The sequence below is a fragment of the Raphanus sativus genome, chromosome 4 (assembly GCF_000801105.2).
Source record: "Raphanus sativus cultivar WK10039 chromosome 4, ASM80110v3, whole genome shotgun sequence".
Classification (NCBI taxonomy): Eukaryota; Viridiplantae; Streptophyta; class Magnoliopsida; order Brassicales; family Brassicaceae; genus Raphanus; species Raphanus sativus.
The window spans coordinates 16,003,036-16,117,969 of NC_079514.1; the positions used below are offsets into that span (position 1 = coordinate 16,003,036).

The 114,934-nt window shown below is 34.5% G+C and overlaps 22 protein-coding genes, 1 long non-coding RNA gene and 1 pseudogene across 29 annotated transcripts; 15 read left to right on the plus strand and 9 right to left on the minus strand.

Annotated features, from left to right (window-relative positions):
• Window positions 1-11,107: 11,107 nt before the first annotated feature.
• LOC108811005 (uncharacterized) lies at window positions 11,108-13,983 on the minus strand. 2 transcript variants are annotated; one of them, XR_008944193.1, is made up of 7 exons: window positions 13,435-13,983; window positions 12,934-13,313; window positions 12,708-12,774; window positions 12,575-12,627; window positions 12,344-12,473; window positions 11,950-12,264; window positions 11,108-11,772 (listed from the first exon to the last, which is right to left on the minus strand). It is a non-coding gene; the product is annotated as an uncharacterized LOC108811005 (long non-coding RNA). The 2 variants fall into 2 exon arrangements; XR_001943216.2 differs by having other exon boundaries at window positions 11,117-11,733; window positions 13,435-13,981.
• Window positions 13,984-14,198: 215 nt separating this feature from the next.
• On the plus strand, window positions 14,199-16,610 carry LOC108813246 (serine/threonine-protein kinase D6PKL2). Its single transcript, XM_018585743.2, has 3 exons — window positions 14,199-14,381; window positions 14,558-15,460; window positions 15,546-16,610. Exons 2-3 carry the CDS (start codon window positions 14,613-14,615, stop codon window positions 16,417-16,419), a joined length of 1,722 nt encoding a protein of 573 aa, XP_018441245.2. The 5' UTR covers window positions 14,199-14,381; window positions 14,558-14,612; the 3' UTR covers window positions 16,420-16,610.
• On the minus strand, window positions 16,571-17,798 carry LOC108813247 (U-box domain-containing protein 37). The gene is made up of 4 exons (XM_018585745.2): window positions 17,440-17,798; window positions 17,221-17,339; window positions 17,040-17,155; window positions 16,571-16,932 (listed from the first exon to the last, which is right to left on the minus strand). The coding sequence occupies exons 1-4, from the start codon at window positions 17,711-17,713 to the stop codon at window positions 16,704-16,706; spliced, it is 738 nt and encodes a 245-aa protein (XP_018441247.2). The 5' UTR covers window positions 17,714-17,798; the 3' UTR covers window positions 16,571-16,703.
• Window positions 17,799-21,835: 4,037 nt separating this feature from the next.
• LOC108848379 (SEC14 cytosolic factor) lies at window positions 21,836-25,639 on the plus strand. The gene is made up of 11 exons (XM_018621733.2): window positions 21,836-22,066; window positions 22,148-22,179; window positions 22,394-22,477; window positions 22,583-22,636; window positions 22,718-22,795; window positions 22,881-22,934; window positions 23,007-23,066; window positions 23,133-23,228; window positions 24,770-24,871; window positions 24,954-25,034; window positions 25,110-25,639. The coding sequence occupies exons 1-11, from the start codon at window positions 22,012-22,014 to the stop codon at window positions 25,416-25,418; spliced, it is 1,005 nt and encodes a 334-aa protein (XP_018477235.2). The 5' UTR covers window positions 21,836-22,011; the 3' UTR covers window positions 25,419-25,639.
• A 273-nt stretch (window positions 25,640-25,912) lies between these two features.
• Window positions 25,913-27,396, minus strand: LOC108848380 (protein C2-DOMAIN ABA-RELATED 11). Of its 2 annotated transcripts, XM_057009837.1 has the most exons (5): window positions 27,242-27,345; window positions 27,062-27,105; window positions 26,610-26,727; window positions 26,385-26,480; window positions 25,913-26,309 (listed from the first exon to the last, which is right to left on the minus strand). In XM_057009837.1, the coding sequence occupies exons 3-5, from the start codon at window positions 26,718-26,720 to the stop codon at window positions 26,016-26,018; spliced, it is 501 nt and encodes a 166-aa protein (XP_056865817.1). In that variant the 5' UTR covers window positions 26,721-26,727; window positions 27,062-27,105; window positions 27,242-27,345; the 3' UTR covers window positions 25,913-26,015. The 2 variants fall into 2 exon arrangements, with proteins under 2 accessions (XP_056865817.1, XP_056865818.1); XM_057009838.1 differs by lacking the exon at window positions 27,062-27,105 and having other exon boundaries at window positions 27,242-27,396.
• Window positions 27,397-28,037: 641 nt separating this feature from the next.
• On the minus strand, window positions 28,038-31,309 carry LOC108835122 (putative recombination initiation defects 3). 3 transcript variants are annotated; one of them, XM_057007873.1, is made up of 13 exons: window positions 31,098-31,309; window positions 30,594-30,792; window positions 30,326-30,485; window positions 30,030-30,164; window positions 29,661-29,713; window positions 29,387-29,581; window positions 29,179-29,241; window positions 29,063-29,104; window positions 28,923-28,985; window positions 28,801-28,842; window positions 28,516-28,707; window positions 28,324-28,405; window positions 28,038-28,158 (listed from the first exon to the last, which is right to left on the minus strand). In XM_057007873.1, exons 1-13 carry the CDS (start codon window positions 31,160-31,162, stop codon window positions 28,058-28,060), a joined length of 1,392 nt encoding a protein of 463 aa, XP_056863853.1. In that variant the 5' UTR covers window positions 31,163-31,309; the 3' UTR covers window positions 28,038-28,057. The 3 variants fall into 3 exon arrangements, with proteins under 3 accessions (XP_056863853.1, XP_056863854.1, XP_056863852.1); XM_057007874.1 differs by having other exon boundaries at window positions 29,185-29,241; window positions 30,594-30,795; XM_057007872.1 differs by having other exon boundaries at window positions 30,594-30,795.
• Window positions 31,310-34,358: 3,049 nt separating this feature from the next.
• LOC108849206 (sister chromatid cohesion protein PDS5 homolog A) lies at window positions 34,359-43,871 on the minus strand. The gene is made up of 33 exons (XM_057006777.1): window positions 43,552-43,871; window positions 42,622-42,825; window positions 42,355-42,536; window positions 42,114-42,240; window positions 41,798-42,016; window positions 41,392-41,608; window positions 41,174-41,319; window positions 40,940-41,085; window positions 40,690-40,839; window positions 40,544-40,586; window positions 40,261-40,452; window positions 39,993-40,175; window positions 39,755-39,909; window positions 39,512-39,638; window positions 39,275-39,424; window positions 39,116-39,175; window positions 38,853-38,989; window positions 38,656-38,773; window positions 38,417-38,551; window positions 38,115-38,311; window positions 37,871-38,024; window positions 37,610-37,756; window positions 37,349-37,435; window positions 36,685-37,266; window positions 36,499-36,588; window positions 36,327-36,406; window positions 36,023-36,074; window positions 35,852-35,938; window positions 35,708-35,748; window positions 35,541-35,606; window positions 35,295-35,419; window positions 34,827-35,125; window positions 34,359-34,717 (listed from the first exon to the last, which is right to left on the minus strand). The coding sequence occupies exons 1-33, from the start codon at window positions 43,642-43,644 to the stop codon at window positions 34,667-34,669; spliced, it is 4,842 nt and encodes a 1,613-aa protein (XP_056862757.1). The 5' UTR covers window positions 43,645-43,871; the 3' UTR covers window positions 34,359-34,666.
• Window positions 43,872-45,430: 1,559 nt separating this feature from the next.
• Window positions 45,431-48,065, plus strand: LOC108832805 (nudix hydrolase 2). 2 transcript variants are annotated; one of them, XM_057007202.1, is made up of 9 exons: window positions 45,431-45,584; window positions 45,767-45,983; window positions 46,703-46,768; window positions 46,867-47,004; window positions 47,097-47,174; window positions 47,245-47,295; window positions 47,375-47,409; window positions 47,487-47,595; window positions 47,689-48,065. In XM_057007202.1, exons 2-9 carry the CDS (start codon window positions 45,798-45,800, stop codon window positions 47,875-47,877), a joined length of 852 nt encoding a protein of 283 aa, XP_056863182.1. In that variant the 5' UTR covers window positions 45,431-45,584; window positions 45,767-45,797; the 3' UTR covers window positions 47,878-48,065. The 2 variants fall into 2 exon arrangements, with proteins under 2 accessions (XP_056863182.1, XP_056863183.1); XM_057007203.1 differs by lacking the exon at window positions 45,431-45,584 and having other exon boundaries at window positions 45,645-45,983.
• A 6,388-nt stretch (window positions 48,066-54,453) lies between these two features.
• LOC108832802 (uncharacterized) lies at window positions 54,454-55,927 on the minus strand. Its single transcript, XM_018606250.2, has 3 exons — window positions 55,731-55,927; window positions 55,049-55,414; window positions 54,454-54,958 (listed from the first exon to the last, which is right to left on the minus strand). Exons 1-3 carry the CDS (start codon window positions 55,810-55,812, stop codon window positions 54,606-54,608), a joined length of 801 nt encoding a protein of 266 aa, XP_018461752.2. The 5' UTR covers window positions 55,813-55,927; the 3' UTR covers window positions 54,454-54,605.
• Window positions 55,928-57,101: 1,174 nt separating this feature from the next.
• Window positions 57,102-59,742, minus strand: LOC108832808 (14.7 kDa heat shock protein-like). Of its 2 annotated transcripts, XM_057008529.1 has the most exons (3): window positions 59,472-59,742; window positions 59,185-59,338; window positions 57,102-57,453 (listed from the first exon to the last, which is right to left on the minus strand). In XM_057008529.1, the coding sequence occupies exons 1-3, from the start codon at window positions 59,554-59,556 to the stop codon at window positions 57,243-57,245; spliced, it is 450 nt and encodes a 149-aa protein (XP_056864509.1). In that variant the 5' UTR covers window positions 59,557-59,742; the 3' UTR covers window positions 57,102-57,242. The 2 variants fall into 2 exon arrangements, with proteins under 2 accessions (XP_056864509.1, XP_056864508.1); XM_057008528.1 differs by lacking the exon at window positions 57,102-57,453 and having other exon boundaries at window positions 58,094-59,338.
• Window positions 59,743-63,720: 3,978 nt separating this feature from the next.
• LOC108832807 (uncharacterized) lies at window positions 63,721-64,569 on the plus strand. Its single transcript, XM_018606256.2, has 2 exons — window positions 63,721-63,960; window positions 64,040-64,569. The coding sequence occupies exons 1-2, from the start codon at window positions 63,756-63,758 to the stop codon at window positions 64,330-64,332; spliced, it is 498 nt and encodes a 165-aa protein (XP_018461758.1). The 5' UTR covers window positions 63,721-63,755; the 3' UTR covers window positions 64,333-64,569.
• A 619-nt stretch (window positions 64,570-65,188) lies between these two features.
• LOC108832804 (uncharacterized) lies at window positions 65,189-65,750 on the plus strand. Its single transcript, XM_018606253.1, has 2 exons — window positions 65,189-65,636; window positions 65,737-65,750. The coding sequence occupies exons 1-2, from the start codon at window positions 65,189-65,191 to the stop codon at window positions 65,748-65,750; spliced, it is 462 nt and encodes a 153-aa protein (XP_018461755.1).
• Window positions 65,751-66,357: 607 nt separating this feature from the next.
• Window positions 66,358-67,198, plus strand: LOC108852155 (RING-H2 finger protein ATL79-like). The gene has a single exon (XM_018625660.2). It carries the CDS (start codon window positions 66,483-66,485, stop codon window positions 67,017-67,019), a length of 537 nt encoding a protein of 178 aa, XP_018481162.2. The 5' UTR covers window positions 66,358-66,482; the 3' UTR covers window positions 67,020-67,198.
• Window positions 67,199-72,127: 4,929 nt separating this feature from the next.
• Window positions 72,128-73,455, plus strand: LOC108852777 (uncharacterized). The gene is made up of 3 exons (XM_018626259.2): window positions 72,128-72,282; window positions 72,458-72,826; window positions 72,902-73,455. The coding sequence occupies exons 1-3, from the start codon at window positions 72,231-72,233 to the stop codon at window positions 73,258-73,260; spliced, it is 780 nt and encodes a 259-aa protein (XP_018481761.2). The 5' UTR covers window positions 72,128-72,230; the 3' UTR covers window positions 73,261-73,455.
• A 550-nt stretch (window positions 73,456-74,005) lies between these two features.
• On the plus strand, window positions 74,006-74,803 carry LOC108853357 (14.7 kDa heat shock protein). Its single transcript, XM_018626776.2, has 2 exons — window positions 74,006-74,134; window positions 74,265-74,803. The coding sequence occupies exons 1-2, from the start codon at window positions 74,050-74,052 to the stop codon at window positions 74,630-74,632; spliced, it is 453 nt and encodes a 150-aa protein (XP_018482278.2). The 5' UTR covers window positions 74,006-74,049; the 3' UTR covers window positions 74,633-74,803.
• A 587-nt stretch (window positions 74,804-75,390) lies between these two features.
• On the plus strand, window positions 75,391-76,877 carry LOC108853273 (14.7 kDa heat shock protein-like; annotated as a pseudogene).
• Window positions 76,878-77,629: 752 nt separating this feature from the next.
• On the plus strand, window positions 77,630-78,941 carry LOC108852405 (uncharacterized). The gene is made up of 3 exons (XM_018625906.2): window positions 77,630-77,713; window positions 77,969-78,334; window positions 78,439-78,941. Exons 1-3 carry the CDS (start codon window positions 77,665-77,667, stop codon window positions 78,789-78,791), a joined length of 768 nt encoding a protein of 255 aa, XP_018481408.1. The 5' UTR covers window positions 77,630-77,664; the 3' UTR covers window positions 78,792-78,941.
• Window positions 78,942-79,937: 996 nt separating this feature from the next.
• On the plus strand, window positions 79,938-81,762 carry LOC108849444 (NADH dehydrogenase [ubiquinone] 1 beta subcomplex subunit 8, mitochondrial-like). The gene is made up of 4 exons (XM_018622999.2): window positions 79,938-80,182; window positions 80,270-80,356; window positions 80,443-80,538; window positions 81,508-81,762. The coding sequence occupies exons 1-4, from the start codon at window positions 80,045-80,047 to the stop codon at window positions 81,562-81,564; spliced, it is 378 nt and encodes a 125-aa protein (XP_018478501.1). The 5' UTR covers window positions 79,938-80,044; the 3' UTR covers window positions 81,565-81,762.
• Window positions 81,763-82,041: 279 nt separating this feature from the next.
• LOC108850396 (glutathione S-transferase T3-like) lies at window positions 82,042-82,626 on the minus strand. Its single transcript, XM_018623937.1, has one exon. The coding sequence runs from the start codon at window positions 82,624-82,626 to the stop codon at window positions 82,042-82,044; it is 585 nt and encodes a 194-aa protein (XP_018479439.1).
• Window positions 82,627-87,537: 4,911 nt separating this feature from the next.
• LOC108855696 (tonoplast dicarboxylate transporter) lies at window positions 87,538-90,330 on the plus strand. The gene is made up of 3 exons (XM_018629573.2): window positions 87,538-88,044; window positions 88,796-89,939; window positions 90,028-90,330. Exons 1-3 carry the CDS (start codon window positions 87,598-87,600, stop codon window positions 90,060-90,062), a joined length of 1,626 nt encoding a protein of 541 aa, XP_018485075.1. The 5' UTR covers window positions 87,538-87,597; the 3' UTR covers window positions 90,063-90,330.
• Window positions 90,331-91,891: 1,561 nt separating this feature from the next.
• On the plus strand, window positions 91,892-92,399 carry LOC108849464 (cysteine proteinase inhibitor 5). Its single transcript, XM_018623018.2, has one exon. The coding sequence runs from the start codon at window positions 91,947-91,949 to the stop codon at window positions 92,310-92,312; it is 366 nt and encodes a 121-aa protein (XP_018478520.1). The 5' UTR covers window positions 91,892-91,946; the 3' UTR covers window positions 92,313-92,399.
• Window positions 92,400-96,947: 4,548 nt separating this feature from the next.
• On the plus strand, window positions 96,948-99,470 carry LOC108848532 (putative MO25-like protein At5g47540). Its single transcript, XM_018621920.2, has 11 exons — window positions 96,948-97,450; window positions 97,550-97,711; window positions 97,792-97,910; window positions 97,994-98,068; window positions 98,165-98,258; window positions 98,348-98,407; window positions 98,511-98,579; window positions 98,665-98,763; window positions 98,854-98,898; window positions 99,002-99,104; window positions 99,185-99,470. The coding sequence occupies exons 1-11, from the start codon at window positions 97,331-97,333 to the stop codon at window positions 99,259-99,261; spliced, it is 1,023 nt and encodes a 340-aa protein (XP_018477422.1). The 5' UTR covers window positions 96,948-97,330; the 3' UTR covers window positions 99,262-99,470.
• A 706-nt stretch (window positions 99,471-100,176) lies between these two features.
• On the plus strand, window positions 100,177-102,497 carry LOC108849094 (ras-related protein RABA5a). The gene is made up of 5 exons (XM_018622599.2): window positions 100,177-100,312; window positions 101,089-101,126; window positions 101,218-101,307; window positions 101,436-101,854; window positions 101,934-102,497. The coding sequence occupies exons 4-5, from the start codon at window positions 101,512-101,514 to the stop codon at window positions 102,257-102,259; spliced, it is 669 nt and encodes a 222-aa protein (XP_018478101.1). The 5' UTR covers window positions 100,177-100,312; window positions 101,089-101,126; window positions 101,218-101,307; window positions 101,436-101,511; the 3' UTR covers window positions 102,260-102,497.
• Window positions 102,498-103,597: 1,100 nt separating this feature from the next.
• On the minus strand, window positions 103,598-105,987 carry LOC108853799 (phosphatidylinositol/phosphatidylcholine transfer protein SFH11). The gene is made up of 10 exons (XM_018627242.2): window positions 105,488-105,987; window positions 105,140-105,406; window positions 104,983-105,060; window positions 104,806-104,907; window positions 104,658-104,707; window positions 104,458-104,566; window positions 104,303-104,383; window positions 104,146-104,220; window positions 104,026-104,067; window positions 103,598-103,914 (listed from the first exon to the last, which is right to left on the minus strand). The coding sequence occupies exons 1-10, from the start codon at window positions 105,782-105,784 to the stop codon at window positions 103,789-103,791; spliced, it is 1,227 nt and encodes a 408-aa protein (XP_018482744.1). The 5' UTR covers window positions 105,785-105,987; the 3' UTR covers window positions 103,598-103,788.
• Window positions 105,988-114,934: the final 8,947 nt, after the last annotated feature.

The window sequence follows — 114,934 nt, forward strand, 5'->3', positions numbered from 1 at the left end:
TTTTTTCATGATATAATCTACAAATTCATGGTAAGATGAAACTATTTTCTAGTAACTACAGATGGACTCCATCAATTTAATCCTTTGTTTGCATTTAACTCATGAAAGAAATAATATGCAAAAAAAATTTTGCCTAAAATATGAAAAACTTCTTGAACTGATTTTTTTAATTAAATATTTTCATAAACTGATCTACAAACAATTCATGGTGAGGTGAAATTATTTTTATACTAACCACTCGTGGACGTCATCAATTCAAATGTTTGTTTGCATTTAAGTCAGGTAATAATATGCAGAACTTGTTGAACTGATTTTGTTTGCTTAAAAAAAGATTGTTAAAAAGTGGTCAGTTATGAATTTAATTCCATGCCTGCAGATTCTATATTTGATAACAAACTTATTCTACAGTTATGGAGATTCATAACTGACCACTTTTAAAAAACTTTTTTTATATTTTAAAATATATGGTTGTTAATGTATTTTAATTGTTTGTAAATTGTATCAGATAATGATATAGGCTGTGGAGGTATATAAAAAAGTGGTATCTTAGTTTTAAAATCTACGACCAATATAGTCGCTGGCATATAGTATATCCGTAATTTTAGTTTAGTAACTTTTTAAATTATATTACTTAATATTGAAACATATTTTTCCTCGATATTAGGATGATTGTTTTCCAATAATGTTACAATCACAGAATTATAGGATTTTACCATTTATATATGATTTTTTAACAAACAATCAATATTGTTGCTGTTAAATAAATATACCCGTATTTGATGTTTCATTATTTTGAATACAGCCAACTTCATCTTCTCCAAATGATGTATGTGTTTCAGTATATAAAAAAATAAAGATCATATAATACAAAGAGAACAACAACTCAAATAAGGCTAACACAAGATCAACAATAAATTTAAAGAGCATCGCAACTCAAATATCACTCGAGCATGTTTACTAAAAATTAAATGCTGTTAGTAACAGAGTTAGTTTGGTTAAGAATGGTCATAGAAGTTATGGCCATGAGTATACACGATTAGTATTTAATGAAAATGACAAATACACATGAAATAAGACTATCATAAGTTAATGGAACTGAATAAAACTATCATAAGTTTATGAAACTGATGTATAGCATTAGTAACAGAAAATGTATGGACATTTATAATAAATCTGGTATATGAGACAGATGTCATCGATCTTTTATATAGTAAAGCGAAATCATCACGATTAATAAAAGCTGAGATGGTAATGTAGGACTTTAAGTGACACTAGATCATGACCCGCGCGACCGCGCGGATTTATTTTTTATTTTTAACACATAACATATATTCTATAATAGTTAATATAATTTGAAGTTTGTCCTCTTCACATAATATGGTTTTATATAATTTTGAGTTTTCTCATTGTTTAAGAAAAATGTTAAAACTGTTTTTTCTATTAATAATTTTTCATTGGTGTATTAGAGATATAACTGTATGGTGAAAACACTAACATAATATCAAACAATACGATTTGATTTTGACATTGTGCTTTTTGGGAGTTTTTTCTGAATGTTTTGTGAATGTCCAATGATAAATACGAAGGCAAGTACTTGTACACACATTTTAAGTGGGAGGAATTGAATATTTTCTAACCTATTAAGTTAGATATAATAAATACAAAATCTATTGACACCGAGATTTTAGGTATAGTAGAATAAACTTGGAGAAGAGGGTTTTCCATATTCATGATTTTTCAAATCTGGCAATTTGATTGTGAATATTTGATTGTAACCGAGATTTTAGGTATAGTAGACTCAACTTGGTGAAGAGGTTTTTCAATAATCGATTTTTTTTTAAAGTATAAATTGATGTTTTTGAAATAAGAATATACGTTAGTATATTCTATTCAGTGTATATTCAAAGTAAACCTCGATTATTTGAGAATCAAAAAAATATATTCTGATATCTTTAGTATTGAGTTTTAAAAGTTATGTATCAAGCTATTTAAAAATTTAAAGATTCATCAGTATTTGATGCCAAATAATTGTTTTTTAAATCCGATATTGTAGGTTGAGAGTTATTTGATTAATTGAATCAATTGGTTTAGTTGTATAATGACTGGCTAAAGATTCGTGTAATTTTTGTAATTTTTTGTCAACCTACTCGTGTAATAATATTTATATTTTTAATAACATGTGTAATATTTATTTTTATTTCTATCTATTTATATTTTATTTTTAATAACTCAGACTCGTGTAAATATTGGAGACATTTATCGTATTCATTTGACTATAATAAAAGAGAGGTTTATTGTATTCATTTGACTATAATAAAAGAGAGATATTGTTATATTTGTACTATGATATAATATAAATATGATAATGTGAGTATATTCTAACAAAAAGAATAGATATTTTGTTTAATAGATGTATATAGTGTAAGACATATATTTTATTGTGGAGTTAATTAATGGATGGTTGATATCTAACTCTTTAAGGAAATATTTAAATGAAAGGTTAAACTAAAAATAATAATGTGATGTCCAACTTAAAAATCCACCTAGAAGAAGTTATAATGTTTCTGTTTTAATAAGATAGATTAGTTTGAAAATAAATGATAAGACAATTAAATATGATGATTTTCTAGTAAATGGTTCAAAATGAAATATCACACATAAAAAGAAATTGTGACTTCTGTTTTAATATAATAGATTAGATCTTGCTCCGCCCGATTAAGCGGATATTTATTTTCTATTTTTAATTTTTTTTTGTTTATATTAAATAATATATTTTAATATTTAAACCTAAATTTATATTGAAAATTAATATTTGAAATTATAATAAAAATTAAAATTAAATTTTAATAAAATATTTTGATATAAATTTTAAATTTCATAATTGAAATAATATAGAGGTGGTTCATAATTTTTTTCAATTCCAAAATCTTAGCATCTCTTTAAAAACAGATAAAATAAATTTACAAATACATAAAATATATAAATATATTTGGAATTAAAAGAAATTTGTTAAGAAAAATAATTTTGCGCTGTTGTTGTTTATTTCTTATTAATAAATATTAAAAAATATTAACAGTTAATACAAAATTTATTAGAAAATCTATTTCGGTCAAGATTCGATTAAGGAAATCTATTATTTTAATTAAAAAAATATATTAAATACTTAAATCTACTATTTAAATAAGGAAAATATCAATTTTTAAAAAAATATATCTTCATTTAATATTTCACTGGCATATTATTGTAAATAAGATGAAAAATTGAAAGTTAATTCAATTTTGTATTTCTATTTTAATAATATAGATAGATACTATAGATAATGTGATAAAAACATTGTCATATGGAATTTGTTTAACATATATAGTAAGCCCATTAGGTTCAACGAGGCTCATTAATGGTTCTAGATCATAACGTGGTAAGCTTCTCTTTTGTTGTTTTGAAGATCGAGACAATTTACTGACATCATAAAAAAACCTTCAAAATGTCATTTACTAACACTTAAAACATTTGTTTTCTTTTTAGCCAACACTTTTAACCTTCAATTTTATATTTGTATCATGAAAAAATTTCAACCACCTTACATTTTCTTCAAATAAAAAAGTTGACCTATTGTACAGATAAAAACAACGAGATTTCGGTTTTCTCCCACAAAATAATTGTTTAACTGATAAAATAAACAGAAATTAAACTTAAATTTTCTTAGAAAAAACTAAATAAAAATCAGAAAACTAAAAAATAATTTAGAAAATTAAATAAAAACTAAAAATTAAATAAAAATTTTAAATAATTAAACAAATATTCAAGAAATTAAGTAAAATAATAAAATAAATTAAATTGAATTTAGATACATATATTTAACCAAAATTAATTAAAATTTAAGAAAATTCACAAAAGTTAGAAAATAAAAAAAAACCAAAATCTTTTTTGTTAAAAAACTTTAAAAAAAATCTAAAACAATTACAAGATTTTTTTTTTAAAAACTGACATATCATCATTGACAATGAAATTTTCAAACATATTAGTGTTGAAGATGATGGTTTCTCAAGTAATCATTAGCAATAACGATTTTTCCATATTTTAAAGGATAATTTTTGACATCATCATTGAAAATGACAGTAGATATGTCAGAAATCGTCATTGTTAGTGGTTATATAAGAAACCATCATCTTCAATAGTGATATATTTGAATATTTTCTTGTCAATGATGATGTCAGATTTTTGGAAAAAATATTCTTGTAATTTTTAGAAATATTTTTTCAAATATATTTTGAATTTGTGAATTTTGTGTTTTTTATTTAAGTTAATGTATTTTAATTTAATTTTACTTATTTCTGATTTTTATTTAATTTTCTGAATGTTTTTAATTATTAGATTTTTGTTTTTATTTAATTTTCTAGGTTTTTAGTTTTCTATTTTTAATTTAATTTTCTGAATTTTTATTTAATTTTATTTATTTTATTAACTAAACAATTACTTTTTAGAAAAAACCGACACCTCGTCGTTTTTACATGTACAACAGGTCAATTGTTACTTGATAAACAAGTAAAATATGTTGAAAGTATTTTTATGATACAAACATCACTTGAATGTTAAAAAATTTGACAAAAAATTAAAGATTTAAAGTGTTAGTAGATGTCATTTTCAAAGTTTTTAAATGTGATTTTCCCATTTATTTTTTCTATCCTATGAAACAAAATTTATTTTGTAGTTTTCTATTAGATGTGTAATGGAAAAAATCAATTTTTATTTATGATTCTCATAAAATTCATCTATGAATCTTATAAATTCTTGTCTAAAAACTTAAAATTTCGATGTTTTAGAAATAAATATTATAAATATATTAAATTGTATTAAAATAGTTAGGTCCGAAATACTTTCCGATTTTTCATTAACTCGCCTGAATCAATCGCCCAACTCACGCCTAGCATAATTTATGTTTCTCTTCTGAGTTCTCCAAGCCAATACTAGTCAATGGCTATATACGGACTATGTTGTAGTGCATGTATACTAGCCAGGGGTGACAAGTGAATCTAATCTACTTAACAAGAGCAACAAGATTGAACTATTACACAAGCATGGTCTCTGATATCATTGAACTGATGGAGTCCCCCTAGTAATAAGTAAAGGACGTCATCATCTTGTTTTACCCTGGAAACAGTAGTAACCTATGTCCTGTTATTACGTACGGCAAAGATGAAAATTCATGATCTTTTTGCTCTTTTGTTGATAATTAATCAGGTGATCCATTCATTATCAGAAAACATGGCCTGACTGCTCTGATGAAAGCATGAGTTGAACACATTTGTTATGTTTTCTGTATGAAGATTTTGGAAGTAGGTGAAGAGTTAAATGATTGAATAGCAAAACAAGGATCCCATTTTTTTTTCTTTGAACAAACACAAGATTCCCATTTAAACTCTTAAAAAGTACTCCATGCGTCCAAAAGCACAGCCTGTTCTTCCATGACATAGGCGTTACTCTATAGTATTATTATACTCTTTTTAGACTGCGCGCTTGGTCCAAAAGCATGTGATGCGTATTGATAATAGAAAACTGTGGTCATTATCGAGGAACATAGATCTCTTGAGTTTGAGATTTAAAAAAGGTTTCAGTCCAAGCTGCATGTGATATGTGAATTGTCAGCGAATATTCCGTTAAATGCAAAAGTTAAACAACTAATGAGATGTAATGAACTTCATCCTCATTTTGTCAGTTTCTGCTGATGTGTTTCATCGTTTGTAACTAAGACTAAGAGTACAATAGGTGGAGGGGGGCAATGGTAATATCATCAGATGATCTATTCTCATGTTGTAACCAATAAGTAGTTTAACGAAGAAGTTGCAAAGTGCAAAGGAACATAATGAGGGGAAGTGAGTACAAATCGTAATCTGCTTTTTGCATGCCTTGTTTTCGCTTCTCAAAAGTCATTAATGCTTGTAAGACCTACTAACCATAGCTCTAATCGTCTGCATAAACAGTACAATCCATCATCATTTCCAAAAACATTTGTCTTTTCTCACGTTTTTAATAAAAAATATTAAAATGTTAGAATTTGTCTTCTAAAAAGCTAAATAGTGATTGTAAATTATAATTAAAATATTAAAAAAGAATCCAACTGTTTTTAAGAAAAAAAATCAAGGGGATTTATCTAGACGTTTTTAGTCGTCCTATCTTGGGAATTAGTTGGGCTTGATATCCTCGGATTAATTCAACTTTCTTTTTCTTGTTCTCTATTGCCTTCGGCATTAAATTCCTTATTTTGTTTCTTTTTTTATTTATTTACTTTCTTTTTGTATATAATACGGATATTGATTCAGCTAAAGAAGCTCATTTAATTTTATTTCAAAAAGACAACTCAGATATCCTCAGATTAAGGGGAAAAAAACACATTTGTAATAATTCAACTTTCTTTTTCTCGGACTTTATTCTAGATTGCCACACTCACTCCCATCTTCATTCTAATTTAACCCACCAATAAAAAATATTATAAATTTTATTATATTTTAATAAAAACATGGTGAAAATCGATATTGCCCTTACTGAAACCAAGTATTTACAAGATCCAACCTAACTATTTGATTCGATCCACTATAACTCGGACGACCCGCGCATTGCTATCTTTTCCCTCTTTGTCTGTCGTTCTCAACGCCGTTACAAAAAAAAAAAAAAAAAAAAGTCTGTCGTTCTCAACTTCTTCTTTTCCCAGAAATCTAATCTCCACTTTTCTCTTCCTCTGAAAACCCTAGAACCGACGAAGATGATGAAGTCCACCGCATCCATCGCTTCTTCTCCGGTCTTCCCTTAATCCCTCTTGTCCTTTCTTTCTCTGATTTCTTAATTTTTCTAACCCAAATCCATCTTCTCTTTTCGCTCTTCTGTGTAAAAAGGTATATTTTTCTTCAATTTTTGATTGATTTTATTGTGGGTTTGAAAGGATTGTGGTTGAGAAGATCCGATTAAAAACCGGTTGAGCAGATACGGCTCAGCGGTTGGATCCCAAACATGAGCTTGGATTCACCAACCGGTTCTCTCAGGTCATCTGATCAAAGAAGCGAAAGATCAGCATCAGTTAAAAAAACATTAGCATGAAGCAGAAGAATTGTTGTACCTCCCAAGCAACCTGATATCCTCGCTTCTGTCGAAGAGATGAATGATAAGTTGATAACTCTCCAGTCTATTTATAGTGAGTGACTTTTTTTTCTTCTGTTTGCACGAAGTCACGACTTGTTAAATATATGTTGCAACCCCTGTATTATTTTAGCTTTAATGACCTTCCTTCACTCATAAGTCATGGCCTTTTGTCTGCTAACATGTGGTAAATACTCTGTTTTAAGTTCTTGACTTCTTGTGAATTACTTGTGAATGTGTCACTGACTCATGAATGGTTGTGTTTGGCTTGTGTAACACAGATTGTGTTCTCTCAGTTTTTTTTTTGTTACTAGCTTGTTGCTGTCTCATTTGAATGTGTGACTGCAGTTTGAAGTTTCTGACTAAGTTTGCTATGTGGTCTCTTAGTTCTTTTTAAACAGCATTCAGAAACATCAGTTTTATCTATTTTGTTAAGCTAAAAGAATTAGTCAGACCTATTGATGGTAAGCTAAGTTGCTATGTAGTCTCTTAGTTTTCTGTTATGCTATTGTTGTTTGTTAGTGACTCAGTAACATAAGAGTTTGTATAGCGAATATATAAGTGTGTTCTTTGACTTTGTTGAGTGATTATTTTGTTGCTGCAGACTTTGGAGTTCGTGAGAACAGATGTTGAAGCCTCAGAAGAGAGCTAACATGTTGGAGATTTGGAATCTTGGAAGAGTACAACTTTGGGTTTTTAGTTTTATGATAAACATTATAAAATTATGAATAAAAATATGTAAACTTTGAATTTTTAATTTCATGATGAACATTTACAAGTATAAATAAAAAATATGTAAGCATTGAGTTTTTAATTTCATGCTTAATTAAAGACAAGGCAACCCATATCCTAAGAAAAAAATTTGTACTAATAGGTTTATTAGGTATTACTATGACAAAAACATTGTCAACACTTCATGAAAATAAAAAAAAATAAACTTAAGACACATGTCTAAAACGTGTAACACATTGTAAAAAAAAATACATGTCTAAAACGTGTAAAAGATAATATTAAATAAACATGTTTGAATATTAAAGTGATATTTATTTTACTCTTAGTAATACTCAAGGTAGTAGTAATATTTCATTCTTCATAGTAATATTTTTGCAAATTATAATATTTTTTAGTAATACAACGTCATTAAACTAAATTAATTAGTAATACCAATATATTTAGACAGTTTTAGATTGTATTTAACACATTGACAGAAAAAAATTTCAGAAAATATGTGTTTTCTGAAATTCATCTCATGATGGCCTTCCTATCAAGACATTAACTAGGAAGTATAAGGGTGTTTTCTATTAAAATGAGAAATTTTCTAACAACTTGAGATTTTAAGAGTATTTTATGTTTATTTTGACAAATAAACACATGCATGGACATATAATCACGTAATTTACGAGATACATCTTTTAAAAATAAATAATAAGAAGAAAATTAAGGTTCTTAGAAACATGCATAACAAATAGTAATACGGAGTAGTTTTCTGGTAGTTCAGGGTAATACATAGGCTCTAACTGGTGACATAAGGAACCAAGGGGAATGATCCATTCCCACTCATTCTTTAAAAATTACACCATTTATAGGGAATTTTTGTTCCGTCTGATTCCTTGTCATTCCTTAAATTTTAAGGAACCATAGAACAAAAATATTTCTTATCAAAATTGATATGGAACAAAAGTAATAAATATTCCTTTTAATTCCATTGATTTTATTCCTATTCATTCCTTTCCTACTCATTCATATTCCTAATTTAATGGTCACCAGTTAGAGCCATAGTAGTTCCTAGTAGTCTATATTACATATAGTAGTTCTAGCAGTACTAGTAGTTCACGCTTGTTTGAATACAATACCAATTGAAAGTAACTAATCTTCACCATCCCATCTCCATTTCCTTAATCTTTCTGCATATATACTCGACCAATTCAGAATATGTAACCTCTTCCACAGATGTTTTCATCACTAGAGTGTGGATTTGATCTTCTCCCAAGATCCACTTAATCTCAGCCCCATCCTTGATGTAACTTTCTCCATTGTCAAAACATATGATTGTAATAGGAGAAGCCATAGAATTCTCTGAAAAAAATAAAATTATGATTAGTTAACCATTTAAAGAATCTAAGTTGTCCAAGATCTTTGATACATAGTCGATACAATAATACAAGTAATACAAGTAATACACTTTCACTTTAGTAATACCAGTCGTTCTAGTAGTTCTTATAAATTTTTGTTTTTTTCGATTTAACACTTATAATTGATCAAGAGGATGTTATACAACCCACAATATCGTCTACCACTATTGTAATGCATTATTATGGTTTAAAACAGTGCAAAATAAGAAGAAATATACAAAATTACCCTTAAACATCCCTTTTCATAACAATATACCTAAAACTTTCATTTTTACCTAAAACTTTAGTTTTTCATCAGTTTAAGTTTTTTTAATCAACTAATAATGTGTTACACAACCCAGATTATCGTCTAACACAATTTTCATATTTTTTTCTTTCAAAACCGTGTTAAAAATAGAGAACAATACAAAATCTTCTTCAAACATTATTTTAATTTTTCTTTCAAAACTCTCACGATTTTTACAGCAAGATGTTGATATTTTTCGTTTCACATAATACATAAAACATAAGTAGTATATTATTATGAGAATTTCGTGAAAAAAAACGTACCAATTTCCTTCAAAAAAATCTTCAAAATCGTCAATGGAGCTAAGAATATGAGAAAAAATCGTTTCTGGTTGGGGAAGAGAAAACAAGATGGGAGAAAGAAGACATGAGGCGACAGCTGTGAGAAGGAGAGAGGTGGATTGGTGTGGGGACCGCTTGTTAGGTTTGAGATTTTATGGGAGAATTTATGGAAAAAATTGGAGGGAGATGATCGACATAGTGGGAAGGGGGAAGAGAGAGAGGAGAGAGGAGAGAGGAAAGTGGGGTCTGATTTTGATTTTAATTTTAAAAAATATAGTGGGTATGAGATATTAATATAATATTAAGGGTAAGAAGGAGAAGAGAAATATGAAAAAAAAAAGTGGGGCAAGTAGAATTTTGGTGTGGCAAATAGAATAGTTTTTTTCCATGTGTGGCTATGGAGAATACTTTCCCTTTTTCTCGTCCTTATTTTCACTAGGTAAATACCCGCGCTACGCCGCGGAAGTTTTTGATATTTACTTAGATAAATGATATTTACAACTTCTTGATAATATTAAAATATTTGGTTTAAATATACGATTAGTATACATTAATAGACTTTGGCTGTATTTTAGTAAGATGCATTTATTTTGATAATTGTTATATGTTCAAATTTAATGTTATTTATATTGTTATGAAAATTTTGATTAGTTGATATCAAACTACTTTGGTTTGTATTTCAACTTTTAGTATTTTTTTTTTTAGGTTTTAGGATCTCTGTATATTCGTTAATTTGTTGTGAAGATTTTTTCTTGCAATATTTATTTTTGTTTTATGCATGATACCATTTATTGTGTCAGATTATGAGTGTTGTATGTGATTTTATAAATTTCATAAATGATTATATAAGTCTTAATAAAATGAACTTATAAAATCTCATAAATATTTTAATTTTTAAATGATTATATAAATTATTTATAAACCATGTATGAGTTTACGAAAGATTTACTTTCTATATTTATATACGTACATAACTGATAAAAAGTTATTTGTACATATACATTTCTATAGTCTCTACAATAATAATTACAATATATATCATTCCGTGTTAGGTGTTTGGTTATTGATATTAGTTGGTTATATAATTACTCCTTTAGTCAAATTAAAATACTTTTATGAAATTTTATTTAATATGTAATTAAAAATCACTTAAATGTACCTTTTAATGCATAGTATGATTTCTTTAGAATCTGAACAAATTTAGGGGTATACCCTGTTGTTATTATTATTTTCTTTTTTGGTTTTAGATTATTCAATTTTTTCTATTTTTAATTTTGGTCAAAGATTGTATCATTTTCCATTAGCTGATTAACACATGTTTAGTAACATCTTAATTTAATTTATACACAGTTTATTTTGATTAGACATGGTTAAATAAGTTTGGGGTACAATACAGAGTGTTGTACATAAGCTTTATAATCATCATTATCTAATGTTATAGTGAAAACATTAAACCTCGAGTGAAAAAATTAAACTTTAACACAAAAAACTGTTTCTACTATTTCAGTTTAGATTCTGCGTCATTAATTTCTGCATTTTGGATTTTGTTTCATCGTGAAAACACATAAGAGATCTCTGCCTGCTAGAAGAAAGCGAAGCTGATTTGCTTAATCTCTTTCTCCATATATTCCCTTCTCTTCAATTCCACATGAAGATCTTTCAGAGCATTCTCTTTATCAGATGTAATCACTCTCATCCCGTGAGTAGATTGAGAGACTGTTACATCTAATGAATCTCTTTCTTCCTTTAAGAATTGTACCTCCTTTTCGAGTCTCTCATGGCTCTCTTTTGAAGCTTCTAGAAGCTGTTTATCCAAAGATGACTCTTTCAACAGGTCGCTATATCTTTCCTCAATGCGGAGCTCAGACTTCAGCTTCTCCGCCTCCAGAGCAGTTGTTTCTTGTCCCTTCAAATCACATTCAAAACCTGTCTTAGATATGACAGGCTGACCACAAGATCTAATTAACTAAACAGAACCATTTATCAGATTATTTACACTTCAATAGATGCAAAGGTTTAACTGAACTAAAGTCCCAATAAGAGGGACACAATATCCTAGCAAAACCACAGAAACAATAACCAAAACTGATCTGTATAATGATCATTGTGACAAGTAAGCTACCTTTTCTTGGGAGTTAAGAATTTCACATGGTGTTTGTATGTATGACACCAACGATGAGGTTGTATTCTTCAGACTCACACGAAGTGTTTCCCATTGATCAGATAAAGGATGCTCTACGTTGTTACCAGCTTTCTGACAATCCATTATCTTTGAGAACTATGAATCTAGAGTTGAAAGAAGGCTCGTTGTGATTTCAGTTGCACCAAGAGAAGCTTTGATGTTGCTATAGTGCATATAATGCAAGTCTTCGCATTACCACCAAGCGCAGGCTGAAGAATTCCAATGAGCTTACTATCTCGATTCAGAATATGTGCGCTATAATCAAGAATGTCAGAAATGAGCTGAACTATATTCTTGTTACTTGTAATCAAAATGTAAGGGTAAGAAAGTGTACCTTAGCTTTGAACTTATTATGACATTGCCAAGAATCATTAAGCTCTTATTTATGTATTTCCTTACATCAAGCGAACTCCACCAGCGCCAGTTTTAGCAATTCGCAAAGATCCAGCAAAGTCAACCAAATTCTAAATTCCATTAAAAAACACCAGTAAGAGAATAAACAGATTTCTACATACTTCCCAAGAAACTTCATAAGATGTTAGCCTAAGAGAAAAATATCACTCACCAAGACTAAAAAGCATCTCTAGAAGTGTTTTCGTTTCCCCTGCTCTCAATCACCTATCACACCAGAGAGATTAGATAAGAAAATTACTTAAAAAGCAGTAGAAGTTTCTGCCTATAGTTTTCAAAAACCTTACCATTCTGAAGAATGTATGGGACCTGTACCATGAACGTTCATGTTTGTCTTGCCAAAGTCTCTATTAACTGTTAATTTAAGAAGACAATGTCAATAAACACCATACGTAATCATATACCTTGAAACAAAAACTGTCACTAACAAAAAAAAATGTTGTCACTAAGAATTTATATCTTAAGACCAGCAACAAATACTCAACACTGTAGTCGCTGATCAGATCCGATTACCTTGAAACCCTCGACGACGGCATGAATGATATCATTTGTAATAAGTTCCCATGAGGAAAGTATATTCTTTTAAGGATAATCAATTGAATCTTGCTTTGGTGGTGATTAGGCCTTTGGAGAAGAAACGATTGACGGAGGAAGAGATAGCTGAGGAAGAGATAGCTGTGGTGGCTTGAGAGGGATGCGCCTAACGTCAAGGCCGTTCGTGGCGGCGAGCTGTGCGATTCTTGAACCTATCTGACCAGCACCCACTGGTTAGACACACTCTATCTCTTCCGTTTTCGTCTCTGATTCGCCGGCCATCACAGGTAGTCTCTCTGCAAACTCCAAATCAAAGAGATAACCTTTGCCGACTTTGCTTTCCGTAAGGTGGGATTGGTCTGTAATGACAAACTTTCAGGCAATAGAATTTACAACAGAGAGATTAAAGAAAGACTGAAAACCATAAAAATACATCAGTAGAACAAAGAGAGAGAGGAGAAAGTTTGTTTTCTGACCCACCTTGCCGGTGAAGAGATCGGTGAAAATCCAAGCTTGGAAGTGAAGCTCTGCAAAGTTTCTTCCACATCCTCCCCTACTTGCAGGAGAAAAGGATTTAGGGATTGAAATTATCCGGGGGAGAGGAGAAAATGCCGGAGTCGAGGCCGTTGTCGAGAGGACGCTCCTCCATCACGCGATCATCACCGGAGAATCGATGGTTCGGATCCGAACCGTTGGGTTCGTGGGGCGATTCGGTGTCTGAGATGGAGGAGGATGATGACGACTCGTCGATGTTGTTGTTGTTGGTGCAGGAAGATCTGGGAAATTGGGAGAATCTGGGGTTGGATAGGAGAGATCGGTAGAGTCTTCTGGAAAGCGTGGCCATTGAATTCGCCATTGTTGAGCTAGGATGGAAGAGATAAGAATCCGAGGTGGAAGGGAGTAAATGTACGTGGATATAATGAAATGAACTGATTGGTTCTCTAAATTTTTTTCATTTATTGACATGTCACTCTCATATGCATTTTAAAATCTGATGTGTCAACTGCTGGAGAGAACCTAGCGTTATTACTGTGTGGATTCGGCATTAAATTCCTTATCTCTCTATTTTGTTTCTTTCTTAATTTATTTACTTCTTCTTTTTTTTTTCGTATCCAATACGGACATTGATGCAGTTAAAGAAGCTCATTTAATTTTATTTTCAAAAAGACAAAAAAATTCAAAAAGGAACAAAAGCGAAAGGTATTATCTTGTAATTTAGCTTCTTTTTATCTTTAATTATAATTTTAACAAGGCTTGGGGGCTGTGAGACTTTTAGATCCTCTCTCTCGGGTTCTTGTCGTGCGTATCCGGCGAGATGAACAACAACAACACAACACTAGTGAAGTTGAAGTGAACAAGTGCATCTACTTGTAGCCAAGCAAGCAAGCAACTACTTTTCCTTGTCCCTTGTTCAATCCACACCCAAGGTATCTCCTTCCTTCTCTCTCTTTCTAGGGTTTCTCCTAAAAAAAAAAGTTGCTTCCTTTCCCTTTGTTTCCAGATCTCCCCTTCTTCTTCTCTAATCTTGATTCCATCTTCTTCCCATTTGAGATCTACTTTCCTTAATTGTGGTTTATCTAATTGATTCTTATGATCCGAGTAGGGTTTAAAGAGATGTGCCTTTCCTGTTCGGTCTAGATTATCTATTTTTGCTTCAGATGTCGTCGTCCACTCGAAAGCCTAGTAGTGGTCATGGACCTGAACTCGAAGCTCAGAAGCGCTCCTCTTCAAATACTAACACTAAGTTAGCTGAGCCGCTGCAGTCAGCAAATCAAGGAGTTCCTGAGAAGTCGTTTAAGAAGCGATCTGGTGATCCCAAACCTGATTTCACCTCTTTATCCACCGTTCTTGAGCATGTAGATTCGCTGACTATCGATAGCAGCAACGACCAGGAGAAGAAAACATCTGGCTACGGCAGCGTCAAGACCAGCTCTGTCTCCGCGGCGAAAGTGAGTGACGGCACGAGCAGTCTCGGCAAGACGAGCGGAAGCGCCAAGCTCAGCGGCGGCCGCCTCGATTTCATGGAGAGCGGTAAGAGCAGTATCTACAGAGGAAGCACGAGCAGTGACGTGAGCGACGAGAGCAGTTGCAGCAGCTTCAGCAGCACTATCAACAAACCTCACAAGGCCAACGACTTGAGCTGGGAAGCGATCCAGGCGGTTAGGGCCAGGGACGGGGTGTTGGGACTGAGCCACTTCAGGCTGCTCAAGAGGCTGGGATGCGGTGACATAGGGAGTGTTTATCTCTCTGAGCTGAAAGGGACAAAGTGTTACTTCGCGATGAAGGTGATGGACAAGACGTCTCTCGCTAGTCGCAAGAAGCTTCTAAGGGCTCAGACTGAAAGAGAGATTCTCCAGTCTTTGGATCACCCTTTCCTCCCTACGCTCTACACTCATTTCGAGACTGAGAAGTTCTCTTGCCTTGTGATGGAGTTTTGTCCTGGAGGAGACTTGCATACTCTCAGGCAACGCCAGCCTGGGAAGCACTTCTCCGAGCAAGCGGTTAAGTGAGTCATCATCCTTCTTTTTAAAGCCATTTTTGCTATTTATTATCTCTCTTTTAAGTGTTTTTGTTTTCAATGTGTGGTTTAGATTCTACATAGCAGAGTCGTTGCTAGCTATTGAGTACCTGCACATGTTGGGGATTGTGTACCGTGACCTCAAGCCTGAGAACGTTTTAGTTCGAGAAGACGGACATATAATGCTCTCTGACTTTGACCTCTCACTCCGGTGTCTTGTCAGCCCCACTCTGGTGAAATCTGCAGCCGTTGAGACGGATCCGTTACGCAAAAACGTGTACTGTCTTGAGCCAACTTGCATCCAACCGTCTTGCACCGTCGTCCCCACCACTTGCTTCTCTCCGCGTCTCTTCTCAAGCAAGTCTAAAAAGGAGCGCAAATCCAAGAACGACGCGGCAAATCAAGTTAGGCCGTTGCCAGAGCTGGTGGCTGAGCCAACCGACGCGCGTTCCATGTCGTTTGTGGGCACGCACGAGTACTTGGCCCCGGAGATTATCAAAGGGGAAGGGCATGGGAGTGCGGTGGACTGGTGGACTTTTGGGATATTTCTTTACGAGCTTCTCTTTGGGAGAACGCCTTTCAAGGGGTCTGGAAACCGACAGACGCTGTTCAACGTGGTTGGTCAGCCTCTGCGGTTTCCTGAGTCACCTGTGGTGAGTTTTGCAGCGAGGGACCTTATCAGGGGCCTGCTCATGAAGGAGCCGCAGCAGAGACTGGGGTTCAAAAGGGGAGCTACTGAGGTTAAGCAGCACCCGTTCTTCGAAGGTGTGAACTGGGCTTTGATCCGGTGTGCTACTCCACCTGAGATCCCAAAGCCGGTTGAGCTGGAGAGAGGACCTGTGAGTAGTTTTGCGGAAGAGTCACCAACGAGCCAGAAGACAGCAGCAGGTTTGGTTCTGAATGCTCAGAAAGGGTCTGATAACTATTTGGAATTTGATTTCTTCTAGAAGAATATGGTACTACTTACTCTCTATTCTTTCCCTATAAAAGACCATTTGGTGAAAGATGATCAAAGTGTTGTCATGCTCTTCTTCATAGATTAGCATGAAACTCTGTATGTTTGTTTCTCTATGCATAAGTTGCTCTAGTTTATTAAAATCTTTGTAACTCTTTTCATAAATTTTATTAGTTTTTATCATAGTAACTTTTTTTACTTCATCTATCCAAACACACAACATAACATAACAAAAAAACAAATGTATTACATCTGCATCTTTTATCTTTCATTCCACTAACTGGTAGTTTTGGGCTTACTAAAGCAAACCCAACCAAAAGGGTCATTGGATTGATCTTTCTCCGGCTGCAGCTGTATGGAGGGCTTGGAGGGGGTTCTCTCCGTCACCGGCTTTTCTATCTCTATCTTTTTTCCTTGGCATATGACTTTGACCTCACATGTTTCTGCTGCGGAGCTCCTCACTATCTGTTCAGCAACACTGTTTCCTTTTAATAACTTTGCTTTCCTACAAGACAGACAGGAGAGAGAGAGAGAGAGAGAGAGTTAGAAGGCTGTCATGTCATCTGGCAACTAAAAGAGCTGTCGAAATCATTTTGTGTTTATGTAAATTACTTTGCATTAGACTTGTCGATCCCAAGAACAAGCTTCTTGATGTTAAGAATGGTAATGAGGTCTTGTATAGCCTTTGCCACCGAGTCACTCTCAACCAGTACTGTCTCTACCTTCACCTGTTTTTGGATCTGTTAGTTCACTATCTTGATCAATTCCAAGAGAGGGAGATAAGAGGTGGGACCTTAGAAGCAGAGCAGGCTTGAAGAAACTTGCTTAACAGAGTTCTTCTCTTCTCCCTTTCCTGAGACATAAAGGCTTCAAGTTGTTCCTCACTAGCTTGCTCCCTCGCTATCCTCCCCACTACACGGAGACATAACATACACACTTGAGTTCCAAAAACACAATATATTTTAATAAATGTGAGAGTCAAAGAAGTGGTAAGACAAGGACATATACAGACAAGGGTAAGGGATGAAGTGAGTCTCAGGGAAGACATGGATGAGGAAAACAAGTGTAGAAGAAGAAGAAGGGATTAGATTGTCGAGAGCCCAACGCAATGCCACCATGCTTGAGTCTCCTTTACCAACTCCAACATATACGTCGTCTTCTCCGCTCAAAGACACTGTTCCACTGGTTCCTTCAAACGGGCTCTCTGGCACAGTCTCCAGGCTTGTCCTTCCATAATCTTCATCCTCTTCCTCTTCTTCTTCTATCTCATTGATCCTCCGTTGCATTTTCTTCTCGTTGACTTTTTTTTTTGGCTCTTTTGTTTTTGTCCCTCTCTACCCCATCAAACCTTTCTTACTTTTCTTTAATTTATATATATGCGTTCTTACATGTGTGTTTTGTGGAAGGCTATGTATGACTTTGATATTTTGGAATCTTTTGCGTGTCAGTTTTGTGAAAGTCTGAATTTTCCAAGACATTTACATATCATGACCGTATACACACACGTTTGTGTCAATTTTTAGAATTTCGATAACATCTGTAAAGAAAACAAATCATAAAAGAACCCAAAGTTATTTACTACTCCTTCCGTTTCTCAATAAGTGTCGTTGTAGAGAAAATAAGTGTCGTTTTAGCATTTCAATGCAGAATCTATTAATTTTATTTTCTATTTTATTTTTCTATTGGTTGAGTTATATGGGTAATGATGATTTTTTATTGAAAATATGCAAAATTAAATGATTTATTAATCTGTGTGCAAAAATCTAAAGTGACACTTATAATGAAACAGAGGGAGTATACTATTAGAACAAAAAAAAAGTGTTGAAAATTATTCCAACTTAAAAAAAAAGAGAGTATTTCTTGGTCAAAGCTCAAGAATATGAAACTCTAAAATAGGTCAACGTGCTTTGCTCGTTGATTATTGGCAACTGTTGATCGAATATCCGAATCCCAAAGCAGGAATCTTTATGATAATATAAATAAATATCCTGGGCTCCTATTTGTTGTGAGAAAAAAAAGAAGCAAACCTTTATACATCAACGTTAACTGAGATGTTGTAATTGAGATGTTGTAATGAAAGTGTTATAATTTTTTTTTTTTTTAAACTTAGATTAAGAGACTTGCAATAAATCACCTAAATGTTCAAATCTTTTTCTAAGTTTCTTAACTCACTTTTACACTTTAAAAACTATTAAAATTTTATTAATAAGAGACCCTTTAATTAAGGGGTTTAGGGATAATGATGCCCTAAACGTTTTGATACTTTCTGTATGTGACGTTGAGGAATCATACTTTCCATGTCTAATATTCGGCTTGGAAAGTTTCAGCCATTGAACATCATTTTGACCCAAGGATGAAAGAAAAGATCATTTTGACCCAAGGATGAAAGAAAAGTCGACGAAGAAAAGCAATGCAAAGGCCGTCCAAAAAAAAGAAAAGCAATGCAAAGAGCCGAACTCCAAAGACTATACTTGTTGTGCTTTTATTCGTTGCAATTTGCAAATCACAAAGGAAGACTTTTCTGTGCGATAGGCATGTTTGGCCATACTAGGAAACTGACCTTTGATTAACACATAAAGCAACCCCCATTCATTCTATATACCCGGCCCCTAAACCCCTCTTTCTCTAATGTTTTGATCTTATTTAAATAAGTTATTTTACCTCAAAGAATGTATATTAAAAATTAAATATAATTTAATCATAACAATGGTGTCCAATAAGTGTAAAAGTTGCATAGAAATATAAACGTAATTAGGTGGTTGGCCGCAAATTCGCGGATATAAATATTGTATGAATATATATTTGAATAATAATTTGAAAATTAGTCGTAAATTTCCCATAAATTTGAAGTAAAAATAATTGATGAATATTTAGTAATAAGTTTCAAAGGTAATAACAAACACTTGTGGAATTATACATGTAATGTTTTCTAAATTTTACAAATTTTTGCCAAATATTATTTTCTCTCTAAACAGTAATACAAAACATACAATAAATGAACCAAAAATCCATCTTAGAATTCTTTTCAATCATAAAATTACCTTATTCACTATATTATTTGACTTAAATGCAAAAAAAAATTTAAAATCAAAGTTCTCACATGGTCCGTTAGATATAATCCCTTCAAGGCCTAATTGTTTATAAAGTATATATGGAAATTATTAAGACACTAATAATTGTTATAGATACGGCTAGATTTTTATATGAATATGAAATCATCATATCGATTTCTATAACTTATTTTCTATTCAATATTTTATGTAGTATATAAATATAAAAATAACTGATCAAACATTCTTACACTTTTCTTTAATTTTGAAAATTATTTTCCATTAATTATTATTTTTAATATCAAATGTTATTTGAAAAGTGATAATAATTAGTTTTAGACTTACTTTTTATTTAAGAACTAATTAAAATAATTAAAAGTTTCGTTCATAATATTATGTAGTTTATAAATATGAAAATAGTTGATCAAACGTTATTATTCTTTATATAATTTCATCAATTATTTACCATAAATCATTATTTGTAATATAATTTAGATTATTTGGCAGTGATATTAATTGGTTCTAGATTTATTTTTTATTTTAAATATAAACAAATAAATAAAATTAAAAAATTATCGACAAATTCTTAAAACTTCACAGATGATCAACATCTAAACAAAAGTAATTTAAGTGGCTTATCTTTTAATATATAAGATAATTTCAAATTTTTATATTTATTTTATAAACTTATATAAATAATTTAAAATTAAGATAAAGTAATTTTGTAAGCCATGGTTGATAATTTTATAAATGTTTTATTTTTTTTTATAAATGACTTATAAGACATATATGGACACTATAAGATATTAATAATTATTACAATTCTTTATTTACGAATTTAATGTTTTATATAAGAATATGAAATCAATATATCGATTGCTATAAATTGTGTTTTACTAATTATTTATGTAGTATACATTAGAAATTATTATTTATAATATCATTTAGATTATTTAATAAGTGATATTAATTAGTTCTAGTTATCTTTTATTTTATATCTAACTAACTAATTAAAAATAATTAAAAATTGAATATCACTCAACCAATCAAATTATAACATTTTTTCTTAAATTTTCTTTATAATTGACATCTAAGTAAAAATCAATTGAATGACTTCTTATTTAATAAGTATGAGAATTTATATTTCAAAACAAAAAATATCTTTAAACAATTTAAATTATGAAACACATGGGATGCTAATTAACTAATGAAAATTAATTTAAACGTTTCTAAAAAGACAACTTTGAATAGCTAGACCTAAGATTTTTTTTTTAAAAAGAGACCAACATTGAATACATTATTAGGGGTGTCAAAATGAGTTATAACTCATGAGGTGACTTAGCTCATCTCGATTTTTCAAGAGCATGGAGTTTCATGATTGAGTTTAAATTAGATCATGAGTTATATGAACAATCTTTAGTAAACATGAGTTAACTCATGAGCTTTGTCGTTTTTATACTATATATATATATATATATATATATGTGATTTCTATTTTTCTTATGAAAGAAAAATAGTTTCTATAATAATCATATTAATCTTCTAGAATTAAAATTTAAAACCAAAAAGTAATAAATATATATAAATGCAAAAGAATATTGATATTTATCCTCACATCATATATCTTTAGAATTAAAAGATATTCCTAAAATTCTCATGCGAAATATATATATCTTTATGATTTGAATAGATGAAGAGTTTGAAGATGAATCATCACAAGACTCTTATGTCAAATATATTTTTAGATCACCTTTGTTTTATTCAGTATTTAATATTAACGCTTTGGAATTTTAAAATAATATTATTCTATATTTTATTTTTAATTATTTTTATAATTTTTATTTTTTATATTTGATCGTGAATTATCTTATTTAGTTTATGATATTAATGACCTCAGTTTGAGTTTATATATTGAAACTCATATAATAAATGAATTGAACTGAGTTAGCTCATGAAAGACTCGATCTCATAAGCTGAATTGAGTTTAGCTAACTATCTCATTTCGACACCCCATACATTATGGGTACACATTATCCCATCTTTTGATATATTTTTTTCTGTAAACTATCCCATCTTTTGATATTTCTTTGTTTGAATTTTCGTTTCTTCTTTCTTTTGTTTATTTTCACAAGACCTCAAACTCAAGTTTATTGACCCATAAGTCCATAATTACAACTCTGTGAAAATCATATAACTAGATTTGATTATTCAATAGATACTGAAGAGTACTTCTGAAGCTGCTGTATTTTTTTTTTTTCGTTAAAAGACTTTTAGAGGTGATAAAGACAGGTCTTCGTCAAAGTAGTTATCTTCTTAAAGAAGAGTTTAATACACTACTTGTGTTTTTATAAAAAGTGTATAAAATTCTGTTGGTGGGGTGTTTTCTGCCTCCTACCACCTCTTTGACCTTTAATGATGGCCTCATAGTTTGGTCTGCAAAGTGACCAAACGAGGTAAAAAATAACAGTCGATCTTGGGGATATTACTTTCCCTGGGCAACTCTGTCTGGTTGCAGAGAGAGTGGCCGGAAAAAAATGGGGATGGTTTGTGAAGAAGCTATTGATAAAATTCAGGAGCTCATAGATCAAGGTCTGACATTTTTCCCTCTTTCTGTTTCTTCTTTGATTCTCTATTTCAATAATTACTGAATTTGGTAAAGTTTATGAGCAGTTGAAGAGGAGCCACTGAAGAAAACATTTGAGGTATGTTTGGTTTCTGCTGGAGTTAGTTATTGGTTCTCTCTGTTCTTGGAAATGGGTCAAACCCCCATTCCAATGATGCATGAGATTCTTCACAGCTGTCTCATTGTTAAGAATGTATACTTGATCTGTGACTTGAATCTGTAATAGTAGGTGATTGATTCCTTAAGATTTTGCATCTCTCTAAGTAAAAGGAAACGTATTTGTGAATCTGCAGAGAGTCCATCAGGGATACCTGAGGGAGAACTTGAGTCGTTTTCTGAAAGCACGTGACTGGAACGTGAACCAAGCTCATAAAATGGTAGTATTATCTATAACAACACTTCATTGTCTGGTTTTGGGTGACTGTTCCCACACTCTTTGTCTGATTTCAGCGTTTTTGTTTTTGTGCGTGATTTACTTTCAGCTGGTAGAGTGTTTGCGTTGGAGGGTGGATAATGAAATTGACAGTATCTTATCAGTGAGTTACTCGTTTCCTTTTTTTCTTGGACTGTCATGTAAGCTGTGTAAAACTAGATCTCATGGCTTTTGGTTTCTGCAGAAACCAATTGTTCCTAGTGAGTTGTACAGAGACGTACGTGATTCTCAACTCATAGGAATGTCTGGTTACACAAGAGAGGTTAGGCCCCCCCATAGGATAGGCTTCCTCATTTATAAACCCATATCTTTTCTCAACTCTTAATTGGTGTTACCTTATTACCTAGGGCTTGCCTGTCTTTGCTATTGGCGTTGGCCTCAGCACATTCGACAAAGCTTCGGTAAGATTCTTCCTTGTCCTAGTTTTGGCAAAGTTACACAAAATCAAATGAAATGACTTCGTCCACATACAGGTTCACTACTATGTCCAATCCCACATCCAAATCAATGAATACAGAGACCGTGTACTGCTGGTGAGTACATGGAACCTTTTCTTTTCGGTTTCTTTCTTGCTGTAACTGTGTAAAGAAATGTTACAGCCTTCTATGTCCAAGAAGAATGGGCGGCCAATAACCACCTGCGTTAAGGTTCTTGACATGACAGGGCTGAAACTTTCAGCACTGAGCCAAATTAAGGTATGTCCATATCTGCAGACAAAGTTACACCATGAATAATAATAATAATAAAAGGGAAATCAGCCAAAAAAACACTGAACTTTGCAGGAATTGCCAACAGAAACATGTACACTTGTCTAACCAATAAAAGTCTGAACTTTTGTTGACTTATTTAGATTATTAAGAAACTTACGATTGACTGGCCAAATTAGCACACCGTTAAACGAGAGTTAAAACAGCGTTAACCCAACGTTAACTGTTGACGTTAAGTGAAACGACGTCGTTTCGTTTTATTTGATTTGAAAAAAAAAAAAGGTAGACTCCGAGGTTCGAACACAGGTTGTTTGGATCAAATGGCAAGGTATTTTACCACTATGCTAGTGGCACATTCAATGTATGAACAAACACGTTTGCTTTTATTTGGTATTGATTTTGAATATAAAAATTCTCTAAAAATTTAAAAAGTCTTTAAAATTCCAAAATTTTGAAAAATAAAGATTTTTTTTATAAAATTAATTTTGAAATTGAAATTAAAAATAAAATTTTATTTTTACTTTTAAAAATCAAAAATCTTCCAAATTTTACATTTTTAAAAACAAATTCCAAAAAAAGAAAATTTTCATTTAAGATTAAAAAAATGAAAAAAATAAAAAAAATCGAAAAATAACAAAAAAAAATTATAAAGAAATTTGAATCTGAAATAATCAGAATCTATAAAAAATAATTTTTTTAATTTTTTTTTTTTTTATAAAAATGCCAAAAAGAAAATTTTCATTTTTCAAATTATTAAAAGAAAATTTGAAAAAATAAAATAATTCGAAAACAAATTCAAAAAAAAGTGATAAAAATTTTCAAATCTGAAAACATATAATAAGAAACTATAAAAAAAAAACAATAATAATAATAATAAAAATTATTTTTTATAGTTTCTGATTATATGTTTTCCGATTTGAAATATTTTAACTTTTTGGAATTTTTTTCGATTTTTTTTTCAATTTTTTTATAATCCGAAAAATGAAATATTTCTTTTTGGAATTAATTTTTCAGTTTTTAGAAATTTTAAAGATCTTTTTAAGTTTTAGATAATTTTTTTATATTCAATCAGTACCAAATATAACTAAATGTGTTAATAGTTTCAATGATTGAGCCACTAGCCTAGTGGTAAAGTACCTTGTCATTTGGTCCAAACAACCTGGGTTCAAACCCAACTCAATGGTCGACTTGATTTTATTTTGAAATCATGTAAAACGACGTCGTTTCATCTTATTTCAAAACGACGTCGTTTCACCTAACACCAACATTTAACGATGTCATTTTTTCTGTTAAATTTGCTGACGGCGTGCTAAATTGGCAAGTCAACGAAAACATTGTTAATTAATTCTAAAGTCAATGAAAAGTTTGTGTTTTGTTTGACCAGCCCATATGTTCAGGTTTCTTTTGGCAATTCCCGCAAAGTTCAGTGTTTTTTTGGTCGATTTCCCAATAATAAAACCACAAGTTCTTGAATTCATTTCTATACTCTTCTTTATAACTTGGGGTGTGTTCGATATTTTTTGATGCAGTTAGTGACTATTATATCAACCATCGATGATCTAAACTATCCAGAGAAGACAAACACTTACTATGTTGTGAACGCTCCATATATATTCTCCGCCTGCTGGAAGGTAAAAAAAGCCTCTCTTTTTTTTTGTTTCTAAGCTACTCTTGGCAATTATTCATGTATGTGTGTGTATTTATTTCATCCAGGTTGTTAAACCTCTTTTACATGAGAGGACGACTAAAAAAGTTCATGTGTTATCCGGTTCTGGAAAGGATGAGTTATTGAAGGTTTGTATGCATTGCTTTCCTGATGATCTTGGTGTGAGTTGCAAATTTTTATCCAAGTTTTTTCTGTTATTGTAGATTATGGACTACACATCCCTCCCACATTTCTGTAGAAGAGGAAGCTCTGGCTCATCTCACCACACTCAGAGTGCAGACTGTTTTTCTGTTGATCATCCCTTCCATCAACAGCTATACAACTATGTGAAGCACCACTATGAGACCCAGGGACAAGCTGAACCTGCAAAGCAAGGATCGTTCCACGTGGGTTTTCCTGAGCCTGGAGCTGAACGTGTTCAGATAGTCAAAACCATTGAATCTGAACTGCACAAGTCCGAGCACTGCAATGGTCTGGGGAATCCCGTTGATGCCAGAAAAGCAAGTCCATGAAAGAATTTGGAAGATGATGAACCCAGAATGCTTCTGAAGGTGTTCCCTTTCAGTGCCTTCAAATGGGCAAAGTACAACTGAGTACTGAGCACTGAGGTCATCTCCATAGCCCATGCAAATGTAAAGTGAAGCAAAGAGAATAAAATCTTGAACTGTATGTACTCTTGGATTCATGTATAGTAGCAAATTTAAAACAAAGTCTGAAGAAGTGTACCTCCCAATTCACTAAGCATCTGGTTGAGTGGGTAAAGGCAAACATCACTGGTTTCAACAAATTCATTTCGAGTTGTATTAATGTTGGTTTGATTTCTAACAAACTTCCATTGCATCTCTCAAATACAAAGTCAAGGGGTCTCATGACGACACACAAACTTGAACAAATATACACACGCTTTGCGTTCTACTACAGAAACACGTCAACAAGTTGAAGTTAAGAGAGTTGTGTTGAGTTAGAAGACATTAATTGGCATTACATGTTGTGAAACAAAGGCAAAAAGGTTTAAAGCCGTTTCACACTCATTTGGAAACACAGAGACCATTACATGTTGCAGTTATCACTAGACAATCGGGTTGCTCCCCCCGGCGCATGTGTGCATTCTACTTTGTTCCAGGAGGATCAATCAACTTGATCTTTAACTCAATCTCACCCGATTCAACAGCGCACAGCTTTAGCCACACGCTCTGCACCACCTCTCCGTTTATGCAACTGATTGTGCTCTCCCGAGATACACAGTTGTCAGAATCAGGTAACACTTTCCTAAGCGTTGTCTCACCATCAGAGGAGACATGCACTATATGCCTTAGTCTGGCTACTGAGATGAGCGGCTGAAGGCTGAGAGTGGCATGACCCATCTTGTCATCTGCCTTGAACCTATCTTTATCAAACACTTCCTACAACCCCAACATCAACAATCTTATCATCAACATGGTCACAAAAGGAAACATAACGAAGGTGAAAAAGCATACCAATGCGAGAACTGCTGCAGGGTCTTTGAGTGTAAAGCTCAGTTCCTCATCCCACACAGGATTCAGGCAGTTGTTGATCACTTTGGTCTTGGATGACTGCTTTCTCAAGACAGTAAAAAAAAACATTACATTAACAGTATCCTCAAAACCATTTAACCTCAACATAAAAGTGAAAAACAAAGTGTGTTTGTAACTGATAAGAACAGCGAGCATCACCAAACAGACCTCATTCCCCAATTTGACAATCACGTAAGGATCACTTGACTTGAAGTCTCTGATAGCCAGTTTCTTTCCTCGAATAACAGTCACCTGGAGCAGTCCTAGTGGCTCGCCCATCTCAGATCTTACAAACACAACAAGCTACCAACGTTAGGAGAAACCAACCAGTCATCTAAAGCAACTTCACACACTTCTCATGAAGAAAAGAAATAAAGCAACTGTCTTTATTAGTTATTCAATTGAATTTGACCAACCACCAAAAACACAGACAAAGAGAAAGAATCACGGATACACCAAATCTCGAAGGAAAATTCACTCGGTACACAAAGACAAATTCTAGCAAGTAAAAAAGAAAAATAGAAACAATAGCGGAAACCAAGCAACCCAGAGAGATCAAATGCCGCCGCTAATAACTACAGATACGTCTATTTAGTGAGTATGCTAAAGGATTAATATACCTCAAAGGCAATCAGAGCTTGAGCTTAAGAAACACATAAGAACTCTGCAGAAAACGGATAGTTTAATTTTTAAAAGGAAGGCTCAAACTATGTGGACTGAAACAGAAACTCCAGTCTACTACCAAGAGAGTAAAAGGACAACAACGGACACAGGTTTTGAGTTTACGAAATGAAATTTACCAAAATGCGAAAGGGTTCCTTCCTCTTCTTGCTTGGTAGAGATATGAACAGGTTGCTGAGAGAGGAGGAGGAGGTAGGACGCAAAATTGTCACAGTTATCATTTTCTTTATAAAGGAAAACAAATGATGTCATAAAGAGACAGATTCGACGGTCTCGAGACACGAAGGTTTGCAAAAGAATGTTTGACCAAAAAGCGTTAACTGAGTTTTGGAGAATGTAGATGCAACGGTAAACAATTAGAATTACTGCAAATATTAGGTGAAACCTAATCCTCATTTATAAACTAATAATAATACTTCTGAGTCTTTCGTTAATGGTATCGTTGTAAAACTAAAACAGAATTGTTTATCTGCTTAAAATCAGAGTTGGTCTCTGACGACACGCTTTGACTCGGTCTAATATGTAATTTGAGTCCCAATAATAGCTTTTCTAATTCTCCTTGCACAAAACATGTTATTGTGGAATTCTTTGGGAAAGCTACATCCAGAAGACGAACTTTGCTCTAATATCTCGTCGTCGAGAGACTCCATATCAATATGGCCATGGAGGTTTTCCAAGAAAACAAAATAATAAGAGATTCTTCATCCCAAAATAAGAGGAATAGATACAAATCATCCAATTGTCATAACTTTTCCAAAGTAAATTTTAAGAAATATATATGACCCTCACTATATATGTAGTGTAAAACTGTACTAGCATCTTGAAGAAAAATATTTATTTAGAAAATTCACTGAGAAATCATGCGAAATGTAGAACAATGGCGCGTAGCCCACCCTTACTCTTCTACCCTTACTCTTCTTATTTGCGTTTGATTTTCAGTTAATTATGATGGGGTTACCGAACTTCCTCTTTGTTCTCCTCGCCATCTTCAGAAGCCTTTCTGTTTCCTTCTCTGCGTCCCAATCGAACTTAGCTCCTGAAATTAACATTACTTTGTTTCATAACACAGCTCAAAAATACACTACATTATATATCTATGATCATCTTCCTCTTTCTGCCTACCAACAGTGTAATTTTACCAAAAGATCCACAGACTTTCTCGTTGCTTCCAGAGGAATCAAGTTTAGAGAGTTTTTCATACCTTTGGCGTCCCCGTTGAACATACATGAAAAGCCTCCATCTATATCGTCATCTGAGTCTATGACAATCCTACCTTGTTGAAACTACATAAGAATTCAATTTAATTGTATATTGGTCAGATTTTTTGTATGAAGTTCAAAACATGTGTTCTTATTCATTATAGCTGACCGATGTGAAAATCCGACGCAATCACCTGTGTACGAGTGTCTTCTGGTTTTACTTGCTTTCTTGCTGAGCTCTTCTTGAATGTGTTTTGATCTGGTTTCACCGTCTTCCAACCTCCAACTTGTATCTTTGGGGATAAAGATGTCTTTACGGTTCTGGATAATGCAAGCAGTGGTTGTTTCCTTTTCGGTGCAGCATTAGAATTGGCATTTCTCTGCAGCTGATAATGCCCATATGTTAGTAGCAGCTAAGCTTGTAAGCAAAATAGAATTCTGAAGAGAGGAAATGAGTTCAGTGAAACGGAGTTAGCTACATTTGCTGCTGGTCCTTGCTGCTCAGGCAAGTTTTCCTTTGCCTGTTGTTGAACAAAAGCCACATTAATTGCTGAAATTTTTGGCTTAAACACAAAAGAGATGGTAAGGAGGAGGAGAAGACCTTCACTTGTGGTGCTCTTGGAGCATGAGCTATTGGCTGAGGCTTCTTCGAGCTAGCCAAAACCTATAAGAGATTTGGTAGTGGGAATCAAAGCATGGCATATGATAGAACTCTCAGAGGTGTATAGAATTCAGAGTTACCTTGGCTGCTGGACCCCGCTGTTCGGGCAGGTTTTCCTTAGCCTAATGTTTGATAAAGTTTACATTAACTGCTGAAATTTGCATCTAAAAGATGGAAGACATGGAAAGAAAAAGACCTTTACTTGTGGTGCTGCTTGTCCCTGGACTACTTCCTCAGCCATCTCCAAGCTAGAAAAAGTCTGTAAGAGATTTGGTTATGAGAATTAAAGCATTACATATCCTCGCAAATAAACAGAATGACAAAATTCAATATGATAGGACTCCGGCTCTGCTGAGATAGACCAAATACTTGAGATTTGAAACTACAAAATTCTCATGTCGAACCTGAGACTCTCTGGTGAACCTGTGGCAGATTTCCCTTTTCATTTTCTGCAGAGCGGATTCTACTTGTTCCGGGATAGCTGTTAGCATCAGAATTATATTTTGTAGCTTCTCTTCATTGATAGTTTTGCTTAGTTCCTCCAATATCGACTTAACACCTCCATCAAGACTAGCTTTTAAATTTGCTTGTTCCTTTATCTGCTTTCCCAATTAAGCTTAAATTATTAGTATAAGATCACGAAAGCAACAGAAACAAACTGCAAATATTTGGTTCTACCAGCTGCTGAAGTGAAGTGTCTTGGAGAATCAGCTTTTGCTGTATGCGTTCAGCTGTAGTAAACACATGAAACAATGAAGTCAGCTAAGTATTTATTGAGACCGTCACATCAAGTATGGAGGAAATGTTGGACCAAAAAATCTCAATAAGGGAATTACTCTTTTACAATATCACGTTTGTAAAGAGTAAGGCACAGGTAAGAGAAATGGTATGGTCAAGCAATGAAAATCAAAGGTTATACACTTTCCTAACCCCCTTGGTCTGTTTCTATTCCATTGGTTGGCACATACTCTTAATAGAACAGATAGAATTTGACATTTTCAAATATTCGTGTAACTAAAAAGAAAAACAAAATATCATAGAACTCACTTTCAAGTAGTACTTCTTTAGTTCCTCTGTTGGCTTGGATGATGTCACTCTGAACTGAATCCAACATCATCCCAAACTTGCTTAATGAAGTTTCCATCATCCGAAAGCGTTGCTCAAATTCTTCACTAAGTTGAGCTACTCACAGTGACGAGAGGCAGAAAAGGTGAACCATATTAGGGGCCACCCAGTGACAAAAACAGAATGTTTTTTCCAAGCTATATCGTTAAACTCAAAGGTTATCCCGAAACATATAGTTTATTAAGTAGTCAAAGCATATGGTATAAGAGAAAACTTACATTTAGACTCTCCGACTGAATCAGAACTCCATCTTCTCTGAAGACCGCTAGAAGGTCTATACGAAACAAGCTGACTACTATCATCTCGTCTTTGACTAATTGGGGGCAAGCAACTACTAAGCTTCTTCAGTGAGTGATCTCGTTCTTGGGAACTAAACCTCTGTACAGAAAAGAAGATACAAACACAGGTATGTAATCAAGACTCACTGTTCTTATTCAGAAGAAGAAACGGTCTACAATAAAAAGTTCCCTGACGTTAGTTTCTAACCTGATCGGTTATCAGGAGTTCTTCGACTGAACCCTGAGTCCTCTGAGAAAAAAAACCACGCTGAGAGTAAGACGACGGTCCCTGTGAGAACGACTGTTGTGACTGCTGTGATCGAAGCTGCTGTGACTGCTGTGATCGAAGCTGCTGCGACTGCTGTGATCGCGACGCCTGTGGTTCAGACGGTCCAATACTCGATCCTCTGCTAAATAGAAAATCCACACAGAAAGATAAACGCGAATCCAAGTAGCACAATCATTAGCCAACACCCAAAGCGATAGAGAGTACAATCTATCCTCGCCGTATTACTTAAATCGAGGAAGAAACTCCACAAACAGATCATCGAAAATCGTTTCCAGCAGAAACTAAACAAATCCGTTCCGGAAAAGGAGGCGGGAGATTCGAGATAAACCCTAAACAGTGGGAAGCGCTGTGTAATCTCTTCAAATCGAGTTCTCTAACTTTTCTGAGTGTGGTATTCTAGTGAAAGAGATGGCGAATAGAAACCTTAAATTAGGAGGAAACACGGAGATTGATTTCAGATCGCAGGCTTTGTTGATATTCATCTTCATCGGTAGGATCCAACTCGTAGACGAAGAAGAAGCTGTTCTTCAAGTTACTCGCCAACGATCAAGCGATAACTGAGTGAGAGGGGAGAGAGAGAACTCAAACTGAATTTCGAATTTTAAAAAGATCGAGAGAAGTATCACTGTAGCAAGTGTAGCGGAAACCGGGAAAGATATTTATTTATTTTGCCGTTCGGAGACGATCTTTATGCATTGACAAAGCCCAATGGCCCATGGGCCTTTTTAATCGATTTCTAAATACTTTCAGTGAATAGACCTACTTGAATCTAGGGGTGTTCAATCCGGATATCGGTTCGGTTTCGGTCCGGTTTTTTCGGTTTTTCGGTATTTCGGTTAGTAAAATACAACTACCATTCTAAATTCATATTTACTTCGGTTCGGTTCGGTTTATATACTGTCGCTTTTCGGTTTATTCGGTTTTATACCAAAAAAAACATAATTTTTTATTTTGTGATCATATTATATAAATTTTAGAGTCATGTTGTTAACACAGTCATTTATTAAAAAATATTATATGTTTAAATAAAAGAACAAAAAAATAAAAAATGCTTATACCATCTAATAAAATAATCAAATTCAGAATTAAAATCAAAGTTCAAAATGTTGAATAAAAGTAAAAAAAAACTAAAAACAAAACCGAAGCACGAAGACTAAAGAAAGTTTTTCTATTCTTCCATATTTAGCGTTCATCAAATTTATGTTTCTTCGATTGAACACGAATCTCTGCTCATTTATAGATTAAAAAAAATTGTTAAGAATTTCTACTAAATTGTTATCCATCAAATTTATAATTTTTATTTCAAATTAGTCAATTGCTAAAATAAAGCAAAAAGATCAAAAAGAAAACTAAAAAATAAGAAGCATCGGTTGCGATGAATTGTTATTTAATTATACTTCAAATGTTTTACAAATCATGACTTCTTTATTACTGTAAAAAATAAGGTAATAGTTATTAGCAAACAAATTAACTTATGATTTTCATACGTCGTTATAAAATATATACATATTTACATGTTTCTATTTTTGATCGGTTTTATTCGGTTTAATCGGTTATATACCAAACCATATCCAAATCTTACGGTTTTTAGAAAATTACATCTATTCGATTTGTATGGTATATATCAAATCTAAACCACATTATCTATTTCGGTTCGATTCGGTTCGGTACGGTTCGGTTTTACCATATTGAAACAGCCCTACTTGAATCTACACACAAGCCGGTCTCGCCTTGTATAATTTATATTGTTTACAAAAATAAATAATTAAAATAGTTTTAAAGAAAATCATCCACAAATCTTACAGATTACCTACCATCAAAAAACCTCTTCGTCGCTCTCTTCCTCCTCTAGAGTTAAAAAAAAAAGGTTCAAGCTTTCGTCTCCGGTCCGGTGCTTTTCCGGTACCGGAGGACTCACCCCCTCCTTTATCCCTTTCCTTTTTTCTCTTTTGCCTCCTTTCCCCCCGGTTCTTCCTAGGTCGAGATACTTGCTGTTCTGGATCGTAGGTGTCTCCGGAGTTTTCTGTGGCCAAAGGCGGCTCCTTTTTGGCGATTTGGAGGAGCGGTGAGGCTTAGAAAGGCCGTAGGGGAGGGTGGTCGGTTTTTAGGGCCGAGGAGAGCAACCTGGATCAATTTTTCATTTTTAGATCTACGTTTATCTCCTCACGGCGAAGGCGCGTGACCCAGTGGAAACCTTCTCCACCTCGGATCTACCGTCATGAGTGGCGGTGAGACATTCAGAGAAGGAGTACATCGGTCGGCAGAAGATGGTGTTGTTACCTCGGTCTCCTTGGACGGCGCGTTGTAGGTCTAGCTTCAAAGGAGGATTCTTCTGGAGAGGCGAAGCTTAGCACAGACACGCGGTGAAGCTCCACATCCCAGCGTCGGCGATTGAGCAGGGCTCGGCGTGTTCGGCGGTGGAGTTCTCACGCCATTGGAAGCTATGAATGCTGCTCCGGTCCCGATGTAGTCGCCAAGGTCCGACTTTTCATTCCGGGATCCTCTCGGCTTTTGGCTAAGGAGCGGACACTTGACTTCGATAGTGATCGCTGTACATCAGGATGCGCCGAAAGGTGTTGAAGTATTGGGCTGGGCTTGTTATTCTGATATGTGGTTCTCAATGCTTGGTTTTGTTTTAAGGAACTGGTGTTACAGTCTATCACTCTCGGGCTCTCAGTGTGGTCGGCTCGTTGTGTCTTAGTAGAGGTTGAGAGGCGCATAATCGTGTAAACAACTGCTGAGAGTCTTAAGCTGAGTCTGATATGCGCCCTGGTGTTGGTACTGCTGGTTCTTGGGCTGAATTCCTATCATTCGGGAACAACAGTTTGCTCTTGAATTGATCCCCAGACTTAGTTTCAGCTCTACTTGGTATTGGTTGCGGTTATCGTAGTCTTTTTTAGGGAGAAACCTATCCTGAAACCCTCAGATATTTGGAGAGGAGTATGCGTCGATTTGGCGATGAAGTGGCTGGCCGATACAATTCTTCTGATCTCTAATCCAGCTGCAAAGTTCTCAAATGGAAATCCTCTCTCAATAACGAGAAGAATCTCCATTTCGGTGTTGAAGCAATGACTGAGCCTAAAAGTTAAATTAATAGATCCATTTGCTATGTATTCTCTTAGAATTCTCATTATTGGTCTGTTGGCAAAGGATAGGTTTTGTAATTAGTGGTAGAATTGAATGGTGTAAGAGACGGTTCATTCCGAGTAGTGGGATGTTCTTGTTCTCGTAGTGGTGAAAAATGCAACATCGGATTGATTCGGGTAACGTAGGATCCTTCTAAGTGTTCCTGGGTGATACTAGATCCCGGTGTTGTATGTGGGGTAAAAATCTTGTGAGGTTGTAATCCCGTTACCATGTTTTGGATAATGAAAAGTTGAAGTTGAGCCAAAAAAAAAAAAAATCTTACAGATTACCTGCAAATTTCAGCAAAACGATACGAATCGATTATCTTTTTCAGACTTTATGGAAATCAAATTTCAGGCACTATGTGGAACGCAACCTGTTCTCATCAGTAAGGGTTTAAATCAACCAGCTACAGCTTAGGGAAAAAAAAAGTTGTAAAAGCCTAAAATGAAAATGCATAATAAGCACAAAAGATCATATATGGCCAACAGTAATGTGCAATGCCTACAAGTACAAGGCTACAACACAAGAAGCGTAGAATAAGAAAGTGGGAAAGTATTTGAGCAATCGTTTTAAGGGAAATGAAAGGGTGTCAAGATACTACAGAAGAAAACATGAAACAGCCATGCCCTACAAATTAACACACACAGAGAGAGACTAACAATACATGAGCAAATAAGTATCTGGAGGAGCTTCTTTTTGCTTATCATCCATTCCATCATGGTGGTTAGAACAACTATGTATCACTAAACTCTATGAATCTCACATCTTTTTTTTTTACCATAGATAATAAACACCAATACTAATAGAGGCCAAACACGGCAACTTCTTTGGTGTATTTATTCTACATTATGGCATGCAGAAACCTATGCTGATTTTCTCGAGCTTGACTTGGCCACTTTACTTTTCCACGCTCCCTGCACAACATCCCATTCAAACACATATCAGAACCCAGAAACGCTCTACTCATCTCTCTGTCAGACACAAAGCTAGTCGTAAGTTTTTAAGAGAAGGGTAGGTAAATACCAGAGTCTCATTGTCAGAGGCCTCAGAATCCCCAGCATCTTCTTCAGCTTCAGTCTCCTCTTGTTTCCCCTCAGAATCAGACTTGTCAACAGCAGTTTCTTTCTCCTCAGAGTCCCCACTCGACTCTGCGTTTGCCTCCTGCAAATCAGCTTCCTCATCATCCTCGCCTTCTTTCCTTGACTTTCCTTCTGATTCTGATTTCACTTCGTCGGCCTCCCCACCGTACTTCGGTTCCTCTGCCATCTGCTCCGTGGATGATTCCATTTTCTCTTCAGTTGTTTTTTCAGCAACTTCACCGACTGCATTATTTCACAATATAACAACTCAGAAACAGAAAAACATTGCACTGTGTGATAAGGTTATCAAACAGTTTTTATGTATGTAGACGGTCATGAAAGGATTTGAAGCGGGAAGAGCTAACAAAACTTGGGGGCATATGATTAGAAGATGTAGTTCAATGGAGCTTACCTCCAGAAGATCGGTTTTTCTTGGTTCTAAGCTTTGGTTTCTCATCTTCTAAAGATAGACTACTAGTTGTGCCTTCCGGTTCCTTACGTTTTATGTTTTTCTTTGGAGTTCTTTTCCCTTTTGGCCTAGATAAGACAACGGTAAGGAAAAAAACAAAAGGTTCAACACGAATGCAGAAGATAAGTTAAAAAGATAAACAAAAAGCAAACGAATGATTTAGACTTCTAATCACACAATTTCACTTACGTAGTAGGAATTGGGTCTTCATCCCTCTGTGAGCCATATGTATTCTTACGCTTTCTTTCAGAAGATCTATAAAGAAGAAAGTAATGGAACAAGAGAACAAGATTGCTGTGTCAGAAGACTGAAGTTGCAAAGTGATATTGCCTTATGTTGCAGAGTGTAAGTCTTACCCTTTCTTATTAGAACTTCGCTTTTTTGATGTACTAGACTTCTGCAGAAGGTAAAATAGAGAAAGAATACTTATTAAGCTAACATGAACGGCAGATGTATAGAAATAGTAAAGATGGATATTGTCACGCAGAAAATGTCAGAACCTTAGCGGGCTTTGCAGCCGTCTCTATGAGCTCCCACTGTTCTTTATCTAGGCGAAGAACTTCGACATCTCCATCCTCATAAAGTATCTGCGATACCACAAGGACAAAGTACAGGGTTGGATGGACCAACTACCCCAAGAAAAAGACAACAGTCAAGTACTGAAGGCTTACCACATGTTTCTTTTTTGTGGAATCATATGACTTCACTGTGCCTTCATAAAACCTATTGATTACACCAAGATGCAACTTCTGGTAAGAAAAATTCAGGAAAATAATACAACACTCTGCTGGAAATGAATAACTAGTTTCTTCAGACTGTGCCTTTGCATGGCTGTCCAAGTAATATGCGACAACAACTCTTGTACCATTTTAAGGACTTCAAAAGGGGAAAAAAAACTCCACAAAGGGAAGAGTACAATGAGATCACATTTTCACTATCAATCCAAGGAAAAGTAGGTACTAAGAAAGTGTGTACCGTTTATCCATAGGCCACCAAATTTCTATTCTGCAACCGATGAGTTCATCAGTAGCCATTTTCTTTTCTGTAGTGGAGCACTGCACGATAAATCAGGCCAGGATATAAATATTTGTTATCACTTATCATAATTTCAGTTTTTTAAACATCAATGAAAGGTAAACCTCCGCACCTTAGCCAGTCCAGTGATGCCTTTTCTTTTCCGCTTCATCATTGATCCAGAGGCAGACTTCAGTTTATCACCATTTTCTGCTGGCTTCCTCTGCTTCCATTTAAAAAAAAATTTTCAGAATAAAAAAAAACTGAATTTGATTGCAGATAGTAAACAAGCGGCCTGTAAACTATTGGTGATTTTTACCCTTGCACCATCTTCGCTTTGATTTTCCGTATCAGTGAGACCCCAGTCAGATTCTGAGTTCCTTGATTTTGCTGAGAAGCTTTTCTTTCTCTTTCTGGAAGATCTGCTTTTTCCCCTGTCCGATTCCGAGGAGATATTTGCGTCCATATCACTCTCTTCAAGCAACTCTTCTTTAGAAGGTTTCGGTGGACTGCTACTTGAGAACTTGAAAGGACTATGTCCTGAAGATGATCTCCGGCGTTTAGGGACAGAAACTACTGATGCTGCATTACCAACACTCCTTTTGTTAGCCTTCTGATCACTATGAGATGTGTCTGCTCTCTCGACAGGGGAATGTGTGTGTCCATTACTTGATTCAAACTTATCCACCTTTAAGTGATCCAGATTTATCTCCCTCACCATTTTCAAAACATCAACATCCTCCTTTTTAGCATTCTCATCATCCTCAGCTGGAACAGATTTATTCTTTTTTTCCTTTCTGCACTGAGCTCTCAGACGCTCTACAATTTTCCCCAGAGGAAGTTCATTCCCATCACTATCTTCATTATCCATTTCCTCATTCTCTGAAGTTTGGGGTATCACCTGAAACAACGACAGATATAAATCAATACAAAAATCACTAGACATTGCACTGCAACTGAGATTTTAAAATTGAGTAACATACAGCTGAATCAGTATGACTCTCCAACATAAGCGAGCTGAAGTGTGCCAAGACGCTTTCATCAGCTATCCACAATGGCTCTTCACCAACCTGTTCGAAACAAAATGCAATGGGTTAGCAAACACAAACCAGTACGAAGTACGAGACTAAACAGAGTAAAAATATAAGAAAAGATACTAGACAGTTCAGATCGCCAAAGATTACTTGAAGCAAGCTCATCGTAAAATTAGAAATCTGAACCAGGGACAAGTTCTTGGTTGTTACCTGAGACTCGTCACCTTCATTTTTTTCAGAAGGTTTGTACAGCGCTGGAGGCAGCGATACTGGCGTGAATTCCCCTTGTAGATCGAGCTCTTTCTGAGTTAAGTGTTTAACTATTGACAGCCCAAGCTCGCAGAGAGCATGTGAGTTCTGTTAACATAAGTTATGAGAATGTCATGTCCATGGCACCATGCCAGGGGCAAGTTGCTAAAAATAGTGATGACATTGCTGTTTTTAACAAGCTCAAGGAAAGGTTTTACCAACCTTTGACTTTGTTGCATCAGAGACATCTTCGGACTGTTTTATACTACGGAAGATAGATATAATGGTGGGAACACACTCATGTTCCTTGTCACTATCTTCAGCCTTCTCATCTTCCTCTTTATGGAGTAACATTGAAATTATCAAGTGTAATTGTCTGAAATATACGATCAGAAATAGAAATATAAAATATTAACGAAAAAGATCGCTAATGTCACAGTAATAGGCAAATCAAAAATATTTTTACCGATATATCGTTTCATATTCCTCCACATCCTTGCATTTCTCGACGTCAGGACAAGAAAGATGTGCGAGTGCGTGAACCAGATAAGGAAGGATATGTTGAGGATAGGGAGAAACTGAACTTGCATCAGTCTGCGCAGAGACTTTCCTCGATTTTGTTTGGTAAGAATGTTGAATTATATCAGCTAGGTTCTGTTTTTCCTGTTATGCCAAGACGCATAGTTTAGTTAGTTAGATTTAGATTAACAACATTCTCAACTCATAAACATCGTATATGTGTACTTAAGTAAAGGGAGATAGCATTACCTCCTCTAATACAAGAACATTTGATCCAGTGATATCAAATAAGAACGAACATGCATACTTTGTCTCCAAAACCCGATCCTTTACATACTGATGAACTTTCCCTAGAAATATTTTCTTAGCCGTAGGAAATGATATCTACATGAGGTTAAGAAAACTTGTTAAAACAGAACCTCGATCAGATGTAGGATTAGCCTGAAAGGTGCAAATCGGAAAAACAAAGAGAGATTGAAGGAAGGTACCTCAGGGGTCTTTAGTGTTAAGTGGAAGATATCAACCGGGATCTTATCGTCCCAGTGCCTAGAAAGGCGAAGGACTGCCTTTGCAGCAGCAAGTTTCAAATGGGCCTTGTCAACAGAACTGTAAAGATGTTGAGCATGAGTGTCTCCAACTTTTTACACAAAACATCTTAGCATGTTTAGCACTAGTGTTTACCAACCTTGATTCTATATCTTCAGATACTTCCCCAAAGGAAAGAATGTTTTTTAGTAATTCAAGAAGGTCATCAACACCCGTACGTAGATGAGCATCCTTGAAAGGCAAGTAGCTCTTAACCAACGTCTTAATCCCATAAATCTATTTTACAAAACAAAAAGTTAATTAAATGGTAAAGAGAGAAATAACTTTATCAACTTCGACACAAGGTCATTTGCTACTATAATTCAGAAATCAGTTATAAGAAAACTTTCAACAGATACCAACCTTAAGTTGACATATCTCACTTTTGTCATCCCATGATAAGTTATCTTCGTCTGCAGCTACCTGCAAAGGGGAATAAGTGTCTTCCGGTAAGAAAATGAAAAGAAAACTGGAACACAGATAGTGAGGTTTCGCAGAAAACAAAACATCAGTAATGCATACACTTTCGCTTTTGAGGATTTTGTCTCTAATAAACTCGACGACCTCGGTTTCTCTAGTCTCAAAGACCGGCATCGCAATCTGAGCTATGCACCCAAGACTCTGAAGAACGGATGGCTGATGTCTCTTGTCATCAAGCATGTCCACGAGACCCTGCAAATTACAATTCAACAACTCCATATAAACTATATCTATGCAATAATTTTAAGAAAGAGATCAATGAGAAAACAGAACTTCCACCTTGTATAGAACAGAGAGCGACTTCAAGCCATCATCCTTTGTAATTGATGCTAGTGCATGCACAGCATACTTAGCCTGCTTACGATTACCTTCTACGCACATTCTCTCCAGTAACAGGTCCACAGAACTTCACATAGACAATAGGAGAAATATTATCAATCAGAAAAAGCAGGAACCTAATAAATGACGTGAACTCCATGCTGGATGATATATATATATATGGAAAGAGTTCAGGACTTTCACCTCGCTGAAACAATGAGATTCTCCCGAATAGTACCACCTGCCTTCGCCAGAATTTTTAGAGCACCTTCCTTTATAATTTCATCATCATCTTTAAGGAAACCTATCAGTTCTTCTTCGGCACCGTCAAACAGTGATGGGCAGAAACTTGCGAGAAGCTAAAAAATCAATGCACAAGCATCAATTTGGTGTACTTGGTTATAAGTAAAAGAAAAGTAAGATATGCCAGGGAAGTGATTACCCCTAAGAAGTCCATGCAAGATTGAATTCCTGAACTAGTTTTAGAAGACTTTCTAGCAGAGACTTCCGCTAATATCTCTTTCACATATTCTTTGCTGAATAGCAGATAAGAACACTTTATGGAGAGAGTGCCGAGAAACTCATACAGAGAATGCTTTTCAGAAAGTATTTTAAGCATATCATCCTGCACAAAAAGTAAAACCACAACCAAGTTGTAAGGTTACCGAAAATTCATCTTAATTTACTTACAAACTTGTCGTTATTCTCACCCGAATCTTGGACGCTTGCATTATGCTAGTGTTGGGATCAAGCAGAGTATTCAAAATCTTCCAGATATTAGCATCTTTCAGTTGATCAAGAATCAAAAAGTTCTGCTCGGTCTTTGCGGGATCAGAAAATGCACGTGACATAACTCTGAATCCAAATAGGATCTTTTTCTGCATCTCGGGAGAGTCAGCACTCTGCATTGAACATAAAGTTACAGTTGATGAAAATAAGAATAATCAATAAAACCCAACCGAAAGTCGAGAAAAAAAAAAGTTCTGGTCGAACCTGTTGCTTGAATGACAAATATTTTTGCATTTCTTGTTGTACCCTAAATATCAAAAAGAAAATCTTCAATACCAAAAAGGAAAGGACGGGATGATAAAAGATCATGCAAAAGTATTATGTACTAAGAAAAATCATCAAAGACACACCTTTGTCTTTGCTCCAGTATTTTCTCAAAAGCTTTCGTCTCCGCATTTTCAAACCCGGAAAAGATTTCTATCCAACGCTTAACTTTATCACTAACAGAGAAATTACTTGGAAACAATGAACTGCATAGAATATGTTCAATCGTATCTGATCTGCAAACCAAATAACATAAGTATAAAGATGTGAACAACGTAAATATATAAGAAGAAAAAGGCGGCCGAATCTCAAAAGAGTTCTAGATTAATGTCCTACCTGAAATCTTTGTCATAAAGACATCTCAAAACTTTGCCAGGAATCCAATCAAAATCGCCAGTGCCGACTTTCCCTTCAGTACACCGTAGGCAATATACGCGGAACAATTCAGTCAACCTTTCCATTGTGTATGTTTTTACGAGCATCTGACAGAAAAAGAACAATGAGTTCGAATGAATTTAAGTTGGTATGTAACTATCTGAGACCCCAAGACTGGATATGTATAGAACTTACAGCTTTGTCTCGAAGCCGCTCAGCGACTAGCTTTATAGTGTCGATTGGAATCGACGTCAGTTCACTCACAGCCACATCACAGATAACAGCAACAACTTGTTTGCGGATATTCTCATCATAATCCAGGAGCCGGTCACGAAGAGCAGCTACAAAAGGATTAACACTTTAAGATTAGTCATTTCGAATGTACACCAATGACATGATAAAGAATGGCTTACATATAATTTGAGAAGCCTCAGCTCTTGAAGGATCAGAGAGCAAGCAATTCTTAATATGGTCAAGGATGACCATTCTAACTTCAACTACTCTATCAGTCAGCCTTTTCAGAAACTCCAAAAAGATTGAACTGAACTCTTCGGAGATGACACGTCCAGGCAAGGAAAACAACTCTCCAACCAATCCAACCGCTTTCAAGCGAGTTTCCAAGTTGTCAGCCTGTACATGTTAATAGTGCGCATTATGTATTTATTCAATTCCATATATTAGAAAAGATGAGTCGGAACAGCAAAGGGATAAAAGTGACTATTCAAACGTAATACACAAAAGCAAAAACACTGAGGCATGGTTCAAGTCATGATGTGTTTGATATCCAAATAGAGGTAAAAGTGCAGAATAACAATGTACCAAAAGCTCTCCAGTGAGATATGGTGCAATTCCGGATAGGGTCTGTGGAGCACAGCGGTACAAATCATAGATAACCTCATGGTAGTCAATTTGACTGCTGGAAAACCGGCTATCTCCAGAAACTGAAGAGATAAGGAACTGCTTTATGTCAGATTCAACCTTTGGCGCACACTGCTCTATGACTTTCATAGCGAGTCTCCTTGCAGCATCTGTAACATCCTGCCATCATGAATCAAGAAAATGAGTGGCCTGTTGAACTGTACAGCAAAGCAAATCCTAAACTATAATAATATCAGCCAACGTCAGAAATGCTCACACTTCTATTTCTGCCAAATTTAGAGAGTAGGATTAGTAACAGCTGCTCCTGTATATCTTCGCTCTCTTCTAAGAGAACAATCATTATACTTTGCATTGATGAGAGAACAACCTCCGGGTGGTCATCTCTGCATATACAGATATAAAACAACCTTTCAGTATGACGCCCCATAGAAAGAAAAAAACACACAAAAAAAAAACAACCATAACTAGTATTAAGCTAGATTAAAAGTGAAACCCACCTAGCAACATCGAGAAATGTAGTAAAGACATCTTTCACCAGACCATCGCACTCCAGATCCAACATGACTACACAAGACCTGTACTTTGCAACCGTTTCTAAAATGACAACCCTCCTTCCAAATGATGGTCCACCGACATCATCCAACCCAGAAAAGGCACTGACAATCAGTTGAAAGATATCCTGAAACAATATCAAGAAAGGGAACAATCAGCAGTGGATATGTCTGTGATGACGCTTACAGAGGAAATTCATGACGACAACCAACCCTCATAATATCATCACTGTAAGGCGCTTCAGGTGCTGTAATACGAGTTATCTCAGAAACGCAACTTGCAACAAGAAGCTTGACATCCTTGTCTTGATGCTTGAGAATTTCAGGTTTAGTAATTGCATCAAGAAAAGGCTGGATGGACTTCAGCACTGCTGCTGGTGGAGACTGCTCCAACTCAGAAAGACGAACAGAAGCTTCCTGCATGTAGCAACACAACAAGTTAACGACACTGGGGTTCTTAAGATAAAGCCTCAAAATGAGCACTACCACATCATCAGAGAGAAAATATGATTACTTTTCAAGGAGAGATGTATCTTATAAGAGTAACCCGACAAATTCACCTCCAACTATACCACCCAAAAGAAAAATCACACATTTCCACGAAGTGATTGATAAAACAAACATCTTAGCCAAATAAAAGCACTAATCTCTTGCATCTCAACTGAAGATAACACGATTTGATTTCCAGTATAGCAAGAACTCAAGGAAACCAGGCATGAACTTTTAATAGCCGAACCCTAAAAACTTTGACATCAACCATCATTCAAAAGGATAAGTGCGTAAACATAAGCAATTATACAACACACCTTGAAATGGTCAGGTCTCCTAAGAAACAAAAATTGCAAAACCTAGTAAGCAAAAAGGCGAACAATTCAATACCAAGACAAGTCTAAGTGGCCATTCACATGCATCTTCCAATCGGAAAGGAGCAAGACCCAGTTTCAAATCGTGACCTAATTTTTTCAAAAGCAATTTATATGAAGGGGCACGCAAATACAGCTCCAAAGAACACAAACTAGCTCCATTAACCAACATTACCAAGAAAGGACAACCTACGAAGCTGAAACATTCCCTCTAAACTAAAAATCGGAACTTTGTTCACCAGAGGATAAAATTCATGAGAATTAGAGAGTAAAAACTCACCTTAAAGAGTTTGAGCAACGAATCTTTGGACGAAGGAGGTGGGTCAAGCTTCGATCCGAGCTCTTTCAGCAGCTCCTCCGGCTTTTGAGCCATTACGAGCGAAACAGAGAACACTTAGCCTAAGATGTGCTCTTCTCTCAGAGCCAGAGCACCGTAAACGAAGATGGAGAAGACGAAGAAAAAAAGGGTTTCTTTCTTGTTCTTTGTTGGTTTCTATTTTGATGTTCAGAGAGTCACTCTTTCGAACACATCCGATCTGAGCGCTCTCTCCTAACCAAAAAAAAAACAACAGGCCGATTTGCTGACTTACGGGTTTGTGTCTCTCATCGCTTCTCTATTTTCCCTTGTTTTTATAATTATGCCCTCCAGTTTTCTTGCATTTGCTCTTTGCCTCATCTAAAGCCCTTGGGAATGGGCCCAAAAAGGCCCAACAGTAAAAGCCTTTCAGAAACAATGTCGTTTGGTAGCGCATTCTGTTTCCTTTTTTAACGATTGCTCAGGACGGGCCAAAGAATTTGAATCCAACACGAACAAAAAAATAATACTGAATTTGAACCAAAATTAATTAAATATCCACATGAATTTAAAATTTTAGTATTCAGAAAACCGAAAAAATTGATATTTGATTAATATTGAATAAGAGACTATACATACAATTAGACCATATATCTTTCATCCAAACATTCAAAGTTATTCAAAAAAAATTATCATATTTTTTATACTCGATTATGTTAATTTTCATTAATAGTAAAAGTATGCAATAAATGAAAAAAAAATATAAAAGATTATCAGAATGAAAATGGTGTGGACGATCTATTCATATAATTGTGAACATCATGTTCCACTTTTTTAATTATCAAACTATAAGAGAAAAATTTCTGGTATTTATATACTATTAAATAAACAAAATATATTTTAAAAATAAAAATATGATTTGAAATTATTATTTTAATTAATTTTCTGGAAAATACTCACTAAAATGAATAACCACATACATATGCATGTAAAATTGATTTATAAACCAAATCGCCTTAGTCTAGTGGTGAAGAGATTCCAGCTGGAGTTTCCGCCTTGGGTTTGAGTAGCATTGGCCACCCATGAACTCTTTAAGTGGTAAGAAAATCCGGATTTTTGTGGGTTTCATAGAATTAGACTTTGGACATAGAAAACTTTTGGAATTCTAACAGTATCAAAAATAAATGATTTATAGAAAAATTCATCTAATGTATGATCTTGATTTGTTTTATTTGTATGTATATATATATATATATATATTATTATTGATTTTATTATTTATTAATTTAATTTAAGGAAAAAATAGAAAAACTAAAATTCAAAATCTAAAATCTAAATCTAAAATCACCATTTAAGGTTTTTTCCAAAAACTAAAATCTACTGGAAAATTAAAAAAATAAAAACTAAAGACTAAAATCTAAAAACCAAAAAGTAAAAATTAAAAATTAAAACCAAAAACCAAAATCCAAACTCTGAAAACTAGTAAAACAATCATTACCTTGCTATATGGTGCTAGTTGAAAAAGAAAATCGTATGGCATATACAGTTGTGAGAAATCAAGAGATTAGATTCTCATACTATTGAGAGGAAAATTGGGTGTGGTATCCTTTTTTCTTTTAACCGTGTCAATTTCAAACAATCCAAAAGCTAATCAGTTTGGAACTTAACCTTAAACATCAGATTAACGCTTTGGAACTATGATGTTTAGTTTTTTTCTTCTGACATAATTATTTTAAAAGCATCTTTAGAGAGAGAGTATGAAAACAGATTTGACGTGGTTCCTTTTGGTTGCTTTCATACTCTAGGGGGGAAAGCGAAAGGTGCATTTACTGTCGAACAGGTTTTATACGTTCGAACCTTCAAACGAGTGACCGCTGAATTTTCATGTCTTGTGTTTCCTTTTAAAGTTTTATTTCTAGTATATAAAAACCAGATTTGAGGCAGAAAGTTCGTTACTTTATTTTTCAATTGATTTTATACGCTAGGGAGAACAGAAAGTGACAGTACTTGCCAAACAGGTTTTCTACATTTAATCCTTCAATCTAGCAGATTAGGTTCGATCTTTCTGTTATTTACTAATCTTGTGTCATTGAGTTTGAAATTATGTTATTTTTATGAGTAGCCGTTTAGCAAAAAAAAAAACTATGGTTTAATCAAACTCTTGATGAAGCCGACTAATTAATGGGAGTCTGCATTTCAGAGTTGCTAGCTCCACGACGAGGAACAGATACATGTCTGCTTCTTCTTCTTCTTCCTCCACGAACCTGATGGCCGGCGAGGAGGCAAACGGCGGAGTTACAGTGCTTCCGGGTGTTGAAGACAAGTACGGTGGCGTGGTGACGGAGATAAGCCGTCCCATGGATCCGTCTACCTTCTCTGCACTTCTCCAAACCTCTCTTTCTAACTGGACTCTTCGGGTGCTCTCTCTTAGTCTTTTGTACCTCTTGTTAAGATTGTTTTGATGGATAGAAATGGTCAAAGCGGTTTCAATTTCCTGGTAGTTAGATGAAAATCATGTTGTGTGTACGGAATATCAATTTATCGCATAGAATCATTGCAAAAGTTGGGGTGGTGATAAAGTGTGGATGTCATCTATTTCTCTTCTAGAAAAATAATTGTTTTCTAACGCGGGCCAGAGAGACACTTTGTTACTTTTGCTGCAAAGTAAGTTTATTCTCTTTTCGAATAAAGACAATGTGGAAGCTGGTAAGTGTTTTAAACCATTGATCTCTCGACTGATCTAATGCGGATCGGATTCGAGTCAGGTTTCGGGTATCATGTTCGCCGGTTCTAAATCTTTTGATCTAATTTCATTCAAATTTAAGTGAGCTTATAACATTTTTTAAGTTATAGTTCGAATCTGATTCGTTTCAGTTATTTATATGTGGATATGAACATATCGAAAAGTAATAAAAAGTTTTAAAATATTTGAAAATATCCAAATTTTCAATAATAATAAATATGTTTGAATTTAAAATTGTAACTTTGAGTATTAGATTATTACAAGTATTACTATAACCTTTAGCAAAAAAGGAAAAAAGTATTACTATAACTAATATTTTTATAGGTTTTTACTTATATTTTAGATAATTCGTTTTAACATCCCTATTCTCTACAAACATTTTCGTGCATGCAGGGAAAGAAGGGAGTGTGGATCAAACTGCCGAGGCATCTTATTGGCCTTGCTGAAACTGCTGTTAAGGTGCTGTTGTTTACCTCATCATGCTTAACGTGCAATCATATTTCTGTAAACCCCCTTTTTGTACATATAACAAAAACTGGTTCTGTTTTTATGAGTAGGAGGGATTCTGGTTTCATCACGCGGAGAAGGACTACTTGATGCTTGTGTATTGGATTCCCAAAGAAAACAACACGCTTCCTTTTAATGCATCTCACCGTGTTAGCATCGCTGCCTTTGTCATTAACCACAAGAAAGAGGTGTAGTTGAGATGAGATTTTCAGTGTCTTTTTTTTGGAACATTTACAAGACAAGACTGATCACATCTCTGTTTGTGTGTTTGAATCCAAAGGTGCTGGTGGTCCAAGAGAAGACAGGAAGAACTAAAGGCAAAGGTATCTGGAAGTTCCCCACCGGGGTAGTCAATGAGGTTGCTGCTTCCTATTAAATCCCATTACATGGTTTGGGTTCGGCTCTCTGATGCTTTGTGTTTGACTCAGGGTGAATACATCCATGATGGCTCGGTCAGAGAGGTGAAAGAAGAGACAGGAGTAAGCCTTTTTCCTCATGCATTACCTTTACAATTTTAACATTAGACCAAGAGCTAATCATGTATCATAATGTTTTTAGGTGGATACTGAATTTGTTCAAGTATTGGCGTTCAGGTTCCAACTCCAACCATATCATCTGATTATTTATAACTGCTCTGACTCTGACTCCTATCTGTTTTAAATCATGGCAGACAGACACACAAAACATTCTTTGAAAAGTCAAATTTGTTCTTCGTGTGCATGCTAAAGCCCCTTTCTTTTGAGATCAATGCACAGGAGTCTGAGATAGAGGCAGCTCAGGTAACAACACATTCCCCCCTTTCAATGACCCTCCACTCACTACCCCCTAAACACTCACAAACCCCTCTTTTTTTCCCCTGACAATGCATGCAGTGGATGCCATGGGAGGAATACACGAAGCAACCATTTGTACAGAATCATGAGCTATTAAGGTATATGACAGACATTTGCTCTGCTAAAACCAACGGAGACTACGAAGGCTTCACTCATCTCAGCGTCTCTGAACATAATCAACAAGGCAACTTGTACTTCAACTCCCGCGATCTCCATCCCCGCCATTAGCAATAGCAAGTCCTCACAGTTTTTTCATCAAAGCTGGTTTCTTTGCTGCCTATCTATCTAATAGACACTTGAATAATGTTAACTCTCCCTCACCAAAACCATCCTAAATAATAATAGTAAAAACATTTACATTCATTGCGATCCAAATTCAATAGTTAAATACAAGATTAGAAGGAGCAGATCCGATACTTCATTGGGGGCCTAAATTTTTTTTGTGGGTTTATATCTATATAATTTTTTAAAAAAATTTTGGGAACTTGTTACAAATGTTTCATTACCCATGGTTCAGGACCCGCTCTGCCGCCACCTCCACATGTATGGTTCTGCTGGCGAAGAAACTGGTGATACTGCATCCCACCACGGTAGAATCCACCGCAATCGCCTCCGACTGCATCTCTCTGATGCCCTCCACCTTACATGTCTGTGGCCTACCGGCTACCTAATCCAGTTCTCTCCCCTTCGATCTCCCTAAACCTCTGCTTGTAAACTTTTAACGGCTCAACATAATCCTCGAACCCTAGAGTAGTCATAGCTCAAAGCAAATCGTTGCCGTTGATTGTCTTCCTCATTTCCTTCTGGCATTTATCCGACGCTTCTCAAGTGACAAAACTTATAAACTCCGAAACACATTCCTGCATTGTCTATATAGCGTCTTTGGAGATTGAATGGCGAAGGCGTTCGAGAGACAGCGGGTAAACTGCCACTCAACGACTTTTCAGTCACTTTTATCTTCTGTTCTACTGCAATGTTCTAAAATCGGTGATAAATCAGCTATAAAAAAAAATGATTTTTGTGGTTCAAAAAAAAATTATTTTAAGCCAATAAAATAATTTTATAAAACATTTTTTTTAATTTAGTCTAAGAAACACATAAACACTTGTTTAGAAATTAATCTGTAGGTATCATCTAGTAATTTTTGAATATTGTTTTAATGTCTTTTCTTTGTGAATCTTATTCTTTGAATTTAAATGGACCGAGGATATATTATCTCACAAAAACTATCATATAACATTAGATATCTCCTCAAATATGATCTCGTTCTATATATTTCTGAAACAATATTTTTAAACTTTGGGGGGTTATTAGTAAAAGAATTCTAGAGAAGTTATTAAATTTTGAGATTCCATTGTTATTGGTTTATGAATTTTTAAAATCTGAGTAGAATCTATTGTTATTGGGGTAATGACTTTTAAATTCCATCAAAATCCTTTGTTATTGGAAAAGTTTAGTTTTCATTGATTTTGAAATTCTATTAAAATCTATTGTTATTGGGATATAAATTTTCTTTGTTTAACTCATAAGACTCAACTTTGAGAATACTATCTATACCCATAAGATTTTTGAAATCAATGTAATAAAATACACTCACATACAAAACATACAAAATTGAAGAATGAAATAATACAAATCACAACTTTAACATAATACAAATCACAACTTAAAAAATAGAAAATAACTATTAAAAATTAACAAAAGTAAAAAAAATAGTTTTATTAAAACATACTTTTAATTTAAAAAGAATTGAAAAAGAACAATTTGAAAAAAAAATCGAAACCTTTTATATAAAAAGTTAAAATTTTAAAAATATATTTCAAAATTATAAAGAAAAAAAAACATTTTTATTTTTATTTTTGTATTATTTATATATTAAGGGAATATTAATAGCATTTTGCCTCTTTAATGATTGAAATGATTCTTTTTCACTTTTTTCTACCACCATTAATTTCTTACCTTAAAAATTTAACAATCAATAAAACTCTATACACAAGTTATGAAAATCTATGTGTAAAATTTATTAAATCTAGTTAACTTGTAAAATCCTCTCAACTTTTAGAATCATCAAAGTCCACAAAAATTCATGTTAATTTCCTATAAAACAAGAGCTTGAGATTTATATCCTCACGTTTTCAAAGTTTAAAATCTAAAAACCTATAGAACAAGAGTTTGAGATTTGTATTAAACTCTAATAAATTTTAAATCTACATTTAACAAAATTTAAGATCAAAATCAAATCTAAATAAAATTAACGAAAATCACCCGAATTAGACTCGTAACAAGATCTAATTCGGGTTTTAATTTGATTGTTGATTTAGAATAGTTTATAATTTAGCTGAATAACAGTAAACCAGTTGATCTTCTAGGTTTTCAGATTTTGAATTTTAAAGACATAAATAATTTAGTCAGAAACTATTTTTCCGGAGATATATAGAAAGATGTCATAATTCAAGAGACGTTGAATGCCATATGATGGTTTTGTAGGGAAATTGTTCGTTGACCCAATTTAAATATGGGATGAATAAAAACTAGAACTTAAAATACATAATTTTTTTATCTTCTGCAAATTTTAGTAACTTAATCATGAAATAAAGATAAATACATACCAAATGGAAAAAAAAAACAAGTAAAAGCAATACCCTAACATGCATTAACGCTTTATACTTGTAAATTGGAGTGTTCAAGAAAATATTAGTCGCTATATGGACGGTGAATTTGGACACCTATATTATTGGTTAAACGGTCTAAAATTTTATAAATCATAAAAATATATAATATTATATTAAATATCATTACATACAAATAATAAAATTTCTACTTTATTTTTATAAGTTTTGTGATAGAATATATTGATTATTATAATTTATAAAGTATATTTTATTTATTATTATGATATTGAAATTTCTAGATAATAGAATGTGATTCGGTTTTAGAAAGTCTAGTGCGCAGGAGTGTTTAAAAAATGCTTTTGGAACATTGGTTGTTCTGGTAAAAAAAGTCAATGTTTCCAAAAATAAAGTTGGAACATTGGTAAACTGGAAATCTTTTGTTTTAAATAAATACTAGATTTTTGACCCGCACGCCCGTGCGGGTGTATATTTTAAAAATATATTTCTATTTATTTTTCATGTCAATATCAAAGCTGGATAAAAAAATTAAATTTGAAGAACCGAACCGATCACGGTCCGAAAGAGTAATACCAAACCCGAACAAAAATTTAGAAAAAAAGGTTTTGATAATTAACAAATAGTCACAGTCTCTACACTACTCCTCTTCTTTGTATTAATAAGTCTTGGCGTTTTCAAACCATAGCTCATGATGCAGCAACAAAATGAATGAGCCACCACATCACATAGAAAGTAATAATCATTGGAAGCAAGACACCACTTGTGAATTAGAAAAAGCAAGAAAAACACTTGCTTAGGGGACCAATGAAAAACTCAATACTCAATAACATTAAGCAAGAAAGAACAGACGTTCCATACAACTCAGTCTTGAACTACTTTGATGCCAAGCTCCTGATCAATTTATAAAAAGTCTAAAGATAAAAAATTCCCACTCAAGAAAACCATCAAAATTGAATAACAGAAAATCAAAACCAGATTCGTGTGTCCATCGGTAATAACTAAATTATCCAAGAAGAAACTATAAGTGTAAGAAAACTAAACAGAGCAATCTCTCATAATTTCATACATCTTCAGGCAAAGATCTTGTTTTTACAATCTTGATCAGATCAAGCTTAAGCTTCATTCCGAACTCAAAATTGAATAACTATGAGAAGATTCAAACGCTAATCTAAACAAACCTATTTTGAATTTATCAAGCCCTAAAGCGCAGAAGAAACCTATAAACTCTTTTAGGACTTATTTTTCAGAGAGATGAAAGGGGAAATAAATGATAACCTCTGACCAGTTTGATGAGAGGAAGAAAAAGAAGGAGAAGAGCATTTGGGTATAGAATCGTGATATTAGCCATAATAATCCCTAGTTTCGAGTCTCACATTACCAGCGTGATGAGAGCAAGAAGAAAACGAAGGAAAGGAGTTTGGTTAGAGAACGGCTAAACCTCTACCTAATTAGAGAATAATGTTAATTTAGGTTTATTTCCTTTAATTATTAACTCAATGGCATATTTTATAGTAATTATTAAGGAAAAATAAGGGCTAATTACTAATTGTACTTTAGTTTTAATAGTTTAGACTATGTGATAATCTGCGTCCTGTACGGAGTGAGTAAATTTGAAGAAATTATCATTTTGAATTAATAGATATTATAAAGGTAAATTCATAGAAAGAAATACTACATTAATTTTCGGTCTTTTTAAACTTGTGTATTTATTTATTTAATTGAATTATAGTTCGTGGAAGTGAATCAATAATAGTAAGTAAATACTAATATAAAAAAATTATAAAGTAAAGATAAAACAAAACGCAGATAAAAAATATTTGTTTTCATAAAATAAATTATAAATATAAGATAAAACGAAACATATGCAATAGATTAATAAAACCATGCAGAAAAAAATATAAGAAAACAAAATTAGATAAGATTACTTGCAAAAACAAAATATAAAGCCATGAGGAGTTGCTTGCGAGAATGGTTTGAGTAGGTATGATTTAAGAGTGAATATAAATGTTGTGAGGCGATGAGAGGTCAGAAATTCTGATTATATAGTCAATTATAGTCGTCTAGGGTTAAGAAAGAATAATCAAATCACCATAATGACTATAATATTCTCAAATTAATTCGACGTAACTTACGCTTCACTACAAATGTAAATTTGCGATAATCTGCGAAATCGACAACTATTGTATTGATCAAGCAAATCTATAATATTTCGGTCATTATGAATGTAATATTGACAATGTAATTTGACGTAACTTGCGCTCTACTACAAATATATACTTGCCATAATACTCGAAATCGAGAACAATTATCTAGATCAAAAAATATTACATTAATTATCGCCGTAATTTAATTTCATTACATGTATTTAAATGTATTCAAATTAATATTGATTGACAAAAATTAAGGGGGCGAATTCATCAAATTGCCGTATTAAAAGAATATAATTGCTCAATAAGTAAATTAGAAATCATATTCCTAAAATTTAGGAATATATGGTTGTCGTAGAAACTGTACATTTTATAAAAGAAGAAATATAATTTACAACCAATAATGAGGATCCTATATTAAATGACTTGCATAAATCCCAATATAATTATACTCGAAATTGTTATATATAACGAATTAGAAAAAAAATACGACCAAAACTTAAGCCTAAAATATGGACTCAAAATTTCTATATAACTTTTATATATTTGTTTTGGAATATGATAAACCAATGATAATAAAATACTGTCATTTTGATTTTACAGATTTGTATATAAGACAGTACAAAACTATAATTTAGGTAATGTATTTTGGTACACTTACCAAAAAAAAATATTATACAACAAATAATGAGGAAATAATCACTGGTTATATGCCTTGCATAAAATCTGATAATGTTTATCCATTAACGAATCAGCGGAAACAAATACATTTTTTACTCGAGCTCAAATTACTACAGCTCAATTCGGTATGCTATAACAACTATAAAATGAGCTATACCAAAAAATATTTGTATCATCATATATTCCACAAGTGTGAAAACAAATGATCAGCATCACACCATTATATTATGCTTTCTTGATTTTATGTAAATATGATCATAGACCAAACTATGGTGGTGAAATAAAATATAATATATTATAGACCTGGGAATATGTTAATGAAATAAAGTATTTTTTTTGCCAATTAGAAGGAACTTGGAAACTCTAGTATCAACCAAACTTAACATGTATCTATCAAGTTGGTAATATTTTTATATTATACAATATGTGTTTCAGATTTCTTTTAGTGTAGGTGGTCGATTCAAGTTGGTTATTATAGTAAAAATACAATAATAAAAATTAGTTAATATTTTTATATTATACAATACATGTTTCATATTTTCAAATGCCATTTACGTATTTTTGAGTATATGCATATACGATTTTGTCTGTTAAAATAATTAACCAGCACCAATATAGTATATCATAGACCAAACTCTTCATACTATTGTTAATACTTTTGTCAAATTAAATGAACAATGGCAGTCTATGTAATTAAGCTAGTAAGAAAAGGGTTTTTAAATATATAGTGTGAGAGTGATTGTGGTGTTGCGGAAATGACATTTTGGTTAATCACACATAAAGAGAAGGTTATTTAATAATAGTGATTCTCAGATAATATAAAAGGGATAATAATAGGTTTAGTGGCAGTATAATTTATGTATAATGCTAACACATTTTACCATAAGCAGACTTTTTAACCATATGAATGGTTAAGCTTTTCATTGCTTCTCCATGTTAACGGGAGCTTTGCTCTGCAAAATGGACTTGCTCTGCTCTGCCTTTAGGGACTAAAGATGTTCAATCACAGGAGAAAACATTGAGAGCATATGACTTGTCAGGTTGGACGTGAGGAGTATAGTGGTCTGAGTTTTCACAAACTTGACTGTAAAAGACTAACTATTGAGCCTCGAACTCCCCATGTTGAAAAAAATGCTTCATTATGAATGTGATGCTTACGGTTAAACAAATACAATGGCTTGAAAATCAATAGTCATAGTGTGAGAGACCAACTATTTAAAACTATGTTCCGTGAATGTGCTTTGGTCTGTAACTGACTGTGTTCGAGAATACCAACCAAGCCATTTCAATCAGCTAATCTAGTTTCAGTCAGCTTAAGGGCGAAAACTTAGATAAAGATTGTGCAAGAACTGAAATCAAATCACCAGATACCAGAGTAAACACAAAAGAACCACAGTTGTCTCAACGTAAACAAAGAAAACTAGTAGTCAAACAAAAGGTTCTTCCAAAATAAAAAAAGATAGATAGATAAACAGACGTAGTAGAGAGAATCATATGATCACTCGCTGTTGGTACTGTTGCGAGGTGCAATGACAATTTTGAGAACACCAAACTCTGCGTCGTAGGCTATCGTCTGGGTCAAAATCGAAGGCAGAGGGTCAGAAGAGGAAGAACAACTGATGACACATCCCAAGTAAACACGGCCACTCTCATCATGCTCGTCCACGTTCTTAACCTCTGCGTAGAACCTGACTTCATGCTCATTAGCAAGCACTTCCACATCATCACAACAAACACCAGGTATATCCACTGCGAAGTAGAGACCATCGCCGGGTAATGGTACTCCAACGACCGCTCCCTTACGACCTTTCACCAGAAAGGGGTGATCCTCAAGGAGTCTCCCAGACTTACCTGTCAGAACGATTCAACAGAAACAAAAATAAAAAAACAGAGCAGTTCAAAGAAATACATAATATGGTGAGTGGTTTCATGGGTTCGAACCTGCGTTAGGAGGAACTGTGTGAGTACACTTCTTGTCATGGTCTTTCACCTTGACCCTTGAAACAATCATCCTCAAGACTCCGTCTTTCATCTTGGCATCCACGCCGGTGATCTCGCAGCAGTCACAACCTAAACCGGCGGATCCGGAGTACTCACGAACGCCTTCCCTTTGGTTGCCGGCGGGAGTTTCGCCGGAGAAAAACACAAGCTTTTTTCTCACGGCGTCGACTCTGTGGCGAACGCCGTCGTCTGGAACGCCTGGCAAGTCGACGCGCACGTGGAGGTTGTCGTTCTCCAGAACCTTGACGTGGATGAAACCCTTAGGACCAGCTTTGAGGAACTGGTTGTTGGTCGCGTAAATACCCTCTGTGTACAAAAAAGGAAAAGGTCGATTTTACTTAGTTTGCAAGAAAGTAAAAACAGAGGCAAAGAAGAGACACTAGCAAAGATCAGCGAATACTTATTAATTAAAGAGCTAACTCAGCTAAAGAAGGAACCTTTACAATAAAGAAGGAACCTCGCTACAACAACACAAATTAAACAACAAAGAAAAAACGAACAGATCAGTCACTGAACATTGAGAAAAGCTAACAGAAACATAAAAGGATCAAACTTTATGTAAAAGGATGAAACTTTTCGTAAGAAGAAAATGTGTAATGAAGAAATAAGAAGGAAAACGTACGGATAGGTGGAGGGTTGTTCGGCACATCGCTGCCGGAGCTTCCCTGGCTCATGTTTCCGCTGGAGCTTCCTGATTTACTCATTCTTGCAAACGACGTTGTTTTTAGCTGCTTTGGGATGTGGATTGTGTGTATGCAATTACATGACTGAGTGCGACCCTTAGGACCAGCTTTGAGGAACTGGTTGTGGTCGCGTAAATACCCTCTGTGTACAAAAAGGAAAACGTCGATTTTTACTTAGTTTGCAAGAAGGGTAAAAAAACAGAGGCAAAGAAGAGACTCGCAGAGTTCAGCGAATACTTATTATAGAGCTAAAGAAGGAACCTTTACAATAAAAACAAAAAAAAAGTGAAATCTTTGCAGTTTTGCAGTAAGTTCACGAATGTTAACAACTTTATAAAAGAAGCATGGGTTTATTTGGAGAGAAGAATGTCTCATCAGGTAAGAAAAAAAACGATTTTACAAGGAAACCTTAAACAAATAACAAGTTACTACAGTGAGAAAATAGAGAGGAGGAAGAACGAAGAAGACCTCTGGTGAAAGGAAGAACGAAGTTGAGGATCGCCATCTCTCTTTCTCTCTCTCTCACTTCTCTTTTGGTTGCGTACAAATGGTATAAAAAATACTGTAAACGAAGCAGCTAGAGGTAAATAACATCCATCTTCTCTGACGTGGGCACTACAGCTGTCTCCTTTTTCACCACGGTAAAACTCGTGTTGCCTCAAAAAAAAAAATTATAAATCAAAAATTTTGACCGGTCGTATCTCATCTTTTCATCAAAAAAACACTGCTTTCCCTCTTGAATTCTTACCATGATGAGCTGTCCATCCGTTTAGTGCCTATAGGTTGCTCTCCTTCAATATGCTTTTTAAATGCGACAAAATAGGGAAATTAGGGCAAACTCGTCTCCCTCGCTTTATTTCAAACTTTTCTTTTTACCAGAAGATCAAGATATCATTAATGCATGCAACAGGTCGCTGACCTCACTTATTCTCTTTAAGCTGTCAAACTTTTTTTTTACTCCCTCCTTGTCTACTTTTCACATACGACAAACCAAAAGTTAACAATGCAATGCAATGCAACGTCTCCTTTCTTTTTATTGATTCAACTTTTCTCTGGTAAGTTGGTCTGTAACAATCGTTTATCACTGCAGTTGTTTCCAAGTTTATTTTTCATGGTTTTCTACGTACCTAGTATTTATTTATAGTTTTTCCTTCATTTGTTTGTTTGCTTTTTGACAACAATTTAACGTTTGTTACTTTATACAAAACATCCCCTTAAATATCACGAAAGTAGATCCAAAAGAAACGTTTTGACGACATTCATGAGACAATTATACGTAGAAGAAATCAAAAGCATCAACCAATACCATTAAATATAACTAAACCAGGTTCAACAGAAGTTCACCCTTTTATTAAAAACTAGACAAGAGACAGTACTAGACACGCAAGAGATACGATCACAACCATAGACGGATAAAGACAAAAGGATGTACGGTACGGACTCCTCTCTCATCAAACCACGTCGTGTCTTGTGATCTTGCAGTTGACCATCCTGTTCTCGATGACGCGCTTGACGTTTATCCCGGGGACCTTAGGGACGGTGATCCAGAGCACACCGTCGCGAAGCTTTGCCTTGGCTTCGTTGACCTTGTTAGCCACTGGGTTGAACACCATGGTTCCTCCGTATCTGCGACCGTCGTGGTCGTACTCGGACATCACAGGCACTACAAGAAAACATCCTCAACTCCGATAAAATTTACCGAGAATTTCTCTTGTCAATAAGCTTACAACGGATTTCAGATAACTTTCTGAGGACATGTGATGTTCGTCGGAATAGCCTCAGAACATAGCGATGAATCGATATTCTCGTTGTTTTATCGTAATTTGATGTCGGCATGTTCTCGGGAATTACCGACGAGCATGTTTTGTCGGAACGATCTCAGAACACGTTGTCGGTAGTTTCTCAGGCCAATCAAAACCCCGATGATCAATTCTCTTCTCGGCACGGCATCGCAAAGCGGAGGAAAAAATCGTCGGAGTTCTCCCGGTTAAGCATGGTCAGAGTTTCGACAGAACATGATCGAAAAATGTTATTTAATCTTTATAATCATAATTTTATCTAATATCGAGTGGTCTCTAATTATTATCTGGTTTGATTATTTTTATCGGTAATTTTATGAAGCAGCCACATCTCCCCCAATGAATAAAGTTTGATGTGTCAAACTATATACTTACCCACCTACATAATCGATAGTTTTTCGATAAAAAATGTTCATATTGTCGGTAATTTCTCCGTCCTTGAAATATTTTTTTGCCGCCTCTAAGTTTCATTCCATTTTGAACTATTTTTAAAATATAATTAAAGACATTAATAAAAACTAAACAACAATAAAAATGGACAACAAAAACACAGATTTTTTTAATTCTTTTTTCCTGCCCACCTCTCTTTCTTAACCAATAAGAAAGTGTGGCGTAGATTGATAATCTCAACTATTACATTTAATATTATGATGAAGGGTCAAGATTAGATCTTTTGGGTTTATTTCTCTCCTCTCACATATCTCTTTCTTTTTCATCGTTCTCCTTTCCATTTTCTCTTCTCTCTTAATAGTGAAACACGTTGAACCAAAAGCAATGACAAGCTCATATGTGGCCGGATTATCCTCTACGGTCATCGGTTCTGAGGAAGACGACGACAAGCTCATTGGTGGCGACGACCGGATCTGCGTAAGACATCTTGCCTCTGCTCGACTTGACTCGTCTCACCTCACCTCGACTCGCCATAGCTCGACTAGCCTCAGCTCGACTTGTCTCTGCTCGCCTCTTCTCAAGATCGGAAGCTCACCTCCGCCTTCGCCGATGATAAGACGATGTGCGGCTGAGGATTTTTTTTGGTTTAGAGTTTTTTTTAGATTTTGTAAACGAGTTTGTAAATCAATATTGTAAACCGATTTGGTATACCAATTTTGTAAACCTGTTTGGTAAACCAATGCATCGTCTTTCATTTTCAAATAAATGTTATAATTTGGCCATATTTTTCCAGACAATCAAAAACTATTATTTCCGATGTCTTCACTCTCCGTCACACCTCTGTTATTTCCGGCAATGACACCGACCCACCTATTTCCGAGAAACTAAACCGATTACTTACCGACCGCATAACCGACAACTTTGTAACCTCAGCGAACCATCGGAAATTACCGAGAACTATGGATTTGACCGACAAATTTTTCACCTCAGAAAAGCATCGGTAATTACCGAGAACCAGTCCCGACAAAATTTCCGACAAATGATCTTCTCGGTTATGTCCGACAATTGACCGATGACTACTCGTTTCCGAGACCCAAACTCCGACATCTTGTGGTTTCTCGGAAACACATCGGACTTAACCAATTCCGACAAGATACCCATAAATGTTACCGTCGCTATTTGGAACTTTTTCTTGTAGTGAGGTTCGTCGGCGAAGAAATGAACGTTGTTGCCGTCGACCCAGTACGTGAGGTCAGAGGCGGGACAACCAGGCAAGTCTACCCTGTAGATCACGCTATCTTTCGTCTCTATCACCTCGTACACCGCCTGGTTACCGCTTTTCAGGAAACGGTTCCTCGCTACAACACACACAAACAACAAAAAGTGACTGATCAGTCACTGGACATACAGAAAAGCTAACGGAAACATAAAAAGATCAAACTTTTTGTAATAAAAAAAATGTGTAATCAGTGAAGAAGAAGGAAGACGTACAGATAGGTGGAGGAGAGTTGTTCGGCACACCGCTCCCGGAGCTTCCCTGGTTCTTGTTTCCGCTGGAGCTTCCTGATTTACTCATTCTTTAAAACGACGCTGTTTTTGCTGTTTTGGGATGTGGATTGTGTATGCAACATGACTGAGTGCGACTTACTATTTATAACGGAGGGGATGTGTAATTTAGTGAGATTACTTTAGGGTTGGTAAAAAGGCTTCGAGTAAACTTTGTCGGTCCATTTGGGTTGTTTCTAAATGGGCCTAGTTATCGACGGAATGGATGAGCCTTCGAAGTGACTTTAAAGAGATATGGCGGGAATATAACCGAAGTTAACCGGTCTTGTTATGTTTCTTGAATTTATGGGATTGTAATCCCCATCTTGTCACATTAGTAGTTGTGTGATGTAGTATAGTTATTTTCCTTATCTTTATTATGACTTATGAGTGTAAACTGTCATCTTTTGCGTCTAAGTGGATTATGTGGGTGGTGGGACTTCTTTGCATTAGATGTTCATCATTTCGTCGGTCTACCAGAAGCTGGTCCAACGTATGCCTCTGTTTCAGTGAGCAAACTCGACAAATGCAATGCCTGACACAAAGACCTTTCTTAGGTGTTATATCCTTTGTTCATGGTATAAGTTATAACATTTTCTGACAAAATTGTGGATTGAAATCCAATCTGATTTAGATTTGCTTGTGATAATTTGACATTTATTCTAAAAATGTTTAAATCTCAGATTTCAAGTGATGATAATGTTATGAGTGTGAGGTTTGTGGTTAATCGACTAAAATGGGTTGAAGATCATTAGAGTATGTGGAAGTGATGCAGAACATAGAAGAGATTGAGATCCTAATGAAGAGAATAATTTTCAGTATTAATGGATCCAGCTTATTTTAGCTTGGTTTCAATCAAGCTTAGGGAAACAAGTCTAGATTGTGAAAACAAGTGACATCATGACAGTTAACACAAAAGCAGGACTAACATATATAACAGTCTCAACTTAAAACGCACAATACTAAACTAATCCAAGTACTCCTAAAACAAAAAAAGGATAGATATGTGAAACCAAAACACAGCGGAGAGAATGAATGATTACTCATTGTTATGGGTGTTGGGAGGAGGGATAATGAGAACCTTGAGAACACCAAAGTTTACAGCAGCGATGATGTTATGACTCAAAAGCGAAGCTGCAGAAGAGTCAGACCAAGAAGTGTCGACACTTCCAAGGTAAAGAGGGCCACTTTCATCGTGCTCGAACACATTCTTGAGCTCAGCAGTGAAATTAATTTCCCTCTCATTAGCAAACACTTCAACGTCACCATTACCAACACCAGGTACATCCACAGCGAAGTAAACACCACCATCATCTAACAGTTCACCAGCGAAGGCTCGCCTACGACCTTTGATTTTGTAAAGTGGCGTTTTTGATTTTGTTGTTAATAACTTAAGCATAAAAACCCTTGTTCGAAAACTCGCTAGGCGCTGTGCGTACGGTACACTAGGGCCTAGCGATTTATTGAAAAATCGGAAAAAAATCGGGGAATACGCGGGGAGGAATTTTTATAAATTTATATATATAATATCACATTTATGTGTATATAATACAAAAGTTTTAGGTAATACATGAAAAAATCCTTAATAGTAAAATTTATAAATTTATTTATATACCAAACTAAATCATAAAATCTAATTATATCTATTCAATTCACATACTATACAAATTGCAAAATATAATTTTACTTACAAGTGAAAGATATCTAGAAAACAGAAATATTAGGGTCACTTACCGACAGTAAAAAGTTTTACAGGGATCAAAAATGAAATTTTGTAAAATATAGTTTTGTCACGTGTTACCTGAATAATGATACCACAAGTCAATGGTGATTTTGTGACCTGAGTTACCTTCTTCTTCTTTTTTTCTGAAACACACGAACCTGATTCACCAGTCAAAATAAAAGGCTCTGTTTCAGACCTTAGTCCTCTCACCAAAAATCTATCATGGCGGATAAACGCCCGAATGACTTTCTGTTGGTTTGATTGTTTACTCTACAGTTCTGAAACGAGGTCTGCAAACTAAGCTAAGATCTTGACTCTTTTCACTTGTGTTGTTTTGTCTGGTGTTGTTATATTGTTTTTGAGTTCTATTGTTTATGAGTTTCCCGGTCATCAATTGAGAAGATTCAAATTCTCTACGGAATCTTGATTTTGGACAAAGCGATTTCCTCCCTTACGCGGCGGAGTTTTTTGTTTCTACGTATTCCACGCTCCTTACTCGGCCCACCGCCTAATGCATCCGAATTGGATCAATTCGCAACGGAACCCACCCGCGTCACGTTTAGTCGGCCGAAGAATCGCCTCCGCGGCCGAGTTTTTGAACAAGGATAAAAACAAAGGAGGTACGAGCTATACAGACGTGGCACTCTATAACTGGCTTCTTTATTTTCACCTCCATATACCCTCTCTTTTGCCTCAAAGAGGCTGACGTCATGACGCGGAGATAAAGAAACAATTTGACCGTCGTCACTCTGTTATCTTTAATGTTTTTACTTTTTAACCGTGAAAACAAATCAGAGTGGACGATGAGCTGTCATTGCTCTCCTTCCATACCATATGGAGTATTACCATTCACATACGACCAAGAAACACGTTAAATGGGACATCTCATCTCTGCTTTCATCTTCACTTTTTTACAGAGGAAACATTGAATCCGCCGCTGGCGTCAGCGATCATTTACTGCTTCATCTCCTAAACGACACTGTTTTGCTTTTTTGGAAGTAGAGGGCAAGTATAAAAAGAGAGCGAGTAATTTTACGCGCTAATGTGTCTCTTACTATCTATCGAAAGGGGCTGACTTTAAGCTAGTATGAGCCCATTGTTCGGCCCAATTAATTTAGTACCAAAATGAAACATAAAGTTATTATCGGACATAACGAAAAAGCCCAAGACAGTTAAACTTGCTTTGATTTGAGGGAAATATTCTTTTCTTTTTTTGAACACCGGGGAAATGTTCTTAAAAATGGACCAAACCGAACAGAAAAAACAGCTGGGGTTAGATGTGTGTGGTGGGGTTCATTGCCATCAAGCTGGATCGACCAATCAGATCAGACATCTGTTGGAGAAAGGGCCCTAGTTTCCCACATTCGACGGTCTTGATCTTCTTTCTCCAATGGACAAGCATTTGTTTGCTTTTCTAAGCGCATGACTAATTAACAAATAATCACCAGCTCCAGCTGTGTTAAGCTTCTAATGATATACTTAATGGCCCAAGATATTCGCTTCTGGAATTTTAAAGCCTATAAAGAAAATGGACCTGTAAGTAGATAAGGTTCCTTTGACCCGTACTGTTTTTCAGTATTTAATTTTGAGAAAATGTGGTTTGGTCAACAAAACCTTAGAGCATCTCCAAGGGTTCACTCTATTTTTTACTCTAAAATAGAGTGACTCTATAATAGAGATGAAGTTTGCTCCAATGGTACTCAATTTTAGAGTAAAAAATAGAATGATGAACAAAAAAAAAACAACTTACTCTATATTTGGAGTAAACCTATTTTTCACTCTATTATAGAGTGAGAAATAAAGTACCATTGGAACATTTTTACTCTAAACTCTATTTTAGAGTGAAAAATAGAGTGGGGTTGGAGATGCCCTTAAACCCAATGAATAGTGCTGACTCCATAGACTAGATACGCCGCCACGTGGAGTCGACCAAACCCACAAAAGTAAAACCTCTAGGCTCAAGTGTTTGAAAGCTGAAATGTGGGTGAGACTTGAGAGAGTATAGTTGGGGGTAGGCTTGATTCTTTGTTTCCCACTCCATCGCAAATTGTAGCTTATAGATAAACTAATTAACAAGTGTTCAAAAAAAAAGTGTTCAAAAGATAAACTAATTAATAAAGAAAGAAAAAGGAGGAACGTCACCATAACATACACAAACGTAGCACCAAATTCAATTAAATACTTGATGAAGTTAAATGAAAGAGTAGGCGAACCACTCAGTAATTGCTTCCAAGTGCCGTCTCTCTTTCTCTTTCAACGACGGTTTGATTGTTTCATTTCAAAGATTTGACACTATCATCTAAGGTCAGCCATCAATAAAATTTTCTATATCTAATTAGAAAATTATATAATTATAAAAACGAAAAAGACTGCCGTACAGAGCTGTGTTACCCGAAGCCACGCAAAGAGTCTCTCTCCCTCCTTAATTACCTCCTCTTCTTTAACTCCTTATATATAGTGATTAAACATGCTTCTTCCATTTCTTAAACAGAAAGTAAATATTTAAAATGGGAAGCTTCTTCATGTTACGTTGCTTCTTGTTGTTCTTGTTCTTGTTTGAAGGAGCGTTTGCAGCTGCAGGGAAGATATGGAGCAGAACAGAGATGGTGGAGATGGCTGGCTACGGTGAACAGAAACTCTCTTCCGTAGTCATCACTGGATCTCTTCTCTGCGACACTTCACATCCTCACCTTCCCTCTGTAGCTATTCCAGGTACCTATTTATGAGTCTCTCTATTTATATGTTTTATTCTTTTTACCTGAATACTGAACATGGTTGATGATCCTCACAGGTGCAACTGTTGCCATCAAGTGCCAGACTGGATACAAAAGGAGATCCAAATGGATTAAAGCTGTTACTGATGATTTGGGAGAGTTTGAAATCGATCTACCTTCCCAACTCCACGCAATCCCCGACATGGAAAACACGTGCGTCGTTAAGCCAGTGCATGTGCCTAAGCTATATAGATGCAATCACAGATCAACCAATGCACAAAAACGTATCAAGCTTGTTTCCTCTACCAACGGTTTCCGAGTCTACACCTCAGGGAAGATCAGGTTACAGGGTAACAGTTCAAGATCATAGTAAGCTGCATGGTGTCAACATTTTCAAACTAAAGATTTAAACATTTAAACAGTAAAATTTAATGTTTAGCTGGCGCTTCAGTCACAGAACCGAGTCAGAGTCTCTCTACATTGATATCATGTTTCTACATTGTTTTTGATGTTTCCCACTATGTAATTAAGAAGGATGGTTGCATCATATGTGTAAAAAAGGTTCACATGATTTTTATACAAACAGCAGTGCGGTCACATTAGTATATATATGAACAAAATCAATTCAATAGAATAATTTTGCAGTCCTAAAATAGATCCGTTGAATCCCAATTTAACAAAGATTTACACATGGTTGAGGGAACAAAACGATATGGAAGGAATCAAAATCGTGTTTGTAAAAAATTGAGACATCGAATTTCAAATAGAAACGCAGAGACTGATGACCTAATGAAGAAGATTCAACTAAGATCTCTGACTGTTCATAGAAACCAGACCTTGCGAGTGAGATTTTCTGTTCCTCTGAAGCGGGAGAAAATGAGATGAAAGCAGAGGAGAGAAAGAGAGAATCTTTCTGCAATCTACTTGAAACCTATTTGGGCTCGGCCCAATAAATTTACTTTGGACGTAGTCTAACTTTATTAACGAGGCTTTTTTTAAGATAAGATTGTGGACCCATTAGGCTATTATTATAGTGTTCATCCTGCTCAGTTCTTTTGAAATCTTTTATTCCCGATTTAGTAAGGCTGTTTCGTCTACGAACGTAGGGTACTAATAACAAACCTTTTATATAAGAGATAATTAGTAAACACTAAACACTAAACAGGCTATAAGCCTAAGCAAATATTATGGTTATTGGAAGATATTCAGTACCTTTCTCTTTAAAAATGTTGGAAACTTGGACGGGAATAAATGTTAGCAGGTACGGTAGCCAGATTGAGACAGGAGGAGCTAACGGTTCTGTGCAAAATGCAGGAACAAAGAACCATTTACAGGGAAACGGTGGTCTAGAAGCAGCTTCAACGGAAATAACTAGAAGCAGCTTCAACGGAAATTCTGGAATGTCTTCACTAGGCAGCATTGGAGACAACTTGGGAGGAGCATGTGCACGTGCACGTAATAGCCATCGCAGCGAGGGAGGCGGTTCAGGATTAGAAGCAATGAGAGGAGTTCATGTTGGTGGTTTCAGCAGCGGATCAAACAGCTTTGAGGCAGACAGCGAAGACTCGGCGTGGCTTTCGATGCCTGCAAAGGCGGAGGAAAGATTTGGAATGGGAGCATTTGACTTCATGTCTAGAGGACTAGCTGGATACATCAACAGGCAACCAAACGGAGGTATGAACAATGGACACCTTTTCTTCATCAAAGAACATGAACATTTGTGTTCTTATGGGAAAAAAACTGATGAATCATATGGAAAATGGTGTTGTTGCAGGAATTGCAGCTTAGAGAAGTGAGAAATCTATTACATGGAGATCAGATGATGATTTTATCTTTTTTTTTTTTTGACAACAATGATTTTATCTATTTGCAGAAGAGTTTTTAGAAGAGGGAAATTCTTTTAAAAAGAATTCTTTGTTCAAAAACAAAAAAAAAACTTAAAGCTTTTATTTACTTTTACTATTTTAATTGTTACTATAGTTTTTTTAATTTTAATTTTCACCGTTGTTTTCTAATTTGGGGTTTTGTTTATTTAATCTTGAGAAAATGTAAACTGAGTTATATATAAAGAGACAAAGAAACACGGAAGTCTATGAAATTCTTGTCTTTCTTCTTTGTTAAATCTTTAGAGATATTGACATATTCAAACATGAATGAAAACGAATTAAAAGAGAGAGAGAGAGAGAGAGAGAGAGAGAGAGAGAGAGCAAAGGTATTGCCTAGAATGTAGGCAACGTAGTGTGAGGGCAACATGTGGCAAACATGTGGATGATGATAAGCCAAGAAGGACAAAGATCAATCCCATCATCTATCACAATAATATCCATTTATATGAAGTGGACCAAAAGAGAGAGAGAGAAGGTCGAGTGTTACAGTCCTCAAAAATACAGACGAAACATCCTAAATTCCTAATCCTTAGAGCTTCTTCAAGACTTCACTGGAACCCTCACCAACTGTCCCCACACTCCCTGTATAAGGGTTTACTAAACCCACAAGACACTCTCAATAACAATTCACAAGATGCGTTTGCTAGTAGAACAAGTAGCTACAGCTTCTTCACCATTGTCCTCTGCTTCTTCTACAGAATGTAACTCTCATACTTGTAGATGGAAGCCTTACTCCAACTCTAGCGAGTTCCAAGCAAACGTATCTGTTCTCCTCATCCTTGTCGTCTCTGCTCTCATATGTGGTCTCTCTCTCTGCGCTGCTATACGTTGCTTTCTCCGCCCAAATCTCCAGACTGACGACAACGAACACAAGCCTGATCCTGAAGCCGATGTTTCATCCACCGTACCAACTCCGACGCTTGTCTACTCCTCTGACCTCGAGCTTGCAGGAGCTGAAGCAGAGTGTGCTATTTGCTTGTCTGAATTCGAACCAGGTGAGGGTATCCACGTGCTGGAGAAATGTCATCATGGGTTCCATGTCAAGTGCATCCACAAGTGGCTATCTTCCCGCTCCTCCTGTCCTACTTGCCGGACTTCTATCTTCTCACAAAACACCTTAGACTCTGCAACATCACCGGTAGCTCCTTCAACAAACCAGATCAGTGCTTAGCCATTCTACTTTCTTCTCCCACGTTATCAGCTTTCTTTTTTTCCAAAAGTTTTACACCTTTCTGTTTTGTCTTTCGTTATATCGAACGCTTAGATTTATATTATGTGTTTTGCTTGAGATTGCTACTCTGTTCATGTTATGTACCAAAACTTTAGTTACTACTTGTATGCATCATCAAACTATAATAATCACTAGGTGATATCCGCGCTTCACTGAATTAAATAAAGATTAGAATTTTTAATCTATAGATATTAGAATGGTAAAAGTTTTAGGCACAAATATTACATATTATATAATGAAAAATTGAAGGTCATTGTGCATGTTATAGAAAGTAAGCTTCGATTTTTTTTTGGTTAGGTGTAATTGAAGTAAATTTTATGAAAGTTTGTCTTCCTATAAGAGTAGTTTACAATTTGTGCAATTGTTTAGATTTTTTTTAATTTTTTTAAAAAACTTGTCTAGTAATGTTTCGCAAGTAAATCCCCAAAATTTGTGTGTGGTTCTTAATTATTAATGATAATTTAAATAGATTTATAGTAAATTAAAAATATTAACCGAAACCAAAAAGCTGATTGTGTATATCAATTTTCTATTTTTTGATATTGTATAAATTACGGTTAAATTTAAATTTTCTTAATATATATCTTTCCTTAAAATAATGTTATTTAAATTTGCATATAAAACTTAAATTTAATATTGAATCAAATTTGGTTAAATTACGATCATAACCTATCTTTGATTCATATGTAAATTGATGAACAATAACATTATTAATCTATTAACATTTATTGAGATTTCTTAATCTCAAGGTCTTGTGGCTTAAGTTAAGGGATTGCAATTTATTATAAATTTTGATTGTGAATTTTATGTACTTCGTAATATCAGTTCATAATATTAAAAATATTAATGACATAATTGACATTGTGATTCGCTTAAACACATAAAATTGAATTAATATATGCGCAATTAATGACATGATTATGATTTATACCGATGATGGTCATTATCATAATGACATGATCATGAATTGTAATGTATTATAGGAAACAGTAAATGTCTTTATTTCGGTCAAACATATTAAATTGCATACCAAGTTTAGTCAGAAATTGATTGAGATAGAGTAAAAAACACTTAGAACATGTACTATATAGATCACTAACTTTTTATAATAACATATAGATTTATATACATATTTGTACTTTAGCTGGTTCTAGAATTATTTTTTTATTTTAAATCTAAACTGAAATAAATAAATTTAAAAATTATCGACCAAGTCAATTATTATTTTCAATATAGTTTAGAATATTTGGAAACTGATATTAATTGGTTTTAGATTTATTTTTTATTTATTTAGTAAACATTAACTCAATAACATATTAATAACTGACATGGTTAATTCCACCTTGATTTGAAAGAAAATGAATAGTCTATGCCAAAAATTTAATCCTAATAATCCATAACTTTTATTTTAAATTTTAAATTTTTCAAAAGTATTATAACTAAAAATAAACAAATAGGAAACAATATTGACTATGGTATTTGAACATATTAAAGAATCTAATCATTTATACGGTCAAAATTATTTGCATGTTAGTATTAATGTTGATTGCTTAGTTAAAAATATTGGGTTTAAATTAAGGGATTGCAAAGACTAAATTTAATATTGTCCAATTAGTTAAGAAACTATACCAATTATATCTACTTATTCAATTTATAAATATATTTTCAAATCATCAATTAAATTATATATGTATAGACGATAATTGGTACAGTTTCTTCTTGGTATCTTTGCATAAAAATATTAGTAAGTATAACTTTTTTAAATTTAGATATAGATAATGATCACTTACCAACTAAAAAATCAGGATAGAATGTTCCATCTAATATCGAACGATAGGTCACATGTTGAAGGCCAGAGAGTTGGTTTGGGAGATCTTCACAGTTTCAAACCCTGGTGGTAGGAAAAGAAACAATCTTGTAAGGGTGGTTGGTTGTCCGGTAGGAACTGTATGAGGGGGTCAAAGAGAAATTAAAAAGAAGTTTGGAACATTCTTGGATGAAGAAAGGTTCAAACTGGTGCACCAGTTCCTTTTAATTGAAAGCATGGATCTTATCTCCCTAAAAAAAATGTGGGCATCATATACAAAACAAATTACAATATCGATATTTTATGAAACTATATACAAAGAACAACTTACTTTAGCATCCACGAAAACTATTTCTATGGTCTCTCCACCAAAAGACGTGTACTGCTTCCAGAGTCTAATGAATTTCACTCTTATCGAACAATATATTTATAGTGAGAAATATAAATTACACGGCTTTATTAAACGGAAAGTGTATAATGTGATTGAGAGATCAATTAGTTGTTACCATATTAGGCTGATTCCAAGATTTAAGTTCCTACATTTTTAAATTTATCAATTTGCTTCAATATTGCATTAATTACATTATTTCAAAGATTAAATTTATGCAGCAACTATTACACGACTTTTGTCAATATAATGTGAATTCAAACAAAAAAAAATCAATCATAATTGCCAAAGATAAATGCAGATATATTATAGGAAACATGTTATTTAAAATATAGGAAATTCATGTATAAAATTAATCAGAAAGATGAAATATAGGAAACTGATAGAAAACAAATTTAAATCAATTGTTACTGGCAACTGAATACAAATCTAACATTATTTTGATTCAGTCGTGAGAGTAAATGCAATTGATCATCCCCTTTTTATTATAGAAACATAAATCGTAAAATATAGATATATATTATATGATTTATTCATGAAATATAACCAATATTTGTTAGCTGGCACAATTACACGGCATCTCCTTCAGATAACAAATAAATTTGTTTATTTAACCCCGAACTTGTATAAAAAAACTGTTATAAATAATGCATAAAATAGTGGTGGTCAACGACTATGTTATATAGAAAAAGACTTCCACCATTATGTTCACGGAAACGATTTTGGTAAAATTCACTATGAAACTTTGATAAGAACCATTGCAGATTTAAGGTGATCATATATTTCCTTTCCACTAGCGTACAAAATCGATTAATCACTGCTCCTATATTTATGGGAAGTTGCTAAAAAATAAATAAATAATATTTACTAAGAATTTTTTTTATAGAATAAATCAATGCATGAATTAGTTTATGTCGTTAATATGGGACATATGTATAGGGTTTAGACTGATGTTATTTTAGATTCAAACACATAGTCAATACACATAGTATATAAAATAATTTTAGATTCAAAAATATACACGTAATAACCTTTTTATTTTGAATATAAAATTCATTTTGAATAAAAAAATTAGACCAATACGTAACCATTCATTTTGAATAAAAAAATTAGAACAACATGTAACCATCTATATTCATGTTGAATAAAAAATTAGACCAATATGTGATGTGATACATATACAGTATAACCTCTTTAAATTAATAATCGATAGATTAATATTTTTATAAATTAATATAATTTTATAGTTCCAAATTGAATTTTTGGTTCAACTAATATTTCGATAAATTAATAATCTCTACAAATTAATAAAAAATATAGTTTTGGTGTAGTCTCAACATTATTAATTTATAGAGGTTTCACTGTATATGTGATGTCATATAAATGATTACAACTTTATAGATGTGATACATATATATGTGTATATATGTGATATGAATGTTGGCAAAGTTAAAATAATTTAAGGGACTATACAAATGTTTAGTTAAATAATAATGTTTTGATTAATGGCATGTTATGTAATTACTCTAGTTAACTAAGGTTTTTTAAATAGAATAGGTGAGAGGGCTTGTGAAGTTGCCACGTAAAAAATGGCACACTTGTAATAAACATATGAACTAAAGGTTTTTTTTAAAAGTGGTCTCTTCTAACACAGAAAAAATGGCCAACTCGCAAAAAAAAAACACACACAAGGACCGATCAAAGGGTTTTGCTACATGTTCAAAATGCAAGATATATACCGAGTTTCTTGGTAAAATTTACTTTTCATATGATGATGACTCAAAATCATTTTTCAGCGACAATCAATAATCATATACGTCACGCAATGTGTAGAAAGGAATCAACGTTGTACTTGTACCTATTTGATCACGATTTCCAATCTTCATCCATATTTTCATCAGTAACCTTTGCACCAAACTTTAATTTCCCCATATCAGTGTTCTGAAACGGTCGAACAAGGCATTAAATTGCGAACCGAAAGCATATTTAGACTAAATATATATTTTTCTCATTTCTTATTATATTTTTTTTTCTTTTAATCTTTACAATTTACAAGTATATATCTTAAAAGGTTAATTTATTATTTTTGGGTATATATTTAGTTTTATTTCATGATCAAATTATTGGAAAGTTTAGTAATTAAATTCAAGTAAGTTTGCATAAAATTGGAAGAAAAAAAATAACAAAGCATGTATACTTTATTCTAACTTTCTATATTTTAATTCAACTGAATAAGGTTAAAATATGGACCATGACTTGAAAGGTTTCTTTTTTGTTCGGTTTGGTCCAATTTTGAAAACATTGACCCAAATCAAAGCAGTTTCAATTTCTTGGGGGTTTTTGGATTATGTTGGTTTGATTTAGGATTCGCTTTGGTACTAATTGGGCCGACTAATGGGCTATACTAGCATAAGTCAGCCCCTTTCGGTAGATGGCAAGATTATAAAATTACTCGCTGTAGTTGCATACTCCACTTCCAGATCAGCGAAAACTGCACCGTTTCGGGATGAATCACAGAATCAGTAAATAATCGCTGACGTCAGCGGGTATTAAATGTTTCCTTTGTAAAAAAGTTGAAGATGAAGGCAGAAAAAAAAGAAGTCACATTTAACGTGTTTTATGGACGTATGTGAACGGTATGGAAGGAAAACAATGACAGCTTTATCGTTTTCACAGTTAAAAAAAAAAGACTTTAAAGGTAAACAGAGTGACGTAGGGGAGGGGAGACGGGCAGTCAAATTGTTTTTACTCTCCACGTCGCGACGAGAGCCTCTTTGAGGCAAAAAGAGTGTATATGAAGGGTGAAAATAGGCCAGCTATAGAGTAGTGCCACGTCTATATAGCTCGTACCTCCTTTTTATATTTATGCTAAGTTTATTTGACAAGAAAATCAAAAACGCCATTTTTAAGCACGAAAGAGAGAGAGAAAAGATACAGAGAAAGAAGAGAGAGAGAGATGGTTGGGTTCACCACCTGCATTGACATTTCGACGATTCCCACCAATAATGGTCTGTTTCTTTCCTCCATCCTCTTCTCTTATTATCTCCCTTTTAGTTTTTTTTCTTAGATGTTTCCATGAATACTTGTTTCTCTGATTATCTAAAGACATGTTTTTTCACTGTGCTTCTTTTTCTTCGGTTATGTCTTCTCGCTGACGTTCTTACGTTTTGCTTTTTGGAACAGAGGGTTTTTACGCGACCAACAACCAGTTCCAGAAAAGAGGTCCCAAGGGTTTCATCCAAGTCAAGGTTCTCGAAAACGACAAACTTTACGTGCGTGTCGACTTGCCTGGGGTTCCAGACGACGCTGTCCACCACAGAGTCGACTCCGTTAGGCAAAAGGTGGTGTTTTTCTCTGCGGTGACCTTCAACGACGGCTACGAGAAGGAGGGCGTGCGTGAGTACTCCGGAACCGCCGGTCTGGGCTGTGACTGCTGCGAGATCACCGGAGTGGATGCCAAGATGAAAGATGGAGTCTTGAGGATGATTCTCTCGAGGGTCAAGGTCAAGGACCATGACAGAAAGTGTACCCACACTGTGCCTCCTTTCACAGGTTCGATTCCCATCACTCTCTCAAAAGTTATTAACCTTTTTACGTCTTTGCATTACTGAGTATGCTTGTGGACAGGTAAATCTGGAGGACGCGTGGAGGAGCATCCGTTTGTGGTGAAAGGTCGCAAGCGAGCCTTCGTTGGAGAACCGACAGCTGATGGTGGTCTTTTCTTCGCTGTGGATGTACCTGGTGTTGGCGATGGTGATGTTGAAGTGCTTGCTAACGAGAGTGAAATTAAGTTCACTGCTGAGGTCAAGAACGTGTTCGAGCACGATGAAAGTGGACGTCTTTACCTTGGAAGCGTCGATACTTCTTGGTCTGGCTCTTCTGCAGCTTCGCTTTTGAGTCATAACATCACCGGTGCTGTGAACTTTGGTGTTCTCAAGGTTCTCATTACCCCTCGTCGTCCCAACAACACCACCACCAACGAATAATCAAATTTTTCTCACTGCGTTTTATTGTCACCTATCTATCCCTTTTGTCCTATGAGTACTTGGATTGGCTACTCCTGTTCGTTTTAAACTGTTGAGAACTGACACTGTTGTTTGTGTTGGTTCTGCGTTTGTGTTTGCTACGGAACTTAGTGATTCATGTCACTTGTTTTCTCAATCTAGTCTTTTTTTGCCTAAGCTTGATTGAAACCATCAAATGACCCACGTTAATACTGATAATTATTATCCTCATCCGTATATCAATCTCTTCTATGTTTTGCATCACTTCCACATACTCTAATGATCTATTAGACCGAGGAAATGATGAACATCTATTGCAAAGAAGTCCCATCCAATTAGACTCAGAAGTTGACAGATTCCATATCTAAAGATGTCTTTAACACAAACGTAATGAAGATAAGGAAACTAACTATACCACACATCACATCACAACTACTATATGTGACAAGATGAATCCCGTTAATTTAAGAAACATAACAAGACCGGTTATCTTCGGTTATTTTGTCAACCATAGGGATTCTTTAAAGTAAACTTCGAAGGCTTATTCACTAAACCGAAATCATGAAGCAATTTACTCGGTCGATAACTAGGCCCATTTAGGAAAAATGGACCGACTAAGTTCACTCGACGCCTTTTTCAAACCCTAAAGTAATCTCATTAGTCACAAATTATCCCCTCCGTTATATAAATAGTAAGTCGCACTTTAGTCATGTAATTGCATACACACAAACCCCACATCCCAAAACAGCAAAAACAACGTCGTTTTAAAGAATGAGTAAATCAGGAAGCTCCAGCGGAAACATCAGCCAGGGAAGCTCCGGTATTGGTGTGCCGATACACTCTCCTCCACATATCCGTACGTCTTCTTCTCATTGATTACACATTTTCTTCTTACGAAAAGTTTGATCCTTTAATGTTTCTGTTATCTTTTCTCAATGTTCAGTGACTGATCTGTCACTTTTGTTGTTGTTGTTTGTGTGTTGTAGCGAGGAACCGTTTCCAGAAAAGCGGCAACCAGGCGGTGTACGAGTTGAAAGAGACGAAAGATAGCGTGATCTACAGGGTTGACTTGCCTGGCTGTCCCGCCTCTGACCTCGTCTACTGGATCGATGGCAACAACATCCATTTCTTCGCCGACGAACCAGCGATGTCCGAGTACGACCACGACGGTCGCAAATACGGAGGAACCATGGTCTTCAACCCAGTGGCGTACAACGTCAGCGAAGCGAAGGCCAAGCTCAGCGATGGTGTGCTGTGGATCACCGTACCTAAGGTCCCCGGGGTAAACATCAAGCTCACCGTCATCGAGAAGATGCTCAACTGCAGGATCACAAGAGACGACGTGGTTGGATGATGGAGAGAGTCCGTACGTATTTTTGTCGTTATCCCTCTATGGTGGTGTGGTGTCTCTATCGTATCTCTCTTGCGTGGTCTACTGTCTAGGGTTTGTTTGGTCTTTCTTTGTCTAGTTTTTAATAAAAAGGGTGAACTTTTGTTGAATCTGGTTTGTGGTTTATGTCTATGGTGGCGTCTGTTTATGTGTGGTCTTTCTGTTCTAGTTTTTAACAAGGAGTGAACTTTTATTGAATCAATCTGGTTTAATTATGTTTATAATGCTTAAGTGCGCTTTTGATTTCTTCTACGTATATTATCATCTCATGAATGTCGTCAAAACGTTTCTTTGAATCTACTTTCGTGATATTTAAGGGATGTTTTATAAAGTAACAAACTTTTAATTGTTGTCAAAAAGCAAACAAACAAATGAAGGAAAAACTATAAATAAATACTAGTTGGAAAACCATGAAAAATAAACTTGGAAACAACTGCAGTGATAAACATCGATAAACGGTTGTTACAAACTTACAAGAGAAAAATTGAATCGATAAAAAGAAAGGAGACGTTGCATTGCATTGTTAACTTTTGGTTTGTCGTATGTGAAAAGTAGATAAGGAGGCAGTAAAAAAAAAGTTTACATCTTAAAGATATGATCTTGATCTTTTGGTAAAAAGAAAAGTTTGAGATAAAGTGAGAGAGAAGAGTTTGCCCTAATTTTCCTATTTTGTCGCATATAAAAAGCATATTGAAGGAGAGCAGCTTGTAGGCAGTAATGGATGGACAGCTCATCATGGTAAGAATTCAAGAGGTGAAAGCAATGTTTTTTTAACTGTGGAGGTTAAAAATAATTATGAAAAGAGGAGATACGACCGGTCAAACTTTTTAATTTTTTAATTTTTTTTTGAGGCAACACAAGTTTTACCATGGTGAAAAAGGAGACAGCTGTAGTGCCACGTCACAGAAGATCTATGTTATTACCTCTAGCTGCTTCGTTTACAGTATTTTCTTATACCATTTGTACGCAACCAAAACAGAAGTGAGAGAGAGAAGACAGTGAGATAGAGAAAGAGAGATGGCGATGAGCAAATGCCTCAACTTCGTTCTTCCTTTCACCAGAGGTCTTCTTCGTTCTTCCTCCTCTCTATTTTCTCACTGTAGTAACTTGTTATTTTTTTAAGGTTTACTGCAAAACTGCAAAGATTTCGCTTTTTTTTTTATTGTAAAGGTTCCTTCTTTAGCTCATTAATTAATAAGTATTCGCTGATCTTTGCTAGTGTCTCTTCTTTGCCTCTGTTTTTACTTTTCTTGCAAACTAAGTATCTACGATTTCCTTTGTACACAGTGGGTATTTACGCGACCAACAACCAGTTCCTGAAAGCTGGTCCTAAGGGTCGCACTCAGTCATGTAATTGCATGAGTAAATCAGGAAGCTCCAGCGGAAACATGAGCCAGGGAAGCACCGGTAGCGGTGTGCCGATAAACTCTCCACCTATCCGTACGTCTTCCTTCTTCTTACGAAAAGTTTGATCCTTTTATGTTTCTGTTATCTTTTTATCTATGTTCAGTTACTGATCTGTCCCTTTTGTTGTTGTTGTTTGTGTGTTGTAGCGAGGAACCGTTTCCAGAAAAGCGCCAACCAGGCGATGTACGAGTTGAAAGAGACAAAAGATTGCGTGATCTACAGGGTTGATTTGCCTGGCTGTCCCGCCTCTGACCTCGCCTACTGGATCGATGGCAACAACGTCCATTTCTTCGCCGACGAACCTGTGATGTCCGAGTACGACCACGACGGTCGCAAATACGGAGGCACCATGGTCTTCAACCCAGTGGCGTACAACGTCAGCGAAGCGAAGGCTAATTAAGCTTCGCGATGGTGTGCTGTGGATCACCGTCCCTAAGATCCCCGGGGTAAACATCAAGCTCACCGTCATCGAGAAGATGCTCAACTGCAAGATCACAAGAAACGACGTGGTTTGATGAGAGAGAGTCCGTACCGTACGTCCTTTTGTCTTTATCCCTCTATGGTGGTGTCTCTATCGTATCTCTCTTGCGTGTCTAGTACCGTCTCTTTCTTTGTCTAGTTTCTAATAAAAGGGTGAACTTTTGTTGAATCTGGTTTGTGGTTTATGTCTATGGTGGCGTCTGTCGTCTCTCCTTCGTGTCTACTGTCTAGGGCTTATGTTATGTGTGGTCTTTCTTTTCTAGTTTGTTGAATCAGTCTGGTTTAATTATGTTTACTATGGTTAAGTGCTTTTGATTTCTTCTACGTATAATCATCTCATGAATGTTCGTCAAAACGTTTCTTTTGAATCTTTCGTGATATTTAAGGGATGTTTCATAAAGTAACAAACTTTAAATTGTTGTCAAAAAGCAAACAAACAAAGAAGGAAAAACTGTAAATAAATACTAGGTGGAAAACCATGAAAAATGAACTTGGAAACAACTGCAGTGATAAACGATTGTTACAGACCAACTTACCAGAGAAAAGTTGAATCAATAAAAAGAAAAGAGACGTCGCAATTGCATTTTTAACTTTTTGGTTTGTCGTATGTGAACAGTAGATAAGGAGGGGAGTAAAAAAAAAGTTTGACAGCTTAAAGAGAATAAGTGAGGTCAGCGACTTGTTGCATGCATTAATGATATCATGATCTTTGATCTTCTGGTAAAAAGAAAAGTTTGAAATAAAGTGAGGGAGACGAGTTTGCCCTAATTTCCCTATTTTGTCGCATTTGAAAAGCATATTGAAAGAGAATAGGCAGTAATGGATGGACAGCTCATCATGGTAAGAATTCAAGAGGGAAAGCAGTGTTTTTTTTTAACGGTGGAGGTTAAAATATTGATGAAAAGATGAGATACGATCATACGACCGGTCAAACTTTCGATTTTAAAATTATTTTTTTGAGGGAAAACGAGTTTTACCGTGGTGAAAAGAAGACAGCTGTAGTGCCACGTCAGAGAAGATGGATGTTATTACCTCTAGCTGCTTCGTTTACAGTATTTTCTTATACCATTTGTACGCAACCAAAAGAGAAGTGAGAGAGAGAAAGAGAGATGGCGATGAGAAAATGCTTTAACTTGACGGGAATTCCTTTCACCAGAGGTCTTCGTTCTTCCTCCTCTCTATTTTCTCACTGTAACTTGTTATTTTCTTTTAGGTTTCCTTGTAAAATCATGCTTCTTTTGTAAAGTTGTTAACATTCGTGAAATTGCTGCAAAACTGCAAAGATTTCATTTTTATTTTTTATTGTAAAGGGTTCCTTCTTTAGCTCTTTAATTAGTATTCGCTGATCTTTGCCTCTGTTTTCACTTTTCTTGCAAACTAAGTAAAAATCGACGTTTTCCTTTTTGTACACAGAGGGTATTTACGCGACCAACAACCAGTTCCTGAAGGCTGGTCCTAAGGGTTTCATCCACGTCAAGGTTCTGGAGAACGACAGCCTCCACGTGCGCGTCGACTTGCCCGGCGTTCCAGACGACGGTGTTCGCCACAGAGTCGATGCCGTGAGAAAAAAGCTTGTGTTTTTCTCCGGCGAAACTCCCGCCGGCAACCAAAGGGAAGGCGTTCGTGAGTACTCTGGATCCGCCGGTCTAGGGTGTGACTGCTGCGAGATCACCGGCGTGGATGCCAAGATGAAAGACGGAGTCTTGAGGATGATTGTTTCAAGGGTCAAGGTCAAGGACCATGACAAGAAGTGTACTCACACACTTCCTCCTAACGCAGGTTCGAACCCCATTCACTCTCTTTCGAAACCACTCACCATATATGTATTTCTTTGGACCGTTGTTGTAAAATGCTCTGTTTTTTTTTATTTTTGTTTCTGGCAGGTAAGTCTGGGAGACACCTTGAAGATCACCCCTTTCTGGTGAAAGGTCGTAAGGGAGCGGTCGTTGGAGTACCATTACCCGGGGATGGTCTCTACTTCGCAGTGGATATACCTGGTGTTTGTTGTGATGATGTGGAAGTGCTTGCTAATGAGCATGAAGTCAGGTTCTACGCAGAGGTTAAGAACGTGGACGAGCATGATGAGAGTGGCCGTGTTTACTTGGGATGTGTCAACAGTGGTTCTTCCTCTTCTGACCCTCTGCCTTCGATTTTGACCCAGACGATAGCCTACGACGCAGAGTTTGGTGTTCTCAAGATTGTCATCGCACCTCGCAACTATACCAAGAGCGAGTAATCATATGATTCTCTCTACTACGTCCGTTTATCTATCTTTTTTTTATTTTGGAAGAACCTTTTGTTTGACTGCTAGTTTTCTTTTGTTTAATTTGAGACAACTGCGTTGCTTTTGTGTTTGCTCTGGTATCTGGTGATTTTATTTCAGTTCTTGCACAATCTTTATTTAAGCTTTCCCCTTAAGCTGATTGAAATGACTTGGTTGGTATTCACTAGGAACACAATCAGTTACAGACAAAAGCACATTCACGGAACATAGTTTAAAATACTTGGTCTCTCACACTATGACTATTGATTTTCAAGGGATTGTATTTGTTTAACCGTAAGCATCACATTCATAATGAAGCATTTGTTTTCAACATGGGGAATTCGACATCCGCGTTCGAGGCTCAATAGTTAGTCTTTTCCAGTCCAGTTTGTGAAAACTCAAACCACTATTTTCCTCAAGTCCAACCTGACAAGTCATAAGCTCTCCTGTGATTGAACATCTTTAGTCCCTAAAGGCAGAGCAAGTCCATTTTGCAGACCTAATAAAATGTACAATCAGAAAAAAATGTCCATATGAAAGTAGTGAACAATTTTCATAAACTTCATCGTTGCAGGCAATGAGAGCACAGACCACGAATAAACATATATAGCCTCTCAGTTTAGTGGACAAAGGTGCTAAATAGTGTGGATTAGGATATGTTGCAAAAGAAGCTAGGGATTAGATTCATTCGGTGGGGCCATAGTGAAAGCAGAACACAGAGAAAATTCATTCAATAGCAAAGTTCTTCACACACTTAGAAGAATCACAAGTTTGAGTCACATCGATATGTAGATATTTCCCTGCGTAGGTTCCCATGTCCATGTGAGTGTGATAACCAACAACGCAGAGCTTATGTAAACTTGAAGACCCAATTAAAAAACCATTCAGGTAGGCATATATTGTAATTGCGAAACAACTCATATGGTTAAAAAGAAGCTAGTCGTATCGTATTTGCTCTGAATTTTAATGCAAGAGACCAGCGTCAATTGTTTCAAAGTTCTGCAGGAAACGAAACAAACCGGGTAAGAGTTTTTGATCAGTACTAACTTGCTACGACGCCGTTTTGAGTTTTTTTTGATCAGTACCAAGTTTTTGATCTGCACCGGGTAAGAGAGCAATTGGTTCGTCTATCTAGAACCGATTGATTTTGGGATCTCCTGAAAGAAGAACAAAGAGAAAACTCACTCCGAAACGAAAAAGAAAAAGCATCAGGGGGGACAGCGAAAATGGCAGGAAGATTGAGCGGTGTGGCCTCAAGGATAATGGGCGGAAACGGCGTCGTTGCACGATCCAACGCCTCATCTCTCCGCCAGCGCGCCGGCATGGGTCTCCCCGTCGGCAAACACATCGTCCCCGATAAGCCGGTGAGTTCAAATCTCTCTCTCTTAATTTTGAAAATTCGATTCGATTTTATGAGACTCTATTATTCCCTCTTTGATGTTACGTCTCAGCTATCGGTTAACGACGAGCTGATGTGGGACAACGGGACTGCGTTCCCAGAGCCTTGCATTGATCGGATTGCTGATACCGTCGGCAAGGTTTGTTTTAGAGTTTTTCTTTTGATTTTGGCGTTAATCGATTGTTTTTAGTGATTGATTTGATTTTGGAGTTTTGAGTGAAACAGTACGAAGCATTGGGATGGTTGTGTGGCGGTTTAGGGTTCTTTGCGACTCTCGGTTTACTCGCTGTTGTGAATGATAAAGCTTCAAAGGTTCCATTTGTAAGTGAAAAGTCCTTCAACTTCATCTGTACTCACTTCAAAGTACTGTTTTCATCGTTCTTTTTGTTACATAGAGTTTAAGAACACTTGAAAGAGACATCCACAATGTTCTTGGTAACTCACTACATGCTTAAAGCCTTTAACTAGAGGTTTATCAGCAACTAAAATCTATGAATTAGTTCGCTTAGACGTGTCCTTAGTGTTATTTTTCCATTTGAGCAAATAGACAAATAAAAATTTGCTACAATATCTTAACCCTCTGTGCTATACTGTGAATCTACGATGAAATATTCAGTTTTGTCAACCACGTTATCATTATCGCTGTCACTAATATGAAACGTATACTTGGCATGGGCTTATTTTGCCGTAATCTTTACTTAGATAATGCGAAATGAAAACTTAGTTCACCACAAATACTTAGATAACAGAAGGTTCTCCATGTTCTTTTCTTTCATCTGCTGAATGCAGCAATATTTTATCTTCAGCTTTCGCATTTTGCCTGTTTATGAACATATATTTTTGCTATTGCTACTGAAGATAGTGTTGGATAAATGCATTGTTTTCGTCATCCTTTCTTGATTGGTTGAGCCTGTACGCAGTTATTAGGAACACTGGAAAAAACACCCATCATGTTCTTGGGAACTAAGTACATGCTTAAGCTCTAGCTAGAGGGGTATTAACAGCTAAATTTATGAATTAGCTCGCTTACTGGCCACTGGTCAAGCATCATAGGCGTTGTATCAAAAACTATACTGTGATGATGAGTGTTGTTTTGATGTGTTTCGAGTTATAGAAGTTGAACAGCACACTAGGTCTAAGAAGATGCTCTCTGTCTATTTGTCTATACATGAGATGAATATCTGTTGTTGTTTGCTTCCATATCATCTCTCTGGTCGTATTTTTCTCTTACCACTGGAAGTACTTGTTTTCCCATTTCATGGGTCATCTCTTATTGTTCTGTTGCTGCAGACACCAAGAGTGTATCCGTATGACAACCTGAGGGTGGAGCTTGGTGGAGAGCCATAGAGACCTATCAAGTGATCTGCTCATCAAGCTCAAGCGTGTTTTCTTCACTGCTTTATTCTTCAAAACTTCTTTTAGTTTCCTGCTCAGAACCTCAAGACAAAAGAATAAAAGAGACATCGTTTTCATTTAGATGCGTTGTCTCTGTAACTAACAGTGACCATTTGGGTGGTATTCATAAGAGCAACATTATTGGTGATACTCACTTTTGAGTCCTTAGCATTAATTAATATTACTTTTTGATTAGGGACAAATTTAAGGACTTTGCAAAATGTGGTGATTATTGGTGAGACTTATGTTGTATCTTAGCAATTTTTTATTTTAATAAATAATGACATATAAAAGAGAAGTTTTAAATAATACATATAAAAGTTAAACATTAAAATTGAAAACATAACAAAATTACAAATTTAAAAAAAAAATACAAACATCATAAAAAAAACAAACAAACATTTTATTCAATTCATTAAATCTTAAAATTTAAATATTAAAATTTAAATCTGCCCATTTCTGTTCATGCCTCAAGAGACACCACGCGTGCTCGAGGTTAAATCTGGTCCCCTGATCAGTGAAGAAGATATGGTGAGCTTTCTTTAGAACATCAGTGTCATACTCACCACTGGCAAGTTGTCTCTCTGCTGCAGAATACGCGGCACAGAACTTGTTAACTTGATCATTAAGTCTGTGCCACCTTTGCTTACAGTGACGATGATTTCTCTGATCACCATTTTCTATAGCATGAGGACTTCCTGAATAGTATGCTCCTACTCGGTCCCAGAAGGTGCCTCCCTTTTGTGAATTTCCTACAATAGGATCCTTCGACGTGTTAAGCCACGCACTGATGAGAACCTCATCATCGGCTGGAGTCCATTTCGTCCTCTGACTACGCTCCGCGGCTGTTACTTCGGGTGGAGATGGAGCATCAGATTGTTGAGAACTGAAATGAGGGATCTCTGATGCTCCAAAGTTAACAGTAGAGGGAAAACTATCATAAGATAAGTTTTCATGGATATTGTTAAGATGGCCTAAGTAAGAAGACTGAGTATATGGATTCCTAGGATCCATATCTATAAGAGCAGAGAAGCGTTTAAAGAAGATAAAGAAGAGATGCGTTGAGATGATTGAAGAGAGAAAGAAGACGATGGAGTTTATATAGGAGGAAGAAGAGGATGGAGATTATACGAGCATAATTAATATCCTAACCATAAATCTGAACTTATTACACCAAACACAACTTAAAAGTACAAGTTCATTAAATTAAACCACAACCATTTGGTTTCAAATTAACTTCTTCACTTCACCTATTTAGCTAAGTCAGTCACGCTTCACTAACTAGAGCTATTTAGCTAAGCATTAACATAGACGATTTGGTTGCAAACTTCACTTCACTTCAACTATTTAGCTAAGCATTTAACACTGCGGTCATATCACAAGCAACTAACCACCACCTACAATTCGAGCTAACATTAATTGTGCCTCTAATGAATGTGAGTTAGCTTCTATCAAACGATTCTCACACAAGACAAAGACAAAACAAGTGTATATCACTTCGTTTTACACTTTAGATACAAGAGAAGCGTATATCAAATGATTCTCACACAAGACAAAGACAGAACAAGACTAGAGAATCCCTAAATCTGATTCACAAATGATTCACAAACAACAATGCATATCATCACTTCGTTTTAACCAAACCAAAAAAAATTTAACCAACATAACACACGATGACAATCATATTATCACTTCCGATCACTAACCAAAGACAGAGGAAACATACATACCTTTAGTTCTGCTTGCAAGCGGCGGAGATCGGTGACGGAGATCCGTGAGGAGTGAGCGAGGTAAAGGAGAGTCCTTTCGGCTTCGAATAGGCGAAGCACCAGATGCAAATCGTATCGCCGTCAAGAGAGAAGCAGGAAGCCGGTGGAGATGAAACAGGAAGCCGCCGGAGATCAACGAGAACAGCGACGAAGCCGGCGGATATCGACGGAGCTGTTGTCTACAAAGCCAAATCGTACAAAATGCTTCGATTTCGGCTTCACTCGGCGGAGATACAGAGGAGATGTTGGAGTCGTCTACAGAGAAGAAGGGAAGAAGATGGAATTGATTTTCGAGACCAAACCGATGTAAACCCTACACCGAACAAAGAACTTCTCAAATGACGACGTGTGGCACTAAGGACGCGCATAAAACGTCTCTAATTTAACCAACGTTTTTATCTTTTACGCCATTTTTTATTTAATTTTAATCCTTAATTGCTAAGGACTTTAGCTAAATCCCGCCGATAACGATGCTCTAAGAGAAGACATCTGGCTTTTCAGCCTATGTAGATTTTTTCTTAGGTTGTGTTTACACAAATGAACACAAAGCAGTAGCGGACATGTGTCATGTTAAGGTTTAAGCCTCGTACGAATCCAAACAAAGGCTAAAGAAAAAAGAAGACGCAAATGCAATTTCCTGTGACTGGCATGTGTGAGTAGGGACATTGAGAGGGACATCAGACATGAACTAGTTCGTGTCTGTTTACGAATTTCCAAAGCCATATTTGACAAATTAATGGTTTTCCATTTTCACCGTTACGTATTCGGTACTTCTATCAAAATTCATCACGACAAGTCGGTTAGGAAAAACAATTTGTATCGCGCCTATATATACAAACAAATAGCATACGGTGGAAATTCAATTTGTGAAAGCCTCGAACATGTTTAGAAGAAGGAATAGACTTTAAGAAACATAGATTTTGACCCGAGCTTCGAAAGCGCGAGTATTATTTTTTCACTTTTATGAAATATATATATTTTTTTTGTAATTATTGAATATATTTATCTTAGTAAAACATTTTTATAATAAATTTGACACATAGAGTGTTTCTGGTAAACTATGTATTTTTCTAGTTTTGTTTTATTCCCTCTTCAATTAACATATTTATTTAGCTTATTGTTAAAATAAATGATTATAGACTTTGATCTAGGTGCGCGGATGCATATTTTGAAAAATATGATGATATTTGTTTTTTATGTAATTATTAGGATTTGGCAAGGAACATAACCGATACCGATCCAAAAATATAGTACCAAACCCGAACATAAATTGATTAAATATTCAAATTATTCAAAATTTTGTTATTTAAAAACCGAATTTAATCCGAACCGAAGGATTCGGGTACCTGAATTTATCTAAATAGATTTATATACTTATATATATATATATATATTAATTATTTTTAGATTTAACGTATATAAAACATCAAAATGATACTTTTAAATTGGTTTAAAATACTTAAAAATATATATAGATAGTCAAAAATAAATATCTGAAATAGTTAAAGCATATTCAAATCACCAAAAATACTTAAAATAATTATTGATTTTGTATTCATAATTTTAAATCAAGCCAATTGTTATGTTAAGCTTAGGTATTCTGACATATGTTATTTAAACTTATAGGTATTATATTATTTTATTTAAAGATTTTGAGAAATTTAATATATATAGTGATTTAAAACTTTAAAAATAATTTAAATGGGTTATCAAAACCCGAACCAAACCCGAAAAGATCCGAATCAAACTCAAACAAAAATTTAGAAACATCCTAATAGGACTAAAATCTTTGACCTCGAAAAATGATCAGAACCAAACCCGTATGAGTATCCGTAAAACCCATCCTTAGTCATTATTATATATCGTATATTTTCATCATATAATTAATAGTATTTTATACGTACAATCATATAAGTAATCATATAATTAATAATATTTTATACGTACCATTATATAAATAATTACATATATTATATTTTAAAACTTAATATGAAATATAAAAACTATATTTTGAGTTGGTATTTCAAATCGGGTTTTGTATTATATTTTTCTTATATATATTGACAACATTTTTTTATAATGGATTTAATAACTTAAGCCCATTACTTTTTTGTCTAATACTACTATTTTTGTTTCCAAACAAAATTAATTAATTTTTAAAAAAACTACAATCCATATTTCCAAATACTTTAATTTTTTTTAATATTCTTATCCTTGTATCCAAACATCTTCATCTTGTACTACAACTTTAATAATATAGATAATAGTCAAATTTAATTGTTTATAGTGTGGGATAATGAATTGGATTTAGTTGAACAAATACAAAGTCTTAACGTAGAATTGTAACAACTAAAAGAGAGATTTAATCAAACAAGAAATAGGTAAGTTTGGAGACCACATAGTCTACAACTCAGCTGATTAAAACTGATAATCATTCATATCTGGTGACTAAGCGGTGGAATCAAAGACAGCCACATGAGTCTTGAGATATTGATTTCTTTCAATCTTTTCCAATATCCCATTTGTTTCATCTTTAATCATCTACCTGATCTGACTACGTGTCATCTGCCCTATGGCTCTTCTTTTCCCTGGTTGTTCGTATCACACCTCTCTATTTCTCTATCATTATGTTACAGTACTATCTTATATGCAATTATCTAAGGGAATGATTCTTAGTCTTCCTTTTCGTTGGACTTATGGATATAGCAAAACTTGTCCTACGTATATAGTATACATGCATGTATGTGCTGATCTTTGTTAGACCAAGTGAGTGCATATATATCCCTTAGAGAGATCTAATATCTGGTTATCCATCCAAATACATGCCGATTCTATGATCTGAATATTTGCTCATATTTCGTTATAAATATGATAATTACAAAAATAGTTGGAGAAAAAGGACAAGAAAGAGGAAGGTATGAACCAGGGAAGTTGGGCTCTGGAGGACTACCAAAGGCTGCACTTATTAACGTGTGATACTCTCTCTTGACTCTTGCCAACTGTTTGGCTTTTCTTCTTTCTGTTTTGTTTCTCTTTGTTCGTTTTCGTCATTTATTAAATTTTCATAAGCTCTAAGTCTTAACCACTAAAACAAAAGATTTATTTAACACTAGAACTTCACCAAACAAAAATAATCTATAATGTTAAACGAAGAAGCTACAATAATGTTTTTCCTCTTTGTTCGTTTTTCTTTATTTCTAAAATTTGCATAGCCTCTAATTCTTAACCACAAAAGCGAAACACTTATATGACACTAGAACTGCACCAACAAACAAACAAAAAAAAATCTAAATATATATTAGAATAATATAACATACATTCGATTCACAGCTTTTATTAAAGTGACTTCCAGATTGTGGAATAATTTACAGTAAGCGGGACTGTGAATGTTTATTGAAGCTATACAACAAAGTTGATCCATAATTCTTGGAACTAGTTCTTATAGTGGTTTACTATAGCAGTATATAATTACGATTAAATAGTCTTAAATCGTTATGAGTACTTGTCATCTTAATATCCAGTGTCCTTATGTATCATCAGATACCAGAATTTACAAGCCACCTCAACTTCGCCACTTGTAACCTGTAAATTATTAGAGACCATTATTTTCATGGGTGATGGGTCCATTATATATTGTTATAGTCAATTCTATAAAATAAAATAAATATAAACACTAACTTCCTTAGATAACTTGAAAAGTCATCATTCATATTTACTGTAGAATGACATTTCTTTTTATATTTACACATTATCCCATCAATAATGCGATTTCTTCCAAGAAAAAACACTGAATCTTTTCATTATTTTGACCCTCATGGCCTCATACATTATTCATGAAATTAATTAAAAACCTGCAAATATTGGTGATACACACGTTGGAACAACATTTTATTTCATTTACATAACATATTAAAACGAAAAACAACATTTTGCAGGAATAAAACAACTCTTACTATCAACCATCCATGTATCACTCACTCACGTTCATAAACCGAATACCATGTCTTGTGACCACACAATTTTTTCTTTTTTTAGAACAAAAATATTACACAAATTAATTGTTGTATGACCCATAATATAAAACGTAGATTTTTTTGGCCAGACACATTTTAATAATTAAATAAATTGATTTATAAAAAGGGGCTCTCTTCCCTTCTCAGTTCTCTTACATTTCTCCACTCTTTTATCTCCTTCCACTTAAAACGGTATTAACAGAATGAACGGTGGTCATCTTCCCGCCACCGCGTCCAACGATCTGAAATCTCCGCTTTTGCCAGTCGTCCATGATGACGAACCATTCGGAAAACAAACGGTGGGGCAACATCTCCGGACAATATTCACACCCAAAAACTGTTACATCGCTCTTGGTCCTCTTCTTTGCGCCGTCGTGTGTCTATGCGCACGGCTCGGGGGAGATGATACGACGACGGCGAAGAACATGCTAGGAGTTCTTGTGTGGATGTTTGCGTGGTGGTTGACGGAAGCCGTCCCGATGCCCATCACCTCCATGTCGCCGCTTTTTTTATTCCCACTATTCGGAATCACGACGGCGGATCATGTGGCAACTTCTTACATGGATGACGTAATCTCCCTCGTTCTTGGGAGCTTTATTCTCGCCCTTGCCGTCGAACACTACAACATTCATCGCCGGCTCGCCCTCAACGTAAGTCGTTTTATCTTTTTTTCATTACAATATTCTTGTCTTTTTCTAGTTTTTAAACCTTATACAAAATTGGTTATTTCACCTTATAGTGTTAGAAAAATGACGATTTTTATCATGTCATTTTTTTTGAATACGGTGTAACCTGGATAAGCCATCATGTCGTTCATAAATATATTCTAGAAAATATTTTTAAGTAACCAGATGATTTTATATGGGTCCATGAATGAGTTAGTTACAACTTACAACTATGATATATGTGGAGAGCTTCAATTGAATCCCCACTTATTAAATTATAAGTTTACAACTGTATAAAATAGGTAGTAGTACGTGGTCTGTGTCTATAAAGGAATGGATGCAAATTATTCTATAGATGTATTCAACAAATTGTGTTTAGAACAAGGTAAAACCTGATAAAATGAACCTATGAAAATTAAGTAGCAGAAAAATTTAGGCTGCAAATAGACAGATGACCTCTATTTAATTTTATTTCTAACATATGTGTTATATATGTATATTATAACATTTAAATTATTGGCCTATGCCAATTTATATTTCATAGTGTAGTGAGTCAGACACATAAACACGTATGATAATTAGGCTGCAAGGTACAACTATTAACGTCAACAGCAGTACTCAATAGTAGTATGATATATCTTATATAATTCTCTGGAGCTTAAATAAATAATAAGCTACCACATATCTAATAATTGATAAGTTGGTAACATAACGATGGATAATCTAATTTGTGAAGATAACGATGGTATTCTGCGTGGAGCCTCTAAACGCGCCGCTGCTTCTTCTTGGCATCTGCGCAACAACGGCGTTCGTGAGCATGTGGATGCACAACGTGGCGGCTACTGTCATGATGATGCCAGTCGCTACAGGAATACTTCAGAGACTCCCTTCGTCACCATCGTCGTCATCAGAAATGGTGTCTCCGGCGGTGGGGAAGTTTTGCCGAGCGGTGGTGCTCGGTGTGATATATTCAGCGGTCGTTGGTGGAATGAGCACACTGACAGGAACAGGAGTGAATCTGATACTTGTCGGAATGTGGAAAAGCTATTTCCCGGAGGCTGATCCAATAAGTTTCAGCCAATGGTTCTTCTTCGGTTTCCCACTGGCGTTGTGTATATTCGTGGTGCTTTGGGGTATTCTATGCGTGTTGTATTGTCCTAAAGGATCAGGGAAAGTTCTCTCTCCCTATCTTCATAAATCTCATCTTCGTAGAGAGCTCGAGATGTTAGGACCAATGAGTTTCGCCGAGAAGATGGTCTTATCTGTGTTTGGTGGTTTGGTTGTGTTATGGATGACAAGAAATATAACCGACGATATCCCCGGCTGGGGTTGCATCTTTAACGGCCGGGCTGGTGATGGAACGGTGAGTGTGATGATGGCTACGTTGCTGTTTATAATCCCAAACGGTATTAAAAAGGGAGAGAAGCTGATGGATTGGGGCAAATGCAAGAAACTTCCGTGGAACATAGTGTTGTTACTAGGAGCTGGATTCGCTATAGCTGATGGAGTACGTACAAGTGGCTTAGCTGAAGTTTTATCTAAAGGGCTTGTGTTTCTAGAAACAGCTCCTTATTGGGCCATCGCTCCAATGGTTTGCCTCATTGCTGCTTCAATCACTGAGTTCACGTCAAACAACGCAACCACTACACTGTTGGTTCCTTTGCTCATCGAGATCGCGAAGAATATGCAAATCCATCCTCTGCTCCTGATGGTTCCTGGTGCCGTTGGGTCTCAGTTTGCTTTCTTGCTACCCACGGGAACACCTTCTAACGTGGTGGGATTCACAACAGGGCATATTGAGATCAAAGACATGATGAAAACAGGGTTACCTCTCAAGATGGCAGGAACAGCCTTTCTCTCTGTCTTGATGCCAACCCTAGGTATAATTTAATTTTATCATAGCCACCTCTTTTTTACAATGATGATCAGTATGAAAATTAGTTGCTTATCTTATATATTACATGGCAGGGACTTATGTGTTTGGATCAAAAGGAGTAACTTAGCTCGATGAGCTGAAGTACTATCGATTCATTGTACTATATTCTTACAAAGTAGGGGACATCAGTCACATGTGAAACGGGAAATTTGGATGTGGTCATCAAACCGGCCCATTTTTGTAACCCGGGCGAGTATAGTATCCGGTACGATTGCTTTCTTTTGTGTTTACAACGTACCGGTAAGTTCGGTCTTCTTTTTGGTTTCGTGTGTATGTATATTGAGAACAAATATGTTAATAGTATAAAATATAAATGTGTATTCTAAATTTCTGCATATTAGCATTTTAAGTACTGAGTTATTTTAAAATTTCTCATCTGAAATATTTAAAATGTGGTTTCAATATTTGAATTACATATCTAATAAAATACTATTAAAATTTGTGTGTGTATGAGATAATCTGCTTTAAGTTCTTATCGGTTAAAAAACATTCATAATAAACAGTTGTAAACCCAACCAGCGGTCCTACTTGTCCATATCATATCCACCTTGTTGATAATCCCGCCACGTCACTGTCCAGCGTGTCACACACAAAATAAAGAAAAGAAAACGCCCGTGCCTTAGTTTGTTTTACATTAATAATCATTATAATTGTATGTATTTGCTTTTATTTCTCTTTTTGTCCGTTACTCTTTCTGTCCTTTGCTAAATAGTTGTGTATTATATTAATTTAATAAGATCTTATCATTATATTTTTTTCGGTATTTAATTTTGTAGATGGTAGTTGGACAGTGCTGAAAATGATTGGGTAATTGATTGGCTAATTGTCAAGCTATAACTCCTGCAAATATTAAACCTTAAGCATGGACATATAAACCGAAAAATAAATAAAAAAAAACCAAAAAATTGAATCAAAGTTCAAACCGGTGTTTACAAATTCAGAGATTCCTATATTTTTAAAAGTAAAAAAAAAACCAAATAAAAAAATTGAATAGGTACAAAGATATTTAATAATGTTAAAACTTACTTTGAAATGATATTATTGATGGTATGAATTTAAAATAAGTTAAATAATCATAAATAATACAGTACAATGTTAATAGTCAATCAATTTTGAATAAAATTAAAATTATTTTTAAAATATCAAAATATCTTTTATTTTAAAACATTTTATATTTTAAATTATTAAATAATTTTTAAATTATTTATACTATGGAACACATATAATATTTTATTTATCAAAAATATTAATTTTATTTAATTTTTAAATACCTAATATTTTTAAAAATATTACTTATAAACCGAACTACCCAAAATTGAATTTTCCGAAGATTTATTCAAATATTTTGAAATCATATAAATCACACAAAAAATAGATTACTTGATTTTCTTAAAAAATATATTTAAATTTATCCGAATTACACGATATCAATCCAAAAAAATCTAAAATTTTTATATGCATTATCCGAAAAACTAAAATCAAACCGAATTGAATTGGAACCAAAATTTTATCAGATATTAGTTGTTTTTAACATTCTTATCCAAGCAAACAAAAAAATCAAGTAATTAAACCTAGACCAAACCAAATTTTAAAAATAACTGAGCAGTTATTATATAGTTATAACCCAAAATCGAAAACTAAAAACGGATCGGAACCAAACCACAAATAGAACATCTATACCTATAAACCACTGTGATTTATTTACTAGGTTGAAAAATATAAAATAACGAAAAACTTAATTTGATTAGTTAGATCCTTTTCCGTTAAGCATTAATTAAATAGTTTAGCATTTTTCTTCTCTTTATGGCCCATTGTATCAGAAATCTGCAAGAAATTAATTATTCCGCGCCACGTCACGCCACGTAGCAGCCTCTACTATAAAGATGCATACATAAACTCTGCCATTACCTATTCCACAAAACAACGGTTACAAAATATACAAACAGCGAAAATGAATAACAAAGCGATATTCCTTCTCTTCCTCTCTCTCGTTCTCCTTCCTCTCTACGCTTCTGCGTCGCCGTTTGTCGGTGGATGGCGTCCCCTCAGAAACGTTAGTGACCCTCACGTCGTAGAGATCGGCGAATTCGCGGTCTCCGAGTACAACAAGCAGAGCAAATCGGGACTCAAGTTCGTGTCGGTTGTTAGCGGCGATTCTCAGGTAGTTGCCGGTACAAATTACCGGCTTATCGTGGCGGTTAATGATGGCGTAAAGATAGCCAATGCTGGTGCGAGCAAAAACTACGAAGCGATTGTATGGGAGCAGCCTTGGTTAAAATCAAAGAATCTCACTTCTTTCAAGCCAGCCATGAACTAATGACTGTTTCCTCTTAAGTTCTCCATATGTAATGATCTGATAAAATACAGTAAAAAAGTTAAATAAACAAAGAAGGAATTGAATTAATCTTGATTCCTGTATTTCTTTCTGATTTTCAAAATTTATGTTGTTGGGCGTAAACCCTAGATCTGATGCAAATGATTGAACAAGTGGTGACAAATCCGCTAATTACGCCGGCTAATCTGATGTATAGATTTTGGAGTCACGAGACCATTGAGAGAATATATATCATTAAGAAATCTTCAATTAAAAAAAGAGAAGAAATCTTCAATTATTTAATTATGTGAATTAGAATGTCAATTATTTGAAAAGAAGAAGTTACAAAGGAGGAGACACGAGATTACCACATGTGAGAGCAAGTGTTGAAGGTGTAAAGCGAACATGTCATTTCTATGTGGTCCACCATATGCTAGTAGCTCATCACATGTGACCAGTATTTATTCAACTACCAGTTTCACATTTTTTCTCATTACTACAATTTTTAATATAGTTGAGAATTAATTCGTAAATATGATAAGAAATACGCTTTGCGCATGGTGAACTTATATGAAAATTGTTTAAGAAATATTGTATGAAAAATAAAAATTATATTCTTGACCAAACTAATATTTTTGGCTTTTAAACAATTTTTTAAAAACTTTTTTGTTAATTACATAATTTGTTTACTGATGAGCTGATCATTTTTTAAAAATATTTTAGGTCAAACTTTTTTTATTGCATAAAAACCTAACGTTTAGGCTGAATAATCCTCGGACATATTATTTGGTTACAATGAAATTATGTCAACTCCGTTTTATATCATGATTTAAAAATTTAAAAGTTAATTATGGTTATAAGAAGTTTATGTTCACATGTCAATCCTATCTATCTTCAATATTTTTCTCGTTTTGTCGTTTTTTGATTTTGGTTATTACTCGATATAAATATTGATTTTGAAGTTTATTCACATTTTGTTCTTTTGTTTTGTCTTGAGATTTAGAAATGTTTAAGATTTAAAAAATTTAAAGAGATACATACTTAGGTTAAGATCTCATCTTGTGCAAAATAATCATTATATATTAAATAACTAAGAAATCATTTACTATTATATAATAAATTGGCGTGTGTATATAAACTAAAAGATCACTCTTGTTTGTTCGCAATCATTTTAAGGTAAATATATCAAAACAATCAATTTATAAAAATATAGTATACTTTTCATATGGTTATTATTAAATGAGGTTTCTACTCATACGATTTTATGATTATTTGCATATTTATGTAACAAAGTTTACACCAATTAATTATTTATTAATGTGAGATATTTAGCGGTTTCAAATAATTTATAATCATTCGAAAAAATAATGAAGATTTCAAAATTAAAATTTTAAATTTTCAATCTATATTCAATGCAAATATCAAAATATAAGTATGTATTTTAATATGATGTATAGCTTAATTTAAATGATATGATATGATATGCTATATATATATATATATATTAACATAAACACCTATTAAAATAAAATTATTTATTCATATGGTTTTATAATGATTGTATCTTATTACGTTAAAAAATTAAACCTTGATCATAAAAGTTTATGTGAGACTTTTTACAGTTTTGGTAATTTATACTCGTTTTGAAAAATTTAAAATACAACATATACAAAAAACTCTAAATTTTATTATATGATTAATGTAATTGTGTAATTTATTTTAATAATAAAGAATTAAAAATGATAGAAAGAATACAAATTATTAGCAAATATTTATTATTTAAAATCATTAATTGTCATATATATTTTATTCACATTAGGTAATTTCGTACGTAAGTTTTATTTAAAGAAATAATAGATAATAAATTTCAATTTGATAAATGAATAGTCTATAATGAACATACTAAATAATATAAATTTTATAGCAAATTAATGTTGGACTAACAAAATTCTCAATTGATTCCCAAACTGTCATGTAAGCAAAATTAACACTCCAATTACGTGACAACTCAGTATGTCATTTTTTAAATTAGTACAAACTACATGTTATTACTTTTAAAATGTTTCTCCTTTAATATATAGGAGATTAACGATTCAATTTCTGTTTTTCAGTTGTACGTATTAGAAGCAATTAATTAGTAAACCTTAGGGTATGACTGGTTCAAACGCAGCGGTTGCGGCTACGGGAGTTTGCGGATGTGGGTGGTTGCGGTTTCAAGCGTTATGTCGCGTTTTGTATGACTAGCATATGTTTGAAAATTGTTGCATTTGCAGAATATTTATGACTGGTTGATTATGAGATATTGGTTTACTAATTTAGACATATTATAACATTATAAAAATATAAAAACATACCATTGTGATAAAATATAATAATTATTAATATAATATGATTAATAATAATATTTTGTTTATTTATTAATTTTTTTTAGTTGAAAGTTATAATTTTAATATATTTTTTTTGAAGATTTATATTAAAAATTTTAAAAGAATATTTTGTGTCATTTTTACATGTGTATATCTTTATGTATGTATATTAATTTTTAAAAAATTCTAACGAATAGCTAATTTAAAATTTTTATAAAAAAAAATTATGATACTGTTTTTGAATTTAAATTAATATATAAAATGTGTATATATTTTATTTATAATATTTCCATTTTTATTTTTTAATTTTTTTTTAATTTTAAAATATTTAGAAAAATAATTTTATAATTTTTTGTCCAACCGTAACCGCCCGCAACCACAAACGCTAGCTGAAACCGACTTTTGATTTTAAAAGGTTCGAAATAGTTTGAAACGATTTATATCGGTTTATGTGATTGTTTTGAAACGCTTTCAACCGCTACTAATGGCAAAAACTGCGTTTGCGGGTGGTAGCTGGAAACCAGTCAAGCTCTTAATCGTTTGCATGTTGCTACCATCTGCAACTGGTCCCAAACCGCACTTTAATGTTCATTTTATGTCTCCGAATGATAACCGCGGTTTGTGCGGTGCGGGACAAGTAGATTAGTTAGTGCGATGTGGTTTTACTGCGATTTATACATGTGAAATGCACACTGCGGAACAATTGCGGTTCGTCTAAGCGGTGCGGTTCATAACAAAATACGAATCGTGACATTTATAATGAATAGTGTAACTGCGGGATACAAATAATGTATTTATATTTTATAAACTAAAATATTAGTGATACTAATATAATTTTTTTAATATATATATATATTATTTTTAAAATATTATATATATCTGAAATATGAAATTTAATATGATATTCATGAGATTTTATAGTCATATCTTATTTTATGTTTAAAATTGATAATTGCGCTAGTTGTTTTTTAAACAAAATTATTAAATCAATTCCAAATTTTACAACATAAAAAATCATTAATACTAATATAATTTTATCTATATATTATTTTAAAATATTTTATATATCTGAAATATAAAATTTATAGCCAACATCTTATTTTATATTTTAATTATAATTGTGTTAATTGTCTTTAAACAAAATTAATTTAATTTTTATTTAAAATAAAAATATAAACATCAATATCAAAATATCAAAATTTCACTATTGAATCTTTTATTCTATAATTTATTAACACACAACCACTGATGAAGGATTTCTCGAAAAGTTAAGGATTATTAATCTGTTTTAGAAATGATTCGATCTTATACATACGCGAGGAAAGTAATTAAAAAAGAAAGAAGATGAGTTCTTCTTTACTTTTATATATATATATATATATATATATATATATATATGAACTGATAAAATTTATAAATATCATTACTCCATATAAAATCTGATATGTAAAATTTAAAAATTTAATGTGATAAAATTATGTAATTTTTGTCAATGCACACATATATTTCTTTATTATCTACAAATCATAAATACAAAAGTGTATTTGCACTTATTTGAACCTAAACATATTTATTATTTTGTATACAAATTATTTTAAATCATTCAAATTTGTTATAAATAAATAAAATTTTAGTAGATTTGATATGGGTAAGTAAATAAATGTATATATAAAATAATAAAAATTTTCTTATTGTCTAAAAGGTAAAATAAAAATATAAAGAGAGTGGTAGCACTTGTTTTTGTTTTTGCATTATTCATTATTTGTCAACAGTAAAACAATAGTTTAGAATCATTTGAGCAAAAATAAAAAAAAAACAATAGAAGTTTGCAACAGTGTATCAAACCACTCCTTTTTGTCGACTTATATCTCACAATTTACTTACGATGATTATTTGTATTCTTACTGTATACATGAGATAGTTTTAATTTTTATATTTCAAAGATTAATGTGTTTTAGACTTTTGTTTAAAGCTAAAATATTAAAAAGTGTAATTTTATTGGAAAGTCAGACAAAATTTTAAGATAAAGCTGAAATTAATAGATAAGAATATTTATTTAATTTAATGAACATATATGTAAAATTTAAAATATCAATCTTTTACAAACTACAAGTTATTACTTTTAATTTTTTTTTTGAACAGTTTTAATGGATACGACTTATGAATAAGATTAATCGCTGCCTGCAGCTACATACAAAGGAACATAGCTTAAAAATAGTTAAATGTCGTTATTTCATTTGGACATTTTCACTAGATAATAATTTATTTTATTAGGAAGCATGAAATAGGAGAGAAAATAGCTGTCTCTCTCTTATTCCTGCAACGCTAAAAAATGGAGGGTGAGAGGAAGATGGTGAGACAGGAGGAGATATAGGGGAAACGTTCAAAATTAGAGATATAAAACAGAGACCTTCAGATTTCGAAATAGTTTTTTTTTTTTAACTTGGTTTTGAATTTTGAATAAAAGGAAGGGGGGAGGGGAGAGAGAGGAGGGTAAAGATAGGGTCGTGCGTGTCATCGAGAGGAGGTGCTGGACGAGACGGCCCCGCACCTTCGCGGAGGCTCTCGTCCCAGCACCTAAGCGGAAGCCTAACCTCTTCTGCTGCTGGCTACGGCGGCGGCGGCGGCGAACCGTCTGATCAATCGGATGTGAAGATGAAGGGGCTTTTCAAATCCAAGCCTCGGACTCCGTCTGACCTCGTCCGACAGACGCGCGATCTCTTTCTCTACGCCCTCGGTTCCATCTCTTTGCCTGATTCCAAACGCGATGAAAAGGTATATTCGTTAATTAAGTTTGTTGCTAATCGTTTTGTGCATTTTTGCTTCAATTGGATTTGTCATTTTGCTTTTTTTTTTTTTTTTTTTTATTTGTAGATGGCGGAGCTGAGCAGGAACATACGTGATATGAAGTCGATTCTCTATGGAAACAGCGAGGCTGAGCCTGTTGCTGAAGCTTGTGCTCAGTTGACTCAAGAGTTCTTTAGAGAGGATACTCTCCGCCTCTTGATTACTTGTCTCCCTAAACTCAACCTCGAGGTTCACATTTTCAAAGACTTCATCATCATCTTTTTTTTTTGAGATTTGGATTGAGAATGCTTTTGTTTTTGGTTTTTCAGACTAGGAAAGATGCTACACAAGTTGTTGCTAATCTACAGAGGCAGCAAGTCAATTCCAAGTTGATTGCTTCTGATTATCTTGAAGCCAATCTTGATCTCATGGATGTTTTGATTCAAGGGTGAGACTTGTTCTACATTCAAGTTTCATTAAGGTAGATTCTTTATTTAATAGCACTTTTGATGTCTTTTTTTTAATTGTCAGCTTCGAGAACACGGACATGTCTTTGCATTACGGTGCTATGTTTAGAGAGTGCATCCGCCATCAGATTGTTGCCAAGTGAGCTTCTCATTTTCATTTTTTTTCTTCTGTTTACAACCTGTAATGATCGGTTCAGAGATATTAATAATGGCTACATGATTTCCTTGGATTCAGATATGTTTTGGAATCGGAGCATGTGAAGAAGTTCTTCGATTACATCCAGCTTCCTAATTTCGACATTGCTGCCGATGCAGCTGCAACTTTCAAGGTTCTTTTAATTTGCAACAAACTCTGCATTTTTCTCACTATCATGCAATGATAACCTCCCACACTGTGATATGTCTTTTTTCTCTACAGGAATTGCTAACTAGGCATAAGTCTACTGTTGCAGAGTTCCTCACCAACAACGAAGACTGGGTAAGTTTTTCTTGCAATGTTATGATCTTTGCGTTAAGGCAGAACATTATGATTGACTCATGCTTTATTCTGTTTATAATCCTCAAATGTTTTCGGTTTTCAGTTTTTCGCGGACTACAACTCAAAGCTTCTTGAATCAAGTAATTATATAACCAGACGGCAAGCTATCAAGGTAGGGTACAAATTATAAGATTGTCTAAACATTATAACAGTAATTTAGCATGTCATCAAGCTCATGTACGGTATCGTGTAAACAGTTGTTGGGTGATATATTACTGGATCGATCAAATTCAGCTGTGATGACGAAATATGTGAGCTCAAGGGATAACTTGAGGATTCTCATGAATCTTTTGAGAGTATGTCGCTTTACCCTAATACCCTCCTTGAATCTTCTTTTCTTGATTAAAATAGTTTGGGAAATAAACACAATTCTTTTTGAATTACAGGAGTCAAGCAAGAGCATCCAGATAGAAGCATTCCATGTTTTCAAGGTATATATATATATATATTTTTGTACTATGGAACGTAATTATCATACTTGTTTAAATGTTGTTCCAACGTGATTGCAATGAGATTATCACCACTGTTGTGCAGTTGTTTGTGGCGAACCAAAACAAGCCTGCAGATATAGTCAACATTCTGGTGGCTAATAGGAGCAAGCTCCTGAGATTGTTGGCTGATTTAAAACCAGACAAAGGTATGAAAGTCCTATTAAGTGATTGTATTTTGTTCTTTTACTCCTTGTTAAATGCTTTGTTTGATCCATTTTGCTGGCAGAGGATGAGAGGTTTGAAGCAGACAAAAGTCAGGTGTTGAGAGAAATTGCAGCCCTTGAGCCACAAGATCTTGCTTGAACCAACCAACAGTAATCATCCTTCTTTCCCTTTTTTTAAAACACTCAAAAGACATTTTTGGAGCATCAAAGTTTGTTGTTGTTTCTTTATTAGGTAACAAATCTCTCTCACTTTCTCTTACACACACATACACAGACGAGATATTTATTTGATTATGTAATCACTTGTACACATTTCACTGTTGATCCTCAATAAAATGGTTTTGCTAAGCGCGTATAAGTTCACATGTACATCATCAACAAATAATAAACATCAAATGTATGAATAGCCCTTCAAATAATAAAACATCAAATGTATGAATAGCCGGTTAATTCACTCTCTAATTTTGCACCAACTGTCTCTATGCGTATTAAGACCGGCCACTGTTTCCAAGTTAAGATGTCTTGGCAGATTCCTCTGCTTTCCCTCTCTGTATGACTGCATATCAAGCAAAGGCTTCTCTTCTCGTACGGCTGCGACGAAGCGGTCAACACTCCCCCAATGACTACCAGTTACATGTCTCCATTAAGCAGGTGTTGTTGGGCTCCATTTGAGTTAAGACTATATTACTATCTACTCCTAAGATCTCTGACCTGATCGAGGCCACAGGCTTCAAAGATTTTACAAACAAGTGATTTTTTTTTTTTTACAAACAATTAATATAGGTTCTAATTTATAAAAAGTGAACAAATCAAATTCTACCAATCAATAACCTTTTAGCTAGTTGTAACACTCTTTTTTTTTTTTGTTCAAAGTTGTAACACTCTTTTAAGATTGTAATAAAAAGGATGTAAGAAAGGCACGTAGGGGCCTATACAATAAAAGAGGTCAGATAGGTCCAGTTAAGGCCCACAATATAATTTCGTTCAGCCCATTATAATAAAATCCCGAACCGGAATTGGAAAATTTCCGGTTATTCTCTCTCTCTTTCTCGCTCTCTGCCAGAGTTATACTTGGTTACAACAAGTCTCTTTGATTTCCCCAGCAGAAGCGTTGAATTCCTTCGTTGTCTTCCCCCTGATCCATTCCATTTTAGGGATCCCATCTTATATCGTTATTTTCTTTAACATAGGTAACCTTTTATTTTTCCTCCTCAATTTCCCAAGGAACAACCCCTTGTGATTTATCTCTGTTTATGTTTTGATTTTGTTTAATTTATGTAAAATGGGGTCTGCGAACATGATAAAATTATACGATGATCAGCGTTTTATAGAGTGTGTTTAGGTCTTACATTTGACGAGAATGTCTTTGTGATCTCTCTCCTGTAACTTTGGAATTCTGTTTTTTTTTTCCTACTCTGATCTTCCATTACACGCTCTGTTTGTTTGTCTGAAAAAGAAAATCTCAAAAAAATCCTCTTTGACTCCTTCCCAAGTGAGATTGGGTCTCACTTGGGTTTAGTATCTTCTTAGGTGAAATTTCGATTTTTTTTGTGTGTGTATAATTCTTCAGTGTGTGACAAAGATGTCATCTATTCAGAAAAGGTGGCCTACTAAACTCATTGTATCATTCCGTATATTACCTGCAACAATCATTTACTATCCTTTGTGTGTCGAACCTTAATGACAAGACTTGAGGATTTCCATCACTTTGTGTGATCCACTCATGAGTACTTGTTGTTGGTTGGTTGCTTAGGGCCCGCGCATGTCTCTTCGGTCTGAATTCTGTTTTTCTTCTTTTCGATAGAGAGAATATTGCTTCTGCTTTCTTATTGGAGGAGACTTAGATTAGATGCCTTTGTTAATAGTGTGTTACTATCCACCCACCGACTTCAACTTTTAGATTCTCAGGGTGATCTAAAGTTGCCCTTTACTTTACTTCTTGTTTATATATATTAAAATCTTGTAGGAGGTGGTAAAAGGATCGGATCCAGCTTTCCTGAAGAGGTAACTTGTATCGGTTTTATACGTCTAAGAATAGGGTTTCTCGTTCATATGTCAAGGGCTTACCTTTTTTGCTTGTGGTAAATTTTCTTAGGCGGTGAAGAGCTGAAAGTTTTTGATGATAATTAGTCAACTTTGTTTGCTCCACAGAAGAATCTTCTAGGAAGCTTACCTCACTAGACAGGTGTGATTTTAAAATATTCACTCTTAGATCTCAATCTTTTCCTGTTTCTGAAGTTTCCTTTGCCAACTCTACTTATTCTTCTCTTTCTCTCTTCCTCACTCACTTTTCCCACTTTGTTTTGTTCCTAGCGTGTTGCATACGGGCTGGTAAAAAAAAAAAATGCTTCTGTAGAAGGGGAGAGTAATATAAGCAAATAACAAGGAGATGGCTTTTCATTCTGAGGACGACAACAAGAGTGAAGACTACCTCTTCAAGATTGTTCTCATTGGTGATTCTGCGGTCGGTAAATCAAACTTGCTCGCAAGATTTGCCAGGGACGAGTTCTATCCCAACTCAAAGTCGACCATTGGAGTGGAGTTCCAGACGCAGAAGATTGATATCAACGGGAAGGAGATCAAAGCACAGATATGGGACACGGCAGGTCAAGAACGTTTCAGAGCAGTCACTTCTGCTTATTACAGAGGTGCTGTTGGAGCTCTTCTTGTTTACGACATCAGCAGACAGCAGACTTTTCAGAGCATTGGTCGATGGCTTAACGAGCTCCACAGTAAGTAACAACATCACACACAAAAAAACTTCATCTCTCTTATCTTACACTAAACAATCTTTTAATGCAAATGTTGCAGCACACTCTGACATGAACGTTGTGACGATCTTGGTGGGGAACAAGTCGGATCTAAAGGACATAAGAGAAGTGCCAACATCAGAAGGGAAGGCGTTGGCTGAAGCGCAGGGACTTTTCTTTATGGAGACGTCGGCTCTGGACTCGTCAAACGTGGCAGCTGCGTTTGAGACGGTGGTGAAGGAGATATACAACATATTGAGCAGGAAAGTGATGAGCTCACAGGAGTTGAACAAGCAAGATCCTGCCTCGCTCAGCAATGGCAAGAAAGTTGTGATTCCATCCGAGGCAGAGGGAGAGACCAAGAAAGGTGGTTGTTGTTCTACGTGATTTAGTAAAATTTAAATTGTAGAGAGCTTTTTAAAAAAGGAAGATTAATTTTTCTAATATGTTTGATTGTTTCTTTGTCCATGAATGTTAAAATTTGAGTGTTGTGGCGTGGAAGTGTTTAGGTTGTAGTAATCTGTAAATGTTCCATTGCAGAAGCTTTATGAAAACTCAAACTACGTGCTCTCTATTTTAGTTTACCACTTTTTGTTGTTGTTTAATGATGATGATGATTGTCACAGTTCTGTTAATGTCACTTATGATTGAATAACATAAAGTTACAGAGTCTTGATACTATTGCTAATCTATAATCATCATAAGTATTTTTTTTTACTATAAAGTAATTTGAATGTAAATAAAATATTTGTTGTTCTACCAATGAAGCGTCCGTGCCGACGCCGGAGTTCCCTTCTGTTCTATTGTTTTGCTCCTCTTGGCTCCTTCTTCCTAGAGCTGGCAGCGGAGGCCTTGTCTGAGCTCTGGTTCCGCCCCCATCTCTGTCGGTGGTCTCGGGAATGGAGTAACGACGCGTCCGTCGGAAGGTTTCAGTGGAGAGGGAGCGGTCAGCTTCGTCAAGCGGTGTGTTCTCCGGGTGGTGGAGGCTTCTTCAGATTCACAAACGCCGGTTCAAGCTTCCGGGAAGAAGATCTCCCTCAGATCTGTCTTCGCCGGCTTTGGTCTTCGGAGTGCGGAGGCTACTAAAGATCTGCGCTGCCGCTCAGGAACCCGGGTCTTTTGGGTTAGGTTCGTTCTGTCGTTTTTTTAGTTTGGTTGTTTGCGGTTACGGCGGAAGGAGTCACTCCGGTAGACGAGAGATCTCCGGTAAGATGACGAATCCGTGGAAAAGGTGTTGGCTTCTTCGAGTGCGTGTCAAGGGTTTCAAGTGTTACAAAGTCGATGAAGATATCGGGATGTCGATTGATCTTATCGGCGTGATGACAACGCGGTGAAGAGATGTAATGGTTTCGGGTGGAGGCTCTGGCGTTTTCCGAGCTCCGACGAACGGGTGATGTGAAAGTGTTGGTTCCGGCGCCGGTGAGACTGAAGCGGTCGAGTTGAGGAGATGAAGACGCGTGTCGCGTTTTTGGTGCAGAGCTCCCCACGTGGCGAGTTACCTCCTCGACGCGCTTTCTGGTCTGGGTCGGGCGGGTTTCAAGGTTGGGCCGTGGGCCGTTTTTAGATTCTCTGTGCACTGCTTGGGCTGTGGGCTTGTTGCTCTTGTTTTAGTGTAGCCCGTTGGCTTTTGAGTTCTGTAGCGGATTTTAGTGTAACTGGGCTTCGGCCGTTTGTTTGGGCTTGGCCCGTTTATTTAATATAATCTATTGGCGGAAAAAAAAAAAAGTTCTACCAATGAAGCATTTGACATCGGGAAGAGGACCAAATTGAAGTTCAGTAATCAATCAAATCACACGTGCAGTTGCATGTGTGACAGATTGGCTCCACACATGATTGCATTTATCCGCCTAGTATGAGATTCACTCACCCACACACATACACACACCATTGACATCATCAGTGATGCAATATTTTTTTCAGGTCAAACCGGACGTTTTCGTAACTGTTGGCTTACGTTCTAAAACGGTTTGCGTTTGGCTATTGATTGTTTCGGTTTGATTCGGTTTAATGGTCTCAATGATCTCACCAAGTCCATTCATGGCCTGAAAAATAGGAGAAAGAGTATTTTATTAAATAACACCTTACGCATATACAAGTAAAAATGTAAAACTAAAACTGAATTTCCAATGCTTTGCATATCTTTCTTTCTTTACCCTTTTTGTTTCATGAAGTGACATCTCCAACATCTCAATTCTCTGAAAGAACCAACCACACCAATCAGGAAAATGGATGTTACTAATATCATGAAACTAAATATTTATTCTCCTAATAACCTTCTGTGTTTCCTTAACAGCAGCTTTCAGGGAAGCATACTTCTGCAACGTAATCATGTTCTTGCCTGAATCTTCCTGCATTTCATATAAATCTTTCTCAGCTTTGATATCAATCAAGAACTCTATTTTTGTATATTTACACAATCCTTTTTTATACTTTTTGATAGGTTGAAGCATTTTCTGAGACTGTATCCATAGTATGCTCCTCAGGATCAGCATCTCCCATTGTGTAAGTTTCCTATAAAACATCCCTTTTCAGTGAAAATAATTGTGTACTCTTTTGATGGACATGTAAATGGTTATAACGTAAACCTGGATGATTTTCTTGATGTTTGGATCATTCCAGGGTCCTTCATCACTGAAAAGACACCCTCCATGATCTGAACAGGTGCAGTTTCCTCCAAGAAATGTTGGCAAGTTACTGTTTGTGACATCAAACACAAAAAATGCTGAGATTCCAAATTTAAATCATCATACAAGAAACACATCTTTTTACTGGTTTTAGTAAAGACCTTGGATCTATTGCTTCAAGTAGCTCTCCAATGTAGTTGGGACCTAGCACCTGAAAAAAAAAGAACAAATTATTAAAGAATCTTTGTGTCTTGTGTATAAGAAAGACACTAAATCGAAAAAGAAAGCATCAAGTGGCATATTTCTTACATGAACTTTGGTCAATGTCCGAGCATCAAGAAAGGTCTTGAGTGCAAGCCACAACATCCGAAATCCAGAACTGGCATTCACAACGAAGAGGCGATGCAACGTCTATATCCCAAAACCCAAATCAGAACTGAAAGCTGCTAATCAAATCAGAAAAAAAAATCACCTAACTTAACCTACCTCAGGGTAATAATTGCTATCTATCTTCTGGATTTCCATAAAGAGAGATCTCGCAGATTTTGAAAAGTTTGACATTCCCTTTCCAACAAACAAACAAATTAGCCACACACACAAAAAAAAAAGAACAAGAAAGGCGGAAAATATACAACCACTTTACCAGTCCAGAGACATCCAAGATCGTTGTGGTAGAGGAAACATGCTTCTCCGAAGCAATGGAACACGCTGGATACCTCAAGCTCAGCGTTTTCTCTTGCTCCTTGATATGATACTTGACATATCTCTCAATGGTGGTTGCTTTAGAAAACGCGTTCAGGTCAACCATCCCTAGCCTCTCAATGTATATTGGCCTACCACTTTTGTCAACCTTATGAAACCCATGAGGGTAGTGCTTCTTCACTTCACCGTACTCCTCATACTTAAACTCCTGCCCGATGTGAGTGAAGCTGACCTAAATATCTATTCATCCAAAAAAAAACTAAACAAAGTTTTTAATCTTTTTAATTACCTTAGAGATCAAATCCACTTTAGAATCCACCCGCCACTTCATATAGTTCAAAAACGCATCTTTGGCTTTTATCAAATCAAAATCCCTCATTCTTAGAAACCTGAGAAGCGTATTGGAATCTCCGTGCTTTGCAGGTAACTGGCCGTGGAGGAGAAGCAAGTTACGAAACGCTTCAACCATTTGTTCATTGTTTGAGTTTTGTTGCTGGTCGTGAAAGGAATCAGGAGGTTGCATCGAATCTTCTTCAGCACCATCAGATATGTGTATGTCTCTGACACTCACCTCTGTTTCTTGCATTTGTGACAACGATCATGGGCCGATCTGAGGAAGGAGAAGAAATGAAGTAGAGAGGAAGGAAGGAAGAAAGGAAGAAAGGGAAAGTGGTGAAAATCGAATAATTGGGTTTCTCTCGGCGCGGGAAAAGTTCGGCTTCAGAGAATAACGGCCAATGTGTGTGTTCCCACTTCCCTGACGTTTGTTTGTTTTTGATTTTTCTTTTCCTAAAAGATATAATGTGCCTACAATAGCCCATGGGCTTTCTGAATTTTAATTCCAAATAATTTCTATAATATTATTAATTTTTTTTTTGCGTAATACTCCCTCCGTTCCAAAATAGATGATGTTTTGGAGAGTTTAGAATGTTTCAAAATAGATGATGTTTTGATATTTTATATTAATTTTAGTTTTATTTAAATCTGTGTGACCAATGATATTTTATACTTATTTTTTTAAGGATTTGTTGAATTAGTTTTGATTTATATTTTTAATGTTAATTTTTAGAAAATTGTATCTACCTTAATTCTTGTGCATATACCTAAAACATCAAGTATATTGGAACAAAGGGAGTAGTTGATTACACAAATATCATGAATTAAAATTATTACATGTAACTATCATTATTAACATTTATTTTCCTTTCTATTTTATTTTCAAAACAACATATATAATAAAAGGAAAGTTTATAAATTTAAAAAACGAATTAAAAACAATATTAACATATAATGTGATTCATAAAAAAAGAGAGGTCACAAAAATAAGATGATATTAAGAAAAATAATACCCCCTTTAAAGTATATTATTAAGAAAGATAAATACATTTTCAAAATAATAAAAATATTTTCCTTATATTCATCTATTTTCATATATAATTATAGAAAATAACTTAAATAATAGTTAACTAAAAATTTATAATTAGTATTACTGAAAATTTTTATTAATTTTTACATAATAATTAATTAAATAAAAATATTTTCAATTACAACACAAATACAAAATAAAACATATATTATTATGCCCAAAATATAATTTAAAAGAATATATATAATTCAATATATCCACAAAATGATTAACTAAATTAATTCATTTATATACTCAAAATTAAAGGTTTAATTAAAGTAAAAAAATATTATTTTGATAATAATATATTATTTATATTTTTCATATGTTATTTATCTTTATACATATAATTTGCAATATGAATAAAGATATTAAAAAATGTATTACTAATTGTTGCAGTTTTGCTTTTGTAATGTATATATATGCGAGAGATTTGAAAATATTATCGTTATATTTATTTATATAATTTTGAATCGATCAATACTGTATTATATTTTTCTATTTTATTTTCAAAACAGTATATATTATGTTATACATAGTGTTACTAAAATATATTTATTTATCTAAGAGAACAACTAATCTAAATGTAAATAAAAAATTAATCAAAAATTTAATATGTTTAGAGTAGAAAAAATATTATGGTTGGATTCAGAGAAATAGATACAATATAATATACCAAAATAATAACCAAACGACTAGATATTATATATTCGAAATCATATGTATAATTAAAAAATATAATATTATTAAATATAAGTAACATATGTAAACTATAAATTGATTATTTTTTAAAAAAATATTTTTTGATGAGTCAATTTCTTACGTGTTGAATGCACATCAAAACTCGTAATAGTCAATTACGTTGATAACATTAATGAACTAAAATTATTATCGAATTGTCATTATCAATATTTCTGTTTTTACTCTTTTCATTAGTCTTTTTTTTTTTGTAAATATCAAAAAGGAAAAAATCTATAAATATTTTGGGATGCTTTTATAAACCATACTTACGTTAATTGTTTTTTTAAAAGTAAAAAAATATATGTATTCTTGATTACTAAGAATAATTTTAACAAATAATTACTTTTTAAAAAACATTTGGATTATATTTATAATCAATTATGAATAGAATAGTATCTTGTTTTTTTATTTATTTTGATAATTATGGTTTTCTATTTACAGTTAGAAAACATTCACTATTTCTTTTTTTCTCAGCAAACATTCACTATTTTCAAAATAAAATTATTAGTCATCAATCAATATTTTAATATCTTCATATTTGTTATTAAATTTATAAAACAACATCATAAGATTATATATAATTTATATATACTCACAAAGTAAGAAACTAAATAAATGAAAATAACATATTCACATTTTTGTCTAAGTAGTACTAAAAACAGTCAGCTCAATTTAGATAAATCTTATAAATTCAATATGTTTAAAATGGATAATCAAATTGGTTTAAATTCTTATACATAAAATTATATGTCAGACTAAAATAAAGATATAATTTAAAAATAATATTTTCTAATTTAAGATTAACCAATTATTATGGTTTAGTTATTTCATAAATATTTGAGTATGTGCATATTAATTTTAAACATCACTGATTGAATGGGATAATGCAACTCTAGTTACATTAACACTTTTTTTTACTTATTCTTAAAACGACAAATATTAAATCATACAGATTATAAAATATATTTACAAACTAATTGGATGAATCTATATAATTTAAAATAATCTGATTTTAATAAATTTAAAACCAAGATAAATTGGGATTTATAAAAATATATACAACTCAATATACTTAAAACAAAACTAAACCGATACGAATTGTTATACTTAAAATCATATATTTAGAGATTACAACATAAAATAATTTAACAAAATACCTTACTTATTTTTCATACATAAAGATTATAAAAGTATTTAAAATTTATCAACAAATAAATATGACACATTTACTCATTATATTTTTATTATTTTATAAATATTTATATCGGTGTAAAGTCACCTAATTACAAATGATCTCTTTTTTTTTGGCAACACTAATTATTATATTATAAAAAGGCCAAAAGGCTAAAAGTTACAAATCACATCTTATACATAAAAATAATGTGGAAATAAGCTTGGGTCCCATGAGCCACCATAAAAGATTCCGAGCTAGCATTTCTAAAGCCAGGGGGCAATTTCCATCAGAAAAAGTAACGTAGTGAACGAAAAGCTATGGGTAAATTGTATTGTAGTGGAACATATCCAACTTTTCTAAAAAGAAAATTTCCGTAATTCATGTTGTTGAATTAATCACTGCTAGCCAATTAATTAGATGTATTATGTATGATGTTTACGTATCCCTTAATATCTGCAATTTCATTTTTTATTTCTTATTATTAATCGGTTTGTAGAGTTTAAGGCTCTGAACGTTTACAACAGGATCAGAAGACCGCAGTGCGGAACAACAAACTTGTACAATTCAGGATATGTATGGTAATATGCGTGATAACTGCGGAACAAGTGTAGTGAGATTTAAATAGTAATAAAAATATATAGATATATGAATATATGTAAATTTTTTTACTACTTTTGGCAGTTGATTACCATTATACTACTAAACTTTATAAATAAAATAATAATAAATTAGAAAAAACAAGATGATTTTTTTACAAAAAAAAAAAAAAACAAGATGATACACATTTCTTCTAGGACCGCACTAGAACACAACAAAGAGTAATATGGTGCGGTTACAAATATCAGTGTAAACATTTTTTCCGGTTTTTCTTTTGACAGTCAATAAACAAATTACATTTATTGTTTTCAATTACTAAAATAAAAACTCAGAAATATGATTAGGGTTAGATATATATATATATATATACGTATTATTTGTCTTATACTTACTATTATTTTCATACTTCGTTTAATTTTTGAAGTACCAAATATAATCTTCTCTCGAAATACCCCCAAAAATATTTATTTTGGTCTTTTAATAAAAGTTATCAATTGTTATTTTATTTATCAAATTATATAAGAAAGATAAGATAGCAAATTTTGATATTTACTTTTACATTTTTTTTATTTTTAAATAACAAACTAAGTTTAAAAAACAAGTTGCACAGTTATAATTTTTAATATTAAAGTAAAATATCCGTTATAAAATTTCAATAATAGCATATTAAATTTCATATCTCATATCATATTTCAGATATGTAAATTGTTTTTAAGATATATATTTCTACAATTATATTTGTATCTAGGCCTCGGTGTTCAGGGCCCCCTCAATTTCAGTTTGATTGATTTGATTTTTTAAATTTTCAGTATTATGTTCATAAGTCATATTCAGATTTTACTAATTATCGGATCAGATTTGAAATAATCAACTTTTTCAAAGGATCATCAAATATTTTTTCATCAAAATAGCTCACAAAGAGGAAAATGATCAAAAGAATTTTCATTAAAGAGGCAAAAGTCTTTTCTAACCTTACTTTATAGATATTTAAATGTGCATAATTATTAAATAGTAAAAATATTTGTTTTTGACCAAAACGTTTTGAATTCGAATTTTTCCCATTTTTTTCTCAAAATGAAAATTCAAAATTTTATTTTGAAATACAAAAAATATTTGAAAATATTTTGAAAATATTTTTAAAATTTTAGTATTTATTTCTTTTTAAGAAACCATAAATCCAATAACTATTTATTTTAAAAACTATATTAGTATCACCGATTTTTTAGTTTGTAAATAAATATATTTTTTTGTATCCCGCAATTACAATATTCATTATATGTCACAATTCATACTTTGTTTTAAACTGCTTATTTTAGATGAACCACTATTATTCCGCATCATGCGTTTTTCTTATACAAACTGTAGTTAAACCGTACGCAGTATCCTATCCATTTGTCTCACACCGCTCAATCTGTTGTTACCATTCAGAATCTAAAATTAAATTGCAGATATCCCGTTTCCTATATATATATATCTTTTTGGTAAAAATGTAAATATATTATTATCAATTTTCAAAAATTTGACAGAAGTACAATGACAACAAGAAACGAAAAAAAAAAATTCTAAACAACAACCCGAACAAATCTAAATGGGGATTGACACAACAAATCGAGACGCTAGAATTGGTCTCAACCAGTCCACACTTACCACTTGCCGCAGAAATCAGAGCGACGGTTATAACGAGAGACGGAGTCCGGTAATTTTGGCCTTCCCGATGATCTGCTCTATAAGATTTGGCCCGACTAAGAACAGATCGCTAAAGACATCAATAGCATATACTAACAAGAGCACAACCAAACCAGAGGCCGAGCACACCCACATTAACAAACGATCATTATTCGGACAAAAAATTACGAAGCAGCTACACGCCAAAGAACTATACAAAAACAGGTTGAAGACAGCTGCATTCCACAACCGCTCACTGGATTCTTAGCACAAGCCAGATGAGCCCATCCACCAAAGGCAGAACGTTGAGCAAACTGACTCCAATGTTGGGAAAATGAGCTCAAGCCAATGAGACTTGAGAGACCTCCTATCCCGTAGACCCCACGAAGAGGAGAGAAGCCCATATAGATGTAGAAGCCGGAAAACCGAATCAAATAAACGATATAATAAAAGAGAGATGTTAAGGAAAGAAACGATTGAATAGACGAAATGAAACCCGATAAGAAAACGTTCATGGAGTCGAGATATGATATCTCTTTCTTTAACTCTTTATATTCGCTCCATAGTGAGACGGGACTGTACGAATATAGAGTCCCAGGATAAAACCATGGCGACGATTCACGCTTCACTCGTGAACGCCCTATCGAACTATAAAAGCTACGAAACACTCTCGAAACTAAAGACTTACGCTAAGGATTTTTGTTGTGATGAAAAGTAAGTGAAAAATGAGAGAGGAGGAGACCACTATTTAAAGAGATGGAAGCGAGCCACTTTCCGCAACAGTCTCTGCACGTGGACGGAAATCTCGCGGAGATCGAGGGAAGTTGAGTTTCGAAAACTTATTCCCCAAGACTCGCTCTTCCCAATCTTATCTCGTTTAAATATCTCGAGAGGATAAACTACATGTCGTTTTATTTTCTAGACAAACTGCTTGTCGTTTCAAATAAAATGCATGTTTTTTTTTTTTTTTTTTGAGAATTAAATGGGTCAAACGTTGGGCTTAACTTGGTCCAAAAAGAATAATCTTATCGGGCCGGAGGCCCTCCACCAAGACCCAAGACCCAAGACCCAAGACCCAAGACCCAAGACCCAAGACGACCACGACCGACGACCGACGACCGACGACCGACGACCGACGACCGACGACCGACGACCGACGACCGACGACCGACGACCGACGACCGACGACCGACGACCGACGACCGACGACTGACGGACGGCGGCGGCGGCGGCGCGTGCGTGGGGACTCATCTGTTCCTCTGAGTCGTTTATACTCTCATAGCACATAGACATATATATGCTGCTCATTTCTCTTCCTCTTAAGCGATGTGGGACATTTCCCAAATTCATTTATTTAAAGCCAAACAGGCTTTTATCATTTGAGCCGCAGACCCATTAATATTCACTCTTAACCAATTAATTATTGGTCCAACAATCCCCCACATGAATAGAAATGACTCTAAACATATGCAGACTAAATGCAGACTCGATAGACTCTAAAACTTAAAACTTTACTGACTATACTTAAACTAAAGACTAGACAGACTGACTTATCGAGAGTGTTTGCGAAAAATTCACTGTGTTTGAGTAGGTGGCATTTTTAAGCCTTGAACCACTCATAGTTAATATCTGTCGGGTTTACTTTACCAGAAGGTGAACATGATGTCTTGAACCAACCGGTGTTTTATGTAGACCGAGACAACAGGCACAACGCAGCTTCATTTTCTCGTAGAATTTAGTTCTCTATTGTGTTCATTGTGGCCCTGAACTATTCCTGGTTTTCATGAGTGAACTTAGAGAATATAGCCTTGCATTCATTCTCCTAGAAACGGCCCCATTTCACACTCATTAGGTGATTGACCATGAAAAGTATTGAGTAATACTTCGCTTAGAAGCTATGAAATCATTAAAAGCCTATGCTTATCCTTATCACATTCGTTAGCACTTATCATCTTTAGGAGCTGGGATGAGACTACTTTGTCTCAAAGTGCTTTGGTTAGATTCTGCTTGATTTTGTTTTCCTTTTGAACCTACGTCTTGGGATCTCCAGTCATGATAGGTAGGGTTGCAGTCAAGCATCCTCATTAGTTATAGGCTTTAAACCCATTCCTTTTGATGATTTAGCAACAACATCTCGTGGCAAACCTTTAGTAAATGGATCCGCTAGGTTGTCAGCCGATTTGATGTAGTCTATTGTGATTACACCAGTTGAGATAAGTTGTCTAATGGTTTTATGTCGTCTTCTAATGTGACGAGATTTACCATTGTAGAGATTATTCTGAGCCCGAGCTATAGCTGATTGACTATCGCAATGTATTCTTATAGCTGGTACAGGTTTCTCCCACATAGGAACATCTTCCAAAAAATTTCTAAGCCATTCAGCTTCTTCTGCTGCTTTGTCTAATGCTATGAACTCAGATTCCATAGTTGACCTAGCTAGCACTGTTTGTTTGGTAGATTTCCAAGATATTGCCGCTCCTCCTAGTGTAAAAAATATCCACTTGTGGATTTTGAGTTTTTAGAATCTGATATCCAGTTAGCGTCACTGTATCCTTCTAAAACGGCTGGTTCTTTACCATAGTGGAGCCCAAAATCTTTGGTGTAGCGCAAGTAATTGAGTACTCTCGTTATAGCTTTCCAGTGTGTATGGCCTGGATTACTTGTATATCGACTAAGTACGTTTACTGCATGCGCTAGATCTGGTCTTGTACAATTTGTCAAGTACATGAGACTTCCGATCACACGTGCATACTCGTTTTGTGAAACCGCTTCACCTGAATTCTTTGTCAAGTGCATTTGGGGATCTAACGGAGTTTTTGCAGTACTATTAGAGTAGTTTTTAAATCTCTCTAATATTGTTTCAGCATAATGAGATTGAGTTAAAGTAATTCCTTTTGAATTTCTTATGATTTTAACTCCGAGAATAACATCTGCTAATCCCAAATCTTTCATCTCAAATTTTCCTTTGAGCATGTTTTTTGTTTGATTGATAATGTCTTTATTGCTTCTAATAATGAGCATATCATCTACATATAGACATAACAAAACATACGCATTTTTGGTAATTTTGTAGTATATACATTTATCACATTCATTAATTTTGAAACCATTTGACATCATTGTGTTGTCAAATTTTTCGTGCCATTGTTTAGGAGCTTGTTTAAGCCCATAAAGTGACTTTACAAGTCGGCATACTTTGTCTTCCTGTCCAGGAATGACATGACCCTCAGGTTGTTTCATGTAAATTTCTTCTTCTAAATCACCATTTAGAAAAGCTGTTTTTACATCCATTTGATGGATTTCCAAGTCTCTTAAGGCTGCGATAGCTATCATCGACCTTATAGATGTTATTCTGGTTACTGGAGAATATGTATCAAAATAGTCAAAGCCTTCCCTTTGTCGGAACCCTTGAACTACAAGCCTAGCTTTATATTTTCCACCAGGTTTTCGTGTCATTATCCATCTATTACCTAATGCTTTGCAGCCAGGTGGTAAATCCGTTACGTACCATGTGTAATTTTGCATGATAGAATCGAATTCACTTTTGACAGCTTCATTCCAAAACGGAGCTTCGGGTGAAGCCATAGCTTCTGCCAAAGTTTTTGGAACATTTTCTACTAGAAATGCCATTAGGAAATCATCACCAAAAGATTTCTCTTTTCGAGCTCTTTTGCTTCTCCGAGGTTCATCTTTTTCTTCATTTTCTGAGATATCATTTATAGAAACTTCAACGTTTGTCTCAATTTCTGAGTCCTTGTCGTTGTCTCTTTCTTCTCGAGTTCGTTTTGAACCATGTTTTTCCTTGTATGGAAAAATATTTTCGAAGAAAGATGCATTTCTAGACTCCATGACTGAATTTTTATGGATGTCTGATATTTCAGATTCATGTACCAGAAACCGATACGCAGTACTATTATGTGCATATCCGATGAAAATGCAATCCACTGTTTTAGGTCCAATAGTGACCTTCTTTGGTGGCGGTACTGCAACTTTTGCCAAGCACCCCCACACTTTGAGGTATTTATACGAAGGTAAATTACCTTTCCATAGTTCATATGGAGTTTTGCCAGTTATTTTGTGTGGAATCTTGTTGAGGATATAATTAGTGGTAAGCAACGCTTCCCCCACATGTTCTGGGGTGACCCAGATTCCTG

Bases quoted from the DNA above. Each gene is read 5' to 3' on its own strand.
- LOC108848380 (XM_057009838.1), bottom strand. From the start codon at position 26,720: ATGGGCGAGCCACTAGGACTGCTCCAGGTGACTGTTATTCGAGGAAAG. The intron at 26,481-26,609 runs GTCTGTTTGGTG...TTGAGAAAGCAG, and splicing joins TTGTCAAATTGGGGAATGAG to TCATCCAAGACCAAAGTGAT. The intron at 26,310-26,384 runs GTATGCTTTTTC...TTGGGGTTGTAG, and splicing joins CTGCAGCAGTTCTCGCATTG to GAAGTGTTTGATAAAGATAG.
- LOC108850396 (XM_018623937.1), bottom strand. From the start codon at position 82,626: ATGGATCCTAGGAATCCATATACTCAGTCTTCTTACTTAGGCCATCTT.
- LOC108849464 (XM_018623018.2), top strand. From the start codon at position 91,947: ATGAATAACAAAGCGATATTCCTTCTCTTCCTCTCTCTCGTTCTCCTT.
- LOC108832804 (XM_018606253.1), top strand. From the start codon at position 65,189: ATGTTGGAAACTTGGACGGGAATAAATGTTAGCAGGTACGGTAGCCAG.
- LOC108848379 (XM_018621733.2), top strand. From the start codon at position 22,012: ATGGGGATGGTTTGTGAAGAAGCTATTGATAAAATTCAGGAGCTCATA. The intron at 22,180-22,393 runs GTATGTTTGGTT...GTGAATCTGCAG, and splicing joins CACTGAAGAAAACATTTGAG to AGAGTCCATCAGGGATACCT. The intron at 22,935-23,006 runs GTAAGATTCTTC...GTCCACATACAG, and splicing joins GCACATTCGACAAAGCTTCG to GTTCACTACTATGTCCAATC.
- LOC108832807 (XM_018606256.2), top strand. From the start codon at position 63,756: ATGGGAAGCTTCTTCATGTTACGTTGCTTCTTGTTGTTCTTGTTCTTG. The intron at 63,961-64,039 runs GTACCTATTTAT...TGATCCTCACAG, and splicing joins TCCCTCTGTAGCTATTCCAG to GTGCAACTGTTGCCATCAAG.
- LOC108849094 (XM_018622599.2), top strand. From the start codon at position 101,512: ATGGCTTTTCATTCTGAGGACGACAACAAGAGTGAAGACTACCTCTTC. The intron at 101,855-101,933 runs GTAAGTAACAAC...CAAATGTTGCAG, and splicing joins ATGGCTTAACGAGCTCCACA to CACACTCTGACATGAACGTT.
- LOC108853799 (XM_018627242.2), bottom strand. From the start codon at position 105,784: ATGCAAGAAACAGAGGTGAGTGTCAGAGACATACACATATCTGATGGT. The intron at 105,061-105,139 runs GTAAAGTGGTTG...TTTGTTGGAAAG, and splicing joins TCTTGGATGTCTCTGGACTG to GGAATGTCAAACTTTTCAAA. The intron at 103,915-104,025 runs GTAAAGAAAGAA...CCTATTTTTCAG, and splicing joins CACTTCATGAAACAAAAAGG to GCCATGAATGGACTTGGTGA.
- LOC108813247 (XM_018585745.2), bottom strand. From the start codon at position 17,713: ATGCAACGGAGGATCAATGAGATAGAAGAAGAAGAGGAAGAGGATGAA. The intron at 17,340-17,439 runs GTCTGTATATGT...GTCTCCGTGTAG, and splicing joins TCACTTCATCCCTTACCCTT to TGGGGAGGATAGCGAGGGAG. The intron at 17,156-17,220 runs GTCCCACCTCTT...ATCCAAAAACAG, and splicing joins AAGCCTGCTCTGCTTCTAAG to GTGAAGGTAGAGACAGTACT.
- LOC108835122 (XM_057007872.1), bottom strand. From the start codon at position 31,162: ATGAAGATGAATATCAACAAAGCCTGCGATCTGAAATCAATCTCCGTG. The intron at 30,165-30,325 runs GTAAGTTTTCTC...CACTGTGAGTAG, and splicing joins TTCAGTCGGAGAGTCTAAAT to CTCAACTTAGTGAAGAATTT. The intron at 28,406-28,515 runs GTGATTGCGTCG...ATTCTTATGTAG, and splicing joins CAGAAGACACTCGTACACAG to TTTCAACAAGGTAGGATTGT.
- LOC108849444 (XM_018622999.2), top strand. From the start codon at position 80,045: ATGGCAGGAAGATTGAGCGGTGTGGCCTCAAGGATAATGGGCGGAAAC. The intron at 80,183-80,269 runs GTGAGTTCAAAT...GTTACGTCTCAG, and splicing joins ACATCGTCCCCGATAAGCCG to CTATCGGTTAACGACGAGCT. The intron at 80,539-81,507 runs GTAAGTGAAAAG...CTGTTGCTGCAG, and splicing joins AAGCTTCAAAGGTTCCATTT to ACACCAAGAGTGTATCCGTA.
- LOC108855696 (XM_018629573.2), top strand. From the start codon at position 87,598: ATGAACGGTGGTCATCTTCCCGCCACCGCGTCCAACGATCTGAAATCT. The intron at 88,045-88,795 runs GTAAGTCGTTTT...TAATTTGTGAAG, and splicing joins ATCGCCGGCTCGCCCTCAAC to ATAACGATGGTATTCTGCGT. The intron at 89,940-90,027 runs GTATAATTTAAT...ATTACATGGCAG, and splicing joins TGTCTTGATGCCAACCCTAG to GGACTTATGTGTTTGGATCA.
- LOC108849206 (XM_057006777.1), bottom strand. From the start codon at position 43,644: ATGGCTCAAAAGCCGGAGGAGCTGCTGAAAGAGCTCGGATCGAAGCTT. The intron at 35,939-36,022 runs GTAAGCCTTCAG...GTGGTATCGCAG, and splicing joins CCACAAAAAAGAAACATGTG to ATACTTTATGAGGATGGAGA. The intron at 35,607-35,707 runs GTAAGACTTACA...TCTTCTTTATAG, and splicing joins CGAAGTTCTAATAAGAAAGG to ATCTTCTGAAAGAAAGCGTA.
- LOC108813246 (XM_018585743.2), top strand. From the start codon at position 14,613: ATGTCGTCGTCCACTCGAAAGCCTAGTAGTGGTCATGGACCTGAACTC. The intron at 15,461-15,545 runs GTGAGTCATCAT...TGTGTGGTTTAG, and splicing joins TTCTCCGAGCAAGCGGTTAA to ATTCTACATAGCAGAGTCGT.
- LOC108852155 (XM_018625660.2), top strand. From the start codon at position 66,483: ATGCGTTTGCTAGTAGAACAAGTAGCTACAGCTTCTTCACCATTGTCC.
- LOC108832805 (XM_057007202.1), top strand. From the start codon at position 45,798: ATGTCTGCTTCTTCTTCTTCTTCCTCCACGAACCTGATGGCCGGCGAG. The intron at 45,984-46,702 runs GTGCTCTCTCTT...TCGTGCATGCAG, and splicing joins TTTCTAACTGGACTCTTCGG to GGAAAGAAGGGAGTGTGGAT. The intron at 47,596-47,688 runs GTAACAACACAT...CAATGCATGCAG, and splicing joins CTGAGATAGAGGCAGCTCAG to TGGATGCCATGGGAGGAATA.
- LOC108832808 (XM_057008528.1), bottom strand. From the start codon at position 59,556: ATGAGTAAATCAGGAAGCTCCAGCGGAAACAAGAACCAGGGAAGCTCC. The intron at 59,339-59,471 runs GTACGTCTTCCT...TGTGTGTTGTAG, and splicing joins CAACTCTCCTCCACCTATCT to CGAGGAACCGTTTCCTGAAA.
- LOC108848532 (XM_018621920.2), top strand. From the start codon at position 97,331: ATGAAGGGGCTTTTCAAATCCAAGCCTCGGACTCCGTCTGACCTCGTC. The intron at 98,069-98,164 runs GTGAGCTTCTCA...CCTTGGATTCAG, and splicing joins CGCCATCAGATTGTTGCCAA to ATATGTTTTGGAATCGGAGC. The intron at 98,764-98,853 runs GTATGTCGCTTT...TTTGAATTACAG, and splicing joins TTCTCATGAATCTTTTGAGA to GAGTCAAGCAAGAGCATCCA.
- LOC108853357 (XM_018626776.2), top strand. From the start codon at position 74,050: ATGAGTAAATCAGGAAGCTCCAGCGGAAACATCAGCCAGGGAAGCTCC. The intron at 74,135-74,264 runs GTACGTCTTCTT...TGTGTGTTGTAG, and splicing joins ACACTCTCCTCCACATATCC to CGAGGAACCGTTTCCAGAAA.
- LOC108852405 (XM_018625906.2), top strand. From the start codon at position 77,665: ATGGCGATGAGAAAATGCTTTAACTTGACGGGAATTCCTTTCACCAGA. The intron at 77,714-77,968 runs GTCTTCGTTCTT...TTTTGTACACAG, and splicing joins GGGAATTCCTTTCACCAGAG to AGGGTATTTACGCGACCAAC. The intron at 78,335-78,438 runs GTTCGAACCCCA...TGTTTCTGGCAG, and splicing joins CACACTTCCTCCTAACGCAG to GTAAGTCTGGGAGACACCTT.
- LOC108832802 (XM_018606250.2), bottom strand. From the start codon at position 55,812: ATGAGTAAATCAGGAAGCTCCAGCGGAAACATGAGCCAGGGAAGCTCC. The intron at 55,415-55,730 runs GTACGTTTTCCT...TTTTGTACACAG, and splicing joins GAACAACCCTCCACCTATCC to AGGGTATTTACGCGACCAAC. The intron at 54,959-55,048 runs GTTCGAACCCAT...TCGTTCTGACAG, and splicing joins CACAGTTCCTCCTAACGCAG to GTAAGTCTGGGAGACTCCTT.
- LOC108852777 (XM_018626259.2), top strand. From the start codon at position 72,231: ATGGTTGGGTTCACCACCTGCATTGACATTTCGACGATTCCCACCAAT. The intron at 72,283-72,457 runs GTCTGTTTCTTT...TTTTTGGAACAG, and splicing joins GACGATTCCCACCAATAATG to AGGGTTTTTACGCGACCAAC. The intron at 72,827-72,901 runs GTTCGATTCCCA...GCTTGTGGACAG, and splicing joins CACTGTGCCTCCTTTCACAG to GTAAATCTGGAGGACGCGTG.